The 144,179-nt window shown below is 36.5% G+C and overlaps 11 protein-coding genes, 1 non-coding gene and 2 pseudogenes across 14 annotated transcripts; 9 read left to right on the top strand and 5 right to left on the bottom strand.

The window, feature by feature from the left end:
- The first annotated feature begins 3,209 nt into the window (after positions 1–3,209).
- On the top strand, positions 3,210–9,351 carry LOC116123349 (polyubiquitin-A-like). Its single transcript, XM_031409136.1, is given in 3 exon segments — positions 3,210–3,310; positions 3,723–5,105; positions 7,305–9,351. Coding segments are annotated over 2 exon segments (3,210 nt in total). The 5' UTR covers positions 3,210–3,310; the 3' UTR covers positions 9,132–9,351.
- A 2,789-nt stretch (positions 9,352–12,140) lies between these two features.
- TRNAL-AAG lies at positions 12,141–12,221 on the bottom strand. Its single transcript has one exon. It is a non-coding gene; the product is annotated as a tRNA-Leu (tRNA).
- A 9,652-nt stretch (positions 12,222–21,873) lies between these two features.
- On the bottom strand, positions 21,874–23,487 carry LOC116123383. The gene is made up of 2 exons (XM_031409157.1): positions 22,888–23,487; positions 21,874–22,776 (listed from the first exon to the last, which is right to left on the bottom strand). Exons 1-2 carry the CDS (start codon positions 23,485–23,487, stop codon positions 21,874–21,876), a joined length of 1,503 nt encoding a protein of 500 aa, XP_031265017.1.
- Positions 23,488–25,401: 1,914 nt separating this feature from the next.
- On the bottom strand, positions 25,402–25,851 carry LOC116123346 (2S albumin-like). The gene has a single exon (XM_031409134.1). It carries the CDS (start codon positions 25,849–25,851, stop codon positions 25,402–25,404), a length of 450 nt encoding a protein of 149 aa, XP_031264994.1.
- A 1,441-nt stretch (positions 25,852–27,292) lies between these two features.
- LOC116123342 (2S seed storage protein 5-like) lies at positions 27,293–27,835 on the bottom strand. Its single transcript, XM_031409131.1, has one exon. The coding sequence runs from the start codon at positions 27,829–27,831 to the stop codon at positions 27,403–27,405; it is 429 nt and encodes a 142-aa protein (XP_031264991.1). The 5' UTR covers positions 27,832–27,835; the 3' UTR covers positions 27,293–27,402.
- A 3,684-nt stretch (positions 27,836–31,519) lies between these two features.
- LOC116123347 lies at positions 31,520–31,962 on the bottom strand (annotated as a pseudogene).
- Positions 31,963–33,013: 1,051 nt separating this feature from the next.
- LOC116123384 lies at positions 33,014–34,839 on the top strand (annotated as a pseudogene).
- Positions 34,840–37,106: 2,267 nt separating this feature from the next.
- Positions 37,107–37,916, top strand: LOC116123464 (MYB-like transcription factor ETC1). 2 transcript variants are annotated; one of them, XM_031409242.1, is made up of 3 exons: positions 37,107–37,346; positions 37,607–37,694; positions 37,785–37,916. In XM_031409242.1, the coding sequence occupies exons 1-3, from the start codon at positions 37,295–37,297 to the stop codon at positions 37,870–37,872; spliced, it is 228 nt and encodes a 75-aa protein (XP_031265102.1). In that variant the 5' UTR covers positions 37,107–37,294; the 3' UTR covers positions 37,873–37,916. The 2 variants fall into 2 exon arrangements, with proteins under 2 accessions (XP_031265102.1, XP_031265101.1); XM_031409241.1 differs by having other exon boundaries at positions 37,115–37,346; positions 37,604–37,694.
- Positions 37,917–41,485: 3,569 nt separating this feature from the next.
- LOC116123427 (thiamine thiazole synthase, chloroplastic) lies at positions 41,486–43,392 on the top strand. Its single transcript, XM_031409201.1, has 4 exons — positions 41,486–41,821; positions 41,932–42,112; positions 42,369–42,857; positions 42,936–43,392. The coding sequence occupies exons 1-4, from the start codon at positions 41,589–41,591 to the stop codon at positions 43,095–43,097; spliced, it is 1,065 nt and encodes a 354-aa protein (XP_031265061.1). The 5' UTR covers positions 41,486–41,588; the 3' UTR covers positions 43,098–43,392.
- A 3,999-nt stretch (positions 43,393–47,391) lies between these two features.
- LOC116123460 (DDRGK domain-containing protein 1) lies at positions 47,392–51,546 on the top strand. Of its 2 annotated transcripts, none has more exons than XM_031409238.1 (9): positions 47,392–47,504; positions 47,664–47,793; positions 48,309–48,414; positions 49,137–49,243; positions 49,677–49,778; positions 49,872–50,033; positions 50,291–50,347; positions 50,656–50,692; positions 50,968–51,546. In XM_031409238.1, exons 2-9 carry the CDS (start codon positions 47,683–47,685, stop codon positions 51,171–51,173), a joined length of 888 nt encoding a protein of 295 aa, XP_031265098.1. In that variant the 5' UTR covers positions 47,392–47,504; positions 47,664–47,682; the 3' UTR covers positions 51,174–51,546. The 2 variants fall into 2 exon arrangements, with proteins under 2 accessions (XP_031265098.1, XP_031265097.1); XM_031409237.1 differs by having other exon boundaries at positions 47,667–47,793.
- A 1,190-nt stretch (positions 51,547–52,736) lies between these two features.
- Positions 52,737–55,006, top strand: LOC116123385 (COBRA-like protein 10). The gene is made up of 2 exons (XM_031409158.1): positions 52,737–53,349; positions 53,530–55,006. Exons 1-2 carry the CDS (start codon positions 52,737–52,739, stop codon positions 54,945–54,947), a joined length of 2,031 nt encoding a protein of 676 aa, XP_031265018.1. The 3' UTR covers positions 54,948–55,006.
- A 1,137-nt stretch (positions 55,007–56,143) lies between these two features.
- Positions 56,144–73,186, top strand: LOC116123386 (receptor-like protein EIX1). The gene is made up of 6 exons (XM_031409160.1): positions 56,144–58,944; positions 70,584–70,728; positions 71,731–71,789; positions 71,864–71,981; positions 72,779–72,931; positions 73,082–73,186. The coding sequence occupies exons 1-6, from the start codon at positions 56,144–56,146 to the stop codon at positions 73,184–73,186; spliced, it is 3,381 nt and encodes a 1,126-aa protein (XP_031265020.1).
- Positions 73,187–78,820: 5,634 nt separating this feature from the next.
- LOC116123387 (receptor-like protein EIX1) lies at positions 78,821–81,970 on the top strand. The gene has a single exon (XM_031409161.1). It carries the CDS (start codon positions 78,821–78,823, stop codon positions 81,968–81,970), a length of 3,150 nt encoding a protein of 1,049 aa, XP_031265021.1.
- Positions 81,971–113,079: 31,109 nt separating this feature from the next.
- On the top strand, positions 113,080–114,030 carry LOC116123422 (germin-like protein subfamily 1 member 17). The gene is made up of 2 exons (XM_031409192.1): positions 113,080–113,237; positions 113,344–114,030. The coding sequence occupies exons 1-2, from the start codon at positions 113,120–113,122 to the stop codon at positions 113,874–113,876; spliced, it is 651 nt and encodes a 216-aa protein (XP_031265052.1). The 5' UTR covers positions 113,080–113,119; the 3' UTR covers positions 113,877–114,030.
- Positions 114,031–144,179: the final 30,149 nt, after the last annotated feature.

Below are 144,179 nucleotides of genomic sequence, written 5' to 3' on the forward strand. Positions count from 1 at the left end.
GAAGAGTTGAAGAAAAAATTGAACTCTGAATTTGATATGAAGATTTAGGACATGCAAGAAGGATTTTAGGCATGATCATAGATAGAAACAGAAAGCAGAATGAACTGAAGGTACATCAAACTTCATATTTACAAAAACTGGTGACCAAATTTGGCATGACAAGTTCTAAAGTAGTAACAATACCTTTGGTTGGACATTTTATGTTAAGTAAGACTCAATGTCCCAAAAAAGATGCATATTTAATTAAAATAGAAAATATTCCCTATGCAAATGTAATTGGGTCTGTTATGTATGCCATGATCAGCACTAGACCAGACCTCTCCTTTGCAATTTCCCTTTTAAGCCGATTTATGTCAAATCCTTGTTTTAAACATTGGCTTGCTCTCAAATGGTTGCTTAAGTATATTAACAGTACATTGAATGTTGGCTTGGAATATGGAAAAAGATTCGACTCACTTGATCTTGTAGGTTTTGTAGACTCTGATTTTGCAGGTGACAAGGATTCAAGGAAGTCAACTACTGCATACTTGTTTACCTTGGGAGGAAATTGTGTAAGCTGGAAGCCCCAACTCCAGCCAATCATTGCACTGTCCACCATCGAGGTAGAGTATGTGGCTGTCACGGATGTATTCACAGAAGCCCTTTGGCTCCAAGGATTACTGTCAGAGGTAGAGTTGCTGGATGGTACAGTTACAGTCTATTCGGATAGCCAAAGTGCCATCCACTTGTGCAAGAACCCGATGTATCACGAACGGACCAAACATGTTGATGTTAAATACCATTTTGTGAGGGAGCTTGTTGAGAAAGGAGTGATCAGCCTAAAAAAGGTACCAATTGAAGACAATCATGCTGATATGGGAACAAAGGTGGTCACTCCGGTTAAGTTCAAGCACTGCTTGAACTTACTGCATGTCAAATGACCTGCAGGCTGCAGCTATCGAGCTGTGATAAGCAATTTGTGATGAAACTGCACTGATAAAGTTACTTGGTTCTCTTGATTTGATGATGTGTTAAAGCTTCAAGGTGGAGATTGTTGATGAAGCTTAAACGGTGTCGTATTGCGTCTGATTAATACGCTGTCGTTTTGGTGATAGGTCAAGTGACAAACCTCAGCCATTGGATTCAGCTTGATCTGACGACTCTAACCAGCCCAGCAAGTCAAAGTATAAAAAGGTAGCAAATCTAAGAAATAAACAGTAACTGAAATCTTTTCTTCTCTCGCGTTTTAGCAACACAGTTAGGGTTCTTATTTTTACTCTTATCGAATATTGTAATCAGGTCTTAGGTTCTTGAGAATCTTGTTAACAGAAGTTTTAGGTTGATCTTCTGGTGTAGGCATTCAGTTTCTAGTTTGCTTATTGTGATTACAGGGAGGTTTGAGTGGTTGTTGTAACGGTGTGAGAGTTGAGTGATTTGGGTTGTGATTTGAGTTGTACTTGTAATACTTTGATCCTTATAGTGCAGTGAGTCCCAATTTGCTTGGAACTCAACGTGGATGTAGTTTATTCCATTGGAATAAGCGAACCACGGTAAAAATCTTCTGAGTTCTTGATTGTGTTCTTGATTATGTTCTTGATAGATTAAGTCTTGTGATTGTGTTTGTGAGTGGTAATTGTTAGGTTTGAATTCTGTTTAATCTTAACAAAGTTTTTGACAAATGTATAAAATATATTTCCAATAGATAAAACTATGTATAAAATAAAGGTTAAAAAATCACACGTAAATATGACAGAAATATGAAACAAATCCTTTTGAAATATGATCTCAATTTATCTTTTATTCATGTAGGACTTTCATTTCAACCCTCTCTGCTTTATTCATTACCCAATTTAGTAGAGGTGAAACCTAAACTAGATAAAATCGGACACAACCTAATACAAACTAAATCAATAAAAATGATTGTCAATTTGAGTTTTATTAAATTGAATTGTTAATGAGTTGATATGTTAAAACATATTTATTTATTTTTTCAATGACCGGAGTTAGTTTGCACATCTCAACTAATTCACTGGACCCCTAAAATTAACAATCGAGTATTTTTTTCAGTTGTCATTCTTATATATGTTATGTTGTTTTAATTTTAGTTTTCACTCTTTAATACCCATTTTTTTAGTTTAACTCGTTTATTAAAAATATATTAGTAATTCATATAAAATATTAAAACTAGTACAGTATATAGAAGACAAATTTTGATAATCCAGTTATTATTTTTAAGTTTTATCCATTGTCACTTTCAAACTTTCAAAATTCAAAGAGGGAATCTCTTACTTTTGAGAAATTCTTGTTTCTTTCTTTATTCTTTATTATCTTATTAAAAGCAGTCCTTGGATTCCAAATCAATGGATGAAAGCAACCCATATTATTGCCTGATTCGACTCTCCAAAAGTGAATGGATCAATTGATTAATAAAATGATTTTTCATTATAAAAAAAAAAAAAAAAGGGCACAAAACTTGCAGATTTTAATATGATTTCTTTTTATTTATTTTATCATAAAAGAGATGGCGATTGGATGACACAACAGCTGACTTGTATCTAACTCCGTCACACAAACACCAACGGCAGAAGTAACGGACACCAACCCATCCACTCCATTCTCTAATCACAAGAAAGGCAAACCCACACGGTATTCCTACCCCTGCGTGAGCGCGTCGTTTTATTATGGCTCCATCAGCTCAACTCATTGACCCAACATGCCATTTTTATTTTTATTTAAATATGCAACACTCTCAATTATTTATGAAAAACAGACATAAAATCGTATGAATGAGCAATATATTTAAGTAATTTTAAAGATATTGATTGAAAACTAATACAGCATATATATTTATTTATTTTTTTCAAAATGCTTTAATGCAAGAAAAAAAATATAAATATATATCAATTATCTTAATATTTTTGTTAAAAAACATGTTTTAAAAGTAAAAATAAATTTTATCAATAAAATATATAATATTACTTTATGGTGTTTTCTTTTTATATATGCGCTGAGGACAGAAGAGCGAATATATCAGCGCGTGGCTTCACTACAGTTAAACGAGTGAGGTGGTATCGCTGTTTAGGTTCCTAAAAATATCCGCTCACGCTATCAGCCAACAGGTTGGAGAAGCTAATCTTGGCGTGCGGGCCAACAACAGGACAGTGAATTAAATACGTGGCAGCCATTTATTGGATATACATTTGGGTAGTTTTGTCATTTTCATTATCAATTATCACTATAAGTCGAGCACCTCGAGCCCTCTCTTCCTCGCCAATTATCAGATATTCTTCACATATTGTTAGATCAAAGCCTTCTTCAAGTTTCTTTCAAGGTAATTTCCTTTCTGATGTTTTTCTTAATGTCTTTTTATCAGTATAGTAGGAATATTAGGCTTGTTAATAGTAAATAGATTATTGATTTCTTTTAATTTCGTGAATTAGGGTTTGGTTTAATTACTGTTAATCTTGTCAGGCTGATTTGTATAACCGAGTCTGTTACTACCAAGAATCTCATTTACCTTTTTCTATGTTTCCCAAGAAATCATTTCTTGTTAATTGTTTATCACAATTTATTTAATTTTACATTTAAAGCTTTACACAGTATAGCGAATATGTTCTTTGAGACTATATATATGTTGATGATGATCTACGTATTTTTGAAGAATACATGGTAGGTGATTTATTGTGGTTGCTTCTGTTGCTTTGTGTTATTGTATGCTGATTTAGTGTTTGTTTTGTCTGTAGATGCAAATCTTTGTAAAAACTCTCACCGGAAAGACAATCACCCTTGAGGTGGAAAGCTCTGACACCATTGACAATGTCAAGGCCAAAATTCAGGACAAGGAAGGGATCCCGCCAGACCAGCAAAGGCTTATCTTTGCTGGTAAACAACTCGAGGATGGGCGTACACTTGCAGATTATAACATCCAGAAAGAGTCAACCCTTCACTTGGTCCTCCGTCTAAGGGGTGGTATGCAGATCTTCGTGAAAACCCTCACTGGAAAGACAATCACCCTTGAGGTGGAAAGCTCCGACACCATTGACAATGTCAAAGCCAAAATTCAGGACAAGGAAGGGATTCCCCCAGACCAGCAAAGGCTTATCTTTGCCGGCAAACAACTTGAGGATGGACGCACACTTGCTGACTATAACATTCAGAAAGAGTCCACCCTTCACTTGGTCCTTCGTCTCAGGGGTGGTATGCAGATCTTTGTAAAAACCCTCACTGGAAAGACAATCACCCTGGAGGTGGAAAGCTCTGACACCATTGACAATGTCAAAGCCAAAATTCAGGATAAGGAAGGAATCCCACCAGACCAGCAGAGGCTTATCTTCGCTGGCAAACAACTTGAGGATGGACGCACACTTGCTGACTATAACATCCAGAAGGAGTCCACCCTTCACTTGGTCCTTCGACTCAGGGGTGGTATGCAGATCTTTGTGAAAACCCTTACTGGAAAAACCATTACCTTGGAAGTTGAGAGCTCTGACACTATTGACAATGTAAAGGCCAAGATACAGGACAAGGAGGGCATCCCACCGGACCAGCAGAGGCTGATCTTTGCCGGTAAACAACTTGAGGATGGTCGTACTCTTGCTGACTACAACATCCAGAAGGAGTCAACCCTCCACTTGGTTCTTCGCCTCCGAGGTGGTATGCAGATTTTTGTGAAGACCCTCACTGGGAAGACCATTACCTTGGAGGTTGAGAGTTCTGACACAATTGACAATGTGAAAGCCAAAATCCAAGACAAAGAGGGTATCCCACCAGATCAGCAGAGGCTCATTTTTGCTGGTAAGCAGCTTGAAGATGGGAGGACACTTGCAGACTATAATATCCAGAAGGAATCCACACTCCACTTGGTCCTTCGTCTCCGTGGTGGTATGCAGATTTTTGTCAAGACCCTCACTGGTAAGACAATCACCTTGGAGGTTGAGAGTTCAGATACCATTGACAATGTTAAGGCTAAGATCCAGGATAAGGAGGGGATCCCACCAGACCAGCAGAGGTTGATTTTTGCTGGGAAGCAGCTTGAGGATGGAAGGACCCTTGCTGATTACAACATTCAGAAGGAGTCCACCCTGCATCTTGTGCTCCGTCTCCGTGGGGGTTTCTGAATTGGTCATGTGCTTATTTGAATCTGGTTTGTTTCCATTATGTTGGATATGTGGTTGTTTGTGTGGTGTGGTCTGGCCGCTGGCCAATATTTAATGTCTTAAATAAGTTGTAAAAACTCTATTTTAAGTTTTTTAGTTTTTATGCTTTTTGCGCTGTGTTTCTTAGATGCTGATATGGGCGTTCTTTAGATCATGTATATCAGTTCTAAGAACTTATATTAAATAAATACATATTATGGCGCTTAGTATATATCCTTGGTGTATGATCTCACTTGAGCCAATGCCTATTTGTTTGCTTTGCCTGAGTTAATAATAACAGCCTTGTTTTCGTTCGTGAAATCAACGAGTACCAATCTTTTGAGGAAGTTAATCCTGTAGTCAATCCTTATGAAACAGTTTTGTCCTTCGGGTTATAAATTACTTTTCTGGGGTTTAAGAATTTTATAGAAATTTGTTACATGATAAAAGAGGGTGGTGAATCAGGATACAGGTCTTATATCTGAAATTGAAGTCTATGTTTATTAAAATGCAATTGGAGGCGTAGACTCATAAAATGAAATGAATTTTCCAAGACCGCCCAATATGTAGATCATTAATCAAATACAATTACAAACTCCTGCGAGCGGAAAAATTTTGTGGACCTACCGACACAAGTCTTATATCATGGACGTTTAGGAGCACATAAACCATGGGTAGAAAATACAAGAAGGGGCAGAATCATGTGGAACAGTAGGATTTCATCACAGTTGAGCCGTTTATTAAACTTCCAATAAGGTTCAACTCAAAGTTTAGACAACTAAGAAAAGCCATCTTCAAGATCCTAAAAATGGCTTTTCATTTCAAAATTGCCCACATAATAACGTTGATCCTGGACAAAGACTTTGTGCTTATCTGTACCAGTTCAAACTCAAACATTGACGATAGCTGATATATTAAAATTCTCATTTACATGTAAAGCGACAGTCAAGCTTTTATTTTATTTATTTATTTTTCAATTTACTGTGAATTGTTGTACAATTCCAAAATTAGAGTGTAATAATCCGACTGTAAAACTACCTGCCGTTTTGAAGTATCGTGTAGATTTCCCGTGTCAAACTCGCATTGGAAGAACGTTGAGGTGGAGTCTCTACTAAGACCCGTCGTTCACGATAAGAATAAAAGAATCTGGACCAATCTTGGCGTGCTGGCCAATTTTAACACGTGGCACAATCTCATTGGATTTGTTTTCTTTTCAGTTCCTCATTAGGTCGGTTATCTCCACTATAAATATAAGAGCCATAACCCTAGCCAATGCATATCGAAATCGTCCTCTCTAAATTTCTCACAAAAAATTTCTGTCATTCAAGGTTGGAATCAAGCTTTTCAAGGTAATTTTCTATTTTGTCCTGTAATTATCTTAATTGATTTGTTGAATCATAATGCGTGATCTAGATTTTTGATAAATATGTATTTGATCTGGAGATTATGAATAATTGTACGTTATAGGTATGTCTTTTCGAGGTTTCATGTTTTTGATCTGTTTGATTATTTGCTTGAAAGATCGTGAATTTTGATTTAGAACTGCTGAAAAACTTTTTATTGATAGGACGGGGCTAATTGTTTACCGACCGATCATCAATTCTGATTGATTTTGTGTTATGTCATGATCATTAAAAAATTCCTTTTGATTTTGATTTGTGATTTATGAATGAATTTTTATTCATCTGGATTATCGGCTAGCTGTAGGGTTTCATTGGAATTATGTGAAATTTAATTTACCTATTTTATTAGGCGCTCCAATAATATTTATAGTTTAGGTCCTTTTATGGAATATTAGATATTCCGCGTGCTTTTATTCTATGGTCCTTTTTCTTTCTTTTGTTTGTGGTATTGTTTGGAGTGCAGATATGGTTGATTATTGTGCAGTTTCTTGGATGCTGTGAAAATTCTGGGGGAGGGTTTTACAAAAAACTTATTTAGTGTTATGTTCTACAATATTGATCAGTTTTGAGTTGATGTTTTATTTTTGTTGATAATTTGTTTTATTCATATTGTTGATGGTTAACTTGTAATGATGATGAAAATTAGGCTTGAAGAAATTCTTACAGATGTTGAAATTGTTTTGGATCATGGTCTGTTTGTGGTTGTCTTAATTGATTGGTGTTCTTTGCTTGTTTAGAACTTTGCTTATCTGTGATATCTTAAATGCTGTTTTCTTTTGGTTCACAGATGCAAATCTTTGTGAAAACTCTTACTGGCAAGACCATTACTCTTGAAGTTGAAAGCTCAGATACTATTGATAATGTGAAGGCAAAAATCCAAGATAAAGAAGGGATCCCACCTGACCAGCAAAGGCTTATTTTTGCTGGTAAACAGCTTGAGGATGGTCGCACCCTTGCAGACTACAACATCCAGAAAGAGTCCACTCTCCACTTGGTTCTGCGTCTCAGGGGTGGCATGCAAATCTTTGTGAAAACTCTCACCGGCAAAACCATAACCTTGGAAGTCGAGAGTTCAGACACTATTGACAATGTTAAGGCAAAAATCCAGGATAAGGAAGGTATTCCTCCGGACCAACAGAGGCTTATCTTTGCTGGCAAACAACTTGATGATGGCCGAACCCTTGCAGACTACAACATCCAGAAAGAGTCCACTCTCCACTTGGTTCTGCGTCTCAGGGGTGGCATGCAAATCTTTGTGAAAACTCTCACTGGCAAAACTATCACCTTGGAAGTCGAGAGTTCAGACACTATTGACAATGTTAAGGCAAAAATCCAGGATAAGGAAGGTATTCCTCCGGACCAACAGAGGCTTATCTTTGCTGGCAAGCAACTTGATGATGGCCGCACCCTTGCAGACTATAATATCCAGAAAGAATCAACCCTCCATTTGGTGCTCCGTCTTAGGGGTGGGATGCAAATCTTTGTGAAGACCCTTACTGGAAAAACTATTACCTTGGAAGTTGAGAGTTCTGATACTATTGATAATGTGAAGGCAAAAATTCAGGACAAAGAAGGTATCCCACCGGACCAACAGAGACTGATCTTTGCTGGGAAGCAGCTTGATGATGGCCGTACCCTTGCAGATTATAATATCCAAAAGGAGTCAACTCTCCACTTGGTGCTTCGTCTTCGTGGTGGTATGCAAATCTTTGTGAAGACTTTAACTGGAAAGACTATTACATTGGAAGTTGAGAGTTCAGATACTATTGATAATGTGAAAGCAAAGATCCAAGACAAGGAAGGCATTCCACCAGACCAGCAGAGGCTGATCTTTGCCGGCAAACAGCTTGAAGATGGAAGGACCCTTGCTGACTACAATATTCAGAAAGAGTCCACCCTGCACTTGGTGCTTCGTCTGCGGGGAGGCATGCAGATCTTCGTGAAGACCTTGACTGGAAAAACCATCACTTTGGAAGTGGAGAGTTCAGACACCATAGACAATGTGAAGGCTAAGATCCAAGATAAGGAAGGCATCCCACCAGATCAGCAGAGGCTTATCTTTGCTGGTAAGCAGCTTGAAGATGGTAGGACCCTTGCTGACTACAACATCCAGAAGGAGTCAACCCTTCACTTGGTCCTCCGTCTTCGTGGTGGCATGCAAATATTTGTCAAGACTCTTACTGGGAAGACAATCACTTTGGAGGTTGAAAGTTCAGACACGATCGACAATGTGAAGGCCAAAATTCAAGACAAGGAGGGCATCCCACCAGACCAGCAGAGGTTGATCTTTGCTGGCAAGCAGCTTGAAGATGGAAGGACCCTTGCAGATTACAATATTCAGAAGGAATCCACACTGCACTTGGTGTTGAGGCTGCGTGGAGGAATGCAGATCTTTGTCAAGACCCTGACAGGAAAAACCATCACCCTGGAGGTTGAGAGCTCGGACACCATTGATAATGTTAAAGCTAAAATTCAGGATAAGGAAGGAATTCCTCCTGATCAGCAGAGGTTGATCTTTGCTGGGAAGCAACTGGAGGATGGGCGCACTTTGGCTGATTACAATATCCAGAAGGAGTCTACTCTGCATCTTGTCCTTCGCCTCCGCGGTGGTTAATATGGTTTCTATGCATGGGTCTCTTGTTTCGGTAGGCTTGTGGTGGTTTCGTTTGTGTGTGTGTTGAACTTTGTGACCAATTTTAATGGTTTTGGAATAAGTGTCGAAGCTATGTTATATTTTAATGCCTTTTATATTTTCGTACTCTTTTACAATGACGTGAAAATGGCCTTCTATGAGGTGAAGGTCACACTTTGGTTTAATAAATAAGTTTTCTTCATGTGAAAAAATTTTGCGTTTGATTTTTGATTATGTCATTCATGGTATCACTAGATCATCGATTTGTTTTTGGTTACTGCATAAGTTGGTTGGATTAGTATTTGAGCCATGGAACATTTTCGAGGAGGCTTGAAATAGATCTTTCAGGTAAAAGAATTGGTAGACAAACTAAGCATATGTAATGCCCAATCGCCCTGAGCTTACCGGGCTGTACTCTGTCCATTTGACTTGTAAGCATCTTTACATTGCAGCAAATTGTAGCACTCAGAATTTGTTGAACACCATGAATTGGTCAATTTGTGTACTCCCGTTAAATATTTGATCAAATTACGACCTTAGATGGAACCTCTTAAGGATCGGACTGTTCTGTTTGCAATTGGCAGCGCCACATGGTAAGTGGTAAGCCGGTTTGTGTTTAAAGCTAAAGTATAATGTGTTTGGTGAGCGTGTAAGATAGGTTTTGTCACAGCGATGATCTGGGTGTGGATCAATTGATGGTCGAGTGTGGATGCATACACGTTGAAATTTCATGCAGATGCTGCCACAAGTCTCCTCAACGCTTTTGTTTGATTGTGGGCAAATCACATGGGTTTGCGCTGCGCTCGGGTCGCTGCATATATGCTGTCAGCGGATATGGATTTTATGAATTGCAATGTTAGATGCTTACAACATATAATTAATATATGCATACAGAATATCATTAATTACATTATTATATAATCTTATAAATGCCATATGAGAATAGGGTTTTCGCTTTTATTAACTTGTAAAACACACACACACACACACACACACACACACACACACACACACATATATATATATATATATATATATATAATCATTTACAAAATTAAAATTCTTTAAAAAAAAAACTCAGATTTAAATAGAATATATTGATTATTCATTTGGAAAATATTTTAACGTTCTCATAAATCATAGTGTATATTAATGCATCCATACTTCCTATTTTGGTACATATAGAATGCATCTACAAATAAATAAATTTACTTAACGTTAGTTTACTTATTCGTATCTAGAGCTAGTCAAGGACTGATCCCAAGCGGGCATAGGCCTGAGCCTGTTTGGGACTGGTCCCTTTTGAGACCAGTTGCTCATGGGCCTGGGATCGGTCCTTAGGACCAGTCTTAGACCCATAGGACCGGTCTTAGAGGCTTGCAAAATTTTATTTTTTCCTATTATTTTTTTATATTTTAGAGGCGAAATGAAGTTCTGTAGAGGGGTTTATATAATTTTTAGGGATAGATTAATAAGTTTTTAAAAGTTTAATTAATTTTAAAAAATAATAAATAAATTAATAATTAATTTTAACATAAATATAATATTCACATATTCACGCTTCATAAATAAACAATTTCTATCTATTTTAAAATTTATAAAGAGTTTTATGTAATTGTTTAAAGACAAAAAAAAATGAACAAAAAGGTTTGGGCTTAAGCCTGATCTAGTTTTGAGATCAGGCCTGCTTAAACCGAGTTTTTAGACCCGGTTATAAATGCCCAACTCTATTCGTATCAGTGAAATCAAAAGATTGAAATTTAAATAGTATTTAAGAAAGCTCGTTAATCCATTATGCTAATTGCTAAACATTGGCCATAACCATCAGAAACAATGCTCATGTGACATTAACTGTAGATGCTAACTGGGAAATGCGTGGTCTAATATAGTAATACACATTCTGGTTTTTGCATGTAAGCTAGCTACGTGGAAGAAGAGATAGGCAGCTTTCGATGGAGTGGCTCTGCATGGTTTAGTGATAGGATTTATGCTTAAAGGTAGCTACAAACAAAAAATTGCGTCTTTGTTTTGTTCATCTTCGAAATGCGGTTAGTAATTAGGTGGGTTGCGTTGTCGAATTGCTGCATATTGTTTGCTCTGTTCAGATCTCCTTGGAATTATTCACAAAGGAATTTTCTCAACTGATCGATCCCCCTTAACTCATAGAAGACGTACCATTAAATTTAATTTATACAGCATTAAGTATATTGTTATATGAATATCTTAAGCGTGGATATATATCTTCGTATATTTTAAAGTATGAATCACTGTTTATAAATTTCAGGGTCTCGTATGAAATATCAAAATTTCCGGCATTTTATATTGTTCGTTAAGATTTTAAGAGAATATCCCACATTAGAAAAGAATGACCTCAACCTTCGTCCACCATTAACTTCAGCTTTGTATTATATAGGTTAAAATATGGTACATATATTCGAATTCCCTTCAAACTCCAGCAGGCAATTACTTCAACTCCTCTTCTTCACTTCCTTCACACATTTTTTCGGCTCAGAAGTTGAATTTCGATCTTCCCTTCGCCTTGGGGAATTTTATTTAAGTTTTGTGAACGGATCATTATCCTAATTACATGTATCATTAAGATCACCAGATTAATTATTACCTTGAACCATGCATATATATATATATATATATGAGTTAATTAACCAAATCAACAGGCTCTTAATATGCAAGAAGATAAACTAGAACCTCTTTGTGCATTAAAGAAACTTTCGATTACATAGCCTCTCAACTCTACGTACAAACACTTCACTCTCACACACACAAGATAATGTGCTTATTCCTACTAGCTATAAGTCACCCTACTAACACTAAAATATATCTTTAAAAACTTAAATTAGGATAATATTTATATAACCTCTCAATTATATTGCTTTTTTTTTCCCTTTCATTGCTGTCACAAGATCATATTCTAAGGTTTCTTTTTAGCACGAGAACTTTTCCAAAAATATAAAAATTTCCCAACTGAAATAATGTTGAGAGTGGGATTTGAACCCACGCCCTTTCGGACCAGAACCTTAATCTGGCGCCTTAGACCAACTCGGCCATCTCAACGCGATGACCATTCCCGGACAAATAAACTTTAGTATTTAAAGTTATTATATTTACTATTTAGTCACATGTGATGAGATCCAGTTGAACTTTATAGTAGCTGGTAAATTCAATAAGAACAAAAGCACTTGATATGAAGCGGGGAATTCGGTGAACCTGCAGCTATTTAAGTTCTTACTTTAATATGAATTGTCATTATAAGATGATGCAAGTGAAGGGATCGTTAGGGAAATGGGCGTATAATTGTAGACGTAAAAATCTACCTGTACGGAAGGAGGGTCTGATCCCGTGAGGTTGAGGCCACTAGCGATCCACTGCACCTGCACACGTAAAAAGACAAACGCATGAAGTAAACGAGAAACACCAGGGTGGTGTTTGCCGTAGGCACTCCGACGCTCAAGTCAGCAAGGCTGAAAGAGGCTTGTATAGTGGGGGCTAGGGAATAGAGAGGTTATCGGAAGTCTAGTCGGAGACTGTGACTACGACGGTGATATAAAGCTCTCAAGTAGGAGCTTCGGGTGTGATGGTGTAATGTAGTGTGACCTTTGTGAGAGGGCTTGCCTCTGTTTATATAGTGACTGTCTGGTCTCCCAATCCTGGAGGGAGTAGGAGTCCTAATGTGACTCTGATGCAAACCCTAGAAGAATTAGGGCCGTGGTAAACTGTCTTACCAGTGTCCGGATAGGAAGGTGACTCTGATCAGGAAAGTAACTTCGAGTAGGAAAGTGTTCTGAACAGGAAAATGACTTCGAGTTGGAGATTGATCGAGAATAGGAATGTGATCAGTGGGCCATGGGCTCGGAACTCGCCTATAGGCCCGGAAGTGAACTGGAATTGGGAGGCCCGTGCCCAGATGGTTTGTGCAGGTCGTACCTCGTATCGAATAGGACTAATCTGGCTTGGGCCTCTTTGGGATTTAGGCCTAGTCTTCTCTTCACAAATGGTCCTGCTTTCCTATTTGGGCCGAGGACGATTTTTGGCCTTAACAGTTTGTCCCCCACTCTATGAGTTAAGAGTTTATTAAGTTAGAGAGTAGGTAGTGATCGAGGCGAGCTCGGTCTTTTTTCGTGGATGAACGATCGTCGGTGTGGATGAACTGATTATTACAGGTAGACCCCTGGTCAAGTGTCGTTTGGTATCCGTAAATGATCCGGAGTAGGCTATCATTGCAAGGTGGTGTGCCAGATCGGTGTGAGGGGTCGAAGGGTAATATGAGCAAGTTCTGGAGCTCACGCGATCGTTCGGTACATCCGACCGATTGGATAGGAGAAATCATTCTACAGCCTGGATGCCCGCTCGGCATGCCGGGTCGAGTGAGGTAGGGAGTTCATTTATCTAAAAATATTCGCTTGATCGGGATGCATGGACGATCGAGTGGATGAGACATGCACCTCGACTGAAGACTGTTCTTTCGTTCTCTATGGAAGGATGAACGGGCGAGACCTCTTGCCTTGTTCTGAAGAGGGCTTGAACCGGGCCGTTCCAAGCTGATTGACTGGTATGCCAGGCCTTCCGGGCCTACGAAACATAGGGCATTTAGAATGCCTCCGAAAGTCGGGGACTGAATCGGTAGGGGGTATCAGGCGATTGAGTGGAAGGGATGTGTGAGCTTTGACATTGGTTGTCCATTCGTCCGCTACGGAAGAACGACTAGGCTAGAGCTCAGGCTGGATCTTTCCCAGTCAATCGACTAGTCGGGGGGGGGGGGGGGGGGGGGGGGGGGGGGGGGGGGGGGGGGGGGGGGGGGGGGGGGGGGGGGGGGGGGCCTCCTGAGCCTGTGATTCGTGGGGGTATGTAGATTCCACTGACGGGCACGTGTTGACTCGGTCGGCAGGTCTATACGGTCGATTCAAGCTTTCGTATGTCATTGTAGTTTCCCAGGCGCCACAGATGCTTGCCACGTGTTCGGCGGGAATCAGATCTTTATTTTCGAGGTGGGAAAATGAAAAGGCGTTTTGACCTATGGCCAATCACGGGCTGCCACGTGTCCTCGCCTGTAAGTTTTCCCATTAAAAAATGAATGGGTAGACTGTTCATCTTCCAGTTCGCATTTTTCTCCCCTTTTCTCTTTAAAAAATTTTCTTTCCTTTTCGTTTCTTCGATTCCGTTCTGGTTTCTCTTCAACGACGATGGCTTTTTGTCTGCAGTTTATTGTTTTACGGTAAATCCTCTTTCCTTTGGACTGATTTTTTGGTTTGTTTTTGTTGTTTGCTGGGTTTTGGATGATAGGGTGAAGTTTTCTGAAAACTTGAGTAGTTTTGACTAGTTTTGAAGAGTTTAGGAGTGTTGGCATTTTGGTTTTCTAGAGTAGGTTCGGATTTTTGGATTTCTGGCGTGTTTCCGGCAAGTTTGGTTGGTTTTTTGGTGGCGTTCCGGGCGTTTTGGACAGAATTGGGAAGATGAAGCCAATTTAAGTTTCGCTTGGCTCGGTCGATCTGTCTAACCGAGTGGGAAGGGGCGTGCAGAATAGATTGAATAGGCGATCGGCTATCTAGACCGAGTGGGCGATTTTGAGGTTGTTATTCGGAGGACAAGGGCGAGTAGGCCGTGTTGGATCTGAAGGCGAGTCGACCACTTTGGGCGAGCGGAGAAAGGCTCGACTCAAGGTCTGGGTTGGTCGGTAGGAAGGGTCGACCGGGGCTTTACGGGTGAAGTCGTTGCCTGGTAGGTTGATCGGTGTTGGAGGACGAGCGACCACTGGGTGTTTGTGGCCTTACTCGGTCAGGTGGAACAGGCGATCGGCCACTTGATGCTTTGGCCTTCTTTGAGTTTCGAAGTTGTGGGTTGGGCCGGTCGGTCGGTACATAGGGTCGACCGAGGTTTAGCAGTTTGACGTGTAGCTGGGTTGGTCGACCGGGGTTGAAGGGTGGTCGACGGCTGGGTGTAGTATCTTCATTCGGTCAGTACCACAAGGTGAGTGTTTCTTCGATAGTAGTGAATTTCGAATCCAAGACCGAGTCGGTTGGTCGGGTGGGGCGATTCGGCCACTATGTTAGATACTGAATCAGCAAGTTCGAGTGAAATTGTGGTGGATGCTGGGGATGAGTATGAGCATGCCCCCACCATAGTGATGATGCCCGAAGAGGGCGTCCCGATTGGGGTGCCGACTAGAGTTAGTGTAGCTGCCCTAGGTGCGAGTGCTCTAGGGCCGAGTGGTTCGAGGAGGCATGGGGAAGTGGGGAAGACTCCGAAGGAGTTGGTATTCCAGCTTGCTCCAGTAGCGGCTCCAAGGGAGAGCCGAGCCAGCAGGGCAGCGGCATTTTGACTAGAGATTACCCGCTCGTGCTGAAGGATAGTGATGTTTGGCGTATCCGGACCTTGTATCACATTCCGAGTTCGATTGATATCCGGACGCCGCGGTCATACGAGCTGGTCGACTGGGAGGCAAAAGGCTGGATTAGTGTTTACAAGAAGTGGTTTCATGATGGGTTGAGGCTGCCTGTCCCTCGCCTCGTGTGGGAGGTATTGAACCACTTTATGATTGCCCCATCTCAGCTTATGTCAAATGCTTGGAGATTGTTGATGGCCTTGGAAGACCTCTGTATTCGAAACCAAGTGAGGTTCGGGCTGCACGAACTGCTATATTCGTATTTCTTGAAGGAGAATGACAAGGAAAAGGGTCGGTATCTATTGAACTTGAGGCATGATCGGTCTCACTTGATTATCGACCTGCGATCTAGTGATAAGAACTGGAAGGACCGATACTTCTACCTGAGGGGTCAGGCTGTTTTTGGAGAGAGGGGTCAGGGCGAGATTCCGATCGGCTGGCGAGCTACTGGTGAGAACTTACTTGATTCTTTTGTACTTTTGATTACTAAATCTTGATTGTGTTTTTTGTTTGCAGAGCTTGAGTTCAATCGGGCTGGGCAGAGCGGAGACGGCTTGGACGTAGCGACCTAAAGAGTGTTAGCCATCCCATTAGAGTAAAGGGATTGACGAGTAGTGCTAGCAGAGTCCAACCTGAGGACCAGCATTCTTTGGGCCGGAGTAGAGGCGATACATAGAGGTACTCCCCTCCCCTCTCTGAAGCAGGCTTGGGATGTGCTTCTGAGTCGATACTGCAACCATATCATTTTTGGTGAGTCTGGGCTGAACCCACTAACTGTTGGAGAGTTTGCACTTGTAGAGTCGCTAATGAAGAAGTTGACCGTCCCAAGCGCGAGCGAATCTATCGCCCGACGCCGCAAAAAGAGGAGGAGGGAGTCTTTAGCCAGGGAGGACAAGAGTACCGATGATGTGCTAGTGACACCGCCGAGTCAACAGCCTATAGCTAGAGCCGTGTCGTCCCAGACCGCGGTTATGGATGAAGAGGCCGGGACGATTACCATCACGATTCCGGCTAATGCGTCGACTTACTCTGATGCGACTACCATGAGTAAGCTAGCCGACTCATTTTTGCCCCTGGCAGACGAGGCGCGTCTTAACCAGATAGGTGCAGTTGCTGCGGCTGATTGGGGGGTAGCCCACGCCATTCAGGTATGACAGTTATATTTGATGATTTTGTTTCTGAATCTCGTTCTGATGGCAATATTTTGTTGCGTAGGTACTCACTAGCAGTCTTTATCTGAGGAAGTCTGTCATGGCACAGGAGAAACGGATACAGGATATATCCAAGGCCAACACCAGTCTGCGTCAAAAGGAAGCGGCGGCTCGAAAGGCCGAGCAAGAGTTTCTACAGCATTTGCGGGATAGCAAGTGTGAGTTGGAACAGTTGAGGCGTGAGTTGGCCGACAAGACTGCAGAGGTTGAGTCTCTAAGGGAGCAGTGTATTTCTATTGCCGATGATGCTATCATCAAGGCCCACAGTGAACTCATGCTTGAGTTCAAGGAAGGGAAGACTTCTCACCAGGATCCGAACGAAGACATCCAGCTCATGTGGGAGTTACCGGAAGAGGGAGCCGGTCATCTGGGTATGCAGGACGAGGAGCAGATGCCTGACCTTGCTAGTTAGCCAGGGCCGTCGGATGTTGGGGATGCGAGCGACCGGGCTACTAGGATGGATGCTAGTGGTGCAGACATTGTGACTTAGTTGGAGATAGAGGAGGCGGCTCGTGCTGGGGATAGTTAGCTTAGTATTTTCCTATATTTTGGGGCCTGCGATGCCCTTTTTCTTGGCGTATGTCGTTCGTTTGTATTTTGAACTGAGCCCTTTGAGGCCATATGTTATTGTACTCGGTTGCTCTAACTTCTGATGCTTCCTTTATGGATGAATGAGTTCATTATTTCTTTTTTTGTAGATGCACTAGGTTGTGTTTGTTACTTCAGTGTAAACCAGTGGCTAAGGCATGTGAGCCTTATATTGGGCTAGTTTGGTTTTTTGCGTATTGCTGGTGTAAGAACCGTTCATTCGGTCTGGCCGACCGAGTATGAAGTCTCTTGGATTGGGTGAAGTCAACCCGGAGGTGCGAGTTCTTGGGTTGATCGGGTCTGACTCGAAGGTGCGAGTTGTAGGTCGGGCTGAGCTGATTTGATGGTGTCTCTTCATGGATCGGGCAGGGCCGATTTGATGGTGTGATAACGTAGATCGAGCAGGGTCGATCCGAGGGAGTGATTCAGTGGATTGAGCAGAGTCAATCCGAAGGTGTAATTCCATGAATCAAGCAGGGTCGATCCAAAGGTGCGATTCCGTGGATCGAGCAGGGTCGATCCAAAGGTATTTTTGTGAACCGAATGGGGTCGATTCTAAGGTGTTGAACCGAGCTGGGTCGATTCGAAGGTGTATTCGTGAACCGAGCGGGGTCAATTCGAAGGTGTTTTCATGATCCGAGCTTGGTTGATTCGAAGGTGCGAAATCGTGGATCGGACAAGGCCGATTTGAAGGTGTAAACAACAATCGATCGACGAGAGTCGATTTGGAGATGCAATTTCGTGGACCGGGCATGGCCGATCTAAAGGTGTTAAAAATAATTGATCGACTTCAGTCGATTTGAAGCTGCATTTTCGTGGGTTAGGCATGGCCGATCTGATGGTGTTTAACAATAATTGATCGACCGTAGTCGATTTAGAGATGAAAGATTTTCTGAATAATACTTCATTAATATTTGGCCATGAGGCCAATTGTCTAAGAGGAGGTGGATAGGCTCACTCATCCCTTTTAAAATAACAAAAAGGAAAACAGAAAAAAGATAAGTTCACCTAGAGGTAGTAGCGTTTGCGGTGAACGACATTCCAACTGTTACTGATATCTTTGCCCTCGGGGGTCTGGAGTTTGTAAGCACCCTTCCCTACTTCTCTGGTTATCTTGTAGGGGCCTTCCTAGGTGGGGCCGAGTTTGCCAGAGTTGATCTCCTTGGTGTTTTGGAAGACCTTGTGGAGGACCCAGTCGCCTATCTTGAAAGTCCGAATCCTCACGTTGCGGTTGTAATGTCGGGCAGCCTGTTGCTGATAGACTACATTACGGATGCTCACCCGTTTGTGTAGCTTGTCGATGGTGTCCAGGTTTTGGCAAAGTTTCTGGTCGTTTGATTCCTCGTCCGCCTATTAGAGCTTGGTGGACGGGACTGATACTTCGGCTGGGATAACTGCTTCAGAACTGTATGTGAGGGAGAAGGGGGTCTCGCCCGTTGACGAGCAAGTCATTGTTCGGTATGACCAGAGGACTCCAGGTAGCTCATCTGCCCATGCACCCTTGGCTTTTTGTAACCGCTTCTTTAGTGTCTAAATGATGGTCTTGTTTGACGACTCAGCCTAACCATTAGACTTGGGATTGTGGGGGGTCAAGAAGCTCAATTTTATTCCCCACATGTCACAGAAATCTTTGAAGCCTGAACTAATGAACTGGGATCCATTATCGGTGACGATTTCCTTTGGTATACCGAACCTACAGATGACGTTCTTCCAGATGAAGGCTTTTACCTCTCGGTCTCTAACTTATGCGAAGGCTTCGGCTTCAATCCATTTGGTAAAGTAGTCTGTCACAGCTAACATGAAGACTTGCTGTCCGGGTACAGTCGGTAGTTTTCCCATGATGTCCATTCCCTACTTCATAAAGGGCTAGGGGGTGAGGATGGAATTGAGTCGCTCTGGTGGGAGGTGTGAGACATGAGCAAACCTCTGACAACTGTCATACTTCTTCACATAGGCGGCTGAATCGGTGCGCATGGTCGGCCAGTAATATCCAGCAGTGATTACTCGGTGTGCAAGGCTGCGTCCCCCAGCATGGTTTCCACATTTGCCTTCATGTAACTCGGCAAGGACACGATGGGCCTCTTCTGGGCTTGTGCACTTGAGGTAGAGGCTCGAGCATGATTTTCTAAGGAGTTGGCCTTGATGTGTGGTGAATCTGGCCGCTCTTGTTTTTAGTCGTCGTGCCTCATTCTTGTCAGCCGGGAGTTCGTCATGCTCCAAGTATCTCACTATCGGAGTCATCTAGCAGTCGGCTAGTTCAACTCCCATGGCTTCCTCAGGCGGCTTGTTTGGTTGTTGTCCCTCCTAGTTGGCAGGCCACTGTATGAATAATAGAGGGATGGATGACTGGGAAGAGCATTTGAGGGCTGAGCCGAGACTGGCAAGAGCATCAGCGTGGGAGTTCTCCGCTCTCGGGATTTGGACGATAGAGAACTCATCGAATTGGGCCTGCATCTCCTTGACCATGCTCAAGTAGGATGTCATCTTCGAGTCGCGTGCTTGATATGTGCCTTGCAGTTGATTGACCACGAGCTGGGAATCAGACTTTACCTCTAGTTTCTTTACTCTAATTTCTTTGGCTAAGGAAAGTCCAGCTATGAGGGCCTCATATTCGACTTCGTTGTTCATGCGCTTGAACCCACACTGTATTGCCCGTTGGATGATGTCTCCTTCAGGCGCAATCAGTACTACTCCAAGTCCGCTTCCATTTACGTTACTTGAGCCGTCCACTAAGAGGGTCCACTTGGAGGGTGATCCGCTGTTCATGTATAATAACTCACTTTCTGCTTGGGTGGTGGTATTCGGGGTGAAGTCAGCAATGAAATCGGCCAAGGCTTGGGATTTGACAACGGTGCGAGGCTGATATGATATGTCAAACTCACTGAGCTCTACTGTCCATTGCAGGAGTCGACTTGATAGTTCTGGTTTGTGCAGTATCTTCTTGAGTGTGAAGGAGGTGAGTACAACTATTGAATGGCACTGAATGTACGGCCTGAGCTTCCTGGATGCATGGACGAGGGCGAGGGCTAATTTTTCCAGCTGACTGTATCGCGTTTTCGCGTCAAAGAGCGACTTACTCACATAGTAAACCGGCAACTGCTTCTCCCCGTCCACAGGTTTAGATAGGAGCGGAGGGGAGATAAGGTACCTTTTTAGCTGTTGCAAGGCTTCTTCGTAGAGGGCGGTCGACTCAAACTTCTTGGACTTCTTGAGGGCATGGAAGAAGAGATGGCACTTGTTTGCCGACCTAGAGATGAAGTAGCTCAAGGTGGCCACGCGTCCTGCGAGGCGTTGGATGTCTTTCACGTAAGTTGGAGACGATATATCAAGGATTGCTCTGATTTAGTCGGGGTTGGCTTGCATCCCTCTCTGAGTCACCATGTAGCCCAAGGACTTTCCTGACGAGACCCCGAATGAGCACTGGCTGGATTTAGCTTCATGTTGTACTTCTTGAGGACAGCAAAGGCCTGGCTGAGGTGGTCGAGGTGCTGTTCAGCTATCAGTGACTTGACCAGCATGTCATCGATGTATACCTCCATGGTGTCCCTTAGGTATTCGACGAACATTTTGTTGACTAGCCGCTGGTAGGTGACTCCGGCGTTCTTCAGACCGAATGGCATCACCTTATAGCAATAGGTTCCCCTCTCCATGATGAAGGCTGTCTTCTCTTGGTCGTCCGGGTGTATCAAGATCTGGTTGTACCCTAAGAAAGCATCCATGAAACTAAGGAGCTCATGACCTACTGTTGCATCGACCATCATATCGATGTGAGGAAGCGGGAAGGAATCTTTGGGATAGGCTTTGTTCAAGTCCATAAAGTCGATGCACACTCTTCATTTCCCGTTCTTTTTCTTTACAACCATGACATTCGCTAGCCATTCAGGGTAGTGGACTTCTTTGATCATACCATTGCTCAATAGCTTCTCGACCTCTTTGTTGACAATTCGGTTATGCTCTAGTGAGAATTTCCTTCTCTTCTGTTTCACTGGTGGGTGATCTAGGTCTACCTTGAGCTGGTGGACCATTGCTTCCGAACTGATTTCGATCATGTCGGCGTGCGACCAGGCGAAACAATCTTGGTTCTGTTTGAGGAACTCTATCAGCTTTTCTCCGGTCTCGGGCTTAAGGCGGGACCCTATATGTGTCTTTCTGTCGGGATCATCCGAATGTATCTGCACTTCATCCAACTCTTTTATAGATGGTTGATCTGGCTCGGTCGATGGGGTTGGATGAATTTGTAATTGCTACGAAGAATTACCCTTGCCTTTGAAGGAATTCTTGTAGCAATCTCTGAAAGTTTTGAGGTCACCCTTGATCTCTCGTACCCCCCATTTGGTTGGAAACCTGATCGTCTGGTGGAAGGTAGATGGGATTGCTCACATGTCGTGGATCCAAGGTTGGCCCAAGATGATGTTATATGGCGAGGGGCAGTCGATTACCAGAAAGATGGTCTGTTTGTTCACTCCTCCGACGTAGATAGGGAGGATGATCTCCCCGATAGTGTACTTCTGCTCAGAGCTGAAACCAACTAGCAACGTCGATCGCCTGTTGCCTTCACTGTTTCAAGGAATAAGATGTTTGCTAAGGAGCCTCCATCTACGAATACTCTTTTCACTAGGATGTTGGTGACCTCCAGGGAGATGACTAGGGCATCGTGATGAGGAGCGGCTAGGGTGACCGACTCGTCATCTTCAAATTGAATTACCTGATGAGTGTGCGACCGTGAGGCCAGATGGATGGACTGGACTTCATGGTGGTGGTTGGCTCTGGCATATCGCTTGGCTGATGAGTAACTTACCCCACTGATCTCTGATCCTCCAGAGATGAGAGAACAGAAACCTTTCGGTGTAGGTTCTCGCGGAGGTGGTGATGGTTCTTTTGAACTCTTATGGCTGATGGTGTTCTTCCCCTTATTAGTTAGCAGATCCCGAAGGTGTCCCCTCTTCAGAAGTGCAGCGACCTCTAGTCGTAAAGCGATACAGTCTACGGTGTTGTGCCCATGATCGTCGTGGAACTCACACCATTTGGTCTTGTCTCTCCTTGCCTCGGGATTGAGCTTGCATGGCCACTTAACGGTGGATGCCATTCCTTTCATAATCATGACCACCTGAGTTGGCTCGACATTAAGGTTGTACTCCGATATTTTGCACCGGTTCGATCCGAACTGTCTACTCTCGGTTCTTATTAGTTGATGATCATACGGTTTTCTAACTCTGCTCGAATTACGTGCTGGGGGTTGGTAGCGGTGCTCCGCTGGCCTGTGCTCTGGTTTCCTATCATTCCACCTTGAATTGTATCTGGAGTGAATCGTCTGGTTTATCTCATCCTCCTCCCATCTTATTTGGATCACTGCCTGGGCTAGGGCGTCTTCCATTATTGTGCATCCCAACTTTGTAAGTTCTTTGTATAGCTCTCCGTCCGGGAGGAGACCCTTTTTGAAGGCATCTATGGCTGTCTTAGGGTTGCATGCAAGGATGGAAATCTTCTCTTTGTTAAACCTGCTGACATACTCTCTCAATGGCTCGTCCCTTCTCTGGTATACTCTGTACAAGTCGGCTGACAGCTTCTCGACTTTCTTGCTACTGGCGAACTGTTCCACAAACGTGTCGGTGAGTTGAGCAAACGAATTGATGGATCCGTTCGGGAGGTTGGTGTACCATTGTAGTGCTAGGCCGGATAAGCTCGAACCGAAACTTTTGCACATGTAGGCTTCCCTAAGCGGTCGGGGTATTGAGAGGGTGAGCATCCGCTGCTTGTACGAGGCTATGTGATCGTCCGGATCGGTTGTGCCGTCGTACATTTTCATGTTGGGGATAGTAAACTTTTGAGGCATGTCGGCTACGACGATCTCGTCCATGAAGGGTGATTCCGCGTAACAATGGGGCCTGCTCTTCTTGGTTGGGACCGGCATTCCTGGAATGTGTCGCATCACTGCTTCCACATCGGCCAATCTCTTGCCTAGTACCTGTTCCATAGGAGAAGGGGACGCCACTAGGTCATCCCGCATGACTAGGTCGGCCTTTACATTTAACTTTGGTACATTCCGTTGGGTTACCCCTCTTGGGGTAGTCTGACGAGTCCCTTCGTGCGTTCCCTGATAGCATAGATCTTCGGTCATTCCTTCCGATTGGATGACTCCCATGGTAACTGTTCTGGTGTTTCGTCCTATATGGATAGTCAAGGGAGTCCTCTGATAGTCATTCGGTTGGTCAGGATAGATGGGCTCGAGTGCTGTTGGTTTAGTTTGGCAGTTCATCCTGCGAGGATGAGCCGAGCCGAGTGGAGTATGTGTTGGGATGGTTAGATTGAGCTGGTCTCATGGATGAGGGCTTTCTGCCACCGGATCGTCTTGATCTTGATGCTGGGATGAATCGGTTGATTGATGTTCTACAGGCATATCTTTATCTCCATGAATTAGGACAGAATTGTCGACCGTAGACGGATTTAAGGGACGCGGCCTTTTGCCAGAGGCTGAAGGTCGGGGCTTCGACGTAAGGAGAGATTGCATGGACGGAACAGGGGTGCGGAATCGATTGAAGGGTGCTTGGCCGGGCAGGAACTCTAGGTCATAGAATCGACTCACCTTCTCCTTGAGGGATTGGTTTTCTGACCTAATGGACGCATTTTCCATCCGGATCGCATTGTTCTCAGCTTCCAATGCAGCCACCTTGTCTAAGTTATGTTGCATGAGAGCGGTTAGAGCTTCTAGTTTAGCCTCGAGGCCGGGATTAGCGTTATCGGAGTTGTCAGCCATGGAAAGTTCCTCTACGCAGCAGGGTTCGTCGAGCCAAATGATTGCTAGAGGCCCCACGGTGGGCACCAAACTATAGACGTAAAAATCTACCTGTAAGGAAGGAGGGTTTGATCCCGTGAGGTTGAGGCCACTAGCGATCCGCTGCACCTGCACACGTAGAAAAACAAACGTGTGAAGCGAACGAGAAACACTGGAGTGGTGTTTGCCATAAGCACTCCGACGCTCAAGTCAGCAAGGCTGAAAGAAGCTTGTATAGTGAGGGCTAGGGAATAGAGAGGTTACCGGAAGTCTAGTCGGAAACTGTGATTACGGCGGTGATGTAAAGCTCTCAAGTAGGAGCTTCGGGTGTGAAGGTGTAATGTAGTGTGTCCTTTGTGAGAGGGCTGGCCTCTGTTTATATAGTGACTGTCTGGTCTCCCAATCATGGTGGGAGTAGGAGTCCTAATGTGACTCTGATGCAAACCCTAGAAGAATTAGGGCCATGATAAACTGTCTTACCAGTGTCCGGATAGGAAGGTGACTCTGATCAGGAAGGTAACTTCGAGTAGGAAAGTGTTCTGAACAGGAAAATGACTTCGAGTTGGATATTGATCAGGAACAGGAATGTGATCAGTGGGCCGTGGGCTCGGAACTCGCCTATAGGCCTAGGAAGTGAACTGGAACTGGGAGGCCCGTGCCCAGATGGTTTGGGCAGGCCATACCTCGTATCGAATGGGACTAATCTGACTTGGGCCTCTTTGGGATTTAGGCCTGGTCTTCTCTTCACAAATGGTCCTGCTTTCCTATTTGGGCCGAGGACGATTTATGGCTCTAACAATAATCAACAAGAATCAAAGGCTGTTGAGTGTTGATGTGTAAAGATAAACCAAGCACTTTTATTAAACAAACTCTATTACAGTGCCTCAACTCATTAACACACACGATAATGTGCTGACTACTACTAGTTTATTCACCCTTTAATGTTCTCCAGGGCGGTAAACTTTAGTTCTTCAACTAACTTCATGCACTTCTTCATCTACCACTCATCGCCTTCAACCTAAAACGACTCGTATGGTGAACTGAACTGACAGCCCTGCATGGGCTNATAATCAACAAGAATCAAAGGCTGTTGAGTGTCGATGTAAAGATAAACCGAGCACTTTTATTAAACAAACTCCATTACAGTGCCTCAACTCATTAACACACACGATAATGTGCTGACTACTACTAGTTTATTCACCCTTTAATGTTCTCCAGGGCGGTAAACTTTAGTTCTTCAACTAACTTCATGCACTTCTTCATCTACCACTCATCGCCTTCAACCTAAAACGACTCGTATGGTGAACTGAACTGACAGCCCTGCATGGGCTGAATGTTGCACATGCGAGGTAGCTCACAAGCTGTCTCATACAGTTCCCGAATCTTCTCACCCCTGAACTGTCCCTGTTGCTGCTGGTGCTTAACCATCTGCTCTAGTCCCTGGCAGCGGCACCGTCTGTCTACTTCCTGCAACTCCTGGCAGCATTGTTTGAAGCATTGTTCTCTCTGGTTAACGTCATTGCTGAGCCAGCGTCCTCCTTGGCTCCCCTTGATCTCCTTTTGCACGTACATTTGGCAGTGCCTAAATCGTTGCTGCTGCTCGAACTGCTTTTGGCAACTCTGCCCACGGCTAGAGTTTTCTTCTTCAACCTCCACAGTGGTGCGGTAGATGGAAGCGTTGGCCACCAAGAGGAGGACTGCGAAGGCAGATAGGATGAGCACAAGCTTTGCCATTGCTGTTAGGGATTGGAGAGTTGGTTTATACTAATTTGTTTTTGAATGGTGAGAAATGGAGTAGCAAAGAGCCAAAGAGGGAGATTTATAGGGGATTTTGGGGTTTGCATGGCTTATACGTGTAAGAATTTGGTGACTGTGAGTAGCGAATGGAGATCACACGTAGAATTTTACATGCAATTTGTTGGCACAAGGGCTTTTGTATCTGTTTGTATTATGAAGATGCTTTAAGCCTTGAGATTTGGCTATGGAATTTGATTTAAAAACTTACTAGCTTTGTTGTTTAATTATATAAGGATGTGTTATTTGGCAAAGTTAATTGTAATACATATTAGTATTCCATAGTTTTTATTTCAAGAGTGTTCTTGATATATTCTATAACAAATTAACAGTACAAACACTGTAATGATACACTTTACCTGCTTAAAACTAGATTTCATTGAAGTCCGATGCTATGAGTTAATGTCGATTGACCACAAGATAGATTCATTTGTAAATAATTTCAAAAGGATAGCTGAGAGAGCAAACAAAATCAGTTTATTCCAATATGTGCATCACCGGCAAGCACCACCTATCACTCGGTGGCGTCCAGGCAGCAATTCGACAAGGCAACTAACTAACCTAATTAACTGCACTTCGAAGATGAGCCAAAAATCAATTTGACAACCAAACAAAAACCTAATTTTTAGTTTGTGGCCAATTTTGCATGGCAGTGATCCACCTGTAAGTATAAATTCAACAACCGAACCATGCAGAGCCACCGCATCGAAGCCTAATCATCTCATCTTCCACGTACCTAAGCATACATGCGAAACCTTACAAAACCTTATGTGTCTCTGTGTTCAATTAATTATTAATTTTGTCCCTGAAGTCCAATTCTGATATTATATTCACAAGATTTAATGATCCTCTCTAAATGTCGATTCTCTATGCATATTATTACTATGGTGTCAGCATTCACATAGCTGTTTTTAATATCCATATATTCCCTGACAGCATATAATATGCGGCGACCACACCAATCAAACAGCAACCTTTTGTGACTGCTGTTTTCCTTTTAATATCTTTGTCATTAAGGAGATTAATTAATGATGCCTCTGAATGGATCATAAATATAAAGCTTAAACCATATTACATAAGTATGGAAAAACTAATAAGAAACACAAGCGGATAACAACAAACTAATAAGGAGATTAATAAGTTTATTTTTGTATCTCGTAGATTTAATAACAGCAAAATAAAGCTCTTGATATGAAGAGCGGAGTTCAATGAATGTGATATTTGAGTATCTTATTTTAATTTGAATTGGCATTAGAAGATGGAGCAAGAGAAGGGTGTCGAGTCTTGATATAATTAAAGATAAATCAGCACTCTTATTAATTAAAAAAACTCGATCGATTACATTGCCTCTACGCATTAACACACACGATAATGTGCTGATTCTAGTACTACTGCTTATTCACCCTTAATCTCCAGCTAAAATGCCAGAGCATGCAAGGAACTTTATTTCTTCTACTACTACACTTGATGCACATCTTCATGGACGTGAATCTAGTAGGGTGAACTGAGCTGACATCCCTGGCTGGGTGAAATGTTGCACAAGCGAGGCAATTCACTGGCTGTTTCATAAAATTCCTCAACCTCCTCACCCCTGAGCTGTCTCTGTTGCTGCTGGTGTCTCACCATTTGCTCTAGGTTCTGGCAGCGGCACCTTCTGTCTACTTCCTGCAACTCCTGGCAGCATTGTTTGAAGCATTGTTGTCTCTGGTTAACGTCAGAACTGAGCCGGCGTCCCCCCTGGATCTCCTGTTGCACGTACCTTTGACAGTTCCTGAATCGCTGCTGCCGTTCGAACTGCTCTTGGCAACTCTGCCCACGGCTTGATTCTTCTTCAAACTCCACAGTGGTGCGGTAGATGGAGGCGTTGGCCACCAGGAGGAGGACTGCGAAGGCAGATAGGAGAATCACGAGCTTTGCCATTGCTGATAGGGATTGGAGAGTAGTATTATATTAATTTGTGTTTGAATTAATGGTGAGAATTGGAGTTGTGAGGAGGGAAATTTATAAGAAATTTTGGGCTTTGCATGGCTTATACGTGTAAGATTAAATGGTCAGGGTAAGAATTTGGTGGTTGTGAATGAAGGTCACACGTAGAAGTTTAAATGCAATTTGCTGGCACAAATGGTTTTGTTTTATTATGAAGATGCTTTACGCCTTGGGATATGGTTATGGAAATTGATTTGAAAAATTACAAGCCAGTTGTTTAATTAATTATTATGAGCCTATGAGGTGTTAGTTAATTTTCATAAGTAAGCTTTCACTATAAAAAAGAAAAAGAATGTATAAAAGACTTATGAGAGCCAGTCAACCTACCTCAAGACAATCCCTTAGGTTAAGACAAAAAAAAAAAAAAAATAGTCTATACAAAATTATGAATATATATATATATAAACTCTTCCTACCCCAGAACAGGCGCCTTGGGTTAGGAACAAAACCAAAGGAAGAGAGCACCCACTTTCTACCAACTTCCACCCTCCCCAAAGGATGGAAACCTCCCGTAGGGCCTGCCTTGGCCAGCACAACTCTTTAGAGCTAAACACCCCTACTCTCATAGCCTTTCGTGTGCTCGACAAAAAGCCTCGATAACAAGTTTGTTCTAAGACCTCACCACCACCAAGACCACAAAACCCAGAGTGATAACCCGTCATAAATAGACATCGATAACCTCCAAATTTGCACAAGCCTTCTATTTCCTGTGGTCCTCTTCATTTCCCTAAGTTCCATGGCCCTATCCTCACCACTAATCTAATGATATTGTGGATGGTTAGTGCATCTTTACACTCCCCTCCAAACACCTTATTGTTTCTCTCCCTCCAAATCCAATAGATAGTGGCATTAAGGCACAATTTTGCCAAAAAAATACTTGAGCTTATTTCTCTTCCAATTTAAGGATAAGTCATAAATATAATCATTCAATGATTCTGCCCTATAGCCCATAGAGCTAATGGCAAGGATTCGGCTCCAAATAGACTTAGAGAAAGTGCAAGATAAAAAGAGCCGAATTACAAAAACAATAACATGAGTTTTGAAAAATTACAAAAACAGCATTTTCATTTTTTCTGTTTCAGCATGTATCATAGAATCACGGATTTTGGTTTAGTATCATTTTATGATGTTAATTTTATAATTGATAATTCTTTGAAGGGTAAGATTTATCAAGTCTCCTTAGCTAGATGTTATATTTTTTTAGTAAATCTTTCATATTTTGTGGTGGGTACAACTAACTACAAGCGAATATATGTCACACGTAATGATATGACACTATATCGTTGGCCGAATGTACATATTACAGGAGTATTTTGATTTTGTTCTATAATTTTTTCCTTTTCTTGAATCTCATTCCCTTGTTCCGCCCGAGGCTTATAAAAGAATGATAAAGAGATGTTATAATTGGAAAATTTATATAATTACAATATTACATATTAGTATTCCAAAATTTTTATTTCAAAGTGCTATACTACGTGTGGATTAAGTTCTTACCGATCGGCAGTGTCCTTCATATATCTTTTATATGCATATAAACTTTTCTCTTTTTGGAGATTAAGATTGTTTCTTAATCGGATTTTTTCCCTTCATCAATAAGGTTTTGATATTAAATACATTCCAATAAAAATAAACACATAATTTTAGGACAATACTTATAAAACCTCTAGATCAATTTTTTTATAAGACCTGTAAATTATATTGCATCTTAATTAGTTATTTTTCCTTTAAAATGTTTCATCCCTTTCATTGTTGTCACAAGATCATCTTCTGATTGAGGTGGAATAAATAAAATTTTGACTAATACTGCTGTATGATACACTTTACCTGCTTATAAACATATTAGCTGGGATTAGTCTGATGCGATATCTGATATTGTTATATCATAATTTTAAAATTTGAAGGACTCTTTTCTCTCTGAGTTAAGGCCGATCGATCACGAGAGTTCCTCTGTAAATAATTCCAAAAGGATCCCGAAGAGCCAAAAAATCAGTTTATGGCTATTGCATCACCGGCCCACCGCCTAACACTTGGTGCGTGCATGCAGCAATTCGACACCGCAACCCACCTGGTTAACTGCATTTCGAAGATGACACACAAAAGCTATTGGACAACCAAACAAAGACCTAATTTTTGTTTGTTGCTGCCTTTGCACGACATTTCCACCTGTAAGTACAAAGCCGACCACCGAACCATGCAGAGCCACCCCAGCAAAACCTAACCATGTCGTCTTCACGTGGCTAGCTTACATGCGAAACCTTATGAAGCCTCATGTGCATTTGTGTTTAATAATTATTCATGTGTGTTTTGAAAAATCATAAGAGGCCACGCTTTCCTAGTTTTATTCAACCAAATCGCTTTTGCAATCTGATTGATAATATATATATTCGAATAAAAAGAACCTATAGAAATTTACAAGTGAAATAATTTTGCCTGAAGCCCAATTGTGATATTGTATTCACAAGATTTGATGCTTGATTTTGACACTAATTAATCGCACGTGAAAAATACTGAACGGACCAAAAAATACACGTTTATATGAGTTATATGGTTAATAACAGATGAAGACAATATTTAAAGTGGTTTGGATGCTTAAATAAGCGAATTCTACGTCCACTGATATTGTATATATTACAGTATCAACTAATCGCATGTAGAAATACTGAACTGACTTAGCGAGTTGATTATAGTGTTGAGAGTATAAGTGAAGAGAGAGAGAGAGAGAGAGAGAGAGAATCGATTATGAGTGAAATTAGCCAATCCCACAAATGGGAGATGAGTCCCCTATTTATAGTGGGATGAATTAAGGTAATGATTATTGAATCTGAGAGTGGGTCAGATTGCTATAGAAATCCTTCTTTATGTCCCGTTGCTCACATATTGAGTGATTTCCTCGACTTGTGTAGGGTTTAGACACATGGAACGATTCAAGCTTTTCGCCATTCTGACGCATACCCACTATGCTGGCAGGAGCATGCTGCTCACGTCATCATGCGACGTGGCTGCATCTGAACGGTTACAGAACGTACCTAACCTCTAACCGCCTATGCTGACAAGGCTTGACGTGAGTCCTACTTTTCAGGCATAACAAAATATAATGATCTTTAGTGTAGATTCTGTATGTATATTATTAATTTCTAGCATTCAATAGCGGTTTTTATATCCATATATTCCCTGACAGCATAAATGCAGCGACCCGACCACTCTAACACATCTTCCCATTCAAACAGCTACCTTTTGTGACTGCTGTTCCTTTAATATCTTTTTCGTTAAGGAGATATTATAATGATGCATCTTAAATTCTGTATGGATCATAAATATGAAGCTAGAATCATATTAGGAAAGTAGGGTAAAATTAATAAGAAACACGGGAACAGCCTCTTGATATATAAGAAGATAAGCTAGCACTTTTATTGGAAAAGCAAAAGAACAAAATTTCGGATTACATTTTCCTCAAGTCTAGCCACACACTAACAACGACACACACGATGATGCTTGATATTAGTATACAACCTATTCACCTCTAATCTCCAGCTAAAAAGCTAAAGCAGTGAACTATTTATTTCTACTACTAGCAACACTATCACGATGTACATCTCCATATGCTGGCGATGATGATGATGATCTAATAAGACCAGTATGGTAACTGAACTGACACCCCTGACTGGGTGAAATGTTGCACATGCGAGGCAATTCACTGGCTGTCTCATAAAGTTCCTGAAGCTTCTCACCTCTGAACTGCCCCTGTTGCTGCTGGCGCTTCACCATTTGCTCTAGGTTCTGGCACCGGCACTTTTGTCTACTTCCTGCAACTCTGGCAGCATTGTTTGAAGCATTGTTGTCGCTGGTTGATGCGTGCGGTGAGCGAGTGTCCGTCTTGGCTCTTCTGGACCTCCTGTTGCACGTACATTTGGCAGTGCTTGAATTTTTGCTGCTCCTCGAACTGCTTTGGCAACTCTGCCCACTGCTCAATTTTCTCCTTCAACTTCCACAGTAGCGCGGTAGATGGAGGCATTGGCCGCCAGGATGAGGAATGCGAAGGCAAAGGAGGAGTACGAGCTTTGCCATTGCTGTCGGGGATATGTGTTGTATTTGTGTTTGAATGGTGAGAGTTGGAGTTGTGAAGATGGAGTATTTATAGGAGAGTTTGGTGTTTGCATGGCTTATACGTGTAAGATTAAGTGTTCAGAGCAAGTATTTGGTGGTTGTGGATGAAGGTCACACGTAATTTTCATGCGATTTGCTGGCACATAAGGGTTTTTTTTGTTTATGGAAGTGCTTTATGGCTGCTAGGGATTTGCTATGGAAATTGCTGGGAAAATATGCATCACCTGAAGTCTGCCATCAAATTGTTTGCATTGTATTCAATTACCAAACAGCCCGCAATTTCGGTTAGCTAGATGATGACTGAAGTTACCCTGTTGTGACATTGTGGCAACGAAGAAATGAGTTGAAACCCTGTGGTGACATTGTATTTCATTATCCAAACAGTCCTCAATATCATAAGATATACTTCTCCTATATTGTTGAAATTAGAGACTAATTCAGCAGGCAAAGTTGTACATAGACATCTTTCTATGCCCAATTATTTAAATCAAATTACAATATTATATTAAATAATCTATATATATAATATACATATAATTTGGATGATTTTAGTTAATAAAAAACTATAGTTTTTTTATTTAGAAATCTTCTACAAACTTATCATAATCTTTTTTTATAAGAAAGGCATTTTTGATTTCGTGAGAGTGAAATTGGAAGTCTAAGACTGGGCCGTATCAGGCCACTATTTGGGCTATGCAACAGTCCAATAGTTTTTAATTAGATGAGACGACGCCGTTTGATTGTAAAGCCTGATATTCTGTATTTTCCCTGGCAAAACTCTCTGACACGAAAAGGTACACTGTTTTCTTTAAGATATCTGTCAATCAACATTGAATTGACAATTATAGCCTTCTATCAATTACCCTTACTCACGCTCTCTCCTCTCGGCATAAAACACACTCGCTCTACACCTCCCACCTGACTATTTTCCACGTTTTAGTTAACGGTAGCGTAAACGGTTAAATAGTACTCTCGCGAGTATCCAACATGTGTTAGCTTACCTAACCTGCGAATTTCGTTTTCCTATAATTCCAATTCTAGATCACTTTCTTATATTTTTTCTCTGTCACCAAACACTAGCTTAGACTTTCCGGTTTAGGGTTCTTTTGATCTCATCGATCGACTCTCGCGAATCTCGAACCCTAATATTCGGATCGGTATCAACAAGCCTAATAGTTTCTGCTGCAAAGATCTCTTTTCGTTCTTTAATTTTTCTTTCGTGTGAAAATTTGGGGGTTTCTTGTTGAATGATTTATTTTTTATTTTTTTTATGTCGAAAATTAACAATATTTATGGTTTAATTATGGTTCGGGTTACTTTGATTCTTTAATTCTTTAGTTTGGTTTTATTGAGGCTTTAATTTTGTGTGTAATTGATGATTATGTAACAATTTCTGATGTGTTGACTTTGTTATATAGGTCTGAGTTCTGGTTGTTAGGCCCCTTTCATCAGCCAAGGTTCATGTCTGATCTCGATAACCAGATTCCTACTACCTTTGGTAGCTTCTTTATAGATTATATCACACTGGACGTCTTTAGTTGCAATTTTTAAACTGCTTCGTATTTGTACTTTGAAATTGTTGCTTTCTAGCATGAGAAGCACGCTTGTTTATAGCTGAGTCGAGATCATGGTGGATTATGAACTGCCCTACATAATATGAAATAGGATTATAGGAGAGGCTTGCATGGTAGGTTTTGGATTGTAGTATTATCTTAAATTAGGGTAGTGATAGCAAATTAAGTATCGCAAGAGTTCCGTATGCTTTCGTATGTGCCTACAAACATGAAACTCTGCGGTGCTGTATTTTTACTCAGTTACAATTCCAAGTTTATACGGTGAAAATTATGTGCTAAATTGTATTATGAATATTGGTCTTGGTTATCATTATTGTGTTGTGAGCTTGTTCTATACTAATTTTCATTTAACTCTTATACTATTACATCGTATGTGTCATCCTGCAAATTCGTAAATTTCTTTTTAATTCAATACCAAAGAGCTTCTTTACAATCCAATGTAGAATCTTAATTTAACAGCCTTGCCGTTTTTCTGTATAGAAACCTAGTTTTATAGTTGTAAAGATGTAAATTGCGAACGGCTTTTTTACTTGTAATTTTTGAGATATTTTCTGATGTCAACCCTCATCTTTTTTGTGAATAAATTTTCGTTATACTTGCACAACTTTAGGAGTCATAATCGATCTGGTTCAACAAATTTCACATCCTCATCATGGTTATTCTTTTTCAGTTACTTTCATTTTCTATTATTTACATCTTCCAAGCTTATTGCTCTATTGGAAAGCCTAACCATCTGTTTGTCTGGGTGATAGATCCGTTTGCTGATGCAAATGCTGAGGACTCGGGTGCTGGGACAAAGGAGTATGTGCATATTCGTATTCAGCAAAGGAATGGTAGGAAAAGCCTGACAACCTCCAAGGGTTGAAGAAAAATTCAGCTACAACAAGATCCTCAAGGACCTCAAGAAGGAGTTCTGCTGCAATGGTACAGTTGTCCAGGACCCTGAATTAGGACAGGTACATCTCTTTGATCGACCTAGCTTAATCAACTATTTATTTCATTTTTTTTGTTGGCTTATCAATTTGCTGTGCATGTACAGGTTATTCAACTCCAAGGTGACCAGCGGAAGAACTGTCCCCTCCTTGTTCAGGTACATTGATTTCTCCATCTTTTGATTTTCTTTCTTTCTTTGCCTGTTGCCTGAATTGTATTTTGATCTATATTTTTTCTTCTTCTTCAGGCTGGCATTGTGAAGAAGGACACATCAAAATGCATGGTTTTTAAGCCACAGCAACTGAACTGTCTGCACACTGCATGCTCCTAATGTCAGTGCAGAACATTCTATCAAAAAACTACTTATATGTTGGTGCAATTATATCATATGGTCATTTCCCAGTTCGTTTGATATGATGTATGCATTTCGTGGTACTGGTGTTTTCTAGTTAGTTTCTGGATTCTGTATTGTGGAATGATAATGGAATGCTATGTAGTTGCTTTCCCCTTCAACTAGTTATCGAAATTTAAACTGTACACCCCTAACCCCTTACACTCGATATGTGATTTTTTTGGAGAAGTGCTTGAAAACAATCAGGCCAAATTTTTTGCTTGTTTATGAAGCCGCTTCTGAAGGAACCTGTAGTTGCTGACTAATAAAAACATGCCAGTGATATCTGGCTACAAGGTTTCTACGGTTGGAATTCAATATACTTTGTTTAAGAAGATGACCTTGTTCAACTGTCAAAACTTAAAATAAATCCCATCCATTTCTTTGGATCCTATTGTAGGAGTGTTTTATAACTTTTCTTGGACATTTGTCTCGGATGAACTTACAAAACTCTCTATAACGAATGTGTAATGATAGTTTCTTAACTTCATTGGGTACCATCAACTGTGAGATTGTATGTTGCAGTATTGCCTTTGTACGGAAGATCAATAACTTGAAATAAGTTATTAGCGGCATAAACATCAAAGGAGAGAAATAATGGCCAGTTGATCCGTATTTTGAAAGGATTTTGGTTTCTGTGGTCTATATTCGTTCATATGCAAGAAAAAATAGATCAATCCTTCTGCCTGGCAACCAACTAATTGTGTGCGTGACAACCTTTTGGTAGTTTAAACAAAATACAATTACAAACAAGAAATCGAAATTAAATGTATTAACACCCTATTTGGTCATGCTTTTCATCTTTTGGATTAGCGAATAGAATCTATCTTGCTCTTTTCAAATGGCTAGAGCCATTTAGGTAAAGTTTAAAGGAGATGGCTAACTTTGACCTCCTATTTTTTCAATTGCCCACTTTTGTCATGCTTAACTCTAACTAAGGCAAAATAATACTTAAGCAGGTTGCCAACTTTTGTTGGCATTGTGGATTGCTGATGACATGGAGTCATTTAAATGAAACAAATGTGTGTCATCTATGCAATATTTTATAGGTTATCAGTTGTTTCACTGTCTACTTTTTGCGCATGTTCCTGTTCCACACGAGGGTCCCCAGTTTCAGAAACAACAGAGATGTAACACAAAGTCAGTACTGCAAAATCTGGGGAATATTATTTTTCCGCGATCTAGTTGAAGAATCTTGATCCCCCCTCACATGACATCCTGTAAGGCCCCAGTTGTTCTACTTCAGCTCCTCATTTTTGACTCTATCTTGTAACTGAGGTTGTGCTTTGTAGTTTAAACAGTGTTTTTGTTGCAAGTTGTGGAGACAATATGGTAGATGAAGATCAAACTTCCATTTTGTCTAATAAAGTATTATGTGTCAGAAAGTTTATATTTCCATGGAAAAGAAACTATAGCTTTTACTCAAATGAAAGAACTAATGGTAATTGTATCATGAACAAGGGGTATCCACTGATGAGATCATTTTCCTTCCTCTTCTTTGAAAGAATATAAGGATTCAGACAAAATTGAGGAAACAAGAGAGATCCAAGTAAATAGAAAAGAAGAAAAATACTGCTTAAACTTAAGAGGTCTTAAATTTGAGTCTTTTCTTAGATGTTAATAAAGGTAGTCATTGAAGTTCTTACTTGAATAATAATTTTAAGTTTCCAAAAGATTAGTTGGGATGTGCATAAGCTTACTCGAATAATTGAAAAAAAAAAAAAAAAAAAAAAAGGCATAAATTCTATTTTCAGTCTGTAGGAGCATGCAACAAAACTAGCCCATGTTATAAAACTTCTTACTGGACGGGAATAAAAAAATCCGTAATAAGTAAGAAAAAGTTTAATATATAAAATAAATATAATAAGAGAAAAGGAAATGTGACCTCCCCTACATATTTTATACCCTCCACTACATAAAAACTCGCGATACCAACCCCATTCCATTACTCGTCTATCGAGGAAATGAGTTAAATGGGCTAATTCTCTTAGCATTTACGTTGATGCGTAAAAATCATCCACATAAGAAGGATTATATTTGAGATTCTCCAAACATTTGATGGGCATTATCTTTGAATTTGCCTGAACCCTTTTGGACTAAATGGAGGGCTGTTAAATTTTTCTATTGTTCACCTAAAAAAGTTACCAATTCATTATTAACTTATCCTTCTCAACTAACGTTCTACAAACATTCTTTTCTTTCCCACCTACCATTCTTCCCAGAAGTGGAGTCACATTTCGAGGAATATATTTGTCTTTCTCATTGTCATCTTTCACATACGCATAAAATTGTATATAAATAACACCAGTTCACCAGCAATTTCCCCATAGTTTCTTCTAACTTGACCAGGTGAAGTTGTTTTAAGTCTCTCTCTCTACTCTTCCTTGTTCAGAATATGAGTGACATGGAACACTCTTCTTCTGATGATGCTTCTGTGGACTCTAGTAGTATGCTTCTCTTCTTTGTTTTGTTTTTCATCATATCATTATTGTTTCACTGTTTGTTGTTTAATATGGTCAGCAGAATGTTACAAATTTCAGCTTTCCATAGTCTAAATATTTCCGAAAACTTATGATATTATAATCATTAACAAGCCTACCCTATTTGAATTTATTTATAACTTATTACTGTTTATTGCATTTTTGAAGAACATAAGTGGTTCATTTATTTGCTAAAAGTTTCTGGCTTCTGATATTTGTTGCAGCAGCAGACAACAACAGTCAAGAATCTGAGCTTCAGTTCTCAGATGATGAAGAAACACTAATTATAAGGATGTTCAATTTAGTAGGAGAAAGGTATGCATTATTTATTATTCATGTTCTCTAATAATTCATTTCTTTTATAAACATATGAGATCGATATTTCATGCAATATGTTTCTACCAGATGGTCTCTAATTGCTGGAAGAATCCCTGGAAGAACGGCTGAGGAGATTGAGAAGTATTGGAACACAAGATACTCGACAAGCGAATGAATGAAGGAATCAATAAATCATAGGCTAACAAGCAAAATGGAAAAAATGGGGTCATCGATCTCTTACTCTGATAACTAGTAATATTAATTTCTGGATGGCGCTTTGGAGTTTGGCTATGGCTTCTGAACTTCTCAGTCAGGCTACACAGAAATTACCAACTATATGTTAACTGATAGTTATGGTTATGTTAATATTAGTGTAATTGAACTGTGAATCTTTACTGAAATAAAACTGGTAACAGAGTGTGGTCTTTTTGTGTTCTGTTCAGATTTTCATCATAAGCTTGACTTGACAACAATATCATTTTAATTTACTCCAATACCTCAACAAAATAATATATAGTTCTTATTTATCATAATAAATAAGAATTTGAATCCACATAATGGTATTTATTTCAATCGGAGAAGTACTTAAGATTGAACAGTTTTACATGTTTCTAATGTTGGTGGTTAAACATTTTAAACAAATTTCAGCATGAAATCTGAGCCTTCATACATTTTTTCTTCTTTATTTTATTGGTTGTATTGAATTGCAAAATCATAGAAATTTCATGGAGAATATCACTCATGCTACAATTACTGTGAAGAATTAAGTATGTATACTTGTATTGTAATTAGTATATGTACATGGCTTCTTTATCAGCATACGCTCTTGTTATTAAAACAAAACAAAAAATGATACTGGGCCCTCAGGCCCATATAACTCTCTTGCTAGGCCTGGCCCATTCGGGGTATCAGGGTCTTATATATGAACCTGTCGTAGAATATATGGGCTTATAAAAGAATATTTGAATTTTTTTTTTTAATAAATTATTTCAATAGTCTTTGTAAGTGCTTCTGTTACCTCTTATAAAATTCATATTACATGTATTACTATGTCATTTATATTAGGTTTTTTTTCACACATTTTCCCCCCAATTTTCTCCTTTTTCAGATTTAGATTCATTCTGTTATGTTTTCCATAGTTTTAGTATTATATTTTCATCAAACAAACAATTATTTAAAATAAAACAAAAGGTTTCATTGATTATGAGAATTTAAGATCAGGCTTTATGTAAGATTAAATGTTAAGAGTTAAAACAAAAATATAAAATGAAACATGATTGTAAATAGAATTTATAATGTTATTTCTAGTAATTAAAAGTAAGGTTAAATTTTTTACAAGAAAAAATAAATTTAAAAGTGGAAGGTGAAGATCAATTAGGTTGGGGCTGTAGATCACTTCCCTTATTTTATAATTAAAATAAGCATTACATACAAATTTGGGATACATAATATTACGTTTAGTTAACAAATAAAAAATATTACTTAATAAATTAATTTTATAGTCTAAGAAGTGCATATCATCAAATAAGTTTGAAAAAAATAGTATTTCAAAAAATTGATATAATTTAATTTATAATAATTGAAGAAAGTTAGAAATGGGCTGCGCAAAATATCTAATTTTTATTATAAATTTCATATTATCTCTGTTCATATCTTATTTACATTATGATATTTAGAAGTTAATAAATATTGTGACCAAAACAAGGAATGTATTTGTCCAAATTCGAATTACATATCTTTCAATCCTCTTCAATGCTTTTTAAAATTTGTTTGCAATCAAGGGACCTACCTTATAATAAAAAGTTTGGTCCATAAAAGTGCATTTTCTAGATATTTTATATTGTCATTTGTGAATATTATTGGCCTTACTTTTGCAAATTGCAAGAAATATTATTTGTAACATCATAAATCAATTATATTATATGAGGGACAATCCAAAGCCCTAAATTGACTACAATCCAAAGTTCTACCTTCGTCTCGTATAATATTTGCTTTAATTTGCTTCTTAATTAATTCGTAAATTTAGAAATAAGAATAAGTAATCCATATACAGACCAAATAACAAGAATTTTCTAAGGATTCCAAAATAATAAAAATTCTATGTCGTTAGTGAGACATTAATTTGGTTCCAAATTAGGTGGAACCAACATTGAGCAGGTTTGGGTCCGGTTTCACCACTTTAGGAACCGGATTAGGAACTAAGGTTCGGGTACCCTAGGTGGAACCGACGGGTACTCAAGGTGTATTTGTAATTTTTGTAAATAGTTAAAGGTGTAGTATAATTTTTATAAGATATATTTGTTATTTTTGTGAATAGGAGGGGTGTCTTATAATTTTACGTGAACAATATCGGGTACCCAAGACCTGGAACCGGGATGTGTGGTTTAGGTTCCCGTTCCTAAATCCTAGCAATCCTCAGGTTTGAGTCTGATTCCGATTCCAAGGGATTGGGTCGGGTACCCGGATTTGCTCATCTCTAGTTACACGTAACACTCTAAATTGAAGTAACATTAATCATAAGGGGACAAATTAAATAAGGTCAAATTGAAAATAGTTGTCTTAATATTTAATTTTATCTTCAAATTTATGATATGATGCCATATAAACTCTAAAAGATTGGCTGACAATACTTTTCATTTTTAAATTTCAAATTAAAATGTAGGTCGTACTCTTAGGTCCACAAATAAAAATATCAATCCAATTAATTAACAAAACTTTAGTCTATTTTAAATATCACAATTTAAATTATTAACCACAAAAAGTAAAGTATCTTCTAGAAAGTACTGGACTTCACTTTCACTTTATTTATGATATCTATTTGCTTTCTTCATAAATTTATCTATCTTTCTCGTGAAAAATATGAGGCCAAAAACGTTTTGGACACTTCTTATTACCTAGCCATCCATCTTTTTTGTGTTGACATTTGAATAGTAAAAATTTTAAGGTTTGTTTGAAGTTCTTTGTCTTTGACATTATGATTGTCGTAACGCTAGTTAACGTACAGGATTGGCACATCAATCATAAGACCGATTGCAAATATTTTTACCTATTGATGAGTTCGGTATTGTCGTTCGTTAGATATAAATAACTACTTCAATTCCATTGGAACTAGACTTCGTGGTGTTGTTTCTGCTAGTTATGGAAAAGATCTGTCTATAACTGAATCAAACAAAACCATAGGGAAAAAATGTAATTAAACAGGAAGATATTATATCAACAATTTTGAGTCCTTGTCATTGAATAGACACAACAAAAGAAGCACTTTAGCCCCTTCACGACAAAAGCTGACCCAGAACCGGCCCAGGCCCAGGCCCGGCCCAAATAGTTAGCAAAAATTAACCACAAGATGACAAACCCACAATTCACAACTCGCTCTGCATGACTGACTACTCACTCAGCACAACTCACCTCTCGCTACTTCATGAACGCCACTTGCACCTTAACTAGATACGATTGGGATAGCAAGCTCCTGACACGTGTCTACTATAAAATTAAATGGCCCATAAATTTTCTAATTTGAATTTTATTAACAATAATAATGTTTCTCGAAAAGGCAAATATATAAGTTAGACAGTTCAAAAATCAGAAATGAACTTTATAATTTACTAATTACCATAATTGACAATTTAATATTTCTAAATAATAATTAGAATATGCAGGAAGAATTTTTTATATTTTATTTTAAAACTTATCATGAATTCAACTGAATCTAAGCCTTTCATATCCTATCTGTTGGCACGTGTCGTCAGATATTTTCTTCGCCACCTTCGTTTCCCCCTATAAACTCTCACCGCCTTCATCACTCTCAGCATCACAAGCACAAACGCTCTCGACTTTGTTCTCAGATCGCCTTGTCGTTTCGTTTCGTTTCAGTTTTTTAGCAGTAAGATTATGGCAGCCATGGCCTCAACCGCCTTGACTTCATCTCTCGCATCAACAAAGCTCTTTGATTCCTCCTTCCATGGTACTGCCGTCTCAGCACCACCCTCTCTTCGTCTTCAACCCACTAAATCTTCCAGCCGGAACTTCTCTGTTTCTGCATCTTCTAGCCCCTCTTATGATTTGAACGCCTTCAAGTTTGAACCCATCAAGGAGTCCATTGTATCCCGTGAAATGACACGCAGGTACCGATCACACACTCCCCAAGGTTCATTTTTTCTCGTCTACCATTCTTAAAAATTGAAACTTGAGTTTTGATGTGGGCTAAAGATTCGTTTTTTCTTATCTTTTGCAGGTATATGACGGACATGATCACATATGCTGACACCGATGTGGTGGTGGTCGGTGCTGGCTCTGCTGGGCTCTCTTGTGCCTATGAGCTTAGCAAGAACCCTAACATTCAGGTCGCTATTATTGAGCAATCTGTTAGCCCTGGTGGTGGCGCGTGGCTCGGTGGACAGCTCTTCTCAGCCATGGTAAATAGTATTTGCTTGAGTTCTAAGAGGGCTTTTTAATCCATTTCTCTCAGAGAATGAATCAAAAGAAGATTTTGGACTTATATTTAATGTTTTCAAATTATTTTACAAAATCAGAGATCTAATAGTGAGATTTTATAAGAACAAAATTAGTTAAAATTACTCGCGTGAAAGTTAGAAATGGAATCCTTTAATTTGCATAATATTTCTGTCTGTCTAACCAGAACTTTGAATTAATTGCCTGTATTTCTAACAGGTGGTGCGTAAACCAGCTCACCTTTTCCTTAATGAGCTGGGCATTGACTACGATGAGCAAGACAACTATGTTGTGATCAAACACGCTGCTCTTTTCACCTCCACCATCATGAGCAAGCTCTTGGCACGCCCCAATGTGAAGCTCTTCAATGCCGTGGCGGCCGAGGACTTGATAGTGAAAGAAAACAGAATCGGTGGTGTGGTGACCAACTGGGCACTGGTGTCCATGAACCATGACACACAATCTTGCATGGACCCCAATGTGATGGAGGCCAAGGTTGTGGTGAGCTCATGTGGGCATGATGGACCCTTTGGTGCCACAGGTGCGAAGAGGTTGAAGAGTATTGGAATGATCGACAATGTCCCTGGCATGAAGGCCCTCGACATGAATACTGCTGAGGATGCTATTGTGAGATTGACCAGGGAGATTGTGCCTGGAATGATTGTCACTGGCATGGAAGTTGCTGAGATTGATGGAGCTCCCAGAATGGTATGTAATGCATTATTTCTGATGGGTGAAATTTGTATCTTTTAACAATGGCACTAAATATTGTCCTTGTCGATGTAGGGGCCGACATTTGGGGCGATGATGATATCAGGGCAGAAGGCAGCTCACTTGGCATTGAAGGCGTTGGGACAGCCGAATGCATTGGATGGAACATATGTGGGAGGCATTCACCCAGAGCTGATTTTGGCCGCCGCGGATTCTGCTGAGATTGCCGATGCTTAAATTGGTAGTAGCAGCTTGCAAATAAACTAGCAAAGAGTTTTAGTTTTTATTAGAGTGGTGGTGGTGGGTACTTGAGGTAAAAGGGTGATGGGGATGATCATGTAATCAAATCATTCAGTAGTTTTTGTTAATAATGAGGGTGTGTGTTTATCCATTTCCTTTGTTTTTCTGTGTAAGACTGTTGGATTTGAGGAGGTAAAGACTTAACTATCTTCGCTTTCTTCTTGGCTGTAACCTTATTCCTTATGTGACTTGATTCAGAAATACTAAGCCAAGTGAAAATATTGAGATGGAACTTTGGTAAAGAAATATTGATCTGTGTAATTGGTGAAATCACTTTTGAAGATGCCTTAGACCAAACCATGAACTTTTAAAATGTTCATCAAGTGCAAAACAAAGATCTTGGATTGGGGAACCAGACCAGATGTTCATATATTACAGAATATGATTATTGTCTTCAGAATTGAGAAAATTAGACAACAATTTGTTGTGGTCTTGTGGGATTTTTAATTGGAATTGCTGACCATTTGATATTGACACAGACATAACTTAGAATTCACCTGAATTAGGTGATCATTAGAAATTTATTTAGTGTTCCACAAGTCTATTTACAGTTCTTAGAATCTAAATACTAATAACTGGGTGAGCACGGGTAGCGGGTAGAATCGGAACCGGGGGTAAGAACCGGAATTGGAATCGGAACCTATCCAGAACCTGTACTGTGCGGGTAGGTTCTGGTTCCAATTTTTTGGAACCGCTATTGTGCGGGTAGGTTCTGGTTCCAATTTTTTGGAACCGTTACTGTGCGGTTCCGGTTCCGATTCTTGCATGTGGAGGAACCAGAACCGGAACCTGTAAAAAGGGTATCCTGTTTGGAACCTGTTTTGGAATCTGTTTGAAATCTGTTTTGGAACCTATTTGGAATCTGCTTTGGAACCTGTTTTGGAACCGCTTTGGAACCTGTTTTGGAACCTATTTTGAATCTGCTTTGGAACCTGTTTTGGAACCTGTTTAGAACCTATTTTGAAACCTGGACTATAATGAAATATTTGTGAAATGTAAATATTGAGGAGTTCTATTATTTTACATATAAAAAAATTTAAAATAAAGTTAATTTTTTTAAATTTTTAGAATAACCTAATTAAAATATATCGAATACAATTATATTTATTACATATAATTACACCAATTAAAAGCTTAATAATTATAATACATTAATATTAAAGTTTTGATCAATTAAGTGAATAATTGGAATTATGATCCAATTAAGTGTTTTAAATTTTAATGTTATTAAAAAATTATTTTTGAATAAAATAGTATATTTATTGGGTAATAATATATTTAGTTATTTACTTCAATTATCATTCTATAATCTATAATAAATTAGTAATTAATAATTATATATGATAAATTAATAAACATTAATAAATTTAATTACTAGTTAATATCATACTTAATCAATTATAACATTACATTATAGTTAAATGATTCTAATTAATTATAATTTTTATAACATTACTAATTGATTTATAGTATAATTAATTATAGCATTACATTAATTGATTACTACTTAATTAATTGACTTATAAGTTATAACTATTAATAGTTAATTAATTGACTTATAATTAAATTTAATTAATTATAGCATTACGTTATAGATTTAATGTATAATTACTTAATCAATTATAATTTTTATTATAAATATTAGTACACTTAATTAAATGATTAAAATTTAATTAATTAAATATTACATTAAAAATTTATATATATTACTTAATAGTTAATTCAGTATAACATTACATTATGATGATATATAATTAATTTAACATTACATAATTAAATAATTACTAATTGATTATGTCATTATATTATAAATATTATAATTACTAATTTACTACATAAACATTAGCATATACTTAATTAAATGATAAAAATTTAATTATATAACATTACCTTATAAACATTTCATTATAAACATTAATTAAATATTACATTATAGTTAATAATTACTCAATTAAATTATATATTATTATATTACATTATATATCATGATCACTTACTAATTATAGCATTACATGTTAAATGATTACATAATTATTAATTAGTTTGTTTATACATTACATTATAAACAGTAGTAATTTACTAATTTACTATATTATTACATCTAATTAACGATTAAAAATTTAATTAATTATACATTACCTTATATATTTATAATATGATTACTTAATCAATTTAACATTCCATTATAAACATTAGTATATTATCAAATGATTTGAAATTTAATTAATTATAATATTAAATTATAGATTTATAGTATGATTACTTAATTCATTATACATTACATTATAATATTATAGTAGATCATATAATTAATAACATTACATAATTAATGATTACTTAATTGATTATGAGTTATGATATTAGTTTTAAACATTAGTAATTACTAATTACTACATAAACATTAGCACAATACTTAATTATGATAAGAAATTTAATTAATTATACATTACCTTATAAACATTTCATTATAATATTAATTAATGTTAATAATTACTCAATTAATTATAATATTATTTATATACATTATATTATAACTTATTTATTATAGCATTATATAGTTAAAATGTCACATAATTACTTAATTAGTTATGAATTTATAACATTACATTATAAACATTAGTAATTTACTATACTATTACATTACTTAATTAAACGATTAAAAATTTAATTAATTATAACATTACTTTATATTTTATAATATGATTACTTAATCAATTATAACATCCATTATAACATTAGTATATTAATTAAATGATTTAAAATTTAATTAATTAAATATTAAATTAAGATTTATAGTATGATTACTTATTTCATTATATATTAACATTATACTATTATAGTATGATCATATAATTAATATAACATTACATAATTAAATGATTACTTAATTGATTATGATATTATATTATAATATTAGTAATTTACTAATTTACACAATACTTGATCAAATTATTATAATTTTTATTATTATAACATTTATTATAAATTTAGGTATGATTATTTAATTAATTATACATTCCATTATAAACAGTATACAATACTTAATTAAATGATTAACAATTTAATTAATATATATTACATTATAATTAATAGTAATTACTTAATTAATTATAACATTACAATTTACATTGTAGTAGACACTTAATTTTATAACTTACAATTTACATTGTACTAATCACTTATTTAATTATAACATTACTAGTTTTCTAATATTAATTTACTAAATTATATTTGGTATATTGTAAATACCCAATTGACCAATATAACATTAATTAATAATTAATAAATATTAATAATTTATTTTATTGAATTGTGATGAATAATTGTTGTGTTTTGGTTTTGATTGACGAATTTTATGTAATTGTGATAATTGATTGAATTCAAGTGTTGCTTAGAGATACAGGTTATGAGTTACATTGGACACAATTAATGAATTGAAAATTTTTTAGGGGTGTATTTGTAAACTTATAAGTGTTTTTGTTATTTTTAAACTAATAGGGAGGTAATTATTTTTTACAGGGTACCCTGGAAAGGAACCGGAACCTGCATTTTAGGTTTCTGTTCCTTGAATTGAAGAACTGTACTGTGCGATTCCGGTTCCTGTTTCTTTTTTTGGGAACCTGCACTGTGCAGTTCCGGTTTCGGTTCCCCGAAAATGTAGGGTACCCGGAACCGCTCACCCCTACTAATAACTAAAAGTGAGATTTTTTCTTTTCTAAATTTTTGTACCATTTAATTTAGATAAACTAAAAGAAAATAAATCATAAAAAGAATCACTAACAGATACCAAATTCATCCATATGTCCGTAGCTCATAGTTAGGTGAATTGGTGATGATTAAGTGAATGGAGATATTAGTTGGATAGCCACCAGTCTCAGTTCGATTTCATCTGATTATTGCTATTTAAGTAAGGTTGTAATGAGGATTGTTGTGCTATTCTTTCTCTCATTAGTTGAGGTGTATATACGGGGAAAATAAAAAACCAAATTCTAATCCGAACAAAAATTTATATCCTAATTTGTCACACCTAGTTGCATAGAACAAGGTATAAAATTATCTTGTCCCAGATAAGGATGTTATGTTATATAATGGGTTAATCTTGTCATTTACTCCACCATATACTTATTTATTTTTCTTTTTCTGAATCTAATAAGTGTTATGATTGTTTAAAATAAATAAAAAATAATTATTATGATTTGTTCTGTATTCCCATTTAACAAATTACTAAAAGAGGGAAATCTACGACGCTGTTTTATCCTGGTCTGGCATTTGCACTGCACACAAATTCAATTGCACAAATTCTCTCATCTAAAGATCACCAACACGTCACCGTTTAACTCTGAGGTATGTTCCTATTTTCTCATCGACGCTAACCCTAATTCCTCTGTTTGTTTCCCGAGAAAAATCAATAGCACAAATTACCTTAATCAAATTGTTCTATAACAGTAATAATAAATTGTTTGATTCGATTTTGTAAAATTACTGTGATGTGATTGGTGGCAGCAGCTGAAGAGATTGAGCGATGGACGAACTGTTAGCTGCGATAATTCCTATTCTGCTTGTTCTCGCTTTAATTCCTTTGTTTTTATGGAGACGCCGCTCAGTTTCTCGAGAAGAGCAACATCAAGAGGAGGTCTGTTGATTCTTCTACTTTTGTTACTTGAAAGCCAATTAGAATTTGGAGATTGAATTGTTTCATTCTATTGCCAATTATAGATGTTGACTAATGCTAAGAATTAGTTAAGTAGTCAGCTCTGTGGATTCTTGTCACAAGGTTTGATTTTGGAATTTTTGGGGAACGCATGTTTGCCAAAGTTTATTGGATTCCTGCTTCCCAAATTGAACTTGAGTTAAAAAGGAAGATGATAATGATTAACGTTTTGAAGATTTAAACTGTTCCCGAAGCACATAGATCGAGATTGGTCTTTGATGTGAATCATGTTTGGCAAAGTGTTTCAGACAGATTTTAGAAGGAAAGATTGGGATTTGGTAAACATACCCCGTGTTAGCAATACCAAGTGTGTGTTATGAATGTACTTTTTACTTGAAACTACAAGCCCGTTCTTGTTTCCTTTGTGAGAGTTTTTCTTTTAGAACGTTGTTGAATGGGCATTGACTAGGTTTCTAAATGTGTGGTATAACTTACAGGTTCCACAGAGGGAAACTGTGGTACGTGCCACTGGTGCTCGTCGGATGCGTAGAAGACCTGCTGCTGGTGCTAGCACGTCATCAGCTGGAGCTGCTGCTGTAGAAGGTCCTTGGTTTTTTGTTTTGTATTACTTTTATTTAGTTTCTGCTGTTCAATTTAAATGCTCCTGTTTTCTGCATGCACTGAGGCTGAAATTTCGTAAATGCATAGACTGGGCCCCATTAGAGTAGAGGGTGGTGTTTGTGGATGATGTAATTAATATTTATGAAATTGGGCCTGCAGTTGGATTTGTTCAGAGATGCTGTAGAATTGAAAGGTTTTTAGATACTTAGGCCAGGATAATCTCGACTGTATAGTTTACTAAAAGATAGCTAGGAATTGGCCAAAATGTATTTTGGCTGGAAAAGACTGGATGATACATTGCAAATGATATGAGTGGATGGATGAGGTTAAAGGTGATTGGTTCTTAAAGGAGTTTTGGGATAGTTAAGCATTGTCACCAATAACTTGAGTTGGTTTTGGACATTTAATCTTTGATTTTCAGATAAATAAAACCATCTGTTTTCACTATAAGAAAACTTGATGTATATTTTAAAATAATTGAATGGGAAATTTTTGTATCATAGCATTTTTCCATTAATGCTACTTTACACAAATAAGATGCTGGTACATCATATATGCGTTTCTAATCCTGATTTGATGGTGTCCCTGGTGTACTCCATTTTTGTTCCCCCTCTGTTGTACTTTTCTTCACTCAAGCACCCTATGTCATATGGGAAACTGGTATTTTACTGAATATAATAATTTTAATACACATGTGACCACAGAAACTGTTGAGGGAAGTGATGATGAAGCTGTGGAGGGTGAGAATTATGAGGCTAAAGCATCAACGAAGAAGGAGAGAAAGCGGCAAGAGCGAGAAGCACAACGACAGGTGCAATATATATATATATTTTATATTTTCATGGCATTGTGTCTTAACTTAATTGCTATGTTCTTATTGGAAAAAACAAAACCTAAAATTTGGATCAGAGGAAGGCTGTCTTGTCATGAATCTCTGTTGAACCTAAAACATTTGATGAAATTCTGAATATAAACATTTAGTTTTCTTGAAGAAAATCTTTCCTCCTTGATGTAATAGTGAAGTTCTAATTCAAATGACAATATTTTGAGTGACTGACTCATTCTCAAGCCAAATTTCATTAAAGAAATAAACAATTGGGTATCAGAAAGATATGGACTTTTGGAGTAGAGATGCCTTTGGCCTATTTATCTGGTCTTTGTGTGCCTCCTTTTTTTTTGGTTACTTCTTTGTCATTTTTGTTGATGTATTGGTAGTTTACTGTGCTTATATAATCATTGTAAAGGCTGAAGTAGCTGCACATGAGTCAAGGAAGTCAAAGCAAGACCGCTATGCAGAAATGCGAAGGAGGAAGGATGAGGAGCATGAAGCACGGGAGCGTGCATTGGTGGGTAGATCTCTTCTTTTATGGTATTTTTAGATTTCTCTATGGTTAGATGGTTGGCCTTCTGGATAAACAACCAGGCCTTTGGTTATATAGGAAGAAGAAGCCAAGGCTCAGAAAGCCAGGGAGGAGGAAGCAGCTGCATTAGAATTCGACAAGTGGAAAGGGGAATTTTCAATTGATGCTGAAGGTACTACAGAAAATGAATTGCAAGATGGGAAACGGGATTTGCTTTCTGACTTTGTTGATTACATAAAGGTAATTTTTTGGTCTGTACTTATTTTTTGGGACTTTGGTCTTTGAAATATGTACTTAGTTTACCCATTGGTGATTATCAGAGCCTGCAATTGCAGTTAACATCATTGTCAATTTATTCGCTTTTTATTATCTGAACCTTTGAAGTGAAAGTATTTTAGAATGTATAGAATAGAGATATGTTAATGGGTGTAGTGAGGCTTAAAGGTGTACCTGATTATTCTGGTGCTAATTCTTTTCCCTTATGATGGATCTTGCAGAAACACAAATGTGTTCCTTTAGAAGATCTTGCTGCTGAATTTAAGTTACGAACTCAGGTAAATGTCTTAGCCATTTTATTTACTTTATTTTTACGAAAGCTGTTTGCTTTCTTTCTATTATCCCTGTGGTTTTAGTAAGTGATTATGTTCTTAAATAGTTAATTGCAATGGATGTATTTAATTTTATTTGTTATTTGACCAATGAGCTTATTTATTCTGCTTTTTCGTAACTTTGCTGTATGAATACATCTGTCTGTCAAAGTAATTATGGATTATTAAATGCCTTATGGAATTGTAATTACTTCTTATTATAGTCTTGGAGTATCATGGCCCTAATATTGCAATACAAATTTTGGTTGATGCAGGAATGTATCAATCGGATTACTTCGCTGGAAAGCATGGGTATGTAATCTTCCACACGCTCTCTTTGTACTGAAGTTGCTTTCTTGAATTGATTATACTTTGCTGCATCGTTCACCTTTACAGACCATTTTTTCTTCCTTCAATGTTTCAAAGCTATCTGGTGTTGAAGTATAATATTGCATAATTTTAATAATGTGTTTATCTTTTCATCGTTAATTTAAAGCAATTCTATTATTCAGTTTAAAGTTTGCTATGGAATCTTCTTCTCTGAAAGGCTTACCAAGGAACTTAATGTTGGATTTTTGTTTGATTAGGGCGGCTTTCTGGCGTGATGGATGATAGAGGAAAATACATTTACATCTCCCAGGAAGAGATGACAGCTGTGGCCGACTACATTAAACATCAGGGAAGGGTTAGCATCTCCCATCTAGCTAGTAAGTCCAACCAGTTCATTGATTTGGAATCAAAAGCACAGTTTGTTGAGGACCTGAGCAGTGTGGAGGAGATTACTGTTGCTTAACTTGATGTACGCCCTTACTTGTGTTACATACTTAAAAGAAAAATTAAACTAACAGAATGATAGAAAGGAGAACATAAAAATTTGATAAATTTTTGTATAGATAAAATCTCATGATGGGCAATCAAAAAGCAAGACGCACCGAAGATGTGCCAGGATAAGATTTTGGCCTGAGTTTGATGATGCATGACAAAAATTATGATCATTCTGGCAAAATCTTTCTCATCTAGACTTCTTAGATTAGATGTGAAAAATTATTCCTGAAGATTTACGATACTGATGTTGGAGCATTGTATAGTGTTTGGGATTAAAAAGAAATTAGATCCAGGACCAGAATTTACCATCGTCGATTAGTAAGTTTGCAGAATGGAGTGAATTTCATTGGCCTATCGTCCTCTATCATGGATCGTCTCTTTTGTCAATTGTTGTTCTGAGTTGATTTCAAATTTGTAATTTGTGGTTGGTAGAAGGAAACATATGATCATATATGTTAACAATTATCATATTTCGAAGCTGAGATTTCTAGAGAATTTTAAAAAATCAATTTATCAAGTTTCACCATTTTATTATGCTTTGAAATCTGTGTCAGGTCAGTTTATTTACACCTCAAATAATATTAGGGTTCACATCTTGTAAGTAAAATATTTGAAGGTAACTCATAAATATGAGAAGTGGTGTTAAGGTGGTTCAAAATTTTTTGATTGTCAGATTAATCTTTCGAGGTTATTTTCTTCTAAATTGTCCTTCATCTATCCAACTATTATTGCAAACTGTAATATGACATTAATAATTTATTACAAATTTGGTAATTTTACAGAAATCTTATTTGTTTTGTCAAACCTACGTGACAACTTCTGGGTTATATTTTCTTCGTTCAAATGTATTAGAATATGAACTGGAGATAGTTTTTAGAACTTTGTAATATGGAAACATTAATGGTTCATTTTGCAAAATAAAATATCATATTAGTAACAACATTTTATAATATTAAAAGCTTAAAAATATGATATTTTTTTTTTTTTTTTTTTAAATTTTAAGAACAAGCACTATAAAACTTCCGACTAATGCCCATATCTCACAAGTTAAAATTCACTAATTTATTGCTAATTAACGATAATTTGTTGGAAGCTTGATAGCTCTTCAGGCCAGTTTATGGCATCTCAAACAGTTATTCAGTTAATGCCGTGACAATTTATCAACCACATAGTAAATTAAAACCCAAAAAAATAGCATGCAGCTCCATATAATTAAAGTTTGTACGTATAGTTTTTTTTTTTTTTCTGAACAAAAATAAAACAACAAACTCTTTGTCTCTCCTCCGAAGAAGCAGCAAAAACTAGAGGAAGAGAATTGAGCTTGACTTAGTCTCTAACTATGTCTTCCCTTTTATAACCTTCATCTCTCAATCTTCCATGGGTTTTCCACAGATTCCCCTTCTCTGCCTCGCCGCGAGAAAGTTCTCGCGCGGCGCTTGCAAATCCAATAAACTTCCAATTGTTCTCCATCTCTAGTCTCTTTACAATCACCACCATCATCTCTTTCTCTCAAACCTTACTCTTTAATACAATGAGAACATATAAAATAACAAGCTTGAAGAAAATACTATCACCACCACCACCATTGCCTCGTTCTGTTATTTTTCTTTTTTATATTGCCTTGTTGTTCCATGTAAATAATGGCCAAGATGCTGGTTCAGATGATTACGGTGATTCACCGCCTGCTCCGGCTCCACCACCAGGTCAAGAAGAATGTAATGGGATCTTCTTGACCTACAGTTTTACTGGACGAGAAAAGGAATTGCCCTACCTCAAAAATGCAAGCGCACAAGCTTGGGCGTTTAAGGCCATGGCGACTATTGTGAATGCTGGTACTGAGGAGCTTAAAGCGTGGAAAATGTACGTGGGGTTTCATAGAAAAGAGGTTTTGGTGTCGGCTTCCGGAGCCACCATTATCGACGGAGCTGATTTTCCTGCGCCTGTTGGGAATGGAACCACCTTTGTGGGGAACCCACTGGCGGATTTGAAAACGTCCGTCGATACCGCCGGTGATTATACTCAGATTTCGGTTCAGATTGAAATCACAGGCACGCAGTTCGGAGTTAAGCCACCAGGTGTCCCAATGCCAAAGACCCTCAAGCTCATGAATGATGGATATGTTTGTCCTGGTCCGACTAAAGAAGGTAATCTTTATTTTTATTATACATCATATCAAAAAGTTTATTTTAATATAAAAAGATTACAAATAACGTCATTCGAACTGCTGAATCATAATTAATGGGTTGGATGTATTATAATATATCATTTTGAAAGCATATAATATTGAAATATTGTTTAGCAAATACTAAAATTTGATTGCTCAGGGAGCTATATGCATGTATGCTGTAAAAGGAATCCAAAATACAAAGCGCCACCAGCCAAATCCACCAAATTTGCACCACGCCAGAACGGAGATCTCTCCATGATATATGATGTAATTCAGGCCTATTCCAACAATTATCTTGCTCAAGTTACGATCGACAACATGAACCCTTTGGGCCGTCTTGATCATTGGAACTTGACCTGGGAATGGCAAAATGGTGAGTTCATTTCAACCATGAGGGGAGCTTATACTCACAAAAAGGGCGCTGCTGACTGCCTTTATGGCCCTGCTGGAAAATTTTATAAAGACTTTGATTTCTCAAATGTCCAGAATTGTGAGAAGAAACCTATTATTTCTGATTTGCCCGCTGATCGAAAAGATGATGAGAAAATTGGCAAGTTACCATATTGTTGTAGAAATGGTAGTATTTTGCCAAAAACGATGAATGAGAGCAAGTCAAGATCGATTTTTCAGTTGCAAGTTTATAAGTTGCCTCCTAATGATAACAGAACTGCTTTAGTTCCACCAATGAAATGGGCAATCAATGGTCTTGTGAATCCAAACTACAAGTGTGGCCCTCCAATAAGAGTTGAGCCAACTGAATTTCCTGACCCCAGTGGACTTCAATCTACTACTACTGCAGTGGCAAGTTATCAAGTCATTTGCAACATAACAAAGCCTGAGAAAGAAAAAGCTCGGTGCTGTGTTTCATTCTCCGCCTATTACAATGAATCTATCATTCCTTGCCCAACTTGTGCTTGCGGTTGTCCAGATACTGATAAATGCAACCCCAAGGCTAAAGCTATGCTCCTTCCTTCAGAGGCTCAACTTGTGCCTTTTGAAAATAGGACTGCCAAAGCTGTTGCTTGGGCTAGTCTCAAACATAAGCGTGTTCCTAAGCCAATGCCATGTCCTGATAACTGTGGAGTGAGTCTTAATTGGCACATCAATTCTGATTATAAAGATGGATGGTCAGCTCGACTTACACTCTTCAATTGGGGTGATGTCTCATTTGAGGATTGGTTCACAGCAGTGAAAATGGACAAGGTTTATGCAGGTTATGAAAATGTGTATTCATTTAATGGGACAAGGTTGCCACAAGTAAACAAAACACTATTCTTCCAGGGGTTAGAAGGTCTAAATTACTTGATGGCAGAGACAAATGGTACTAAACCAGGTGAACCAAGAGTGCCAGGAAAACAGCAGTCTGTGATTTCATTCACCAAGAAACATTTACCAAATATAAATATTCAGAGGGGTGATGGATTTCCTACAAAGGTGTTCTTCAATGGAGAAGAATGTACTCTTCCAACAGAATTTCCTATAAGAGATTCAGGGCATAGATCTCCAGTGAATTTCGTGCTTGTTATGTTGATTGGGGTCCTGACTTTCATGTTGATGCAGGATCAATTCCATTAAAACTAGCATCCATTTGGGGTTATTTTGTCTTCCTTTTAAGTCTGTTCTTGTAGGAAATTGGTAAGATTTTCAGTTACTTGTATTTAATTTATTTAAGCAATTTGAGCACTGTCTCATGGAAATTTTATTTAAACTAGTAGTACTATTCTTTAATCCCCACATACAAAGTGTTGTTCTTGTTCTTGTTCTTGTTCTGTCAGCAGAGGGGGGATGTCTACTCACTTGGGAAGATTCATAACAATGAATGATATTGCCACCAATAGCATGAGCAAGGCCTACTTTATAAGTTTAATTCAAATGCAGTGCCAGGATTGTAAAAGTTGATACAGACATTATTTTTTTCTATGTATTTTGATCAAATTTTTAATAATTATATACTTAGTGATATTTTGTCAATTCATCTCCATCTTTTTTTTTTCTTCTCATCACTACCCTCTTTACAACCTTCATTCCACACAATACAAACTTTCATATTTCATCAAGGTTCCAAATATTACAACACCACTCAAAATATAAACTAACTATTTACAGATCCTAATTCATTTATTTTGTATTAATTTAGAAACCAGACATCTAGAACAAGTGAAAGACAGTTAGAAGGTTCAAAATAACCAATTATTTTAATACAGAAAACGAAGACAGAAACACTTGAAGATGAAAGGTCTACCATGTTAGTTTTAGTCTTCCTTGATTTCGACTCATCAACAACTCTTGAGAAAAACTTGTTACTTTATATCATAAGAAGTCAAAAGTTATCACCAACCAACAAACCAAATTCACTTATTTTAATCCTGTAGCCCTTTAGCCACCCACTATCAGTTATAGGACCCCAAAGCAATAATGGAGTTACATTAAAGTTATAACCAAAGTAATTTCCTGGAAACACATAGAATTTTATAAAAATACTTCTCATTAAAATGACTTGAAATATTTTCAAAATGTTATAATCTTAATAATTATTATGAAATAAAATAAAATTTCAACTCTTTTTTATATTTTTGATTAAAAAAACAGTTTTTAAATATTGTATGAAATGAATTTCCAAAAATGTTAAAAAATTATTTTTGAATTCTCACCAAAGGGACCCTGTGCAATAACAGAGAGTTCCACTATATATCTAACGTTTCACCCTCATTTCCTTATGTATAATTTCCATTTAGAAGTGCATCCATCCATCCATGATAGTGAATTCAACCATGAGAGCTACAACTTTCATTGTCCTTTTGCTTGCCATAGCTGCCACTGAAACTAGCTTCTGCAATGGAAGTTCTGATGTGGGTTGCATTGAAACTGAGCGACAAGCACTTTTAAGGTTCAAGCGAGGTCTCGAAGATCGTTCCAACCGTCTTGCCTCTTGGATTAGCAGTGATAGAGACTGTTGCCAGTGGGCTGGTGTTGTCTGCGACAACTTTACAGGCCATATCCTGGAACTTCACCTCAGGAATCCTTTCAATGCAATTTTTTCCGATGCAGCTGATCCGAAGTCGATGTTGGTTGGTAAGATAAGTCCTTCTTTGCTTGATTTTAAGTATTTAATTTACTTGGACTTAGGCGGTAATAACTTTAGTCAAGAATTTGAGGTTCCAACATTTCTTGGCTCTTTGAGGAACTTGAGATATCTTAATCTCTCTCAAACTGGATTTGAAGGAAGGGTTCCTCACGAGTTTGGAAATCTCTCCAATTTGCAGTGTCTTGACCTCAGTCAAAACGGTCTTGAAGGTCCAATCCCTCATGGACTTCAAAATTTGAGTGCTCTTAAATATCTTGATTTATCAAAAAACTATTTGAACTCTTCAATACCCAATTGGTTGAATAAATTTAGCCATCTTGAGTACCTTTCACTTCACGTCACTAGCTTGGAAGGTCCGATTCCAAAATCATTCGGAGGACTCTGCAATTTGAGGTTCATTTCTTTGTCAAATGTCAATTTGAGTCAAGATATATCCGAAATCATAGATATTTTTTCAGGATGTATTTCAAATAAGCTAGAGTCATTGTTTTTGAAGGATACTCAACTTTTTGGTCATTTGAACAATCAGTTTGGGCAATATGAAAATTTGGACTTTCTTTCTCTAGGTAAGAACTCCATCTCTGGTCTTATTCCATCATCTTTAGGAGAAGTTTCATCACTTAGATATCTACATCTTTATTCTAATGAATTCAACGGTTCTATTCCTTTATCTTTAGGAGAATTGTCATCGTTGGAAGTTCTTGATCTTTCAGGTAACAAACTCAATGGTCTCATTCCATCATCTTTCGGAGAATTTTCTTCTATTGTAAAATTAGATCTTTCACATAACGAACTGAACGGTTCTATTCCATCCTCTTTAGGACAACTTTCATCGTTGGAAGTTTTATATCTTTCGTATAACAAACTGAATGGTCCAGTTCCATCATCTTTAGGACAACTTTCATCGTTGCAAGATTTAGATTTTTCCTGGAACAAATTGAATGACACACTTTATCCAAGTCATTTTTCCAATCTCACCAGACTTACCCGTTTTGATATATCTCAGAACTCAATTGTGTTGAAACTGAATTCTGATTGGGTTCCTCCTTTTCAACTTTATACATTGCGTTTGGCATCTTGTCATTTAGGGCCTCAATTTCCATTTTGGATTAATTCACTCAAGAATTTATATGATCTAGATTTATCTAACACAGGAATTGTAGGCACCGTTCCCAGTTGGTTTTGGAAATTTGCTTCACAATTAACTTTCTTAAATCTTTCTCACAACCAAATCCATGGGGAGATTCCAAGTTCAGTGAAAATTCTAAATTTTGGTCAGACTCCATATGGATCATCAATCGACTTGAGTTCAAATAATTTTTCAGGTTCTTTGCCTCCTATGCCTTCTGGTATAAATAAACTGGATCTTTCTGGTAATGCCTTGTCTGGATCAATTTCTCAATTCTTGTGTCATGTTAATGAGTCACGCAGAATAACCGTTCTCTGTCTTAGAGATAATCTTTTGTCAGGAGAATTACCCGATTGTTGGATGAATTATCCCTCTTTGGTGTACTTGAATTTGGAGAATAATAAATTCAGTGGCAACCTTCCAGTCTCCCTTGGAACTTTAACTTCCATTGAGTCATTGCATCTTCGCAAAAACAGTCTCTCTGGAACAATTCCAGACTCAATCTTAAATTGTACAGGGCTGCAAGTATTTGATGTCGCTGAAAATGAATTCGTTGGACATGTTCCAATGTGGTTGGGAGAAGGATTTCCATCAATGCTGATTCTCAACCTTCGTTCAAACAAATTTCATGGTCCTTTACCATCACAACTTTGTCACATTACTTACTTGCAAATTCTGGATATTGCTTACAACAATCTCTCCGGAACTATACCAAGATGTATTAGTAACTTCAGCGCCATGGTGAAAGTGGACTACTCTGCAGGGAACAATATATTACATTTTCTTGATTATATAGGAGGGGTTGCTGAGGATGAACAACTTACTTTGAAAGGGCAAGGGACCGAATATGACAACACACTTAATTTGGTAAGGATAATTGATCTTTCTAGCAATAATTTCTCTGGAGAGATTCCAACGGAAGTGACAAATCTCAAAGCATTGCAGTCTTTGAATTTGTCGCACAACTTTTTTGTTGGAAGAATTCCAGAGAAGATCGGTGTTATGAGATCATTAGAATCCATTGATTTCTCTACAAATCAGCTGTCGGGTGAAATCCCACAAAGTATTTCAGAATTGACTTTCTTGAGTCATTTGAACTTGTCCAATAACAACTTGAAGGGAAAAATTCCTTTAAGCACTCAAATTCAGAGTTTCGACGCATCTTGTTTTGATGGTAATGAACTTTGTGGATCCCCACTTCATCAGAATTGTACTGAGATTGTTCCAACACCTGGTATTGAAAACGAAGGAGAAAAAGATGGTAATGAAGTGAACTGGTTCTATGTAAGCATGACACTTGGATTTGTGATGGGCTTCTGGAGTTTCATTGGTCCTCTACTCGTCAACAGAAGATGGAGGTACATGTATTGTAGTTTCTTGGATCACCTTGGCAATAAGCTTTGTAGTGTTGTAAAAAAATGTTGCTAGATATAGATTTATCTTTTGGAGTAGTATGATTTTCTGTACTTTAATCATCAAATGAAGTATTGTAATAAACGAAGGGACTGTCCTTTCTTTGTGCAATAAACAGAGGGACTATACTTCCTTTATGCTTGAAAAGGTTGCAAGCTAATGTGAAACTTGCGCATAAATTCTTGATTTTGTTAATCAGTTTTTCATTGGTCATTGAACTCTCAGAGTGTATTGACAGGGACAAAGTTAGAAAAGCACAAAACAAACTGAAAATTTTCATCAAAAATTGGGAAAATATATCATTTAATGTTTGTTATAGCTTGCTGATGAAGGTTCAAATTTAAAACATGCTAACAATCAGGTCTTTGCGTGATCAATTTCTTATGTTAGAGAATGAAAATCACATTCACACTCATATAACGCGTTTAATATTCTTTATTCATTTGATTTGTCAAGTCTGTGTAAAGAGGTGCGTGATTAATTTCTTATGTTAATAAGTCTAATCACAAGGATTGCTTTAGATATAAACCAATATATGGAGACCAACTTGTATGGTAAAGATTTTAGTTAAATATCTCTTCTTCAGTCTTGATATAGATTCTCAGACATATCGGCAACCAAATCCCTACTTTGCAAGCTAAAACACATCCTTTTATTGCCCATCAATTTTGAACCTGGCCTTGAAGAGCTGTAGGCATGGTGTTCATATCTGGAGATGAAATTCTTGTTGGGCTGGGGTTTCCCTCATGTGGAGGATGGCCCAACTAAAGCCCAAAAATTAAGAGTCAGGGTGAAGGGTATATAATATAGAGTAATGCTACCGTCACCGAACGTAGTACACCGAATTTGTGTACCGAATGACGTGACAAAATCATGACCGTTGATTAATATTAAGTTAAAATTGATCAACGGTTAAGATTTTATCACGTCATTCGGTATACAAATTCAGTGCACTACTGTCGGTCGTTGTATTATTTTCTTATAATATATTTTATTATTTTTTCTCAGAGAAACTTTGCTAAAAACTTTGGCAAATCAGTGGCAGGTGTAATATATTCTGCAGCTTCTTAGTTAATTGGCCTTTTACTTTGTTAGCTAAACACTATAAATCGCTGCAGCGCTTTGATTAGCATATTTATGTTGTTTAAGATTTCAATATAGTACAGTACTGGTAGCAACTTGTATATCACGTCGGTCCCTCGCCATTACTTATTTCAACCACTACAATTTAATTAATTAATAATTCTCTACAACAAGAACTTAAGATAATTTATTTGGCTCCTTTCCACACCTATTCAGTCAACTCCATTGATTGATATATAAATATATATAGAAATGCATTTAATATAAAATCAAATAAGTAGGGCAGAAAATAATTAAACACTTTTTACGTAACTCCCCCACAAACAAAAGAGACATAAATTAAGAGACATTGTAATAGTCTTTTTATGTAGACCTTTTTATAATTCTATTGACATGAAATCTCGTAGTAATCGGAATGATCCAATCGACTTTGATGGAATCAGAATCAATGGCCGCATAATTATAAATAATCAGTAAGTGAATTGAAAATAAAGATAAAAAAATGATTTTTAAAGAGGTTTAGCAAGTAAACTCTCAAGTTTATATCCTTTGTTATCTTATTGATGTATTTGCGATTGTTAGAGTTGTCGACTACTTCAGCATTAATGGGTAACGGAGACGCACTCGGGGGTCCCGCTGCCCCGAGCCCGTAGGCGGTTTTGGGCTTTTCCATGTATAACCGCTGTAGGATTTCTTTTAAGTTATTAATTCTTTTTTGGGTTGGGCTTAGGAATAGGAATCCATGTAAAACTAGGTTTAATCTCTTAAACCTAGTATATAAACATACTTTTCTCTTGTTATGAGGTGAGAGCAATTCATTCATTGTAAACGAGAGAGGTGAGGCATATTTCAATAATATTGACTCAGCTGGACGTAGCCCATATTGGGTGAACCAGGGTAAATCGCGCGTACAATTTTTTTGTTTACTGTTTGTTTTGTTTTACTATTATTATTTTGTTCCTGTTGCTTCTCTATTTCGTTCAGCGATTACAAGAGTAATTGTTAACTCTAAAATTGCCAACCCTTTTACAATGATTTTGAGGAGGTTTAAATATTGCTAGGATGATACTTGTTATAAGAGTGATTTTCAGGATAATGACTTGCATTTTGGGAATTGATCCCATGATTTTTGGTGTGACGATCATGCCAAGATTGCAAAGAGAGTTAATCCCATGATCTTCTCCTCATCCACGGTTTGGAAGACATCAGCTGAGTAGCTTGCATTACTTTTGATCGTAACTAGCTTCCATCTGATCGTCGTCTCATAAGTCACTCTAAGCTACACTCGCTCTAAGCTATTGCTTACTCCGAGTTGCCTGCACATTCTTGCACAACAGCACTTAAAATCAAATATTGAATAAGCAGATGGTTGAGTAACTTGGGTTAATGAAATATATTAAAGTTGGTGTACCAAATTATCAATGAGATAACGCAATGTGTTTTAGCTNAATTTGTTATTCCACTTCAATTGGATGCACTAAAAGATTTGAATTAACGAATTTTGATCAACATGGATGAGACGATGGGTTTTCTTGTTGAATTAGAAAAGACAAGGAGGTGATTGATGAATTTTGTACAAGATTTTGCTGTAAAATCACCTTGAATGGATGATCTGGGTTTTTTTTTTTTTATATTAGTTTGTTGTTAGTTTAGCATTTAGTTGATTTAATATTAATTTTGCGATTAAAGATTAATGTGTAACTAATTATTGTTTGGATGTTATCAAAGATGAATAGTTGATAAAAGATGATATTTGAGTTAATTTTTTTTTATTTTTTTTTTATAGAGAAGGGTAATATGGTCATTACAAGCCTGTAGCTGTATCGAAAGCCAAAAATCCTTAATGAAGATTAACAAAAGGCAGAATATTGATAGTTTCCAAAATCAGGGGTACTAATTGCTAAATCGCCAAACGTAGGGTGGGGACATTCACACTCATATAACGCGTTTAATATTCATTTGATTTGTCAAGTCTGTGTAAAGAGGTGTGTGATTCTAATCTCCTTTATTCATTTCATATGTCAAGCCTTTGGCGACATGGTGGGTCATTTTGCTATCACAGGGAAAAGAAGAAAAAACTTTATTTCCAATTCCAGCACGCATTTCTGAGCCGACTTGACTAAACTGTTTTTTTTTTTTTTTTTTTTAATACTTAATTTCCAAATTACGAGTTACATGCTCTCTCACATCTTTCTAAACTCAATTTATGTGATAGTGAGGTGATTTTGCAGAACTCTACCTATACAAACAGAGTTTCATTTTTCAGAATGGTACCATTTTCACTCTTACCAAATGTTAAATCTAACAAGAAGTTACCCCTTTTTAAGTTATTTTAAAACTTCAGTGTCATTTCTTATAATTTCATAAAAAACATTATCATAATATCTTTTAATTCAATACAGAAAATGAAGTCAGCAAGACTTGAAGAAGAAGGGTCTTCCTTGACTTCCACTCCGTCAACTACTTTGAGTTTTGCCAGTGCAAAGTTATAATCGAAGTAATTTCCTGGAAACACACCTAGAATTATTTGATATAGAATTTTAAAACGATTTTTCGTATATATATATAAAATTAGCAAGATTGATGTTAAATATTTCAATAAACATGCTTGTGCAGAAGTATTTTCGATTCCAAATAATTAAAAAAAAAAAATGTTTTTGGGAGCATAGTGATGAGATGCATAATTACACACAACTGGACACTATCAATCTAATCTACAGTCTCAATGAAAAGAAGAAAAGATGACGGACATTAACAGAAACTATGACGGATGTTTGTTGACAGAAAATATAAACGGACTTTATTTATTGACTTTGTAATGGATGTTGCTCGACGGAAAACGGTAACAAAGTTTTTGACAGAAAATATAAAAGTGACATTTAGTGACGGAAAATAAAATGGAGGTTCTTGACAGAGAATGTAACGACCCTTTATAGACAAAAGGGTAACAAATGATAATTGATAGAAAGAGAAAAGTCGTAACATGACGGGAAGTATAATAGGCATTAGTAAATGGAAAGATATAATGGAAGTCAATTGACCAAAAAATGTAACGGATGTTAGTTGATCAAAAAGTGTAAGAACAATAAAGGACGAACAATTTAGCGAAGGTTAGATAACGGTTTCAATTAATAACAGAAACGATAACAACATTAGATAACGATCACCTCCATTTTCAAACGATCAAGAGGAACATGATCATGACGGCAGAAACATTGTTCGGAGAAATATCAGTAGGATGATAATTGTATCGTGACTAAATAAAAAGCTAATGACAGTAACTTTACTAGAAGAGTGAGTAGGCACAAAAAATTGATATAATGGTAATGTTACAAGTGACATCGTAGCTGTAACGTTGTATGTGAGAATAATTAAGTCGATCCGATGAAATGTAAAAGTAAACCGTTACCACGGCTGGAGGAATAAATGCAGAAATTGATAACATTACTTAGGGGAAAGATACTCCGGTACTCCTCATTCCAAAATTTGCGGTATGTAATACAAATAAGATTTTGTTTCATTACCAATGGACAACAAATTTCGTTATGTAACAACCATGAAAAAGGGGAAAAAAGAGTAAAAGAGTTAGAAGAGAATCAACCAAGCAATAGGGATACAGATGCATTTTACATTAGAAGAAACTAAAGTTAGTTTTTGGGTAAACTTTAAACCGATTGATAAAAATTAAATTAGTCTATAATGTGATTTAAAGTTTTTCGAGCAATAGAAAACATCCACGTGGAAGGTGCATAAACCTTTTAAAAGTCTGATATGGGTCCAGTGTTTATTTAGTTTGACGAGAAGAAACCCGTTTCAAGGGAATTTTTTTTTTTTTTTTTTTACTTTAAATATAAATTATTATTAGGGGAAGATATTTTTTCCCACTCTGGTTTGACAAGTTGACCAATTAGTACCCTTAGTTTTTGAAACTATCAACGTTCCATCCAATTTTCAATTTTCACCATTAAGTTTAAGAATAATACTAACCTTACAAACATTTTTTCACTAACATCTCTCACTAATCCCATGTAGACAGTCGGGATCCATTCGAGCTGACCAATTGGCTTGGTTAGGCAAGACCAATTGTTGGACAGACGAGACCCATTCGAGCTGACCAATTGCGAGCTGATACCTTGCATTTGTGAGAGAAAGTTAGTGAGTGTAGTATTACTCTAAGTTTAATATATAAAGGGTATTTGTGTCTTTTCCCCATCCAAATTTGAACTTAAAAACGTTCCAACCAAAATTTGAACTTAAAAAACAATTTTTTCCCGCAACAAAAAAACAAAACTAAAAAAAAAAAAAAAATCTCTAATCTCTCTCTGAAGTCCTAAATTAGAGAAACAAGAAAAATTATTAGCTACATCATCATCGACCGGCCGGCGGCAGCGGCCCATGATCTAGGGTCGTCCGTTTCGACTTAGAATTGCAAGGTAAGGCCAAATTTGGCTTTGTGGCTTCACTAGTGAAAGAGCAGGCTAGATTTGGCCTTATGCCATTGAAGTCGAGCGACTTCACCGTCACAGGGAAAGAAAGTAGCCTCCCATGGGGGGCTGAGAAGTACTAGTGGCTGTCTAAATCACAAGTTCATTGCCTGCTCTATAACTCCCTTCTTTCTCCCTTATACAAGGCTAGAGAGTAAGAAAAGGACGAGTGAATCATCCATTTCGGGCACAGACAACCCTTCACTATCTGTCCCATTGTGTTGAAGAAGTATTGATGAAAGATGATTTTTCATTGTCTGTGTTCTTAATGTGAATTTCCGGGGAGTTCAGTGTGATTTACGCTTGTAAGTCTTGGACAGGGCCGTCTCAAGAACATTTGTGACCCTAGGTAAAAATTACTTTGGGGGCCTTCTAATAATATAAACATATATTAAAATAAATTTGATAAAATATATCAAATTTATTTTCTTGTCTTTTGAGATGCAAAATCACTAGGAGAGGTGGACAACGATCGGCAGGCTAACTGGGTCAGGTTGGTGGGGGGTTGTGGAGAGCAGATGTTGGAAAAGTGATGGGTGGTGAAATAGGTAATTTCCAATGCTTGGATTGGCCAGAAAAGGCTTGAGAAGTCGCAAGCCAAAAGGAATTGGTGGCCGCCGATTTGACGGAGTAAACGAATGAGTTATGATAGGGATTTTGGTGAGAGGGTTGAGGGGAGGAAGATGGTGGTGTCAGGGAAGGCCAACAACGCCAGGTACATGCTGAAAAGGTCAAAAATGGCTGTCGTGCACGGTGGAGTTGGGTTATGAGATTCGTAAAAAATCGATCAAATCGAGGGCTATCAAGGTTGGAAAAACACTTGGGAAAATGATAAAGTGATGATTCCAGTCAATTTTGGTGAGAAAATTGATGAGAATCAACTCCAAACTGCTGGCAGTGAAAGAGGGATGAAGATAATTTATGTGAATGTCCGAATTTGTGATGGAATTGGGGTTGAGTAATTTGAGACATATAAATGACTATTTAACCTGTTATTGTTAAAAGAAATTTAATGTGTTAATTTAGGGGTGTAAATTAGAATATATGAAACTAGATGTACAAACTACTATTTTATCAAACTTTGGGTGGGAATATATGTAAAAAATTTATAATAAATTCGGATCTTTTTGGCTTTTTTTTTTTTTTCCCCTCCTGACTTGGATAAAAAATCATACACCATTTTTTTTTTAATATATTAAAAAAATTATAAAAAATTTGAGCCTCTATTTTTGGGGGCCCTAGGCAGGTGCCTTACCTGCCTACCCCTTGAGCTGGGCCTGGTCTTGGAGAGTAGAGTTCATGGGAGTTTTGTGAGTTTTAGAGCTTCAATGAGCTGTGTTTAGGAGCATAGGCTGGCCCTTGAAACTGTACAAGTGTAAACAATTTGTTATTCCACTTCAATTGGATGCACTAAAAGATTTGAGTTAACGAATTTTGATAAACACGGATGAGACGATGGATTTTCTTGTTGAATTAGAAAGGACAGGGAGATGGTTGATGAAATTTTGTAGAAGATTTTGCTGTAATCACCTTGAATGGATGATCTGGGTCTTTTTTTTTTTTTTTATTTGATTTTTTTTATTAGTTTAACATTAAGTTGATTTAATATTAATTTTGTGATTAAAGATTAATGGGTAGCTAATTATTTTTTGTATATTATTAAAGATGAATAGTTGATAAAAAAATGAGATTTGGGTTAATTTTTCTTTTTTTTAATAGAGAAGGGCAATATGGTCATTACAAGCCTGTAGCTGTATCAAAAGCAAAAATCCTTAACGAAGATTAACGGAAGGTAAAACATTGATAGTTTCCAAAATCGGGGGTACTAATTTGAGTTTGCCAAACGTAGGGTGGGGACATGTATCACAGCCTTATTGTTATTGATATACATTTTAACTAAAAATATTTTAAATTTATATAAAATTTAGTTATCAGATATTATTTTTACTCTTATGTTAGAGAATGAAAATCACATTCACACTCATATAACGCGTTTAATATTCTTTATTCATTTGATTTGTCAAGTCTTTGTAAAGAGGCGCGTGATTAATTTCTTATGTCAATAAAAGTAAAGTCTAATCTCCTTTATTCATTATTTCATTTAATATGTCAGGACTTTGGAGACATGGTAGGTCATTTTACTATCAAAAGAAAAAGAAGAAAAAACTTTATTTCCAACATGCATTTGTGACACAACTTGACTAAAATGTATATATTTTTTTTAATCGAGGAAATTTCCTGGAAAAACACAAAGAATTTATTTGATATAGAATTTTAAAACTATATATATATAATTAGCAAAATTGATGTTAAATATTTCAATAAACGATACATGTATAGAAGTATCTTCTGTTCCAAATAAATTTTTTTTAAATATTTTTTGTCAATAAATTAATTTTGAGTGATTAGAAAAATCAAGCTTCAATCATAAGAGATAAAAAAAAAAAAAATTATAAAAATACTTTTTATTAAAATGACTAGAAATATTTTCAAAATGTTTTAATCTTAATTGACACGTCCAGTCTCGACCCTCCCTATCCCATAGGCTCCAGGCGCACCCATGAGACTTGGGTGACCAAGACGTGCTATGTAGGAAAACTATGAAACCTGTTTATGAATTAAAACATCATAAAACTCTTCTGGCTAAAACATTTATAAACACTCATTTTTGTTTCTTACAAATAAATATAACATTATTTGCAAATAAATAAATGCAACTGAATTTTTACAGAATGAACGTATGGTATCAGATTCTTCTATATCTTTTACAATCCAAAACAAAAAATAAATACATAATGAAGAAAAATAAACTTTGCAGTGGAAAATAAAACACAACTATGACACATATGCACATATGATGAAATGGAGTCGTGTGGCCCAACCTTGAGTGGGATTCACTCTCCTTCTTGACCTGGTAGGGGCAAAAGAAAAATATTTAAAAACGAGGGGTGAGTTAGAAATGCTCAGTAAGTGGAGAATGAGATAGTATGCAATATAACATTTCAATATATAATAAAACATTCATGCTTATAAAATCTCATTTCCATAAACATATTTTATAATATAAGTCATCTTTCATAACCAATGCTGAAATCTCTCATTGCAAAACTTCTTTCTGAAAACTTTTATGGTAAACAAATCAATACTCATGTTTCTCTAAAAATATCATTTCTAAAAACATTTCATATGCAGATAACATTTGCATGATATATATTTATATATCCAAATAATCTTTCAATCACATGTGAAAACTCTCACCTAACTAGTATCCAGGGGTAAATCCGTCCAACCCGGCAAGATCTAACATTGCATAGGTTGAACCACTAGATCCATCCTGCTAGGCGAATCAGTCACTGTTCTAGCCTTCGACCCAGCGAGACCATGCATCGCTTGGGCCAACACAATCAAATCTTGTCTAGTGATATTTGCCTCGTTGGAGCCTTCGACTCACTTGGGCCAACAAAATCAAATCATATATAGTGATATCTACCTCGCTCGGTCCTTCCACCCACTTAAGCCGGCAATATCAAATCCTGTGTAGCAATATCTGCATCGCTCGAGCCTTCGACCGACTTAGGCCAACAAATGACCAATCATAAGGATGCGTAGAACTAAGTCAATATCATGAGGGGGATGGGTACTACGTAGGATGGTTTGAAAGCCACTAACATCTTATACTTATTCTCAAAACATTTTTCTCATAAACATATAATAATTTTATAACATCTCATATAATGTAAAAATGTAAATGCAAGTTCTTAAATGTTTTCAAATCTAAGAATTTCAACCCATTTTCATTTCTTTTCAAACTATTGCCCAAAAACATCAAAATTCTATATTTCTCATGTCAATTAACAATTTCCAATAATAACATTGCAATAAAGCTCATTTCTATAAGGAAATCAAACATGTTAGCTAATTTAAAACAATAAACAAATATAAATAAGCATTTAGAGATAAATTTTATTGAAATGAAAGTTAGGGTTTTAGATTTTCCCACTCATCATTTTGGAGCTCGACCCTTAAGCCGAAAAAAGATTCAAATCCTCTAACAATGCCCCCGCTTGCCTCCCTATATACAAAATTCGATAAATCCTCCATACATAAGTCCCCCTAAGGTAACACATCAATATTAAAATCATTGGACACTTCACACACCAAAAGATTAACCTAACTTCTTCTTTAACAAAATTGTCTCATAACCGAACACCGGTTGCTCTCGGATTTTTCATAAAAATTACATTCATCAATTTAAGCCATAATTTTAATGGGGCATTCTAGAGACACATAAGTTGTTCCCATAATTCTTTCAAGTCATTCCAGAATCAATAACTATTTAAAACACAATTTATTTTCAACTCATTCAAATCTGCCAACTGTTTCTAGAATTGAGGTTACTAAATTGTAAAATTCATAACAATTTAACCTTTAATTGAAACTTCACGAACTCTCAAGAATTAAACTAAACACATATAGAATTCACTAGAATTTAAAATCATTCAATTTGGATAAGAATAGATGCATCGAATCATTTTCCAAAAATACATGTTTTGCAGAAAATGAAAATTCTAGAATTCACAAGGCAACTTAAAAAATTCCATATAAAATTCAATTCTTTGAGTTATTGAGTGAAATAAATTTTCAAACACTCCTCAAGAAGTCTATAACAACATATTCGAAATTGAGCTTAAAAAAAAAAAAAAAAAAAAAAAAAAAAAAAGAACCAAAACATGCAAAAAAAACAAAAGAATTCAAGATGGTCAGATTTTTGTATAGTAAACCCTTGTATTAAAATCACATCTTTAACCAAATTTTGTTTAAGAAACACATATAAGTTTTACCCACATAATATTATTGAAATCAATCTCTCTATTTTAGTTTAATCTCATGCCATTGTATTCAATTATAAACAACACAAATCAATTGATCTAAAACTCATCAAAGAGGGAAATTCCAAGCTTTACTCACCTCCCATAAGCTTGATCTTCCTTCACTCTTTCTGATCATAGGAGTTTTGCTCGCCCGCGGCCACTTTTCCAGCCACCTTCGTTGTTCTCTACTCCTGTCTCTATCATTTTCTCCCTTCTTCCTTTCTTTCTTCTTTCTCTCTTTTCTTTTCTTCTCCCCTCTCTATTCTTTCTTCTCCCCTCTTTCTCCTCTCTTTCTTCTTCTCCCCTTTTCTTTTCTTGGATTGTTCACTGTTCATCAAAATATCTGATAAATTTCACCTTAATCCTCACTTGTTTTGGCTATTACACTTTACTCTCTCAAAATTTTTTAAAAGCTAACACTTTAACCCCAAAAATCACCAAATAAAATTTCATAGAATACAGGGTATTACATTAATAATCATCGTGAAATAAAATAAATTTTCAATTCTTTTTTATATTTTTACCAAAAATGTTATAAAATTTATTTTTGAATTCTCACCAAATGGACCCTCAGCAATAGACCTAGCAAAACGGGTTCGGACTAGCGGGTCGGTCCATACCCGGATAGAAAATATAGGGTATGGGTCCAATTTATTAGACCCGTTTTGTTTTTACCTGTACCCGGCCCAACCCGTATAGTTGAGGGGTTATATGGGTAAACCCGCGGGCACCCGCGGGTACCCGTTTTGGCAAATCCCTAAAGTGGCTAAGTCCCTAACTCAGACTTTAAAACAAATTTTCATCTTCAACATAACAATTCTCTCCCGCAGTCCTGCCTCTCGATCTCTCATCACTACATCACTCATCACTCATTCATCATCAGTATACCTCATGGTCCTCACCTGAACCTTATTTATTCATTCTGTAAACTCTCAATCTCTCATCGAATCTATGATTCCCATTCCTAGTACCACCATCGCCGGTAGCCCTCACTCTGGTCATCTCCTCTCTCTCACGTCTTCGGGACTTGGGCGTCGGCTCGTCATCTCCTCTCTCTCTCTGTCGCAGGACTTGCAACTCTTCTCCCCACCATTGCAGCAGATTCGTGAGTTGGGTTTCAAGATCTGTTTTTATTGTATCTTCCAGAAAAGCTGCAGCTTGTTTGATGTTTGGGTTTCAAGATTTGTTTTCAAGATCCGTGAGTTGGGTTTCAAGATCTGTTTTTATTGTATCTTCCAGAAAAGCTGCAGTTTGTTTGATGTTTGGGTTTCAAGATCTGTTTTTAAGATCCGTGAGTTGGGTTTCCAGATTTGTATAGTTTAGTTGATTCGTGAAATCTCTGTCTGTATGAAGTATGAACAGTAAATGATGAGGATTTTTGTGCTTAGAGTTAGTGAATTGCAGATTTGCAGGCACTGTTTTTAGAGTAATAGCTGTCCGGTTGTCCCTGTAAATATGGTTTTGAAATGAAGCTGTTTGCCTATTTTCACAAGTAGAATTCTATAAATGTGTTATGCATATGCTACAAAATTGGAGCCATGGTTCAAATTTAGAATTCTGTAATGAATTATTTCCAATGTCCTGTACAATTTTCATAACTGCAGGAATTTTGGGGGTGTAACTGTTATAATTGAAAACTATTAGAGGTGAAACTGTAAAAACTAAAACCTGGAGAGAGAAAAAAGGGGCACCCGTGGGTCCACCGTACCCGTATAGGATAGGGCACGGGTCCAATATTTTAGACCCGTATACATTGACCCGTATTAGACCCGTACCCGTGTGACCCGTACCTAGCCCACCCGCCCGTTTTGCCAGGTCTACTCAGCAATAACAAAGTTCCACTTTATATCTTAACATTCCACCCTCATTTCCTTGGGGCAAGTGATTAAAAGGCCATATTAGCCTTGAATCTAATTAAAAGGCCATATAATTTTTCAGTCTTTACTAAATGACCTTATTTTTTTATTAAAACAAATTAATAACAATTAAACACTAATCATGACTTAATTAGGATTAACAAAGGCATTGAGTAATCTTTCAAAAATTATATTTTGTCCCCAAAAACCTAAAATTGTTGCATTTTAACACAAACCCAAATCAAAGAAATTGCTCCCCTCCCTCCCGCCATTACTGTCGGAACAGGCCCGCCTATTGCTGTTTGTTCTTAGCAAAACCGAAGCCCCCCCTCCTCCTTCTCTCCATCTTCTTCTTCCTCCGCCATTAACATCTTCTTCTTTAGTTTAATTTTGTTTTCTTTTCAAGTTGGTTGTGATTACTGTACTTGTAATTGCAGAGTCTGCAGATAATTGCTGATTGTGCAAAGAATGATCGTAATGTAACGCTCCGTGCAAGGTTTGACTACTCTTCTTTGAATTGATGATGCAGTTTTATGTTGTAGTTCAAATCATCTTTGTTTTGGATTGTAGGTGTTGTGAATATGCTTTGTTGATATTAGAACATTGGCCTGATGCTCTAGAAATACAGAGATCTATTGATCTATACGAAGATTTTATTAGATGTTGTGTTGCTGATGCAATGAGTGAGGTATTTTGGTTGGAAATTTCATTTTCCTTCTTTTTTTTTTTTTTTTCCAAAATGTTTGGAGACCCGCATCTGGTCTCTGCGTGCTTTGTTATACTGTCTGTTTGATTGACCAAAATACTTCATATCATGTTCTTTTTCCTTTTTCTCTACGTTGCTAGCAATATCGGTTGAAGCCTCGTTATTTACTTTGTTAGTAATTTTATTCTTGAATCTTAACTGGTACGATCAATTGCAAGAATGTGCTACAGACTTTTTGCAAAGACTTGCCCAAAGCGATCCCGTTTCTTATTTTCACCCTTTGATCCGGTCATTCAAAGGGTATATAGTTTGTTCTTTTCCAAAGAATGTTTTTACTTACTACCATTTGTAAGGCCATAGTTTAAAGGGATTGTGGTTTTGACAGATAATAAATGAAGAGGATGATGGGATGCACAGGTGACATGCTTCTCCTTCTCTTCGTGATAGAGGTGGACAAATGTCATTTACCCCTCATGTCTCAGCTTCTTCCAACCTTCCTAGGTACAGAACTTTTGCCATAGTTGCAATGGACAGAAGTTCATCTTCTAGGACCTTTCTCTCGTCTAGACTTCTTTTGTCAAAAATGAAGTCCCTAAATAAAGGTTTTGAACGTAGTCTGGAAAGTGTTGCATGCAAGCAAACAAAAAGCCACCGCAATTGAAAGCATGCTCAGAGGTTTGGAGATATCTGAGAAACAGAATCCTTATGGCCCTCCTGTCTTTACTTCACCAGTTAGGCTCGCTGCTGTGCCTTTCTGGACATCTCCTGCAACTCCATAGCCTGTTGCTTTCTCTTCAGGTTCATCTTTGCCCACATCTTCACCTCCCCATTTCTCTAATGGGTCAGTTGAGTTTCAGCACCAAGTTCCAAATGTTATTGAGGAGACAACACCTTATGGGGAATCTTTATGTGTTCTGTTTTCAGCTCGTAAGGTACCCCTTTTTCTCTCTGATTCATTGCAAAGGCATCATTATTCATCATGAACTAACGTTGCTGTAGTATCTCTACTATTTGCATGTGTTAAATCATGAATGTTACGTGTTTTCATATTTCATTACATTCACATTCATTTTGTTCTGTAGGTGTTGAAACAGAAGAAACACGCAAATGTACCCAATTTAGGTTTTGGGGAACTAGTTTCTCCTGGGAGAGAGGTTGTACCAATTTATGTTTTATTTAGTAGATGAAACCAATATTTAGTAATGTTAAGTCATTCCATGATGTAGTGGTGACTGATTGCCTGAATGATTAATGAGTTAAAGTGTAAATCATTTATTAGTAATCACAACCAACTTTGAAGCAACGAAGGGAGGAAGAAAGGAAGGCATCTGAAGTTAGTGGAGATACAAAAGCATGAAATAGATTTAGCTGTTGGGAGCACAGTGTTAAGATGAATACTTACATGCAATAACTCAACTCCATCAACCGAATCTATACCCTAAATGAAGTTAAGGTACAAAAAACAAAGGGGTATTTTTCCTTGATGATTATCTCATTTGAAATCTATTTATTTCATCATTTAGTAACAATAAAACCATTTAAACATAAAAATTCACTTTAATTGACATCATCATGGACCGTTCACTTATGCTCAAGGTAGTTTTATAAGGGTAATAAAAAAGAGGATAAAAAAAGCAAAAAACTGAAAGCTTGTGAAGATAATCTTTTGTGCAAATTTCAGTGGTAATTAAAACTTGGAAGGAGGCTCTTTTCACTCCACATTTATTAAAAGTAATCCTTCTTTGAACACAAAGAATCTTCATCAGAAAACTGTCATGACTTCGAATGGCATCCGTATAAAATTTCAGGTCTCACATACCAACAATTGATGCCAGCTTTTCTTCCTCTACATCAAAAAGCTTTCTGATTCGATATAGAAGAAAATCCCCAACTGATAACATCCCCTCTTTAAACCAATATCTTGTACTTTATGCGGCTGTCAAAAAAGGAAATTGAGATATTACATCTGCTATGCCATCTTATTGAAGAAAGAGATAAAAACCATCTGGAAAGAAAGCTTACCAAATCTGTGACATACTCTATAACAATGTCTACCACAAGGGTCATAGTGTCATACAGTTTTTGGAAGCGGCTGATACACAAAACAAGGAATTCTTAAAGATATCCAACTAGAAAGAAATAGAAAAAAAGATAGAGAGTGCTAACAATTGCTGGTACAGAAGCATTTTCTGCTCCAAATAATCGTTTGTTTAAAATCTTGTCAATAAATTAAATTTCTGTTAGTTAGTTAGCAAGCTTATTATGGTTGGAAAGCATTTTCAATTAATTTACCCACAGACTTAACATCTATTGCTAATTTATTTTTTCTCATTTTAAGTTTCCTTGTTCTTTATTTATTATTATTATTATTATTATTTTTTTGTAATAGGGTATGTCCGGACCAGTTTACGTACACCTCAACTAATCTCCTGTGGCCTTGAAATTGATAGCTAGGTAAATCTCCTCAATGTTCACCTCTATTAGTAACCCAGGTGGATCGAACTTATGACATCTTGAGTAATGTACCCAAGAATCCTAGTTGATCGCTGGGCCAACCAATGGTGGTTCCTCGTTCTTTATTTTCTTCTTTCTTTCTAATCAATTTTACTTATGAATTATCGGGTTTCCTATGAAAACTAATGAACAAACCAATCAATTTTCTTTTTCATAAAACAAGATTTTGTCTAAGGCTATAGATATAATCCAACAAGTAACATTTGTTTTCCCCATATGTTTTATCAATAATACTATACTGACAAAGAAATCTTACAAAGGTTTCCACGCAAAGTGAGGTGACAAAAATGAATGGAATAGTAAAATAAAAAGTCAAACTCATTAAATTCACTATTCCATTCTTTTTTTACCACATCATTTTGTACGAAGATCTTTGTAAAATTTCTTTGTAAGCGTAATATTACTTATATTTCATTTGAATTTTTATTATAATACTTATATTTCATTTGAATTTTTATTATAAAAACTCTATGATACTGAAAAGGCAACAACACAGCTTATTTTATTATAAAATTTCTAAAATAATTCGGTATGTTATTAAAAAAATAATAATAATTATAGTTTGTTTTGAGTTTTTTTTTTTTTTTTTTTCTAAAAAATTTAGGTTTTTTATTTTGTCAGTTCTTTAGATTAAATGCTATTTTATGTGAGAGAAAATTAAATGTAAAATCTTGACCCTTAAAGTTTTAATTTATAAATGTCAAACGAGGCATTAATTTCCCACATAACGTGTATAATATTTCCACATACATTTGGCATTTCAAGTCTTTGTACACATATTGGGTCATTTCACTGTCAAACTTAACTTCCAACGCGCATCAGATGACTTTGACTAAAATGCAGGACTTGAAGACAAAGGGTCTGCCATGAATATAGGTTTACCAGTCTTCCTTGAGGACCTTGACTTCCACTCGTCAACTACTTTAAGTTTTCCCGGTGCAAAATTAAAAGTAACTTCCTGGAAACACCCAAAGAATTTATTTGATATAGAATTTTAAAATGATTTTTCGCTTATATATAAGAACCATACTATACTTACTCACCATCTTACTAACCATCTTACTATCCTTTGTAAATATAACGCATAGTACTGGTACTATACGCATAGTACGGGTACCATGTAAAATTTTAACAAAGGTTGTAAGGGAGTTAGTACAAGTCGTGAGTAAGCATAGTGTTTTTCTATATATAAATATATATGTTATGAAAATATTATTAGTCGAAGTTACTTGAAAATTTTCAAAATCCCTTTTTTTTTTATACATTATTTTTATCTGTGAAATAATTGTTTGAATATTAAGTCACTTACATCAGCAGAAATTTAAATTAGTGATATACAGATTTCGATCTTTTAATTACAACTTAATTTTGGATTACAACCCAAATGGATCCTAAAGCAAGAGTTGAACAATGGAGTTGCACTATATATCTAACATGCTTATTTCCTTTTTGTATAATTTCTGTTTACAAGTTTTTTATTTCATTTAGGTTCTATATATACACTCCTTTAAGTCTTGATTATGTTTTATGTTTTATGTTCTTAATTTACTATGGGGCTTGAGCCATTCTTGCTATTTAAGATTGTATTACACATCTAAAGGTTTGAACTCATACTTAGGTGGAAGGAAAACATCAATACCATAATTAATGCATTCTTACAGTAATATAATGTCCTACAATCGTTCATTTTTAAAACTAATCAATAATTGTCTGTATAATAAAGTCTTAGGACTAGGACTGAGGTTCCTTACTCTTCCAATGAAGATTTAATTTATAAATGTCAAATGAGGCATTAATTTCCTACGTTAGAGAAAGAGACATAACGTGTATAATATTTCCATAGTCATTTGACATGTAAAGTCTGTGTACACATGTTGGATCATTTCACTATCAAACTTAATTTCCAACGCGCATTTGTCAGATGACTTTACAAAGATCTGCATATCCAAACCAGTTTCATTTTCAGGAATAGAATAACTTTTTTCTTCTTCTAATAATTATTATAAAAACCCTAAAACACTTTTTAAGTTATTATTATTTAAATATAAATTTGCTTTTTAACTTAAAATATTTAAAATTATATAAATTGTCCACTTCTCAAATACCATTTTTATCCTCACAAAAATGTTAGATCTGATCATCTCCATTAATATTTTGTTCCCTTAATTTTAAGTTATTTTGTAATTTATATTTATTTTTCTTATAATTTTATAAAACATTATCATACATTGATTGATAATATCCTTTAATGACATGGAAGAAGAAAAGTCTACCATGATTTCTTGGAAACACACTAGAATTTATTTGATATAGAACAGAGTTAAAAGACTTTTTCTCACTCAAATAATGGTTTAATGATATTTTTTCACTCATAGTTTTTAAAATATCACTTTACTATTTAAATTTATATTTTGACGACGAACATAAAGTAAAATCAGTCTAAACTATTGGGGTTTTTGAAAAAGGAAGATCGTTGAGAATTTTGGTGGTTGGGTCTACCATCTTAGTTTTAGTCTTTCTTGATTTCGACTCATCTACTACTCTTGAGAAAAACTTGTTACTTCATATCATAAGAAGTCAAAAGTTATCACCAGCCAACAAATCAAATTCACTTATTTTCATCTTGGCTTTGTAGCCCTTTAGCTACCCATTATCAGTTATAGAACAATAAAAATAGACCCCAAAGCAATAATGGAGTTACCCATATGACACGTTTAATATTCTGTGTAAACAAGTGTGTGATTTAATTAACCACACGACGGGTTTAATGTCTATAATCTTCTTTATTGATGTGACATGTCAAGTGTATGGAGACGTGGTGGGTCATTTTATTTTACTATCAAAAGGAGAACAAACTTAATTTCCAACACGCATTTGTCAGCAAGACTTGAAGAACAAGGGTCTTCCTTGACTTCCACTCCGTCAACTACTTTGAGTTTGGCCGACGCAAAGTCATAACCAAAGTAATTTCCTGGAAGCACACAGAATTTATTCGATATAGAATTCTAAAACGATTTTTCATTTATAAAAAAATATATTATAAAAATACTTCTGATTAAAATGACTTGAAATATTTTCAAAATGTTACAATCTTAATAATTATTATGAAATAAAATAAATTTTCAACTCTTTTTTATATTTTTGATTAAAAAAACAGTTTTTAAATATTGTATGAAATGGATCTCCAAAAATGTTAAAAAATTATTTTTGAATTCTCACCAAAGGGACCCTGTGCAATAGCAGAGAGTTCCACTATATATCCAACGTTTCACCCTCATTTCCTTATGTATAATTTCCATTTAGAAGTGCATCCATCCATCCATGATAGTGAATTCAACCATGAGAGCAACAACTTTCATTGTCGTTNTTAGTTTTAGTCTTTCTTGATTTCGACTCATCTACTACTCTTGAGAAAAACTTGTTACTTCATATCATAAGAAGTCAAAAGTTATCACCAGCCAACAAATCAAATTCACTTATTTTCATCTTGGCTTTGTAGCCCTTTAGCTACCCATTATCAGTTATAGAACAATAAAAATAGAGCCCAAAGCAATAATGGAGTTACACTATATATTTCCTTGTGTATAATTTCTATTTAGAAGTGCAGGCATGATAGTGAATTCAACCATGAGAACAACTTTGATTGCTTTGCGTGATTAATTTCTTATGTTAGAGAATGAAAGTCACACCCATATGACACGTTTAATATTCTGTGTAAACAGGTATGTGATTTAATTAACCACACGACGGGTTTAATGTCTATAATCTTCTTTATTGATGTGACATGTCAAGTGTATGGAGACATGGTGGGTCATTTTATTTTACTATCAAAAGGAGAACAAACTTAATTTCCAACACGCATTTGTCAGCAAGACTTGAAGAACAAGGGTCAACTACTTTGAGTTTGGCCGACGCAAAGTTATAACCAAAGTAATTTCCTGGAAACACACAGAATTTATTCGATATAGAATTCTAAAACGATTTTTCATTTATAAAAAAAAAATATTATAAGAATACTTCTGATTAAAATGACTTGAAATATTTTCAAAATGTTACAATCTTAATAATTATTATGAAATAAAATAAATTTTCAACTCTTTTTTATATTTTTGATTAAAAAAACAGTTTTTAAATATTGTACGAAATGAATCTCCAAAAATGTTAAAAAATTATTTTTGAATTCTCACCAAAGGGACCCTGTGCAATAGCAGAGAGTTCCACTATATATCCAACGTTTCACCCTCATTTCCTTATGTATAATTTCCATTTAGAAGTGCATCCATCCATCCATGATAGTGAATTCAACCATGAGAGCAACAACTTTCATTGTCGTTTTGCTTGCCATAGCAGCCACTGAAACTAGCTTCTGCAATGGAAGTTCTGATGTGGGTTGCATTGAAACTGAGCGACAAGCACTTCTTAAGTTCAAGCGAGGTCTCGAAGATGGTTCTTCCAACGGTCTTGCCTCTTGGAATAGCAGTGATAGAGACTGTTGTCAGTGGGCTGGTGTTGTCTGTGACAACTTTACAGGCCATATCCTGAAACTTCAACTGCAGGACTCGATGTTGGTTGGTAAGATAAGTCCTTCTTTGCTTGATTTTAAGCATTTGATTTACTTGGACTTAGGCAGTAATGACTTTAGTCAAGAAGTTGAGGTTCCAACATTTCTTGGCTCTTTGAGGAACTTGAGATATCTTAATCTCTGTCAAACTGGATTTCTAGGGAGGGTTCCTCACGAATTTGGAAATCTCTCCAATTTGCAGTATCTTGACCTCAGTCATAATCTTCTTCAAGGTCCAATCCCTCATGGACTTCAAAATTTGAGTTCTCTTAAACATCTTGATTTATCTGGTAACTTTTTCAACTCTTCAATACCCAATTGGTTGAATAAATTTACCCATCTTGAGTACCTTTCACTAAGTTCACCGTACCTTTCACAAAGTTCACCTCCCAATAGCTTGCAAGGTCCGATTCCAAAATCATTTGGAGGACTCTGCAATTTGAGGTTCATTTCTTTGTCAAATTTCAATTTGAGTCAAGATATATCCGAAATCTTAAATATTTTTTCAGGATGTATTTCAAATAAGCTAGAGTCATTGCTTTTGGGGGGGACTCGTCTTTTTGGTCATCTGAACAATCAGTTCGGGCAATATAAAAATTTGGGCTCTCTTTCTCTAACGCTGAACTCCATCTCTGGTCTCATTCCGTCATCTTTAGGAGAATTGTCATCCTTGGAAGTTCTTGATCTTTCAAATAACGAATTGAACGGTTCTATTCCATCCTCTTTAGGGGCACTTTCGTTCTTGAAAGATTTAGATTTTTCAGGTAACAAACTGAATGGTCCAGTTCCACCATCTTTAGGTGAACTTTCATCCTTGGAAGTTTTAAATCTTTATGATAATGAACTGAATGATCCAGTTCCATCCTCTTTGGGAGCACTTTCATCCTTGGAAGCTTTACATCTTTCAAATAACAAACTGAATGGTCCAATTCCATCCGCTTTAGGAGCACTTTCATCCTTGAAAGATTTAGATCTTTCAAATAACAAACTGAATGGTCAAATTCCATCCTCTTTAGAAGCACTTTCATCCTTGAAAGATTTAGATCTTTCGAATAACAAATTGAATGGTCAGGTTCCTTCATCTTTAGGTGAACTTTCATCCTTGGAAGTTTTACATCTTACAAATAACGAACTGAATGGTTCTATTCCATCCTCTTTCGGAGCACTTTCATCCTTAAAAGATTTAGATCTTTCAAATAACGAACTGAATGGTCCAGTTCCTTCATCTTTAGGAGCACTTTCATCATTGACAGTTTTAGATCTTTCCTGGAACAAATTGAATGGCACACTTCATCCAAGTCATTTTTCCAATCTCACCAGACTTACCCATTTGGTTATATCACAGAACTCAATTGTGTTGAAACTGAATTATGATTGGGTTCCTCCTTTTCAACTTGAAACATTGCGTTTGACATCTTGTCATTTAGAGCCTCAATTTCCATTTTGGTTTCATTCGCTCAAGAATTTAACAGATCTAGATTTATCTAACACAGGAATTGTAGACACCGTTCCCAATTGGTTTTGGAAATTTGCTTCACAATTAACTTTCTTAAATCTTTCTCACAACCAAATCCATGGGGAGATTCCAAGTTCAGTGAAGATTCTAAATTTTGGTGTGATTCCCCATGGATCATCAATCGACTTGAGTTCAAATAATTTTTCAGGTTCTTTGCCTCATATGCCTTCTGGTATAAAAAAACTGGATCTTTCTGATAATGCCTTGTCTGGATCAATTTCTCAATTCTTGTGTCATGTTAATGGGTCAGCCGGAATAACCATTCTACGTCTTAGAGATAATCTTTTGTCAGGAGAACTACCCGATTGTTGGATGAATTGGCCCTCTTTGATTTACTTGAATTTGGAGAATAATAAATTCACTGGCAAACTTCCAGTCTCCCTGGGAACTTTAACTTCCATTGAGTCATTGCATCTTCGCAAAAACAGTCTCTCTGGAACAATTCCAGACTCAATCTTAAATTGTACATGGCTGGAAGTGTTTGATGTTGGTGAAAATGAATTCGTGGGACATGTTCCAATGTGGTTGGGAGAAAGATTTTCAGATATGTTGATTCTCAACCTTCGTTCAAACAAATTTCATGGTCCTTTACCATCACAACTTTGTCACATTACTTCCTTGCAAATTCTGGATATTGCTTACAACAATCTCTCTGGAACTATACCGAGATGTATTAGTAACTTCAGCGCCATGGTGAAAGTGGACTACTTTGCAAGGAACAATATACCATATTTTCTTGATTACATAGGAGGGATTGCTGATTATGAACCACTAAATTTGAAAGGGCAAGGGGCCGAATATGACAACACCCTTAATTTGGTGAGGTTAATTGATCTTTCTAGCAATAATTTCTCTGGAGAGATTCCAACAGAAGTGACAAATCTCAAAGCATTGCAGTCTTTGAATTTATCGCACAACTTTTTTGTTGGAAGAATTCCAGAGAAGATTGGTGTTATGAGATCATTAGAATCCATTGATTTCTCTACAAACCAGTTGTCGGGTGAAATCCCACAAAGTATTTCAGAATTGACTTTCTTGAGTCATTTGAACTTGTCCAATAACAACTTGAAGGGAAAAATTCCTTTAAGCACTCAAATTCAGAGTTTCGATGCATCTTGTTTTGATGGTAATGAACTTTGTGGATCCCCACTTCTTCAGAACTGTACGGAGATTGTTCCAACACCTGATTTTGAAAACAAAGGAGAAAAAGATGGTAATGAAGTGAACTGGTTCTATGTAAGCATGACACTTGGATTTGTGATGGGCTTCTGGAGTTTCATTGGTCCTCTACTCGTCAACAGAAGATGGAGGTACATGTATTGTAGTTTCCTGGATCGCCTTGGCAATAAGCTTTGTAGTGTTGTAAAAAAATGTTGCTAGATATAGATTTATCTTTTGGAGTAGTATGATTTTCTGTACTTTAATCATCAAATGAAGTATTGTAATAAAAGAAGGGACTATCCTTTCTTTGTGCAATAAACAGAGGGACTATACTTTCTTTATGCTTGAAAAGGTTGCAAGCTAATGTGAAACTTGCACATAAATTCTTGATTTTGTTAATCAGTTTTTCATTGGTCATTGAACTCTCGGAGTCTATTGACAGCGACAAAGTTAGAAAAGCACAAAACAAACTGAAAATTTTCATCAAAAATTTGGAAAATATATCATTTAATGTTTATTATAGCTTGCTGATGAAGGTTCAAATATAAAACATGCTAACAATCAGGTCTTTGTTTGGTTGTGGAATTGCTTTTTGTTCATCATCGCAGTGCAGTTAATTAGGTGCGTTGCGTTGTCGAATTGCTGCTTCACACACCACCGAGTGATAGGCAGCGCTGGCCGGTGATGCACATATTACCATAAACCAGGGGCGTAACCCTTCACTATCTATCCCATTTTGTTGAAGAAGAAGTATCGATGAAAGATGATTTTATTTTGTTTGTGTTGTTAATGTGAATTTCCTGGGAGTTCAGTGTGATTTATGCTTGTAACTCCTGGAGTACATGAGTATGAGCAAGGCCTACTTTATAAGTTTAATTCAAATGCAGTGCCAGGATTGTAAAAGTTGATACCGACATTATTTTTTCTATGTATTTTGATCAAATTTTTAATACTTAGTAGTTATTATATACTTAGTGATGTTTTGTTAATTCATCTCCATCTTTTTTTTTTTCTTCTCATCACTACCCTCTTTACAACCTTCATTCCACACAATATAAACTTCCATATTTCATCAAGCTTCCAAATATTACAACACCATTCAAAATATAAACTAACTATTTACAGATATCTAGAACAAGTTAAAGACAGTTAGAAGGTTCAAAACAACCAATTATTTTAACACAGAAAACGAAGACAGCAACACCTGAAGATGAAAGGTCTACCATGTTAGTTTTAGTCTTCCTTGATTTCGACTCATCAACTACCCTTGAGAAAAACTTGTTACTTCATATCGTAAGAAGTCAAAAGTTATCTCCAACCAGCAAATAAAATTCACTTATTTGTTTACTTATTTTCATCTCGGCTTTGTAGCCCTTTAGCTACCCATTATCAGTTATAGGACAATAAAAAAAGACCCCAAAGCAATAATGGAGTTACACTACATATTTCCTTGTGTATAATTTCTATTTAGAAGTGCAGGCATGATAGTGAATTCAACCATGTGAACAACTTTGATTGCTTTTGTGTAGCCAATCGCGGGCATGCATGGCTTTGCGTGATTAATTTCTTATGTTAGAGAATGAAAGTCACACCCATATGACACGTTTAATATTCTGTGTAAACAGATGCGCGATTAATTAACTATGTTAGAGACAGAAAGTCATGTCCACACGACGGGTTTAATGTCTATAATCGTCTTTATTCATGTGATATGTCAAGTGTTTGGAGAAATGGTGGGTCATTTTATTTTACTATCAAAACGAGAACAAACTTAATTTCCAACACGCATTTATCAGCAAGACTTGACTAGCATTTTTTTTTTTTTCAACTTAATTTCAAAATTACAAGTTATATGTTCTGTCACATCTTTCTGAACTCAATTTATATGATAGTGAGGTGATTTTGCAAAGCTCTACCTATACAAACATATATAGTTTTTGTTAATTTTATATCTTGTATTGTATTTGTGGATTACCTAATTAGCCTTGTATTGCCTATATAAGGAACTATTCTCCTTTGTATTTCTTAGTTTTTATGAAATATCAAATTTGGTTTAACCATTGAGAGAATTTTGTGTTCTTGTGTGTATTCTTTATCCAGTCTTGCAGAGATTTGGTGTGAATCAATTCAAGTTGTGGAGAATTCCTTTATGCTTGAAGTGTTTTCTACTTGTCTTAACCCAAAATTGCAAGTAAGTGTGACATTGCCTCCTCTAGTGTATTTGGCCGAATTTAAGCTTGAATTTAGGGCATATTTGTTGTGTTTTTTGTTTGCAAATTGGAAGGAATTGGAACAGTGACCAAGGGTTTCTTCGTCATCGAAAATAGCCCAGATCCGATAAAACCGAGATGGTGCACATCCACTGAGGTGTATTGATGTAATTTCAAAATAATGGTGTTAATTTTATAATTTTAGTAATTTAGGGGTTAAAATAATTTTATTAATTTAGGGTTAAAGGGCATTATAAATTGCCCCCTCACTATCCTAAAAAATGTTAACAATGTTATTTTAAGGGTGGGAATCTAGGAATATGAAACTTGGGTACTAACTTGGGATTTCGTCAACCTTGGGTGGGAATAGTCGTTTACTCTCTCATTGTATATGTCAAGTCTTTGGGATATGTTGTGTCATTTTACTATTAAGAGGAGAACAAATTTAATTTCCAACCGTTTATTTACTTAATTTCAAAACCACTTTGAGTTTTGCCGGTGCAAAGTTATAATCAAAGTAATTTCTGGAAACAACAAATAATTTATTGAATATTGTTAAAAATATTTTTGGTCGAAGTTGAAATATTTCAAAACCTGGTTTTTTTTTTTTTTTTTTTTTAATACCCTCCTAAATACAAAGTTTTGTTCTTGTTCTTGTTCTGTCAGCAGAGGGGAGATGTCTACTTACTTGGCAGATTCGAACAATGAATGCCACCAATAGCATGAGCAAGGTTTATTCAAATGCAGTGCCAGGATTGTAAAAGTTGATAGACATATTTTTTCTATGTATTTTGATCAAATTTAGTACGTATTAGTTATTATATACTTAGTGATGTTTTGTTAATTCATCTCCATCTTTTTTTTTTTTTCTTCTCATCACTACCCTCTTTACAACCTTCATTCCACACAATATAAATTTCCATATTTCATCAAGGCCAAATATTACAACACCATTCAAATATAAACTAACTATTACAGATATCTAGAACAAGTTAAAGACAGTAGAAGGTTCAAAACAACCAATTATTTAATACGAAGAAGACAGCAACACCTGAAGATGAAAGGTCTACCATGTTAGTTTTAGTCTTCCTTTGATTCGACTCATCAACTACTCTGAGAAAAACTTGTTACTCTATATCGTAGAAGTCAAAAGTTATCACCAACCACAAATCAAATTCGCTTATTTTTTTACTTATTTTCATCTTGGCTTTGTAGCCCTTTAGCTACCCATTACAGTTATAGGACAATAAAAAAGACCCCAAAGCAATAGTGGAGTTACACTACATATTTCCTTTGTATATTTCTCTTTAGAATTGCAGGCATGATAGTGAATTCAACCATGAGAACAACTTTGATTGCTTTTGTGTAGCCAATCGCGGCGGGCATGGCTTTGCGTGTTAATTTCTTATGTTGAGATGAAAGTCACACCCATATGACACGTATATTCTGTGTAAACAGGTGCGTGATTAATTAGTATGTTAGAGACAGAAAGTCCATGTCCACACGACGGGTTTAATGTCTATAACTCTTTATTCATGTGATTGTCAAGTGGTAGTTTTTTTTACTATCAAAACGAGAACAAACTTAATTTCCAACACGCATTTGTCAGCAAGACTTGCTATCATGTTTTTTTTTTTTTCCCCTTAATTTCCAAATTACAATTTATTGATCTCTACATCTCTCTCTGAACTCAATTTATATGATAGTGAGGTGATTTTGCAAAGCTCTACTTATACAAATATATGTTTCATTTATGAGAATTGTACAATTTTCACTTAAAAAACATTATCATAATATCTTTTAATTCAATACAGAAAATGAAGTCAGCAAGACTTGAAGAACAAGGGTCTTCCTTGACTTCCACTCCTTAATACTTTGAGTTTGCTGGTGCAAAGTTTAACCAAGTAATTTCGTGGAAACACATAGAATTTGTTCGTATAGAATTCTAAAACGATTTTCTTTATAAAAAAATATAAAAATACTTCTGATTAAAATGACTTGAATATTTTCAAAATGTTTATCTAATAATTATTATGAAATAAATAATTTTCAACCTTTTTTATGTTTTTGATTAAAAAAACAGTTTTTATTATTGTATGAAATGGATCTCCAAAAATGTTAAAAATTATTTTTGAATTCTCACCAAAGGGACCCTGTGCAATAACAGAGTTCCACTATATATCTAATGTTCACCCTCATTTCCTTATGTATAATTTCCATTTAGAAGTGCATCCATCCATCCATGATAGTGAATTCAACCATGAGAGCTACAACTTTCATTGTCCTTTTGCTTGCCATACTGCCACTGAAACTAGCTTCTGCAATGGAAGTTCTGATGTGGTTTGCATTGAAACTGAGCGACAAGCACTTTTAAGGTTCAAGCGAGGTCTCGAAGATCGTTCCAACCGTCTGGCCTCTTGGATTAGAGTGAGGGAGACTGTTGTCAGGGCTGGTGTTGTCTGCGACAACTTACAGGCCAATCCTGGAACTTCACCTCAGGAATCCTTTCAATGCAATTTTTTTCCGATGCACTGATCCGAAGTCGTGTTGGTTGGTAAGATAAGTCCTTCTTTGCTTGATTTTAAGCATTTGATTACTTGGACTTAGGCGGTAATAACTTTAGTCAAGAATTGAGGTTCCAACATTTCTTGGCTCTTTGAGAACTTGAGATATCTTAATCTCTCTCAAACTGGATTTGAAGGAAGGGTTCCTCACGAATTTGGAAATCTCTCCAATTTGCAGTATCTTGACCTCAGTCATAATCTTCTTCAAGGTCCAATCCCTCATGGACTTCAAAATTGAGTGCTCTTAACATATTGATTTTTCTGATAACTATTTCCGCTCTTCAATTCCCAATTGGTTGTATAAATTTAGCCATCTGAGTACCTTCACTAAGTTCATTTGGTCTCAATAGCTTGCAAGGTCCGATTCCAAAATCATTTGGAGGACTCTGCAATTTGAGGTTCATTTCTTTGTCAAATTTCAATTTGAGTCAAGATATATCCGAATCTAAATATTTTTTCAGGATGTATTCAAATAGCTAGAGTCATTGCTTTGGGGGGACTCGTCTTTTTGGTCATCTGAAACATCAGTTCGGCAATATAAAAATTTGGGCTCTCTTTCTCTAACGCTGAACCATTCTGGTCTCATTCCGTCATCTTAGGAGAATGTCATCCTTGGAAGTTCTTGATCTTTCAAATAACAATTGAACGGTTCTATTCCATCCTCTTTAGGGGCACTTTCGTTCTTGAAAGATTTAGATCTTTCAGTAACAAACTGAATGGTCCAGTTCCATCATCTTTGTGAACTTTCATCTTTGGGTTTTAAATCTTATGATAATGAACTGAATGGTCTAGTTCCATCCTCTTTAGGGCACTTTCATCCTTGGAAGATTTGTTCTTTCAAATAACGAATTGAACGGTTTCATTCCATCTTCTTTAGGAGCATTTCATCCTTGGAAGTTTTACATCTTTCAATAACAAATGAATGGTCCAATTCCATACACTTAGGAGCCTTCTACCTTGAAAGATTTGATCTTTCAAATACAAATGAATGGTCCAATTCCATCCTCTTTAGGAGCACTTCATCCTTGAAATTTAGATCTTCAAATAACAAACTGAATGTTCAGTTCCTTCACTTTAGGTGAACTTTCATCCTTGAAGTTTTACATCTTACAAATAACGAACTGAATGGTTCTATTCCATCCTCTTTCGGAGCACTTTCATCCTTAAAAGATTTAGATCTTTCAAATAACAAACTGAATGGTCCAGTCCCTTCATCTTTAGGTGAACTTTCATCCTTAAAAGATTTATCTTTCAATAACGACTGAATGGTCCATTCCTTCATCTTTAGGAGCACTTTCATCATGACATTTTAGATCTTTCCTGGAACAAATTGAATGGCACCTTCATCCAGTCATTTTTCCAATCTCCCGGACTTACCGATTTTGTATATCTCAGACCTCATATGGTTTTGAAACTGAATTCTGATTGGGTTCCCTTTTTCAACTTTATACATTGCTTTTGACATCTTGTCATTTAGAGCCTCAATTTCCATTTTGGTTCATTCACTCAAGAATTTAGATGATCTAGATTTATCTGCACAGGAATTGTGACCGTTCCCAGTTGGTTTTGGAAATTTGCTTCACAATTAACTTCTTAAATCTTCTCAAACACCAATCCAGGGGATCCAAGTTCAGTGAAAATTCCAAATTTTGGTGTGATTCCATTGGATCATCAATCGACTTGAGTTCAAATAATTTTTCAGGTTCTTTGCCTCCTATGTCTTCCGGTATAACTAAACTATCTTTCTGTATATGCCTTGTCTGGATCAATTTCTCAATTCTTTGTCAGTTTGGGTCAGTCCGGATAAAATACCATTCTCCGTCTTAGAGATAATCTTTTATCAGGAGAATTACCCGATGTTGGATGATTGCCCTCTTTGATTTCTTGAATTTGGAAATAATAATCACTGGCAACCTTCCTTCAGTCTCCCTGGGAACGTTAACGGGCCTTAGGTCATTGTATCTGCAAAACAGTCTCTCTGGAACTTCCAGACTCAATCTTAAATTGTACAGAGCGGAAGTATTTGATGTTGGTGAAATGAATTCGTGGGACATGTTCCAATGTGTTGGAGAAAGATTTTCAGATATGGTGATTCTCAACCTTCGTTCAAACAAATTTCATGGTCCTTTACCATCACACACCAGTATTACACATCTAAAGGTTTGAACTCATACTTAGGTGGAAGGAAAACATCAATACCATAATTAATGCATTCTTACAGTAATATAATGTCCTACATTCGTTCATTTTTAAAACTAATCAATAATTGTTTGTATAATAAAGTCTTAGGACTAGGACTAAGGTTCGTTACCGCTTCACTCCTTACTCTTCCAACGAAGATTTCATTTATAAATGTCAAATGAGGCATTAATTTCCCACGTTAGAGAAAGAGACATAATGTGTATAATATTTTCATAGTCATTTGACATGTAAAGTCTGTGTACACATGTTGGATCATTCACTATCAAACTTAATTTCCAACGCGCACTTGTCAGATGACTTTACAAAGATCTGCATATCCAAGCGAGTTTCATTTCCAGGAATAGAATAACTTTTTTTCTTCTAATAATTATTATAAAAACCCTAAAACACTTTTTAAGTTATTATTATTTAAATATGAATTTGCTTTTTAACTTAAAATATTTAAAATTATATAAATTGTCCCCTTCTCAAATACCATTTTTATCCTCACAAAAATGTTAGATCTGATAATCTCCATTAATATTTTGTTCCCTTTTAAGTTATTTTGTAATTTATATTTATTTTTCTTATAATTTTATAAAACATTATCATAAATTGATTGATAATATCCTTTAATGACTTGGAAGAAGAAAAGTCTACCATGATTTCTTGAAAACACACTAGAATTTATTTGATATAGAACAGATCCCACCCAAATAATGGTTTAATGACACTTTTTCACTCACAGACTTTTAAAATATCACTTTATTATTCAAATCTATATTCTGACGGCGAACATAGAGCAAACTCAGTCTAGACTGTTGGGACTTTTGAAGAGAGGAGACCAATGAGAATTCTGGTGGTTATGATTGATCAAAATTTGACTTGGGAGGGCAGTTGTGCAAACCCTAATTACTCAATTGCCAACAATTGGCGTGGTCAGCAGGAGTTGGATTTGGGGGTTTTGGTGAGTGATGATCGGGGAAGAGAATGGTAGTGGTGTGGGTTCACAGCGATGTCGAAATCGAAAATGGAATATAAATTTGGTTAGTAAAGTGGTATTTTAAAAGTCTGTGGGCGCGAAATTGCTATTAAACCATTATTTGGGTGGGAAAAACTCATTTACTCTATACAACATTAAGTAACATTGAAGGGAGACGAGGTCCTTTATTCATTTGATGAGTAAACGACATATTCCCACCCAAGGTTTGATGAAATCCCAAGTTGGTACCACAAGTTCCATTTATTCCAGATTCCCACCCTTAAAGTAACGAAAAATGGTTAGATATAACGGCTCAGGGGTAAATTGGTCATTTCATAGAGGAGGCGCACATTAGCAGATCGCCGCCCCTAACAAAGATCCATTGGCAACATCACCGTCGTCGTTTTTCGCCCTTTTTCGGCTATTCTTCCACCCAAAATCACCCTTGTCACCAACATTCGAACCCTCATCCTCCCCTCTACAAAGCTATACCCTTGACAACCCTTCATCGCTCGCCGATCTCCAGCCACGCCAGTCACCACATGCGACTGATTTTCGTCGGTGTCCACTAGCGAATGGCCACTAAATGGTTGCTGGGACATAGGGGTTTTGTAGATTAGGAGATGCTGGTTGCAGTGGTGACGTCGAATTTGATTTTCGTCGCCGGAATCTACCGGAATCCGACGAAGAACGATGAAAACCTAAGCTTGACGGCACCAGCGATTGGAGGGCCTAATGAGTCGGGAACCAGAGAGGTTTTGGACGACGGATAATAGGGAAGGTGATGGAGGTGATGATATGTTTACAAGTCCTAAAACACTTGTTAATTCGGTTGAATCAAAGAGTCTCATTCCAAGTCCTAAAACACTTGGATTGTGGAATGTGGAAAGCGATGGAGGAAATTCGGCCCAAGCAAGTTCCAAGGGGGGAGAGAGCCCAAGCATTTCAGCCCAAACCATTCCAAGTCCAAGCCCAACAAAGGAAGCTCAAGCCCACCAAGAGAGAAGCCTAATTGTTGAAGTGAACCCATTCGGCCCAAGTCTCATTCCAAAAGGGAAAGCCCCCGTGAACCCTTATTGGATCCATTTGCAAGATCCTCAAGGCCCAAACTCTTACACCCTTATTAGTAGACTTGATTAGAATCATTGATCAAGCTTTGAGCTAATAAAGTGAGCTTTTTCAACTAATGGGGTGGTTAAGACATGGATCCTAGAATAAGGGGATCATGTCCCTTTTGCATTAAATAGGTATGGTCTTGTTTTTTTGAATGAATGGCTTGTAATTTTTGTGTACTATTGTTAATTTTTATATCTTGTATTGTATTGTGGATTACCTAATTAGCCTTGTAATTGCCTATATAAAGGCAACTATTCTCCTTTGTAATTCTTAGTTTTTTATGAATATCAAAATTTGGTTTAACCATTGAGAGATCTTGTGTTCTTGTTGTGTATTCTTTATCCAAGTCTTGGCAAGGAGATTTGGTGGTGAATCAATTCAAGTTGGTGGAATTCCTTTATCTTGAAGTGTTTTTTCCTACTTGTCTTAAACCCAAAATTGCAAGTAAGTGTGACATTCTCCTCTAGTGTATTTGCCGAATTTAAGCTGAATTTAGGGCATATTTTGTTTGTGTTTTGTTTGTTGCAAATTGGAAGGAATTGGACAAGTGACCAAGGGTTTTTCGTCGCAATCGAAAATAGCCCAGATCCGATAAAACCGAGACTGTGCACATCACTGAGAGTGTATTGAGTATTTCAAAATAGATGGTTAATTTTATAATTTAGTAATTTAGGGGTAAAATAATAATTTATTAATTTAGGGTTAAGGGCATTATGAATGCCACCCTCACTATCCTAAAAAATGTTACATGTGATTTTAAGGGTGGAACTCTAGAAAATGAACTTGGTGTACTAACTTGGGATTTCGTCAAACCTTGGTGGGAATGTTCGTTTACTCTTCATTTGATATGTCAAGTCTTTGGGAATGTTTGGTCATTTTACTATTAGAGGAGAACAAATTTATTTCCAACCGTTTATTTACTTAATTTCAAAACCTTTGAGTTTTGCCGGTGCAAAGTTATAATCAAAGTAATTTGCTGGAAACACACAAATAATTTATTTGAATATGTTATGAAATATTTTTGGTCGAAGTTGAAATATTTCAAAACCTGGTTTTTTTTTTTTTTAATACCTCCTAAATACAAAGTGTTGTTCTTGTTCTTGTTCTGTCAGCAGAGGGGAGATTGTCTACTTACTTGGGCAGATTCAGAACAATGAATGCCACCAATACAGGCAAGGTTTAATTCAAATGCAGTGCCAGGATTGTAAAAGTTGATAGACTTATTTTTTTTCTATGTATTTTGATCAAATTTTAGTACTGTATTAGTTATTAATACTTATGATGTTTTTGTTAATTCATCTCCACTTCTTTTTTTTTCTTCTCATCACTAACCTCTTTACAACCTTCATTCCACACAATATAAATTTCCTATTTCATCAAGGTTCCAAATATTACAACACCATTCAAATATAAACGAACTATTTACAGATATCTAACATTTAAAGACATTAGAAGTTTCAAAACAACCAATTATTTTAAAATCAAACGAGACAGCACACCTGAGATGAAAGGTCTACTACCATGTTAGTTTTAGTCTCCTTGATTCGACTCATCAACTACTCTTGAGAAAACTTGTTACTTCTATCGTAAAAGTCAAAAGTTATCACCACCAACAATCAAATTCGCTTATTTTGTTTACTTATTTTCATCTTGCTTTGTTCCCTTTAGCTACCCTTATCATTATAGGACATAAAAAAAGACCCCAAGCAATAGTGGAGTTACACTACATATTCCTCTTGTATAATTTCTCTTTGAAGTGCAGGCATGATAGTGAATTCAACCATGAGAACAACTTTGATTGCTTTGTGTAGCCAATCGCGGGCGGGCATGGCTTTGCGTGATTAATTTCTTATGTTAGATGAATAGAAAGTACAGCACACCCATATGACACGTTTAGTATTCTGTGTAAACAGGTGCGTGATTAATTAAGTATGTTAGAGACAGAAAGTCATGTCCACACGACGGGTTTAATGTCTATAAACTTCTTTATTTCATGTGATATGTCAAGTGGTAGTCATTTTATTTTACTATCAAAACAGAACAAACTTAATTTCAACACGCATTTGTCAGCAAGACTGACTATCATGTTTTTTTTTTTTTTTTCCCCTTAATTTCCAAATTACAGTATATGATCTCTCACATATCTCTCTGAACTCATTTATATGATAGTGAGGTGATTTTGCAAAGCTCTACTATACAAACTATATAGTTTTCATTTATGAGAATTGTACAATTTTCACTTAAAAAACATTATCATAATATCTTTTAATTCAATACAGAAATGAAGTCAGCAAGACTTAAGAACAAGGGTCTTCCTTGACTTCCACTCCTTAAATACTTTGAGTTTGCTGGTGGCAAAGTTATCCCAAGTAATTTCGTGGAACACACATAGAATTGTTCGATATAGATTCTAAAACGATTTTCATTTATAAAAAAAAATATTATAAAATACTTCTGATTAAAATGACTTGAAATATTTTCAAAATGTTATAATCTTAATAATTATTATGAAATAAAATAAATTTTCAACTCTTTTTTATGTTTTTGATTAAAAAACAGTTTTTAAATATTGTATGTGGATCTCCAAAAGTTAAAAATTATTTTTGATTTTCTCACCAAGGGACCCTGTGCAATAACAGAAGTTTCCACTATACTAATGTTCACCCTCATTTCCTTATGTATAATTCCATTTAGAAGTGCATCCTCCATCCATGATATGTGAATTCACCATGAGAGCTACAACTTTCATTGTCCTTTTGCTTGCCATACTGCCACTGAAACTAGCTTCTGCAATGGAAGTTCTGATGTGGTTGCATTGAAACTGAGCGACAAGCACTTTTAAGGTTCAAGCGAGGTCTCGAAGATCGTTCCAACCGTCTTGCCTCTTGGATTAGTAGTGATGGAGACTGTTGTCAGTGGGCTGGTGTTGTCTCCGACACTTACCGGCCATATCCTGGAACTTCACCTCAGGAATCCTTTCAATGCAATTTTTTTTCCTCGATGCAGCTGATCCGAAGTCGATGTTGGTTGGTAAGATAAGTCCTTCTTTGCTTGATTTTAAGCATTTGATTTACTTGGACTTAGGCGGTAATAACTTTAGTCAAGAATTTGAGGTTCCAACATTTCTTGGCTCTTTGAGGAACTTGAGTATCTTAATCTCTCTCAAACTGGTTTGAAGGAAGGGTTCCTCACGAATTTGGAATCTCTCCAATTTGCAGTATCTTGACCTCAGTCATAATCTTCTTCAAGGTCCATCCCATGGACTTCAAAATTTGAGTGCTCTTAAACATATTGATTTATCGTGATAACTATTTCCGCTCTTCAATTCCCAATTGGTTGTATAAATTTAGCCATCTTGAGTACCTTCACTAAGTTCATTTGGTCTCAATAGCTGCAAGGTCCGATTCCAAATCATTTGGAGGACTCTGCAATTTGAGGTTCATTTCTTTGTCAAATTTCAATTTGAGTCAAGTATATCCGAAATCTAAATATTTTTTCAGGATGTATTCAAATAAGCTAGATCATTGCTTTTGGGGGGACTCGTCTTTTTGGTCATCTGAACAACAGTTCGGGCAATATAAAAATTTGGGCTCTCTTTCTCTAACGCTGAACTCCATCTCTGGTCTCATTCCGTCATCTTTAGGAGAATTGTCATCCTTGGAAGTTCTTGATCTTTCAAATACGAATTGAACGTTTCTATTCCATCCTCTTTAGGGCACTTTCGTTCTTGAAAGTTTAGATCTTTCAGGTAACAAACTGAATGGTCCATTTCCATCATCTTTAGGTGAACTTTCATCTTTGGAAGTTTTAAATCTTTATGATAATGAACTGAATGGTCTAGTTCCATCCTCTTTAGGAGCACTTTCATCCTTGGAAAATTTAGTTCTTTCAAATAACGAATTGAACGGTTCTATTCCATCTTCTTTAGGACACTTTCACTGTTAAGTTTAACACTTTCAATAACAAATTGAATGGTCCAATTCCATACACTTTAGGAGCACTTTCATCCTTAAAGATTTAGATCTTTCAATAAACAAACTGAATGGTCCAATTCCATCCTCTTTAGGAGCACTTTCATCTTGAAAGATTTAATCTTTCAAATAACAACTGAATGGTCAAGTTCCTTCATCTTAGGTGAACTTTCATCCTGGAAGTTTTACATCTTACAATAAACGAACTGAATGGTTCTATTCCATCCTCTTTCGGAGCATTCTTCATCCTTAAAGATTTAGATCTTTCAAATAACAAACTGAATGGTCCAGTCCCTTCATCTTTAGGTGACTTTCATCCTTAAAGATTTATATCTTTCAAATAACGAACTGAATGGTCCGTTCCTTCATCTTAAGGAGCACTTTCATCTTGACATTTTTAGATCTTTCCTGGAACAAATTGAATGGCACACTTCATCCAAGTCATTTTTCCATCTCACCGGACTTACCGTTTTGATATATCTCAGAACTCATTGTGTTGAAACTGAATTCTGATTGGGTTCCTCTTTTCAACTTATAACATTGCGTTTGACATCTTGTCTTATAGCATCAATTTCATTTTGGATTCATTCACTCAAGAATTTAGATGATCTAGATTTATCTAGCACAGGAATTGTAGGACCGTTCCCAGTTGGTTTTGGAAATTCTGCCACAATTAACTTTCTTAAATCTTTCTCACAACCAAATCCATGGGGAATTCCAAGTTCAGTGAAAATTCCAAATTTTGGTGTGATTCCATATGGATCATCAATCGACTTGAGTTCAAATAATTTTTCAGGTTCTTTGCCTCCTATGTCTTCCGTAAACTAAACTGGATCTTCTGGTAATGCCTTGTCTGGATCAATTTCTCAATTCTTGTGTCATGTTAATGGGTCAGCCGGAATAACCATTCTCCGTCTTAGAGATAATCTTTTTCAGGAGAATTACCCGATTTTTGGATGAATTGGCCCTCTTTGATTTACTTGAATTTGGAGAATAATAAATTCACTGGCAACCTTCCAGTCTCCGGGAACTTAACGGGCCTTAGGTCATGATCTTCGCAAAAACAGTCTCTCTGGACATTCCAGACTCATCTTAATTGTACAGAGCTGGAAGTATTTGATGTTGGTGAAAATGAATTCGTGGGACATGTTCCAATGTGGTTGGAGAAAGATTTTCAGATATGGTGATTCTCAACCTTCGTTCAAACAAATTTCATGGTCCTTTACCATCACAACTTTGTCACATACTTCCTTGCAATTCTGGATATTGCTTACAACATCTCTCTGGAACTATACCGAGATGTATTAGTAACTTCAGCGCCATGGTGAAAGTGGACTACTTTGCAAGGAACATATACTATATTTCTTGATTATATAGGAGGGTTGATGATATGAACCACTAATTTAAAGGGCAAGGGCCGAATATGACAACACCCTTAATTTGGTGAGGTTATTGATCTTTCTAGCAAAATTCTCTGGAGAGATTCCAACAGAAGTGACAATCTCAAAGCATTGCATCTTTGAATTTACGCACAACTTTTTTTGTGGAAGAATTCCAGAGAAGATCGGTGTTATGAGATCTTAGATCCTTTGATTTCTCTACAAACCAGTTGTCGGGTGAAATCCCACAAGTATTTCAGAATTGACTTTCTTGAGTCATTTGACACTGTCCAATAACAACTTGAAGGAAAAAATTCCTTTAAGCACTCAAATTCAGAGTTTCGATGCATCTTGTTTTGATGGTAATGAACTTTGTGGATCCCCACTTCTTCAAACTGTACCGAGATTGTTCCAACACCTGATTTTGAAAACAAAGGAGAAAGGGTAATGAAGTGAACTGGTTCTATGTAAGCATACACTTGGATTTGTGATGGGCTTCTGGAGTTTCATTGGTCCTCTACTCGTCAACAGAAGATGGAGGTACATGTATTGTAGTTTCCTGGATCGCCTTGGCATATGTTTGTAGTGTTGTAAAAAATGTTGCTAGATATAGATTATCTTTTGGAGTAGATGATTTTCTGTACTTTAATCATCAATGAAGTATTGTAATAAGAAGGACTTCCTTTCTTTGTGCAATAAACAGAGGGACTATACTTTCTTTATGCTTGAAAAGGTTGCAAGCTAATGTGAAACTTGGCACATAAATTCTTGATTTTGTTAATCAGTTTTTCATTGGTCATTGAACTCTCGGAGTCTATTGACAGCGACAAAGTTAGAAAAGCACAAAACAAACTGAAAATTTTCATCAAAAATTTGGAAACATATCATTTAATGTTTATTATGCTTGCTGATGAAGGTTCAAATTTAAAACATGCTAACAATCAGGTCTTTGTTTGGTTGTGAATTGCTTTTTGTTCATCATCGCAGTGCAGTTAATTAGGTGCGTTGCGTTGTCGAATTGCTGCTTCACACACCCACGAGTGATAGGCACGCGCTGGCCGTGATGCACATATTACCATAAACCAGGGGCGTAACCCTTCACTTCTATCCCATTTTGTTGAAGAAGGTATCGATGAAAGATGATTTTATTTTGTTTTGTTGTTAATGTGATTTCCTGGGAGTTCAGTGTGATTTATGCTTGTAACTCTTGGAGTGCATGAGCATGGCCTACTTTATAAGTTTATATCAAATGCAGTGCCAGGATTGATAAAGTTGATACCGACATTATTTTTCTATGTATTTTGATCAAATTTTTAATACTTAGTATTATTAATTACTTATATGTTTTGTTAATTCATCTCCATCTTTTTTTTTTTCTTCTCATCACTACCCTCTTTACACCTTCATTCCACACATATACAAACTTCCATATTTCATCAAGCTTCCAAATATTAACCACACCTTCAAAATATAAACTAACTATTACAGATATCTAGAACAATTGAAAGACAGTTAGAAGTTTCAAAACAACCATTATTTTAACACAGAAAAGAAGACAGCAACACCTGAATGAAAGGTCTACCATGTTAGTTTTAGTCTTCTTGTTTTGACTCATCAACTACCCTTGAGAAAAACTTGTTACTTCATATCGTAAGAAGTCAAAAGTTATCTCCAACCAGCAAATAAATTCACTTATTTGTTTACTTATTTTCATCTCGGCTTGTAGCCCTTAGCTACCCATTATCAGTTATAGACATAAAAAGACCCCAAACAATGGAGTTACACTACATATTTCCTTGTTTATAATTCTATTTAGAATTGCAGGCATAAGTGAATTCAACCGTGAACAACTTTGATTGCTTTTGTGTGCCAATCGCGGCATGCAGGCTTTGCGTGATTAATTTCTTATGTTAGAGAATGAAAGTCACACCCATATGACACGTTTAATATTCTGTGTAAACAGGTCGCGATTAATTAACTATGTTAGGACAAAGTCATGTCCCACGACGGGTTTAATGTCTATAATCGTCTTTATTCATGTGATATGTCATGTTTGGAGAAATGGTGGGTCATTTTATTTACTATCAAAACGAGAACAAACTTAATTTCCAACACGCATTTATCAGCAAGACTTGACTACATTTTTTTTTTTTTTATCTTAATTTCAAAATTACAAGTTTATGTTCTGTCACATCTTTCTGAACTCAATTTTATGATAGGTGAGGTGATTTTGCAAAGCTCTACCTATACAACATATATGTTTCATTTATGAGAATTGTACAATTTTCACTTAAAAAACTTTATCATAGTATCTTTTAATTCAATACAAAAATGAAGTCCGCATAATTCTCCTCTAGAGATAATCTTTTGTCAGGAAATACCCGATTGTTGGGTGAATTGGCCCTCTTTGATTTACTTGAATTTGGAGATAATAAATTCACTGGCAACCTTCCACTCTCCTTGGTAACTTTAACGGGCCTTGCGTCATTGCATCTTTTCACTTCAGCGCCATGGTGAAAGTGGACTACTTTGAAGAAAATATATTATATTTTCTTGATTATATAGGAGGGATTGCTGATTGAACCACTAAATTTGAAAGGGCAAGGGGCCAATATGAACACAACCTTAATTTGGTGAGGTTAATGATCTTTCTATCAATATTTCTCTGGAGAGATTCCAACAGAATAAAATCTCAAAGCATTGCAGTCTTTGAATTTATCACAACTTTTTTGTTGGAAGAATTCCAAAGAAGATTGGTGTTGTGAGATCATTAGAATCTATTGATTTCTCTACAAACCATTGTCGGTGAAATCCCACAAAGTATTTTAGAGTTGACTTCTTGATTCATTTGAACTTGTCCAATAACACTTGAAGGGAAAAATTCCTTTAAGCACTCAAATTCAGAGTTCGGCATCTTGTTTTAATGGTAATGAACTTTGTGGATCCCCACTTCATCAGGATTGTACTGAGATTTTCCAACACATGATTTTGAAAAGCGGAGAAAAGGATGGTAATGAAGTGAACTGGTTCTATGTAAGCATGACACTTGGATTTGTGATGGCTTTTGGAGTTTCATATGTCCTCTACTCGTCAACAAAAGATGGAGGTACATGTATTGTATTTTCTTGGATCACCTTGGCAATAAGTTTTGTAGTAAAAAAATGTTGCTAGATATAGATTTACTTTTGGAGTAGTAATTTTTCTGTACTTTAATCATCAAATGAAGTAGTGTAATAACCGAAGGATTACCCTTTCTTTGTGCTTGAAAAAGTTTCAAGCTAAATTCTTGATTCCTTGGCCATTGAACTCTGAGAGTCTATTGGTATTGGAATAAACAAGTAGGTGTTTTCTGTAAACTTTGTTAGTATACTTGGGGTGTGTTTTGTAAAGATTGTAAGTAGTAAAATGTTGCGTTTTTTATTCGTCCTAGTCTCTATAATAGAGTGTTATTGTTTGTTTTAGTTGTAACAAGAAACACGATCAGTTAGCAATTAAGTCACACTTTTCATGCCTCTCTTTAGCTACAGCTCGTACTTAGCTCTCTTTACAATTTTCTTCTGATTTTCGTTCACTTTCTCTCAAATTAGTTCAAGAATCTTCATGGTATCAGAGCCACTGACACACGTCCATGGAGAATCTGACTTCTGAGATCTTGGATTCTGGTTCGAAGGTTGTTAAAGAGCAAATTGATAGTGTGAGAGCAATGAGTTCAGTAGCCCACTCTTCACTTCCAACTCTTTTAGTCAAATTAGGGGAAAAGAACTACAGTTACTGGAGATCTGCACTTGCCTCTTACGAGCTCGATGGTTTTGTAACAGGTGTGAATCCATGTCCTCCTATGTTTATAGTTGAGAAAATGGTTGATTATGAACAAACGGTTAAGAAACCTAATCCAAAATATTTTGATTAGAAGAAAAATGATCAATTTTTAGTAAGCTGGTTAGTGTCCTCTATTTCTGAATCCATGTTTAGACATGTAGCCAAGTGTATAAGTGCATATGAGATTGGGAACACATTAGAGTTGTATTTTTAGTCATTTTCTAAGGCTAGGACTCTGCACTTATGGAATTTGTTGCAAAGTACCAAAAAGGAGTCCATGAGTGTTAATGAATACATCTTGAGGATGAAAGAAATAGGTGATGAGTTGGTAGCAAGTGGAGTTCAAATTGGAGAAAAAGAGTTACTGTTATATATTCTGGATGGTTTAGGTCTAGAATATGATGCCATGGTAGCAAACCTTATTGCTAACAGTAGTAATACCACTATTCAGGAAGCATAACTATTGTTACATAAACATGAGATGTGCATTAAAAAGCAGAACAGTGTAATGACCAGTTTTCATGAGCAAATGACCTCTACTTTACTAGCTGCTAAGCAAGCTTCGATTGATCCAAATAATGTGTCACCAGTTCAGAATTTTAATAGCACTTCACCAGTTCAAAAATTTGGTCCTAGAGGAGGCATTTTTCAGAATCCTGGGTCTGGCTCTTTAGTTCAACTGAATATGACATATACACATCATGAAGGGTATACTCAACTGCCTCCTAATCTGGCCATGTACACTGCTGTATCACCTCACTTTGCTACTGCCCAATATCTTCCTACTGGTGGTTTTCAGTTTAATAACAGTGGAATGAGAGGCAGAGGTCGTGGTGGAGGCTATTTTAGGCATAGACTAGTTTGTCAAGTGTGTGGCAAACCTGGTTACTCAGCTCTACAATGTTACCATCGGTTTGACTATGACCATCATGGGTTTCAACCTCACAACTCTTCTCTAATCCCACTAGCTAACTCACCCATACCTCCTCCTATTACCTCTGGAAGTAATCATGATCCTGCTGATCAAGTTCAAGCTCTTTATGCAGCAAATTTCCTACAGCCAAAAAATGCCGTCAGCCCCTATGATGGTTTTCATGATTTCTCAACTACTGGTGGCACTAGAGGTTCTTCACCAAGTCCCATTACACCTGGGTATCATTCACAAGTACTTGAATTTCAGTCTTTTCCTCAGTCTGGTCCTGTGACTTCTACCAATAACTCAACCATGGGGCAGATGTTTGCTGCACTTGTGCTGCCAATTTCAACTTCACAAGTTGTTGCTATGCCACAAACAGTTGCTGATAAACCCTGGTACATGGATTCTGGGGCATCAAACCATATGACTGCAGATGTCTCTAATCTGATGTTGAAGTCACCTTATCAGGGAGGATCTCAAGTCCAGGTTGGCAACGGTCAATCTATTCCTATCACACACACACAGGTATATTACTACCCTCTACTGAATCTAGTAGGATTTTACAGCTTCAAGTCATTTTGTGTGTGCCTCATATTGCAAAAAATCTATTGAGCATATCTCAAATCACTAAGGATAATCATGTGATTGTGGAATTTCATGTTGATTGTTGTTTAATAAAGGATAAACACAACAAGGTTGTGCTCTTACAAGGGGTAGTGAAGGATGGTCTCTACCAACTCACTTTGCCATCACTTGGCAGCTCCACTGCTGGTTCTACCTTTCAGTTTGAATACTCAGGTTCCTCAACACTTACTTCACATGCAGTTACTTCATCTCTGTCTAATAAAGAGTAGTTTTCAGAATTTTGTCACAGTTCTGATAGTGATTGTTCTACTGCTAATAAGTCTAAGAATTTTGAATTTGATGAGTCATTGAATGTTGTTTCTCTTTGGCATGCAAGACTAGGTCATCCTAGTCAGAACATTCTGCATAATGTACTTGACATACTACCTGTAAAGCATTCTGGTTCTGGAAATAAATTTTTTTTCTGTAAAGCCTATCAGTATGGAAAGCTACAATAGTGTCAGTTTCTAGTTTCTACTTCTAGGGCTCTTAGACCATTAGAAATAGTCTATTTTGACTTATGGGGGCTTGCACCTCTTCTGTCCATAGAAGGTTATAGATACTACATTATTTTTGTAGATGATTTTAGTAGATACACTTGGATTTATCCCTTAAAGCTAAAATCAGAAGCATTTAGTGTGTTTCTTCAGTTTCACTGTTTTGTTGAGAAACAACTGGATGCAAAAATGAAATGTTTGCAAACAGATTGGGGAGGAGAATTCAAACCTTTTTCTAGTTATTTACAAAAACATGGTTTAAGTTTAGACATCCCTGTCCATATCTTCATCAACAAAATGGGAAAGTGGAAAGAAAACATAGGACTATTACTGAATTTGGACTGTCTTTACTTGCTCATGCTGCCATGCCCCTGAAATTTTGGTGGTCTGCGTTTAGCATAGCAGTATACCTTCTAAATAGGCTTCCTTCAGCTGCTATAGAGTTTATGTCACCCTATGAAACATTATTCAAGCAGTCACCAAGATATATAGATTTGAAGGTGTTTGGCTGCTCCTGTTATCAATTTCTTTGACCCCACCAAAAACATAAGCTATCTTTCCATACTGAGAAGTGTGTGTTCTTAGGGTACAATCTTGATCATAAAGGGTATAGATGTATGAATGCCTCTGGCTGAGTGTTTATAGTGAAACAAGTGAAATTTTTGGAGACAGATTTTCTATTCAGAACAAGATTTCATTTTGCAAAACCTGCCTCTTCCACTACTGTATCTTTTGGTTTCAATATTACTTCTCAATCATGGCCTCTTCCATAACCATCCTCAATATCTAAGGACTCACCTTCAGATTCTGTTATATGTTAGAATGACTCTCTTAGACCCACAGATTCCATTACACCACCTATTCAGGATTGCAGTTTTTCTTCTCCAAAAGAAGCCTTCCCTGTGCTGATTCTCATCGTTTATCCTCTCCATAAGTATCTCTGAAGTACCAGCCATAGCCACACACAATCCTGGAATTCACTTTTAAGTTGCACTTCCCATAACACCTTCTACAGCCTCTGTTCAACCTTCTGTCAGCATTAAAAATTTCCATCCAATGATTACTAGGTCTAAGAGTTGTGGTCTCACTAATCCACCCCAAGCTCTTCTATCTACCAACACTATCTTACCTGAACCAAAATCCATTATAGAAGCCTTACAAACTCCTGAGTGGAAAGAAGCCATGGAGGCTGAATATCAAGCTTTGTTGAAGAATCAAACCTGGACTCTTGTACCCTATGAAGCTGGAATGAATGTTGTTGGTAGTAAGTGGGTTTTTAAAACCAAACTTCACTCAGATGGTTCACTGTCCAAGTATAAGGCTAGGCTTGTGGCCAAGGGGTTTCAACAAACCCCTGGCCTTGATTATTTTGAGACCTTCTCCCCTGTAGTCAAAGCAACAACTATTCGGATTATTTTATCTTTGGCTGTTTATAATGAATGGGAAGTGCAACAACTAGATGTCAACAATGCGTTTCCTAATGGAGAGTTAACTGAACAAGTGTTTATGACTCCACCTAAAGGCTTTACTGATTTATCTCAGCCTAAACAGGTGTGCCAAGTACATAAGGACTTATATGGCCTTAAATAGGCTCCAAGAGCCTGGTTTGAGAAGTTAAACACTGCTCTTCTTTGCTAGGGATTTCAGAACTCTATTTCTGATATTAGTTTGTTTTTTTATAAAAAGGATTCTCATATAGTTTACTTACTAGTCTATGTAGATGATATTTTAGTGACTGGTAATAATAAGAAACTGATTGATAAANAGCCTAAACAGGTGTGCCAACTACATAAGGCCTTATATGGCCTTAAACAGGCTCCAAGAGCCTGGTTTGAGAAGTTAAAAACTGCTCTTCTTTGCTGGGGATTTCAGAACTCTATTTCCGATATTAGTCTATTTTTTTATAAAAAGGATTCTCATATAGTTTACTTACTAGTCTATGTAGATGATATTTTGGTGACTGGTAACAATAAGAAACTGATTGATGAAGTGGTGACTGATTTGAACAAAAATTTTGCCTTAAAAACACTTGGTCCTGTGAACTATTTTCTTGGTTTTGAAGTCCATAGAAATAGCAAGGGACTGTTGTTGACATAAAGCAAATATGCTCAAGAATTTTTAGTTAAGGCTGGTATGTATGAATCAAAGCCATGCAATATACCTATGGCTACTGGAGTTCGATTGGGAAAGGAACATAGTGCTGTTTTTGATCAGCCTTCATTGTTCAGAAGCATCATTGGGGGCCTGCAGTACCTAACTTTATCCAGACCTGATCTTTCCTTTGCTGTGAACAAGTTAAGTCAGTTTTTACAATAACCTACTGTTAATCACTGGACAGCCTGCAAGAGAGTGCTTCGGTATATAAAAGGTACTCTAAATCATGGTCTTTTGTTTACTAAGAAGCAGCATTTTTTGGTGGAAGCATATGCTGATGCAGATTGGGCCAGTGATATGGATGATAGAAGGTCTACTAGTGGGTATGCTGTGTTCATTGGAGGTAATCTAGTCTAGTGGAGTTCAAAGAAGCAGAAAACAGTCTCTTTATCATCTACAGAAGCAGAATATAGGTCTTTATTTGAAGAGATAGGTATCTTGGTAAATGGTTGTCCAGTTATTTGGTGTGACAACATGAGTGCTGGAGCTTTGTCTTCGAATCCTATTTTTCATGCTAGGACCAAGCACATCGAAATTGATGTGCATCATGTTAGAGATCTGGTGGCAAAGAAGCAAGTGAGTGTTCAATATGTGGCTTCCGAATATCAGGTGGCAGATATTTTAACTAAAGCTCTTCCCTACAATCAGTTCACTTATTTGAAAGAAAAACTCACTGTGACTTCTGTGCTACCTGAGTGATACTGGTTTTGTTTCATTTCCTCTGTTACTAATGAGTATTGGTGCTTTTGAGTAATATTTGCTTAGTGTTTTGTCTTGCTCAGTGTTTGCCTTTTATATTCTGCTGCTGATGTGTGTTAATATTGCTGAATGTTCAGTGCTGGATGATCAGAGTGTTTATTCTGTGGCTGATATGCCTTGGTGGTCTGGATAATCTGACTTGAGGTTATGTAAAATGTTGGAAGGATGATCAGAGTGTTTATTATGTGGCTGATATGCTTTGGTGGTCTGGATAATCTGATTTGAGGTTATGTAGTATGTTGGAAGGATAAAGTGTTGAGTTTGTTTATGTATTTTTTGTTCTGTTGCTAGATGAGCAGAATGTTGAGTTGAGTTTTGTTTCTGGATGAGCAGAATGTTGAGACTTTGTTTTGAAATGTTGTCTGTTGCTGGGTGAACAGAATGTTGAGATTTGTTGCTGAAGTATTGTCAGTCGCTAGATGAGCAAATGTTGAGATTTGTTGCTGAAACCTTGACAGAATGCTGATAAAATTGATGTTGAAATGACTATTGTTACATGTTTCTGGTGTGTGTATGACTGAAGGAAGTTTTCTGGTGTGTGTATGACTAAAGAAGTTGGGTTTTGTTGCTGAAATGTTGACAAGAATGCTGACAAAATTGATATTGAAATGACTATTGTTACATGTTTTCTGGTGTGTGTATGACTGAAGAAAGTTTTCTTTGCTGGACATCCATTGATCATGTGGTTTATGGGGGAATTTGAACACAAGAATGAGTAGCTATGTGACAAGTGTCTGGGACACTTTAGTTTAAGGGGGAATATTAGGAATAAAAACAAGAAGGGTGTTTTTCTGTAAAGTTTGTAAGTATCCTTGGGGTGTGTTTTGTAAAGATTGTAATTAGTAAAAACGTGCGTTTTTGTAAGTGTTCCAGTCTCTATATAAGAGGCTGTTACTGTTAGTTACAGTTCCATTTTTCAGTTGTAACAAAAACACATTGTTAAAACAGATTAAGTCACACTTTTCATTCCTTTCTTTAGTTGCAGCTCACGCTTAGCCCTCTTTTCTATTTTCTTCTGATTTTCGTTCACTTCTTCTCAAATTAGTTCAAGAATCTTCAGTAAGGAATACTTTGTTTTTTAAACAGAGGCAGTTCATTATAGCATATTATTTGATTTTCAGCTGTTCCTATCCGATAAGTCTCTCTAATAGTTTAGGACATTATGTTGCCTTGATTAATAAGTTAGACTAGATTAAGACCTCGATTATCTATTAACTTGTAGTAGTCTCCATGTAAGACAGGTCCTCCTTTTTAGAAAATGAATTAATGCAATAAGACTTTAATGCATGGATGTCTTGTTAAGTAATAGCATATAGTCTGAGAGTTTCCTAATAGAGTGAATGATTTTTTCCCACCCAAGGTTCCTACTCAAAAGTTTGAAAATACCACTTTCTCACCTAAAGTTTATATTTTGTTAATACTCAAATACACTTCATTTTCTCAGCCGGCGTTCGACAGTTACCAAAAGACAGGTAAGAGAGATTTTGTAGAATAGAGGTCGTTGGATCAAATGGTGATGACCGATTGAATAGTCATAGCCAAAATCAATCGAAAATCATTAAGAATAAGAAACCTTAAGTTTGCCCTTTGACCGTTACAAATTAATAATTTTTTTTTTATGCTTTTGATAAGATTACTTGTGTTTGAACATATATAACTAAAAATAATATATTTTGGTTCAAATACACTTTGATAGGGAATCAAAGTTCAGAATTTTGTCTGACAAAGTGGTTTGATTAATGCATGCATTAGTTCATTTTCAGAATTGATTACTGTTCAACTTATATTTACACATTGGGCAAATTCAAATGCTTTTCGGCGTTAATTAAAACATTCTATAAATCATAAAAAAGTGAACTTTTTGGATAATCCAAATAAAATTGACTTCCTCCAAATTGTAATGGACCCTTTGTTAATCAATTGTAAAATGCTATGAGCCAGTATAATATCGCTAGGACGCCTAACTTTATAAAACTGACACCTCCTTCCCCTCCCCTGTTAAATTTACAATTTGAGGTATTTTCTAAATCAAGAGGCAGTCAATTAATATGTTTATTTGATTTTCAGCTGTTCCATATCCAAAAGGTCTCTTTGATAGTTATTTGCATTATTTTGCTTTGCTTAATAGTCAGACTAGATTAAGAACAGCCTCGATTTTCTATTAACTTGTAGTAGTCTCCATGTAAGACAAAGTCATTTGTTGCCATTTGTCATGCAATTGCTGCCTCCCCCTGGTCTCATCCTTTTTTTTTTTTTTTTTCTTTTTTTTAATCATTAATAAAATTTAATATCTTCATGACATCGAGATTGAAAAAGAAAACAGCTGCCTATTTGAACCATATAAAATTTGACTCTCATGCTTTAATGAAAGCAATGAAGATAGTGAAGAAAAATATCAAACAATAAACATAGATGGATTAATGGTAACCTTTAATTCAATGAACTTGAAAAGTTTGTAGGACTATTGTATGGGCTAAACATGTTTGGACCTTGTCGACCCAGTAACGAAATAAACAATCCACGGCCCAATGCCTTAACCCATTTCCGGTTGGACTTGGTGTGCTGTCGTAGCACCCAGAATTAAAATCCTAAAAATACACGTAACAGTGTGGTAGGGATTGTTCCCACGAAGATTGTCTAGCCGAGTTTTATGTTACCAAGATGGGGGTGGGGTGGAAATTTCAGTAAAAACGAACAATTTCAGGAAAACACTAATAGACAATCCAAAGTAAATTATCAATCAAAAGACAAACCTTGGTCTAGGACAACATCCACCTTGGAATCTTACAAACTGATCATCAATGTAAAATTTATCAATTGCTGCTCTAAGTATTCACTTTGGAATTGGTTCCTATTCTCCTTAGTTGTAATATTATGAAACAAGCGATCTAATTAACCTTACTACTAAACAACCCTAGACAGCACTAAAGATTTAATCTAGTGGCAGCCTTAAGCCTAGAAGATCAATGAAGCTAAACCACACAACCACAATGGTTTGATTTAATTTAGTTGAATGTTCTTCTTAAGATTTACTAATTCCTGACGCAGCAAATTATTAACCCTAATTGCTTCACAAGTTAGAGAATTAAATAATACAGATTTGATATCTAACTTGACAGTAGATTGCAACAATTAATAACCTAGTAGGCCTCCTAGCAATTAAACGAAACAATCTAAAATTAGGCACAGAAGAACATCCAATACTCAAACATGAATTGAACAATGAAATAAAACGGATTAGATCTCACAGTTTATTGATTCCGAGGCCTCCGTTTCCTTCGACCAAGTTACAAATTAGCCGCTCATGGCCATCACGAAATTCAGAAGAGAAAAATTGCTGAGCGCCCAAAAGAGAAGCGTGGTCTATGTGTCAAAACCTAATCTGATCTCCTTCTCTCCATATCCAATTCGAATTAAAATTCTACTAAATCTAAATCTCCTAAAAATATTCTAACATCCCAAAATATCCTTTATCCTAATTCTGAGTAATTGAAAATAAATAAAATCTTAATACAAAATAGGAAAGTTGTGTGCCCAGCTGTAACTTGCGTGCCACATGTCTTCAAATCTTCCAATAATAACTGCCTATTGGACTTGCATGACAAGGCAGAATGTTCTAGAACGTCGGCAGTGCAGGTGCGTCCATCAAGCACGATTACAACTTGATCAGCGAGTATCTCTCCAAACTCAAAACATAAAGTTGTACATATATTTCTCAGTGTTCCACAGATTTTGAATCATCTCAATCAGAGCTCGGATGGGAAGTTATGCCCAGATTACGAAACGATGTCGAAACTGTCCGAATTCACTTAATTTGTTCCGTTTTGCAATTAACGCCTCCATTTGCATCCTAAATCAATAGAATAATGTAGTACATTTAGGCAGCAAATAAGTATAAAAAGACAAGACATTAAGGGAGGTAAATAGGACATTTTGCATTCTCATCAGGACCCATACTTAAATCCATCTTGTGGATTGACCATCCATGAGATGTCCCATATTGTAGAAGACCATTCTAGGGTTGGCCCATTCTACGGATTGGTCCATACCACGAGTCAGCCTCTCCCCACGAGTAGGGCTACTTGCTAGTTGGATCACTCTACAATCAGGTCACCATACAACTGGGCAACTTAGGGGTGTTTGTCTGAACTTATGAAATTAGCTTATAAGCCAAGTGCTTATAAGCTAATTTTAGCTTATAAGCATTTGAATTTTAAGTAATTACGTGTTTAGTTAAAGTACTTTAAGTGATTGAATATAGTTTAACTGTTTGGTAAAATGTAGTTTATAAGTACATTTTATTATTTAATGACTAAAAAAGTACTATTTAAACAATGGTATACTATGAAATTTTAAAATTAAACAGGATAATGTGGTACATATTTGGTCAAACTAGCTTATAACAGAGTGCTTATGCCAAAAAAAAAAAAAAAAAGTACCTCCCCCCCAACTTATTTTTATTAGTTTATAACGGCTCAACTTATAAGCTCAAAAAAGTTATAAACAAACAGGTTAGCTTAATTTTATAGCTTATAAGCTAGTTTGACTAGCTTATAAGCTTAGACAAACACCCCTTTATACTTTGGGCCTCTCCATGAGTTGAGTCTTTCTATAAGTTAAGACAAATCAAGCTCTAGCCCATTAGCACATATTCATTCCAAAATAGGACTCAGAGTTCTGCTTACTTCCTAGTTCATCCAAGATCTAATCTTCAATTAACTGTATTTCCACGTCTACATGGATTAGCACTACGAGTTTCCTATTAACTCAAACTCCTATTATGAGAACGCCTAGTTCTACAAAGACTCAAGCTTCCCTGACTCACTATAAAAACAGAGGCCAACCCTCTCATTATTAATTCACATACAACCCCTCTCTTTAGCTCCTAAATTCTTTCTCTCAAGAATAGTCATCTTTCCCCGCCATAAAAGTTTAGTTCCGACTAACTATACATCCCGTAGTTGACGTAAGGCCGTTCTCTGGCCACTTTATGCCGATAGTCTTGCCTAGCAAACACTCCCAATAAACCCTTTCCCACTCTCAGCCTTAATTATATATTCCTTTCAACCATGCTGACTTAAGCGTCGGAGTGCCTAAGGCAGACACCACACCAATGTCCCCCGAGCCTTCACGTTCGCTTTCTTTGTCCTTGTAGGTCTACGTGATTGTTAGTGGCCTCGTCTTCATGGGATCATTCTCATTCGAGTCAACCATAGATTTTGTCGTCTACAACTACTATTTAAAATTCTAATTACTTAGGTCATGCAACATTTTTTTTTTCATTTCAATCTCATTGTAATTTAAAGACTTGTTTGGTCTGTAATGCAAATATGTTAGTTTCTTTCTCATCGAGAAAAAAAAAAAAAAAGTAATGAATTTAAAAATTACAGTCATGAGTTTTCAAAAACAATTTTGGAAACAATTCTTACAAACTACACAAAAAATTAAAAATCAATAAATTTTTCTTTTTTTTTGTTATGCTTTTGATAAGATTAATTGTGTTTGAATCATATATAACTAAAAATAATATATTTTAGTTCAAATACATTTTGATAGCGAATCGAAAGTTCAGAATTTTGTCTGACAAAGTGGTTTGATTAATGCATGCATTAATTCATTTTCAAAAAATAATAAGACTTCAATGCATGGATGTCTTGTTAGGTAATAGCATATTGTATGATAGTCTTCTAATATTTACAAAGTCATTCATTTTCAAAAAATAATAAGGGGGCGTTTGGTTGGAGGTAATGTCAGATTATTGGAGTAATGTCATCTTATATTACTTGATTACCACGTTTGGTTGTCAGTAATATAAAATTTCGGTAATCTTCAAATACCAATAGTAGTTACTATTGGTAATATTGGAGGTAATCTGATTACCTCCATTTTCTTAGGTATTCTGAGATTATCAGGGTTATATTTTTTTGTTACAATTTTATCCCTTATTAATGAAAATTTTGGACAATAATGCTCTCATTTTAAAATAAATTTACATTAATATCCTATTTCAATTTTACCCTTGTTTAACTAAAATTTTGGACAATAATATCCTTATATTTAAAACAATTTATAGACCACCACTGCCACTCAGCCACCACCACCACTGCCACCCAGCCACCACTGCCAACAGCGGCCAACCACCACGGATCGTTGTCGAAAACTAGCCAGAGTCCCTAAAAAAGAACGAGTTTCGGTGGGAGGCTCTAGGAGGCTTCGATATGACTGTTTTCGGCCATATTAATGACCGAAAATGGCCATATCAAGCCAGATCTATTCTGGCCATTTTCGGCCAGATCTCTGGCCATTATCGGCCAGATCTCGTCTGGCCGAGATCTGGCCGAAATAGATCTGGCCGTTAACGGCCAGATCTGGCCTGATATGGCCGTTTTTGGCCATCAATATGGCTGGAAACGACTATATCGAAGCCTCTTGGTCACGGTGAGTTGCTGATGGAGACTTTCGGAGACTTCCGGCGGTGATCTGCGGTGGAGGCAGGAGGTGGGGGTGATTTCGTAATAAATTTAAGTTTTAAATAAGCAGGGGTGTTTTAACTAAATCTGAAATATTGGGGGTTAAAAAAATTATTCAAAAATTAATAATAAAAATAATATTATATTAATATTTGTAAAGGGGACAATTTAGTAATTTAAATAACATACCCACCAATTTATTCCCCATAACCAACCACCAACTAACCAAACATATTTTCTTAAAGATTCCCAGTAATCTTCCAAGGTTATCTATCTTTTCAATAATCCAATATTTCCAGTAATCTAACATTCCTGAACCAAACGCCCCCAAAGACTTCAATGCATGGATGTCTTGTTAAGTAATAGCATATTGTCTGATAGTCTTCTGATATTACCAAAGTCCAAAGGGTTGATTATTTTTACCGAGCCAATAAAGTTTCAATTTCATTTGTGTATTTATTCCATAACGAAAAAATCTGGATGTACAAGTAAGAACCTAATCCAACTCTTTCACATTTGCAATTAATAATAAGTTTTCCTGTTTCCAACTGCTCGCATAGACCAAAATGATTTCTCTATATTTTTTTTCCCAGTTATACCTGCTCAACATCTATCTTGTATGACAGAGTTTACATTATATGGGGACTAACCGGCCTTATGAATTTCAATATGTTCAAATATTGTGCGATTATATCTCTAAGACAAAGTAAAAATGTTTAATAGCCTTAAAATTATGTCTCTCCAATTGTTGAACTAATCAGAAAAATATAATTTTCATGTTTTGACATTTTCAAATTGTAATTGAACAATGAAATACATAAAAAGGCTATTGTCTCTGAAAAGAAGACCTAAGAGTCAATGTAGACCAGCTTAGGTGTGACCTGATGGCAATTCTTCCTGTATGGCTATATCTAGAACTATTATTATATTAGTATAATTATAGAATGTGTCACCCAGTTTTAGCTTCTTCATGGTTAGATTTTGTTTATTTATTAAAGTCGAAAGGGCAGTGCATTGTTATCAATATTGGATCAACAGTTCTTGCGAATATTCTAACCTCTAGAATCGTTTTATAAGATCTTCAGGGATTAAAAAATAAATAAAATTTAAATAGACATTTATTTTGTATTTGAAGTTAATTATATATTTTGTGATTCTCTCTCTCCCAGTAAAATCATGGCTTAGCAAATGCTACTAAGTTGGCATGGAGTAAATAATAATTTTTAAAGTGAAGCACATGGCAGCTGAATAACCTTCCAATAGAAAGTATGATATTCAGCAGAGAATATGTGAGGCTAAATATAGCTTGAAATTTATGAAGTAACATACTATGTAATATATAGTAGACATTAATTTATGATGTAACTGTTTTTTGTTCAGTGTTGTGTCAGAATTTTCATCAACAAATATCAGTGTGGACTTCGTTCATTCTTCTAGATTATGTTATCGAAGATAGAGGACCATGTCCTTTTATCAAACTGGGACTGATTCAAGCAATGAGGAACAATTTTGCTCAAGCAACATTTGAAATTGTGTTTTGTGTTAATAAAGAATGAATCTAATTTGGAAGTCTTCCTCATCTGCTTTGGAGCAGGGGAAACAATGATGACCAGTTCAATGGATTTCGCATATAAATACAATAGCTGGCCTTGCGGCATTTCTCACCACTCACCAAGCAATATTTATCGTTGAAGAATTGAGTTCGTAGCTAACTAGCCTAATCACAATGAAAAGTTTCCTTCTGGCTTTTGTCCTCTTGGCCTTGGCTTCCTCATTGGCCTCCGCATTTGATCCCAGTCCTCTTCAGGACTTCTGTATAGCCATAGATAAACCAAAGAACGCTGGTATATGTTTACTCAATTCTCTTTCTGTATATTAATACAAACAATCCAACTCATGTCCATTATGTAACTATAGGCTAATTCTTACTGATTTGATTGTTTGATGCAGTGTTTGTGAATGGGAAGTTCTGCAAGGACCCCAAGCTCGCCAAAGCTGGGGACTTCTACTTTTCAGTTAAGATGCCTGGAGACACAAACAATCCAGTTGGTTCAAATGTTAGCGCTGTGAATGTCGATCAAATTCCAGGACTTAACACTCTTGGCATTTCAGCTGCCCGCATTGACTTTGCTCCTTATGGCCAAAACCCACCTCACACTCACCCTCGTGCCACTGAGATTCTTGTAGTTCTGGAGGGTACTCTTCTTGTTGGTTTCGTCACTTCCAATCCTAATAACACACTTATTAGCAAAGTTCTTAACAAGGGTGACGTGTTCGTCTTCCCCATTGGTCTCGTTCACTTTCAATTCAATACAGGAAAAACAAATGCTCTTGCCTTTGCTGGTTTGAGCAGCCAGAACCCCGGTGTCATTACTATTGCCGATGCTGTGTTTGGGTCAAACCCTCCAATTAATCCAGATTTTCTTGCCAAGGCTTTCCAGTTGGACGTAAAAGTGGTGAAAGATCTCCAGGCGAAATTCTAGATGGATGATTAGAGAAATGTGTCAAATGCACTGAATTAGCTTCTATAATTTGAATAACGCTTGCCTAGTTTATTGTTACAATGTTGTAATAAAGTGGTTACACATTTTATATGTGCCTCCACCCAATTTGTTTGTTTCATTTAGTGATATAATATTGTTCCTATTATTTCTCTTTTCTCTATCGCAGATATCTACATAATTCATGATATAGATACATTTTTATGATGTGAAAACAAAATATGATTGATAAATGAATCCCATAATTCTAGACTTCCTCTAGATCAGTCAATAAACTCGACTGCTTTGAAAATATATATTTTCTTTCGTAAGAAACTAATAATCTGTTGTATGCACGCAGGATGAATTTTATGTGCACTAGTATATTCAATCAAAGTTTCTCATTGTTATAAGTTTTTCTGAAGAAATCATAAAAAAGAAGGGTTCTCTAGGCTCTATGAAAATCCTTAAGAAAGATTAGAATGTGAAATTCAATAGAAAAACTAATATAACTAATGTTACATTTTGTTGCCTTACTCCATCGAACTCTCCCTCAGGCTCCAAAATCATACAAAATTTCAACGTGTAAATGATGTAAGGAACCATGGGTTAACTTGTTCCTGCATAGGGCGATGTGTTCAATGAAGCTAAGACGGCGACTAGACAAACCATAGGATAGACGCCCACTAAGGATGGCGTAAGCCCACTAAGAATTTACAGCTTGATGAATGAACACAAAGGACAGCGAACCCACAAAGGATTCTACCTTTAGAGACCACAAAGGTTTATGAAAATATTCTCTATATATTTCTTCAAAAGCTGCATTTACAATGTGAAAAGTGCCCTTATATAGGCGCACAAAGCCTAATAGAAATCTGACACTTGCCCTAAATCTTATCAACTTTTATGACAAGTGTCCCTACGTGCACGTTTACTATTCTAGAATAAAGCAAGATAAAACATTTACACGTATTTTCTCTCAGTTATTCAATTTGCTAGTCGACCTCATTCAGCTCATTATAACTTGCAAGTTGCTTTTTAGTCAGACCGCTTAACCCTCAGGTCTTTCCTCTATTAGATCCCTGATTGTTGTAATGACCTTTCACAATGCTCCTGTGTCATTATCCCCTGCTTGAAAAAGATTTGACCTCGAATCAACGTCGTCGTCCTCTTCTGTTCACTCTTTGACATTGTCTTCCTAGTATGGTGATAAATCGGACACATTGAAGGTACCTGAGACTCCATGGTTACCTGATAGCTCGATCTTGTAAGCATTAGCATTGATCTTTTCAAGTACTCTGAAGGGTCCGTTAGCTCGTGGATGTAGCTTACCAAATCTCCTCGTCAGAAATCTTTCCTTCCTCAAATGAATCCAAACCAAGTCCCTAGGTTGAAACACCACTTTCTTGCGATGACGATCTGCCTTATGCTTATAGACCTCATTTTGTTTTGCGATCTGTTGCTTCACTTGGGCATACAAATCCTTGACCATCTCGGCCTGCTCTTCTCCATCCGAACTGTAGTGATGTAGAATCGGTAATGGCGATATGTCAAGGGGTGTAGATGGATTCCTCCCATTGACGACCTCAAATGGACTCCTCTTCGTGGTTCGGTTAGGCGATCTATTGTATGCGAACTAAGCTTGCGGCAATAGCAAATCCCAATGTTGTGAACTATTACCAACTAAACTTCTCAATAGATTGCCTAAACCCTGATTAACGACCTCTATTTGTCCATCTGTCTGGGGATGATGAGATGAACTAAAATGTAACTTCGTCCCCATCTTTCGCCACATTGTCCTCCAGAAATGACTCACAAACTCCACATCACGATCTGAAGTAAGCGATCTTGGAACTCCATGCAAACGAACGACCTCTTGCAGGAATAACCTCATGATCTTTGATGCATCAAAGGTCTTGTTACACGGAATGAAATGTGCCATCTTGGAAAAATGATCTACCACCACCATGATCGAGTCTTTGTTCCTCTATGTCTTCGGTAATCCTAATACAAAATCTAAACTTAGATCTTCCCAAGGTGCCATAGGAATTGGTAAAGGCGTGTATAGCCTGCTATTGGTGCTCTGAGTCTTTGCTAATGGCATGTCCAATATTGCTCAACATATCTCATCACATCTCTTTCCATGCGAGGCCAAAAAAAGTGTTCGCTGATTAGAGTCATCGTCTTGTCTATCCTAAAGTGACTAGCTAGACCTCCCTTATGAGTCTCCTTGATGATTGCTTCCCTCAACGAACAATCATGAATGCAAAGCTTGTTTCCCTTGAAGAGATAACCCTCTTGAATCAAGAACTGTTAATAAAGTCGCCCTCGACATTTCTCCCAAATCTCACCAAAATAAGGATCATTGTGATACAGCCCCTGAAACTCTTCAAACCCTATCACCCGAACTTCCATATTTGCAAGCAAAGTATGTCTTTGACTCAAAGCATCTGCAACTTTGTTCAATACTCCGGATTGATGTTTGATAGCAAATGTGAAAGCCTGTATAAATTCTACCCATTTCGCATGCCTTGAATTGAGCTTGTGCTGCCTGTTAATATTCTTCAATGATTCATGATCAGAATGTAGCATGAACTCTTTAGCGTAAAAGTAGTGCTTCCAATGTTCTAAGCTTCTCACAATTGCGTAGAACTCTTTATCATAGGTCAAGTACCTTCTTCTTTCATCATTCAACTTCTCGCTAACAAATGCTATTGGTTGGGTCTTCTGACTTAGTACTCCCCTTATTCCCACTTCTAAAGCGTCACAATGTACTTCGAATACTTCCTTGAAGTCTGGTAATGTGAGCACTGGTGCCTCTGTCACCTTTTTCTTTAACAGCTCAAAAGCGTTTTTATCCTCTCTGGTCCACTAAAATTTTCCACCCTTCAAACATTTGGTGATTGGTGTGATAAGTATATTGAAATTGCAAATAAATCGTCTATAAAATGATGCCAACCCGTGAAATAGATTGGATTGAGCTACAACTCAATCCCATTGTGGCTACAGATTTAATGTTATTGCCATTTATCGAATTACTCGGTAAGAAAATTTCTCTCATTCTTGGGAGTGATGAATCGTCTATCGATCCACCATAGTCTCGATACACTTCTCGATGTAGCCAATCACTACCGTTCTGTTAATTATGAGTAGAACTACATTGGGCTAGTGTCAAACCACACCAATTGATGCATAAAGCACTCTGGTGGTCTCAAGTCTAAGGATCACATGCACAATCATCTGTTAGAGGATTTATTCCACAGACATTGGGGTTACCATCTATGTAGAATTGTCTAGTGGGTCCATCCGGTGAACTTGTCTATGCAAGCACCCATGTGTTGCACCAGGTTGTCAGCAAACAACCTTTACAAGTGAGATTAGTCACTGCCTTACGACAAGGTCGTTCAACACTATGATAGCCTTATCGTATTATCTGTGCCCTCTGTTAAGATAATATTGGGGCTATGGATGTTTTTAGAATGGCTACTATATGTGCTCATAGGGTTCTCACTATCAAGGTTTCAAACACTCGATACCCTTGTCATGGTTCTACCATCCTAAGGACATATATCATTTTCTTATAAGAATATAATCAGATAACATGATATAGATAAATGCCTTTATTGATAATAAAACATGATTACAAAGAGTTAATTCTACAATAATTGATTGACTCTAGGGCACCTACTCTAAGAGTCTCCCACTTGCACTATAGCCAATCTTTCATGTATTTAATACCAAATGACGCTAAGTGCCTATCATGCTTCTGCTGCAATAGAAACTTCAACAGTGGGTTAGTAGGTATTTTACAAATCTGCACATCCCCTCTCTAATCAATTTTTTAGAATAGATTGAATCAACTAAGTATGTGTTTAGATCACTGGTGAGACCGTGGTTCCTTAGCCATAGTAATGGCTCTATTATTGTCATAGTAGATATTTACTGGATCAGTAATGCTTGGAACCACATCAAGTTCAGTAATGAACTTCTTGATCTAAACGGTCTCCACGACTGCATTTGATAATGCTATATACTTAGCATCAGTTGTAGATTCCGCTACTGTACTTTGCTTCGAGCTCTTCTAGCTCAATACAACTCTATTGAGACAAAATACAAAACCCGATTGTGATCGTTAATCATCCTTGTCTATTTGGAAACTAGCATCACTATATCCTCTTACAGTGAGCTCATCTTCCCTTCCATAAACAAGAACACATCCTTAGTTCTTTTTGGGTACTTAAGGATGTTCTTGATAGCTATCCAGTGTCGCTCACCTAGATCTAATTGATATCTACTACAAGTGCTTAATGCACATGAGACATCAATCTGATTACATAACATGACATACATGATAGATCCAATTACTGACGCGCGTGATCCTTTTCATTCTATCTCTCTCATTGTGGGTTTTAGGACACATATCCTTGGAGATAGACACCATGTGACATCGAAAGAAATCCCTTCTTGGATTCTTCCATGATGAATCTCTTCAGTGTCTTGTCTATATATGTACTCTGACTTAGGCCAAGCAACCTACCAAATCTATCATGGTAGATCCTTATTTTGAGGATGTTGGCTGCTTCTCCTAAGTCCTTCATGGAGAGCACTTGGATAACCAAGTCTTTACTGACTGCAAGTTCGGTATATCATTCCCGATGAGAGTATGTTATCGACATACAACACCAAGAATGCCACTACGCTCCCACTTACTTTCATGTAAAAACAAGACTTATCTTTGTTCTTGATGAAACCGAATTCTTTTACAGCTTCATCACAATAAATGTTCTAGCTCCTTGAAGCTTGCTTGAGTCCATAAATGGACCTTTACAACTTGCATATCTTATCAGCTTTTCCATCAAGAATGAAACCATAGGGTTGTGTCACATACACATCCTCCTCAAGGTTTCCGTTCAAGAAAACTATTTTTGACATCCATCTGCCAAATGTCAGAGTCGTGATATGCAACAATCGCAAGGATAATTCGGATAGACTTAATCATGGCAACTAGCGAAAAGGTTTCTTTATAGTCAATGCCATGAATTTGTTTGAAACCTTCGGCAACCAATCGTGCCTTATAGGTATGCACCTTGCCATCCATGTCAGTCTTCTTCTTGAAGACCCATTTACACCCTATGGGTTTTATCCCTTCAGGTGGACCACTAGTGACCATACTTGGTTCTGGTACTTGGAGTCCCTCTTAGATTTCGTGGCTTAAGATTTCATGGCTTCACACCATTTAATGAAATCTTGATTTGATATAACATCATCGTAGGTCCTGCGTTCATTGTCTTGGTAAACCAGTACGTTGCCATGCTGAGTCATGAGAAAAGCATATCTCTTGAGCTCATGGCGTACTCTTCCAAACCTACGTAGCTCTTATGCTACTTGAGGTAGTTCACTTTGATCCACAAATTGTGGTATAGCCTCTTCACGATGTTCAACCACTTCTCGTGGCACATCATCCCGTCTTTCATCTAATGTATTTTGTGGTTCTAGAACTTCATTGAGATCTACTTTTCTTCCACTAGTACTTCTTAGAAAAAATCTTTCTCTAAGAAGACACTAGTATGAGCGACAAATTTTTTTCTCTCTTCTAGGTGGTAGAAATAATATCCTTTGGTTTCCTTAGGATATCCTACAAAAATACATTTATTAGACTTCTGGCCCAGCTTGTTCGAAGTCAATTTCTTGACATAAGCTTCGCAACCCCAAATCTTCAGATAAGACAAATTGGACTTTCGCCCACTCTGTAGTTCATATAGAGTCTTATCCATATACTTTGACGGCACATAGTTAAGTAAGCGAGTCGCAGTCTCTAGGACATAACCCCAGAATGATATGGGTATATCACTAAAATTCATCATAGACCTACCCATATCAAGTATGGTCCTATTCCTCATTTCAGACACACCATTATGTTGGGGTATACGAAACTGTCCCACATTCCTTCAGGTATGTTTAACTCAACTTGCCACACTTAGCATAGTTGTTACTTTGAGAATAACCATTTTGTCTATTTCGAGAACATATAAAATTATTATGGAATAGGTCCGTAAAGAATATTATTTATACCAAAAGACAACAATCCATTAGTAATAAAAGCAACATTCTCACTTGTCTAAAGTGGACACAGAAATATTATTTCTAGAAATTGAGGGAATCATAATAGTTCATAAGTTCCATAACAATCTCGTAGGAGAAGTCAGAAAATTAGATCCTATAGCTAATGCAGCATCACATGCTCCATTTCCAACTAATAGGTCCACCTCTCCCTTGGCGAGCAATCTACTCTGCCGTAGTCCCTGCACATTAGTACAAATGTGATACCACATCCTGTGTCAATGACCCAAGATGTTGAAGGGGAGAAGTTAATCTCAATCATGAACGTACCTAACGAAGAAATAGCATTCTTCTTCCTTTTTGTTAGGAAGGCCTTGTAATGTTTCGTCTAGTGGCTAGGACTCCCGCAATGAGGACAAACGCCCTTCCTATCTATAATAGTTTCTTCCAACGACTTCTAAGCCTTTTCATTCATACTTGAGTTAGCTTTAACCAACGTCAATGTTTCTAACATTTTGATGCCAGACTTAGAAGCCTTCAACATATCCAGAAGCTCAGAAAAGGTATAGTTCTTACCATCCTCAATAAAATCATGGACAAATTGAGAGTAAGAATCTGGCAAAGACTATAATGTTAGGTATATTGCTAAACCCTCATTAAGTCTACATCCCAAAATCCCAAGCTTGTTCATATGCTCGGTGAACTTGAGTATATGATCGCCAATTTTGGTACCCTCTTCCATCTTGCATCTGAACAGTAACTGAGACATAATATGCTTCTCATTTTTTTAGAGAGTGCAAAAAATGGAAGCTAAGTCCATATTCTAGCACTGTAATAACAGTAATAGTGTCATTGATGCAAGCACAGTGTATCTCATCATTTCTTCTTTAGCATCACGTGTATGTTTCATATATACATACCCAGTTTGATGGATAGAACTACTAGCAGGCTTTGGTGACAAAGCCTCCTCAATGGTGTATAATCTATCATTTAACTTAAGTATATTATTTATACTTCTATACCAGTAAACAAAATTCTCACCATTCCATTTTTTTACCAGTTTGATGATTTGTTGCAGTGATGATGGGTTCATATTACTCATTTTAATGAATCTACAAATGCAGAGAAAAAAAAGAGTTATTATCATGTTTATTCTTATTATTATTTAACCATGTCTTTTAATAAATAATCGCCCTCACTATTTTCCTCAAGCCAATAGCCCTCACTATTAACTCGGGAAAGCCAACGTGACTGACATCCCATCTAGCCCATTTCAAAACTTCGCTTTGGCGAAAAAGTCAAAATGGGTTGATTAGGTAGGCCAACAAACTTAATTCACACCAGTTGATAGCTCCAACTACCAACCTCAAATGCGAAATAAGCCAACAAACCAATCACACAATTCAATGAGCGAAGCCATTGTCCTTAAGTGTGATTGTCAGTATCAATAGAGTGGACACTACATGTCACCACATACACACAACAAGGTTCCGACGAACGGTGATTTATTAAACCCATGGTGATGGAAGGCTTTTATTGATTTGACTTAATATACTTTATTGAGGTTTTTATTTTGTGTGTCTCACCAGTTTTATCTTGTTTAGCATGTTATAGTCATAACATATACCCTTAGCATGCATACTAAGCGTAAAATAAATGTGTTGGTGCATAGTCTTAACTAAAACCGATTCCCCGAGCCTAGAGGAATCGATCAACCTAGGTTTAATTATAACTTTAGATTCTTCAAGTAATTTGCCTTTTCCTTCCTTCGCTTCTTTTTCTCGAAAATTACACAACTTTCAAATTAAAATTACATTTCTAATTTTACATATTTAAAAAGAAATCTTGAGTTACATTCAAGGGGAGTGAGATGAGAGAAAGAAATACATCAGAGGTAATAGAGAAAGGCAGGGCATGCATGCCCTATTTTAAAATTACATAATCCAAAAATTAAACTAGGTACAAAGGCTTATGCACCATACACCATGCATATTCATATACAAGAATCATGCATCAATCAATCAAAATTAAATTTGATTAGGTTGGTAAATTACAAGTTATCCCTTGATTTTTGGTAGCTTACATTTAAGTCCAGCAAGTTTAAAAAATTTATTTTATTCCCTTTTTAATGGGCCTCACACAATTGGCCTCCAGAATGCTTCTAACATGCAGTCACATGGATTAAAAATATCACGGCCCAAAATTCAGCCCATTGCACCTTTACGTGGGCTGCCTAAAAAATCCAGTTTTGGTGCACATTTTAACGTGCACCAGATTAGGCCCTTGGTTGAAAAACCAAGTGCCAACCAAGGCCAAGTGCCGGGAGCACTTGGCCAGCACGGGGCAGCCCAAAAACAGCAGCCAACGGGAGGACAACAGTAGCACAGGCGGCACAACCCAAGGCCACATGCTGGAGCATGTGGCCAACACATCTCCTGTTGCATGCTGTCTTGCATAATTTGTCCAACGACAATGCACATTTGCATGTTGTCGCTGCTGCTTCTTGCTATGGCTATACGCGGTAGCACTCAGTAGCAACACGCCACCCTACACAACAGCATCCTCCTCTGATCGAAATCAAGTTTTATTTGATTTTGATCCACCAAAAACAGATGCACAAAATCAGATTTGCAACACATCAACCACAACATATTTTTGCAACAAAAAATTCAATTTTACGCAACATGTAAAAATCACAATCAATACATATCGAAATCAATTCAACCAAATGTCGAATAACAATGTAAAGGGTATAAGGAAAGCTTTGATACCACTGTAAGTTGCTGGTGGGGTTTACGTAGCGAAAAACAAAATCAAAATCCTAAACAACAACATAAAAGCCAAGAAACCTTATATTTAATTTACATCATCAATATAAATCGACAATAAACATAAACGTTTCAGAACTTATACCTACATTTGGAGGCTCCTTCGATGAGATTGGAATCACTACCACTCTAAGCTAGGAGTGCACTAACGTTATCCACACGAAGATAGGATGAATGCTGTTGAGGGATTTTATTGGTTAGAAAAATCCTCAACTTTAAGAACAAAATTTAGCAGAATTTTTGAAGCAAAAATTCTGCTCACCCAACAATAGAATTGGTGTTTTTGGGAGAGAGAAGGTGGCTAGGTTTTCTTTTATTTTAAAATAACATCTCATTTAATTTTTATTTGCACTTAAATAGTGCACACTAAAAACCTAATCTAATATGGAATATGAATCTACTTATTCCATATTTAGACTAGCAATATTCCAAATACCAAACAAAGCATTTCAAATTCAAAATTTAAAATCAAATTTGAATTCCATATTATCAAATTAATATTAACAAATATTAATATTAAATAATATGTATTATATATATATTTAAACCAAATATTTAAATATATGATCTCACTAATTTAATTTCCATATGAAATTAAATATAGGCAACAAACATAGTAAATTTACTTGCACTGTGAGATTACCAAATGCCTTTTCATCATAAATGACGAAAATGCCCTTCTCATCATAAATGACGAAAATGCCCTTCTCACTAGTTTTATTCTTAATCTGTCTTCTATGTGTGCAAGCTGAAGGCTCCTCGTCATGTCGGTAGTGACTTGTATCACCATTGACAATCAATCAATTGTCCCATAGACACAGACCAAGATTGGCCTCAAGCCAAGCGACATGGTCACCCGATAGATTCGGATTCAGTGAAACCACTACCTATCAACGATATGGTTACTGTGTAATTCAATCCTTTCATCATCTATTATCTCATCAAGGTCGAGGCACATAAGTAGTGTCAACCTCAGATATCCTTGATATCTTAGTATTCAGTTATTGGACAAACAACCATAATAGATTGGATTGAGCTACAACTCAATCCTACCATGGCCACATATTTAATGTTGTTGCCATCTACAAAATTACTCAGTGAGATAATTTCTCCCGTACTCGGGAGTGATGAATCCGCTGTCAATCCACCATAGTCTTGATACACTTCTCAATGTAGCCAATCACTATCGTTTTGATAATTCTGAGTAGAACTACGTTGGGCTAGTGTCAAACCACACCAATTGGTGCATAAGGCGCTCTAGTGATCTCAAGTCTATGTATCACATGCACGACAATTCGTTAGAGAATTTATTCCATAGACACTGAGGTTACCATCTATTTGGAATCCTCTGGTGGGTCCGTCTAGTGAACTCACTTATGGTAAACACCCATGTGTTGCACTAGGTTGTCGACAAACAATCTTGTCAAGTGAGATCAGTCACTACCTTACGACAGGGTCGTTCAACACTGTGATAGCCTTGTTGTATTATTTGTGCCCTTGGTCAGGATAATACTGGGGCTATGGACATATCTAGAATGGCTACCATATGTGCTCATAGGGTTCTCACTATCGAGATTTCAAACACTTGATATCCTCGTCATAGTTCTACCATCGAAAGGACATATATTATTTTCCTATTCGAATATAATTAGATAACATGATATAGATAAATGCCTTTATTGATAATAAAACATGGTTACAAAGAGTCAATTCTACAATAATTGATTGGCTCTAGGGCACCTACTCTAATAGTCACACCAAACCTCGTCTTTGTAACTCCTTTCGATTGAAAATTTTCCAAGGCACCTACAGTTGACTCGTACTTCATTGCCCTTCTTAAACCATGAAAGTTTATATAGCCTTGGGTGTTCCTGTGTCTACAAACTCAACTTATCAATCATAGCTGATGTGATCATGTTCTTGCAACTTCCTCTGTCAATGATAATGTTGCACAATTTACCATATGTTGTGCACCTCGCATGAAAGATATTGTTGCAAAGCCAAGAATCACCTTCTTCGACGACCTCCACATTTAATGTCATTTTGACGACCAAACATTCTCCCTGATCACCATAAATGATCTCTCTATTTTCCAACTCTTTTGACACTTCCTCGTCATAGATCGATTCATCCTTTTCTTCTTCAATTATAGTAACAACTTGTCTATTCGGATAGCTCGCTGCAAAATGTTTGATACCTTGACATTTGTAACATCGCTTGGCCTTATAGGTCATCTCTTCCACTTGCTTTCCTTTATCAATGGGCTTAGACTTTTCCTTGAAATTCTGCTTAGTGTTCTTTTGTGCGCTTGAGCCGTCCCTTTCTATAAACTTCTTTGGATAACGCAAAAAGCTCACGTTTCTTGTTTTCAACTACTTTGTCACTCTCATCACTAAACGACAAACATCGTTGTACCTATAGTACTATTGTAGATACACCACATTAGATACTTCATGTCACAAACCTCCCAAAAACCTTGTTACTGTCTGTTCATCTTCCTCCACAACATCACATCATATTCTCATTCAATCAAACTCAGTGGTGTAGTCTTCCACAGATAACTACCTTGCGATAGGTTATGATACTCAATATAGGCCTCTTGCCTATAGTGCTGGGGCACAAACTTGCACACTAGCAGTTTCTTCATCTTTTCCCACGTCGAGATCATAGACTTTCATTCTCGAGCTTCTTGCTTTTTGACATGTTCCCACCATGTAAAAGCATGTTTCCTCAAGCGAACAGCGAATAGTGACCACCTTCACCTTCTGTTTGTTTGCAAACTCTTTAATATAAAAGATTCTCTTGACTGTATGCAACAAAACTAAAAAGTCATCTAGGTGTGTTTTCCCATTGAACTCCGAAATCTTCATCTTCATGCCAATGTTCGACAACAACCTCTTTCGCCTTAGTTCATTCCAATGACTCCTTTCACTTAATGACTCTCTGAATGGGTTATCATACTCATCATTCTCGCCACCATTTTCAGTCGCCTGATCTAACCCATTCAAATGATTCTCGTCAGGTGAGTCTTCCAACTGTAAAACACTCTATCGGAGCTACTCATTTTGCAGCTAGGTTTCATGAAGCAATCTCCTCAACTCGTCATTTTCTATATCTCTAACTCTCTGATTGACACCAGTCTCATCCTTTGACTCTGGACCACGACATGATATTTGCTACTCAGTCCAAACTTTGAGTCAACATATGTGCTTGCCCAAACAATTTGGCATGTCAGCTGCTTTGAGAGTCTAGAAATATGTCAAACAGAATCCTAGTCATGGGATATTGTTCTCTTCCAACAAGCAGTTGCATCTTGATGCTTATTGTGATGTTGATTGGGCATCTTGTCCTAATTCTCGCCAAACATTGATTGGTTATTGCATCAAATTTGTTTATTCCTTAATATCTTGGAAAACAAAGAAACAATCTATTGTTTCTAGATCTTCTTGTGAGGCAGAATATCATGCTATGGCTTCCATATGTTTTGAGGTCAATTGGATACTTAGTTTGCTTCATGATCTAGGAATAAGGACCTTTCACCCCGCTACTTTGTGTTGTGATAATAAAGCAGCCCTCCACATTGCTGCTAATATAGTTTATCATGAACGGACCAAACATCTCGACATTGATTGCCAACAAAGTGATACAAATTGCTCATATTTCTACTGATGACCAGCCTGCTAATTTACTCACCAAAGGATTATGTGAATGCTAGCATCGCCATTTGATGTCCAAGCTTGGACTCCTCGATATTCATTAGTGTCTAGGTTAAGGGGGGATATTAGTTAGTAGCAGTTACATATATTAGGTAATATCTTTTAGTATAGTTGTAACTATTTGTTAGTTTAGTTAGCCTATTTGTTAGTTAGTTTGTAACTAAAGTCTAGATATTTAAGTCAAAATAAAAAAAAAATACATTTCCATTCTTCTTTCTTCTTTTTTCCACACAATATCTCTCAAAACTGTTTCTATTCCTATAGCTATATAGTCTCTCTTCTAGATTTAAGATTATCTTGTTAATTTATGTCAATTTGCGATATGCATCAGACCACAATTTCTCCGAATATATATATATATATATATATATATATATATATTCACACATTCATTTTTTCTTATTGCAGCTAGATGGCTTTTATTGAGTTTTGAAAAGTTATGTCCAAGCCTTGTTGTCATAGGTATAATTAAGGAGTTTGACAAAATGAAGATACAAAGATACAAAAAGGGTCAAGAGTCTGTAGACCGACCACAGTTTAACCTTAGACATTATGATTAGTCACTTAATTTTTTGTCAACCATTTACATATTTAAACAATTCCTTTTATTAAATCACTTGAAGGATCCTACAACCAGTATGTTTGGCAGACTTGTGCACAGACACAATTGTTGTGCACACATACAACATAAGTTTGACAAAAATATTCTACATTCTCCCTCTTTGTCAAACTTATGAACTAAGCATCAATTTATTCACAAGATCAAAACAAAACTAGTCTTAAAAAGAATTCAACCAAAAAGAGTCAAGTAAAGAAACAAGCCTAACACAAACAATGTTAGTCACACATAGAAATCCACACCAATAATGAAACATTAAAAGCATAATATAAACAACCAATCAAACAAACTCCCCCTAAGAGAGTTAACTACACCATCAAAGTTTCATCAATTCATATGAGCAAAATAAAGATAAACATAAAAAGTTCATAAGCAAAATAAAGCAAAGCAGCAAGGAGATCATATATGCGAGAAAAAAAAACTCCAAAAACGGTTAGTCTCCAACTCTACTCCCCTTTAACTCTACTCCCCTTTTTTGTTCATATGTTTGAACTAATCCATGTGGATTTTTGAGTAAGAGCTGATGAATGGCTAGCTTTTTTTTTTTGATTTCTTCTGTTGAGGAGCAGTAGAGGTAGACACATGGGTGTCTTCAACTTGGACTTTGGCAGCAAGAACAATAGGGGTAAGAATGTCATCAGTAGGGGCAGGAGAGGCAACGACATCATCTTCAGGATTAGGATCTTCTGCTCTTTTTTTAGAACTGATTGGTCAATCTATGGGAAATGGAGAGGATGCACCATAAACATTCTTTGATTTAATCACTTCTTTCTTCAGATTGTCAAGGTTAGCATTGAAAGAAGAGTGCATCTCTTTCATGTATTAAAGCACATTTTCCATGGAAGGCTCCAAATCTTGCATAGAATCAAACAACTTGGATTGCCAAGTGTTAGCTCTCAAATGTTCAGTAGTGGATGAGGATGGAACACTATTGGAGGGCTGTCTAAATGAGTTCTTATTTACTGCCTTAACCTTTAAAGATGGCTACACTTTATGGCATTTTGGATTGTAGGGAGCAATAATTATATGGATGAGAGAGGGAAAGGATAACACTTGAATGGCATAGGTTGTTTGTGCGACAACTCTAAAATTTGTGTAAATAAAGGACCTTAAATAAAATTTCTTGCCAACCCCTATCCCATAGATGAGTTGAGCTCTATCTAACCAAACAGTGGAATTATGCATGGAAGGGGACCAGTTGGTAAAGAGATTTTGAATAGCAATTGGTAAAGGGGTGCTAGCACACTACATTACAGAAACCCACACTTAAGCCACTTAGTAATTGACCCACTAGTTAGGACTTTAGCAACATTATGTGTATCCACATTAAACAACTTATAAGGATTTTCAATTAAGGGCAAACTTAAAATATCTCTACTCACATCCACTTTGAAATTAACCCATTTACCCCTAACATAAACCTGATTGTCATGCTCATCAAAATCAAACTAAACATTATCAATGCCAAAGTTGGCATAAAACTCTTGAATAAGAGTTTGAGTGGGTACTTCCAAATCAGTCACCGACTTAATCCATTTTTGTTTTTTAATCATCTTATAAAACTTAGGAAAATCATCAAGATTAACATTAGCCTCACACACAATAGTCTTCTTGACAATGTGGTCTATAAATAGATTTTCAGCCTCAGGAGAGATAAAGAAGAAACTTTACCAGGTAAGGAGGCTGACACAATAGATTTACCCTTCTTCTTGGCCTTCTCCTTTTGAGTTGAAGACTTTGAAAGAGTAGCTTTTGTCGAGGCTCATTTTGAGATCTCAAAGACGCGATTGGAAGGCTATCAGAGGTGTTGGAGGACGCTGAAGATGATGAACCTTTAGGAAAGGATGCACTTAGAACAGGGATTGTGTGCACAAGTTCCTCTCTTTGTGATTGCGACTCACTTGGAACAGGGGTTGTGTGCACGGGCTCTTCCCTTTGAGATTGTGACTCACTTGCTATAGGTTTCTTTGTTGGTGGTTGCTCACACAGAGTAGCCTTCCTTAATGCAAGAAACTTCTTCTTGAGGGCATCTTCCATAGCTTTTCTTCTAGGATCCATGAGGAAAAAAAAGAAGAGAAGAAGGTTATATGACTTAGAGAGAAAAAGAAATAAGAGAGAAGAAAAAGAAGGGCGACACAAAAACTTTTATTGCAAAAAAGGGTTAGGTCACACTTAAATAGTAAAAACCCTGCAAAAACCCTAAGGAGCAGTTTTACTTAATCTAAACTCTTTACTTAAATTGATGTGTACACTGTGTAATTGTGTGAGCCCACAAGAATCAGATATGAGAATCTTAAAACATTTACATGCAAACATGAATGCGCACAGCCTCCTAATATGATAGCCTATTTCAAAAGCAGCAGACTTTATTCAAAAATTAAAAAAAAAAAAAATTAAAAATGTGAATTAATGAAACGTTTCACTTAATTTTTAAGGATCAAGACATATCAATCTGTGCCAATCAACCTATGTGTCCAGTCCTCAATCTTGAAATGCACATAAATCATAAGGAAGATACCAACATTAATAACAATCTAGACAACACTTCCTTAATCACATATAAGAGAAAAATAGTCATAAGAGCTCATCTAAGTGTGTGATAGTGTCCTTAAGGGGGGTTAAATGACACATTGGTCAAGTAATATTTTGCAAAGGTAACTCCCCCTTCCTTCATGCCCAGTACCATTTTTCATTTTTCCTTTTTAGCATATAAAGACACTGATTTGACTTTTTCAATTTCATTTTGACACAAAGGGCAAATAACTCTCAAAACATAAGCAAGTGTAGCTTTCACACTTGCAAGGAAGTAGTCCTCTTAATGGTAGATTTTCCAAAGCATAAGGGTCTCTACATTTCAAAAAATGAATCGAAAATTACTGTCACAGTACAAGCAAGGTAGCTCTTGTTAGAGTAGGTGCACTAGAGCCACCGTTTTAGCTCTTGTAAACTTATTTTAATAAATGAAAAAAAGGCAACACTTGTTTATGAGCATATATATTATAGCATCTATTTACTGCGCGTAAAGAAAATAGTATATGTCATTAGAAAGGTTGAAACCAGTTACGAAAGAATTAAGTGTTATAAATCTTAATTGTAAGAACCCTATGACCACAACAGGTGGCCCTTCTTAAACCATTCGTAGTCATAGTATAAATCTGATCAAAGACACAAATTATATGGAGAGACTATTATTGCGTTGAATGACCGTATCAAAAGTTAGTGACAGATCTCATATGTCAAGGTTGTGGACATCAACCTGGTGCAATGCATGAGTGCTTACTTGTGCAAGTCCACTGGATTGACCCATTAGAAGATTCCACACAAGATAGTAAACTTAGTGTCTATGGAGTATATCCTCTTACGGATAGTGGTGCATGTGGTCTTTCGACTTGAGATCACCAGAACGCCGTGTGTAAAATATTGATGTGATTTTACACCAACCCAATGTCGTCTCTCTTTGGGATTACCAGAACGGTGGTGATTGGTTACATCGAGAAGTACACTATGGCTATGGTGGATCAATAAAAGATTCATCACTCCCCATCACAAGAGATCTTATCTCAGCGAGATATTTGGTTAAGAACTATGACTTCAAATTTGTGGCCATGATGGAATCGAGTTGGTGCTCGAATCCAATTTTATATAGTCGTCAGATTCGAGAACCAAATATGGAACATGTCAAGGTAGCATTTTGAGGTAGACACTATTTCTGTACCTCAAACCTTGATGAGATATAAGATGATGAAATGGATCGAATTGTATGGTAACCATATCGTAGAAAAGGTATGCCTAAATTTCTGATTCTTTACTTACCGAGGAATCATGATGCCTTGCTAGAGGCCAATCTTGATTGGTGTACGAAAACATTAATTGGTTGATGCTTAGTGAGTTATCAGGACATTGCCAGCAAAGTAAAGAGCCTTTGGGTCACACACATAGAAAATAGTTAAGTGAGAAATGGAAATGGAAGGACAATTTTGTCCTTTGGCCAAAAAGGGTATTTTGGTAATTTGGGAGTCCAGAGGCATTTTAATCATTATGGGCGAAACGGGCACTTTGGTAATTTTGCTAAGGGGTTGACACCATTATCCAATTTATTGGGAGATTTTTTAGCAAAATTGGAATCATAATAATTTTAATTAATATGGAGAATATATATTTAATATAATTAAATATGTATTAAAACCCATCTATTAGATATGATAAATATATATATAGGGATTAAGTAAATACTAATATTTATTTAATTAGAATATGTATTTATATAGAAATTAAATAACTAGGCATATTTATTTAATTAGGATTCATATTTAAGGAGAATATCTTTAAGGGAAATTCTAATCCCTTATATCAAGGATTGTAATCAAATCCAAATAGGAAATAAGGATTTACAATTCTTATTGGATTCTTATTTGGGATTTCCTATATAAAGGGTCATTGGGTTTTGATTTGGTAGAGCAATTCTTATAAGTTATTTTTGTAAAATTGAATAGCAAAAATAATTCTCGCAAAACCCTAGCCGCCACCAACCCTAGAGAGAAATTCTCTCTCTAATTTACGCCAACTCCCTTAAGCCCTTTGATTGGTCTAGCAATCAAACCTAGGTGATCCCGAGCATACTTTCGTATGGATACCATTGAGCTTGATCCTATGTTGGGTTGATAGCGAGATCCATAGAAGGAGCTGCCAACGAAGGTATAAAATTACTAGCCTTATATGGTTTAATCAATATATATATTGTGGATTAATTTATTGGGTTGTGATCTTAGATAAGGGGATCGTGCCATGGCAAGAAAATTTTGGTTATTCTGCGCTTGCCATGACACAATTCCTACAACTCTTTCACAAGGTGACAAGCATAAAGACAAACAACTCAAGATAAGACAAGGTCATGCTATAAAGAGAGTCAACAACTGTCACATCTTAGTAGAGTTAGCACACAAGCAAGAGAGAAACTTATACTAAAGTGCTAGCACAAATGAATAGTCTTGACAAACAAAAATAAAGGAAACATTTTTTGCTTTATTCAACAAAATCAAAGACAACTATTCAAGTTGAAGTGGTCCAATGGGCTTCCTTAAGAAAACAAACGAATCATAGTCAAGTGCTTTTGTAAAAAGATCAACCTATTGGGATTTTGTGTTCACATGTGCAAGAGCAATGATATTCTTTTTGACTAACTCTCTAATGAAGTGATTTCTTATGTCAATATGCTCAGTCCTAGAGTGTTGGACTGGGTTCTTAGAGATGTTAATGGCTTTCATGTTATCACAAAGTATTGTCACACAATCTTGGTCAATTCCATAATCACACAACATCTGCTTTAACCATAAAATTTGAATGCAACAACTCCCTATAACAATATTCTCAACCTCAGCAATGGATAGGGAGATAACATTTTGCTTCTTGCTATACCACGTGACAAGATTGTTTCCAAGATAGAAACATCCACCCGAAGTGCTCTTTCAATCATCCAAACTCCCTGCCCAATCGGCATCACTATACCCAATCAAACAACTGTTAGAATCAAAGAATACCATAGACCAAACTCATAAGTACCTAAAATGTATTTCATGATCTTTTTCATTGCATTCAGGTGCAATTCAGATAGGTTAGCTTGAAAACCTAGCACAAATGCCAACACTAAAACAAAGATCAGATTAACTAGTTGTCAAGAAAAGAAGGCTTCCTATCATGGTTCGATAAATTTTAGTGTCTACCTTTTTACCAGATTCATCTTTGGACAGCTTAAGGGTAGCACTCATGGGTGTTCTAGCATGCTTTGCACTCTCTAAACTAAACATTTTCAACATGTTTCGAGTATATTTAGATTGGGAAACAAACATGCCATTTTTCAATTGTTTGATTTGAAGTCCTAGAAACATACTTAAATCTCCTACCATGCTCATTTCAAATTCATTTTTCATCAAACAAATGAACTCATATGAACGTGAGTAAGAAGTTGAGCCAAATACAATATCATCAATATAAATCTGTGCACACAAGATTTCACCATTAACACTCTTGATAAATAAAGTTTTATCAGTTTTACCTCTCTCATAATTGTGCTCAAGGAGAAAAGTAGTCAACCTCTCATACCAGGCTCAAGAGGCTTGCTTCAACCCATAAAAAAGGCATTCTTCAATCTGGACACATGGTTAGCCTTGTGTAGATTTTGAAAACTGATGGGTTGTTCCACATACATACACTTTTTCAGAGAGCATCCCATTCAAAAAAGCACTTCTTACATCCATTTGAAACAATTTTATCTTGAGGCAGCAGACAACAACAATTAGCAAATGGATTGACTCAAGTTGAGCAACAGAGGCAAAAGTTTCATCAAAGTTGATTCCTTCCACTTGAGTATATCATTGAGCTATGAGCCTAGCTTTGTTCCTTACAACATTACCAAATTCATCAGTTTTTTTCTTGAAAATCCATTTGGTACCAATTATGCTGATTCCTTCAAGTCTCGGCACAAGAGTCCATACACCATTCCTTTCTAATTGCTTTAGCTTTTCATGTATGCCTTCTATCTAGCTCTCATCCTCCATGGCTTGCTTGGCATTCTTCGGCTTTACAAGTGACACATAACAAAGATGGTTAATCTCATTTTGTCTTCTCCTTCTAGTAACCATTACCTCTTTTGGATCTTCAATTACGATTGAAAGAGGATGAGCCTTCTTAATCCAAGTGGGAGGATCTTTTTTTCTTGGGTTCCTTCTCTGAGCAATCTCCTCAAATAAATCAACAACAAGCTTAATCCCATTATTTCATAAAGAAGAATTTGAAGTTGATTGTTTACAAGGTTTAGATCCAGTTGCTGTAGCACCCAAAGGAGGCGTGGGACACTCACAGAAGACTTCGGTTCTTGTGGTTCAGCTGTGTGGGCAAACGAGGAGCAGACATGTCTTTAATTTTGCATTCTTGTGAGTATTCTGAAAAATCTTATGCATCACTAAACACCACATTAATAGATTCTAAAACCTTTTCTGAGCGCATGTTATAAAGCCTAAAAGCATGGCTATTGGATGAATACCCAAGAAAAATCCGTTCATCATTTCTTGAATCAAACTTACTTTAATTCTCTCTATCATTTAAGACAAAGCATTTTCATCCAAACACATGAAAGTAAAAGAGATTAGGTTTCTTACCTTTCAACAGCTCATAAGGAGTTTGATAAGTACCTTTTCTGAGATATACTCTGTCGGAAATGTGACAAGCTGGGTTTATGACTTTAGCCCAAAGTCTTGTGGGAAGCTTCTTGGCATTAAGCATTACCTTTGCCATCTCTTGAAGCACTTGGTTTTTCCTCTCCACCACATCGTTTTGTTGAGGTGTTTTTGGGGCAGAGAATTCATGGAAGATGCCCTACAAATCACAAAATTTAGCAAAGTTAGTCTTCTCAAATTCCTTACCATGGTTATTTCTAATTCTCACAATATTTTTAGCCATGGAACTCTGATGAGTGGTGAAATGATATATATATTCTGTGATTTTATGGGTAGATTGTAGGGAATTCGTGACTTTAATGGATTATTTTTATTCAAGTTTCTTTGCATATTTCTATTTGTAAGAATCACGGGTATGTGTATGAGTTTTAGGTTTTTAGGGAGAAAAAGTGATGAATTTATGCTCACACGATGGTTGGAGGCTTTGTATGTCTAAAAGGAAAAAAACCGGATCATCAAACAGAAGAAAGGAAGTGAATTTGCTGGATGGCACTGCGGCATGGATTTTTCATGCTGTGGCACGAGAAGCTGAATTTGGATAGAAAGTTCATGCTACGGAGTGAAGAAAGTGGCACTGCGGCATGACAGGCCTTATGTTTGTGGAAAAAGTTTGCACCGCGGCACTAGAAATTCATACTGTGGCATGGATCGCGAGAAAAATAAAATCCTTACTTTTTTTAACTCCGACTTGAACTTGGACTCTTCCAAAAACACCCCTAGCAAAGGAAAAGTATAAATAGGACTTTGTAATTTAGTTTAGGGGTTCTTTCAGATCTAAAGGAGAGTTATTTTCTTAGCAAAAAGAGAGGATATTTTTCTTAGGGTTTTGGGAGATCATCCATGCTTTTGGGGGAATTTCAGTTTGCTCTCTTTAATGTCAATGTGTAACTAAACTCTTATTTAGGGATTTAGTGTAGCCTAATTGGAAGGCTCTATGTTTAAACATATATTTATTGTTATCAATTCAATGGAAATCTGGATTCATTCATGTATTTATTTTGCCTTTAATTTTCATTATTGTGTGACGACACTTAGTGTGAATTATTAGGATGTTTGTGTTGAGATTATTGAATGAATGATTAGTATTTTGTGCATACGCCCTGACAGAATATTAGTTGGTTCATGAAATCTTGAATGATTTAGTATTTGTGCATACGCCCTGACAAATGCGCCTTTATTCATGATTTCGAGTACTCCTGAGTTTAATGGGTTTTTAATTCATCAGCTAGACTATACGCCCTAGCTAGTCTTGTGTTAAAAATACTAGGTTGATCCCGAACGCCTTATGGTAATAACTTGATTTAGTGAATGCTGGTGTGCTATCATAGGCAACCAAGATTAAAAGCCTTCATAACCTAACTACTGAACTGTAAATACGGTAAGCAAGGGTTGATCCCACGAAGAGTGTCTAGCTGAATTTTCGATGATGTGAACAAGGCTGGGGGGTTTTGAGTAAAACAGAAAAAACAATCTTAGCAAAAATAACAAAAACAATTCAAATTGAAATCAATTAATATAACAAAACTTGGTCTCAGTCAACATCCACCATCGGAATCTTACAACTGATCATTGATGCAAAATTAAATCAATTCATACCTGAATATTCACCGCTGGAACTATTTTCATATCTCTCCTTAATTGTAATTAATTAAGAAACAAGAGATCTTAATTAATCTTACCAGTAAACAACCCTAGACAAGCGCTCAAGATTTAATCTAGTGGCAGCCTTAAGAATTAGAGAAATCGATGAAGCTAAACAACACAAACTCAAGCGGTTGTATTTAATTTAGTTGAGTGTTCTTCTTAAGATTACTAATTCTTGATGCAGCAAATTATTAACCCTAATTGCTTCACAAGTTAGAGGGATCAAACAATTACGGATTTGATATCTAACTTAGCAGTAGATTGCAACAATTAATAAACTAGTAGGCCTCCCTAGTAATTAAACGAAACAGTCATAAAATTAGGCACATAAAAACATCCAATACTCAAACACGAAAATTGAACACTAAGAAAAATATATTAGATCTCACAGTTTATTGATTCCGAGGCCTCCGTTTCCTTCGACCAAGTTACAAAAGTTCTAGCCACTCATGGCCATAATGAAAACTCAAAAGAGAAAGAAAAATTCCAGAGAAGAGAAGAGAGAGGTGTGGTCCCCCTCAAAAACCCTAATCTGATCCCTTTAACAAAAATCCAGTTTTAGTATTTGAATCCCACTAAATCTCCTAAAAGAAATATTCTAATATCCTAAAATAACATTAATCCTAATTTGATTCTAATTAATTGAAAATAAGATAAAGTCCTAAAATAAAATAGGAAAGTGGTGATTTTGAGCTGTAACTTGCATGCCACATGTCCTCAAATCTTCCAATAATAAACTGCCCAATTGATTTGTATGACAAGGCAGAATGCTCCAGGACGTCCAGTGCAGATGAGTCAATTTCAAGCTCAATTCCAACCTTGATGCAGTGAATATCTCTCTAAACTCAAAACATGAAAGTTGTAGATATATGTCTTAGCGTTCCACATCGTTTTGAATCATCTCAATCGGAGCTCGGATGAGAGAGTTATGTTCAGATTACGAAACAATGTCGAAACTGTCTGAATTCACTTAATTAGTTCCGTTTTGCAATTAACACCTCCATTTGCATCCTAAATCAAAATAGAATAAAAATGAGTACATTTAGGCAAAAAATACGTATAAAAGACTAAACATTAAGGGGGGTAAATATGACATTTTGCATTCTCATCAAATGTGAACCCTAGAGACTGAATTGATAAAAAACAGAGAGATGTTTGACATAGAGCTAGATAATTATGGTGAAATTGGAGCCGTAGGTTTTGGTCAGTTGGGTTTTAGATAATTTTTATAGTTGTTTAAGTTTAGTTTTATTTAGTTGTTGCTTCTAAAGTGATTTTTCATAATTCTTTATTATTAATTCTAGTTATTAGTTTTAATAGAAGCATAGTAATTAGGATTAGTAAATTGCTTACAAATCTCTATGGGATCGACCCTTGCTTTTGCACACTAGACTGCAAGAGCGATTCGTGCACTTGCGAGGAAGTAAAGTTGTTCATCAAACTTTTCTCAACAAGCAACCTCTTAGCCAATTTTTGAAAAGCATTGAAAGAATCAGAGTTCTCACGCAAGAAGTCAACCCAAGCAAATCTAGAGAAGTCATCAACATAAATATACACATATCTCTTACCTCCCAAACTCTTGGTTTGAATACGACCTATTAGATCCATATGGAGCAACTCCAACAAACTAGATCTATTGAGACTAGCTAAAACTTTATGAGAGATCTTGGTTTGTTTACCTTGTTGACATGGACCACACACATTATATTTTGGAGGTTCAAGTTTCGGTAGTGCTTTAACAACCCTTTTTGAAAGTTTTACCAAATCTTTGAAGTTCATGTGACCAAGTTTCTCATGCCACAAGTTAGAGTAATCAATCTTAGAGCTGAAACATGACACACAATTAGAAAGCAAAAAACAATTGTGATTAGGTATTTTTCCTTCTAGTAAGGGGATACCTTCATCATTCAAGATTTGACACTTGTTCTTGGTAAATTGAACCACAAGGTTCTTATCACAAATCTGAATAATACTAATCAAATTTGCTTTCAAACCCTCAACAAGCAAAGCATCATTCAAAATAGGAAAACCAGGAAGAACAATTGATCCCTTACCAAGAATCTTGCCTTTCTTACCATCACCATATGTAACATGTCCACTATCAATCCATTAAAGTTTAAACAAAAGTGATTTATTTCCTATCATGTGTCTAGAACAACCATTATCTAAATACCAAAGATCATTTTGAAATGCAAGCAAAGAGGTATGAGACACAAGGTAGGTCACACTAGACTTGGGTTTCCAAATTCCTTTGGAAGAAAAAACCATTTTTAGAATGAGTACTCACATTGGAAAACAAGTTATGAATTTTAAGAATTCTTTTCAAATATGCAATGAACTTAAAGCATTTAGGTCTGATGTCATCTTTTTATTACAAAAGTGACAAATGGGAATGAATTTTGTTACCTTCATTGCTTGTCTCTCAGTAGCACCCTTAACAGGAGTTCTGGTGGCTCTAACAAATGTGCATGTAACAGAAGTCAATGTGCTAGCACCAGGATTGAAACCCAAGCCATACTGATCTCCTAAAGAATTTCCTTGCCTAAGGACTTCATCAAGGTTGAGAGAACCTACATTCAATCTATCAATAATGGCTTTAGCCTTGGTTAGTTCAGTATTCAAGACAACAATCTTTTCGGACAAGATTTTCTTTTGCTTCAATAAGGTTGCATTTTCAATTCCAAGAGATTGTAACTTTTTCACAGCCTTTAACCATTGATCATACCTCTTATCATATGCTTATTGTTGTTCAGTATATATATCAATTTTGTCATTCGAAGACTCACTCTTATCATCATCTTGATTCACAGTAAAGGCAAGAACATTTTCTTTATCACTAGACTCATCTTCCTCACTCTCACTCTCATCTTGGTCACTCTCACTCAACGTGGCAGCCATTGCCTTACCTTTCTTCTTTTTTAGTGTGTTAGCACACTCAGATTGTATATGCCCAAACCGCTCACACTCATAGCATTTGATACCCTTAATTTTCTTTTCTTTATCTTTTGAAAATCTTTTTATAAAGGTACCAGGGGTTCGCTGGTCATAAGACTTTTTCACAAAAGGTTTTTTACCATTTCCAGTCTCAAAAGGCTTTTTCATGTTTTTATTCAAAAACTTTGTAAAAATTCTTTGTGAGTAAAGCACAATTTTCATCATCCAAACCACTTGAATTCACTTTTTCAAAAAGTTTAGAATCTACCTCATGTTTGAGAGCCAAACCTTTGCTCAATTTATGATTGTCCCATCATTTCAGATTTAGCTCAAAGGTTTCAAGAGAGCCGATGAGTTCATCAATGTCCATGGAGTCCACAACATAACATTCCTCTATGGTGGTCACTTTTGATATGAATCTCTTGGGAAGAGAGCAAAGAACTTTCCTGACAAGTTCAACATTAGAATAAATTTTTCCCAAAGCAAAACATTCATTAGACACATCACAAATTCTACCATGAAAGTCAATGATAGTCTCATCTTTATGCATAACCAAATTTTCAAAATCATTCACAAGTCTTCTAAGTCTATTTCGTTTAACAACACTAATGCCTTCATTTTTTACTTGAAGCTTATCCCAAGCATCATTGGCAAGCTCACAGTTAGCTATGACTTTTGTTTGGTTCACATTAACAACATTAAAAAGAGCATGAATGGGTTTAGAGTTAAAGTTAGCAAGATCTAATTCAGATTTAGTCCAATCATTTGTCGGTTTTGGTTTAGACACTTCATTTTCAACAACAGCAGGAGTTGTCCAACCATTTACAACCGTAGACCAAACTCTTTCATCAATGAACTTAAGAAAAGAACGCATCCTAGGTCTCCATGTATAGTAGTTAGGACCTTATAATAGGGGTGGTCTATGAGTTGACCCTCCTTCACTAAAGAAGCTTATGATGGTAAACACTCAAACGGATGTGAGCACAACAAACTGATGTGCACACACGAACAAGCAGCAAACCAAAAATAAAACACATCAACATACTAGATTTTGACAAAACACAAAACCAATCAGATGCACACAAAAGCAAATAAAATGGGTGAGGATCAATTGAAAGAACTTATCAGAACAAGCTCTGATACCACTTGTTAGAGTTGGTGAACTCTAGTTAATGTTAAGATACCCATTTTTAAATTGTGCAGCACAAGTTTTTACCAAGTTGATTAATGATCATCAAATTAATCATGAATCAACATCCATAAACAGTAAATGTAAAGCACACAACATATACATGGTTTGGCTAAAACCACTGTTAGCCTACATCCAATGGACCTCATCAAGATCGAACCAAATCCACTAAACAACAAACATAACAAGATATAGTTTAAAGTTGATTTTAGCTATAGCAAAGATAACTCTGTGTTTTAGTTAATCTAAACACCACCCTTTGAATCTCTAATGTCTTGTTGCTTCTAGGATCTTTTCATGCTGGGAACACACCCGAAGAACACTTGAGCTCCACCCAAGCTTCACACGCCAAAGCCACGCTCCAGCATCAAAATTGGAACCAAGTTCCAGCCACCATTCAACAAGTATATGAGATGATGAAAGTTTGGGACAAAAACATATGGAGAACCTTTAAGGAATAAACTCTCTGAAAAGTTGAGAGCACAAGCAAATAAAAATATCAAAAGGTTAGCTAAAAATACGCAAGAAAGAAAGATAATATAATGGAGTTTTCTTGCTCAACAATTTGTGCCATGTCAACAAACAAAGGCTGATTCATGATTGTTCAAATGAGGAAAAGATTCCAACTGTAAATGTTTATATAAAAAACAGAGAGAAATAAAATTCTGAAAACTTGTTATTTCATTTCTTACTAATCACAATGGCAGCTTTACAATTTATACACAAAGATTTCCTTCGATCCTTGTCATAATACATCTTTACCATTCACAATGAATTAAACAAACACAAAACTACAACCTCTTGGCCATTCAATCTCATTAAGAAGACTAGCTCTCTTGCTGCAAGTTGCATTCCAGAATCATGAACATCACGTGTGTTGTAAATTGGTGTTCTCTTGAATATCATCTTTGAGATTATTTTAATACGCTTTGTATTAATAAAATAACAGGGGGCATGCAATACGACAATAGAGACTATCGTTCTTGTGATTTTGCTTAAGTTGAAGCTTGGATTTCTTATTCAACATCATCCCTCAAGCTAGACTCAAGCAGAAAGTAAGGACCAGAAATCAAAACACCATAAACATCATCCCTTAAGCTCAAGCTCAGCTTATCATTTTATCTCAATCTCATCTCATCAAAGCTCAAGCTCAACTCTTCATTTTATTCATCTATTTACTCCCTCCTCCATTTCTTCTTCAGTTAACTTTGACTTTAGTCTGGAATTTGAAGCTTGCTCTTGAGATACTAATCGTCCCCCAAGTGCAAATTCCAGATATGTTGGTCGCGAAGATTTCAAAACTGAGAATTGGAAAGAGGTTTAGTTAAAATATCCACAATTTGAAACATGGAGGCTACATATTATATAACTAGACACTTGGATTAAACCATTTCATGAACAAAATGCACATCAATGATGATGAATTTAATGCGAGCATGGATGACGAGATTAGAGGCGAGAGCCCTTGCACTGGTGTTGTCATACCAGAGTATAGGAATGCCTGGAATAGAGACATGGAGTTCTTGAAATAGACTTTGAAGCCAAGCTATTTCGATGGATGCTTGCTCTAAGGCACGGTACTCAGCCTTGGTTAGGGATAAAGCTACCAGTTGTTGCTTCTTTGAACTCCATTGGATTAGATTGGAGCCAAGGAAGATGCAATAACCACTAGTTGATTTACGATCAAAAATGCTGCTGGACTAGTTAGCGTCTGCATATCTTTCAAGTTGTAATGTGGTATCTTTACTGAAGGTTAGACCATGAGTTAAGGTTCCTTGAATATATCGAAGTACATGTTTACAAGCTTGCCAGTGTGTAAGAGTAGGAGCTTTGAGGAATTGACTCAATTTATTCACCACAAATGAGAGATCAGGTTTGGTCATGGTGAGATACTATAAAGCACCAATGAGACTTCTGTACATAGTGGGTTGTTCAAAAAGAGGGTCTCATCAAAACTCAATTGGACCCAAGAAGCATTGGAATGGCACAAGGGTTGCAATTATGATGCCACTTGAGAAGATTTCTTGAGCATAATTGCTTAATTAAGTTGCAAACCTTGGCTAGTGAAACCATTGAATGCCTAAGAAATAGTTAATGGAGCCGAGAATTTTGAGACCAAAAGTATTATCCAAGTAGTCACCTATTGAATCAATGACTTGTCATTCCCAGTTAACAAAAAAATCATCAATAGACAATAATATAAACAACTTTACTGCCTTGATGATGGAATCAAAGGTAGAGTTCTTGAAATCTTTTTGTATCAAGGCAGTCTTGAGTTTGTCAAACCAAGCCCGTGATGCCTATTTCAAACTATACAATGTCTTTTGAAGCTTGCAAATGCTAAGGTTTGGAAGGATCAATGAACCCTTTAGGTTGAGGCCTGTAAACTGGCTCGAAGAGATCTCCATTGAGAAAGTGTGATTGACATCAACCTGTTGCACATCCTAGTTGTGACTAACTGCAAGAGACAAAGATGACACGAATTGAAAGCCTTGATAACAGGGGAAAGGTTTCAAAAATTCAACACCCAGAGTTTGATGAAATCCCTTGACAACAAGTAGTGCTTTGTATCTCTGGATACTGCCATCAACATTCAATTTCACCTCAAAAACCTACTTGTTGCCAACTATGGTCATATCATCTGTGTATGGACTAATGACCAGGTTTGGTTATGTTGTAAAGCCTCATACTCAGCAGTCATAGCTTCTAACTAGAGAGGATGATTTAGAGCTGAGTGTGGTGGAGGAGGTTCTGTGTGTAAGTTAGGGGTAATAGAACTAAAATGAGCAATTGCTTTTCTCCTAGTTCATAGGATGAATATTCTAGACGACGTGTTGTGAATGTAATGTTGGAGAGGAAGCTTGAGTTGTGTATGGCCGAAGGTCAACTTCCAATGTGAGAGAAGGTGGATCTGTGGTGGAGATTTGGATGAGGAATTGGTAGGGTGACTGTCAAGAGAACTAGTGGATGGAGATGCTACAAGTGAGGCACACTGGTTGTGACGTATTGAAGCAGATTCAGAAGAGAAAGATGCTATAGAATTTCCAAGGTTGACATGAAGGTAGGATGGTAGGTGCTTCAGTACTTGAAACATTTTCAATAGAGAAGTTTCTAGCAAATGGAAAAACCCTCTCATTGAACTAACACTTTGCACTGTTAAAACTTTCCCATGAGAGTTGAGACACAAATAACCATTGTGATGGAACTATTCCCAGAAGCACACATTGTTCAGAATGGTAAGCAAACTTGTGTTTCTGTTATGGTCTAATAAAAGGAAAGCCTGACAGCCAAAGGTGAACAACCTTATAATATGGTTTTTTGTGGAAGAAAAGTTGGAAAGGGGTTTGGTTGAGTAAAACTGGTGAAGGTACTATTGATCAAGTACACGACTATGTGGAAAGCAAACACATAATACTGCAGTGGCATGGAGGCTTGTGCTAACAAAGTCAACCCCACTATCACATGTTGATGTTGAGCCAATTCTACCATTTTGCTGATGTGATGAGGACTGAGTGCCTAAAATGGATGCCTTCTTGTGCAAAGAAAAGAGCTAAAGGTCTAAATTCTCCTCCCCAATAGATTGAAAAACTTTAATTTACTGTCAAACTACTAAGCTACTAGTTGTGTGAACTGTTGAACTGCTGAATTAACCTCTGATTGGAGCTTTAGAGGGTAAATCCAAAAGTATATCTAGTATGATCATCAACAAGGTAGATAATACCTAAATCTAGTAGCAAAAGTGATAGGAGCAGGTCCCTAGACATCGACAAACACCAGCTTAAAAGGTTTATTTTCTTGAGATGTAGAAGATGTGAAAAGATTTTGATGGAGTTTGCCATATTGAGAAATCTTGTCCTTATAACAAAACATCAGCTGAGAATTCAACTAATATATTGTTTCTCTTGTAATTTTAAAAATGCTAAGAAGATTGTTAGTCACTTGTGGAACACAAAGTATGTTTAAGCTAAATTGATTTGTTTACACAGGATGAAGGTAGAATAGCCAAACCTGTATGGGAGATCTCAAGGCATTGCCCATTTCTAACTTGTAGTGATTTAGATCTAGTATATTGATTCTTGAGTGA

This window comes from Pistacia vera, unplaced genomic scaffold (assembly GCF_008641045.1).
Source record: "Pistacia vera cultivar Batoury unplaced genomic scaffold, PisVer_v2 Contig142, whole genome shotgun sequence".
NCBI lineage: Eukaryota > Viridiplantae > Streptophyta > Magnoliopsida > Sapindales > Anacardiaceae > Pistacia > Pistacia vera.

Coding starts and splice junctions, on each gene's coding strand:
- LOC116123386 (XM_031409160.1), top strand. CDS start 56,144: ATGAGAGCTACAACTTTCATTGTCCTTTTGCTTGCCATAGCTGCCACT. Junction 58,945..70,583: donor CTCGTCAACAGAAGATGGAG/GTACATGTATTG, acceptor TGTATCTTCCAG/AAAAGCTGCAGCTTGTTTGA. Junction 70,729..71,730: donor AAGATCTGTTTTTAAGATCC/GTGAGTTGGGTT, acceptor TTGTAATTGCAG/AGTCTGCAGATAATTGCTGA.
- LOC116123346 (XM_031409134.1), bottom strand. CDS start 25,851: ATGGCAAAGCTTGTGCTCATCCTATCTGCCTTCGCAGTCCTCCTCTTG.
- LOC116123342 (XM_031409131.1), bottom strand. CDS start 27,831: ATGGCAAAGCTCGTGATTCTCCTATCTGCCTTCGCAGTCCTCCTCCTG.
- LOC116123427 (XM_031409201.1), top strand. CDS start 41,589: ATGGCAGCCATGGCCTCAACCGCCTTGACTTCATCTCTCGCATCAACA. Junction 41,822..41,931: donor TCCCGTGAAATGACACGCAG/GTACCGATCACA, acceptor TATCTTTTGCAG/GTATATGACGGACATGATCA. Junction 42,113..42,368: donor GACAGCTCTTCTCAGCCATG/GTAAATAGTATT, acceptor TATTTCTAACAG/GTGGTGCGTAAACCAGCTCA.
- LOC116123383 (XM_031409157.1), bottom strand. CDS start 23,487: ATGGGAGTCATCCAATCGGAAGGAATGACCGAAGATCTATGCTATCAG. Junction 22,777..22,887: donor TGTCAGCCGACTTGTACAGA/GTATACCAGAGA, acceptor GCCTTCAAAAAG/GGTCTCCTCCCGGACGGAGA.
- LOC116123464 (XM_031409241.1), top strand. CDS start 37,295: ATGAGTGACATGGAACACTCTTCTTCTGATGATGCTTCTGTGGACTCT. Junction 37,347..37,603: donor TGCTTCTGTGGACTCTAGTA/GTATGCTTCTCT, acceptor TATTTGTTGCAG/CAGCAGACAACAACAGTCAA. Junction 37,695..37,784: donor TTCAATTTAGTAGGAGAAAG/GTATGCATTATT, acceptor TGTTTCTACCAG/ATGGTCTCTAATTGCTGGAA.
- LOC116123385 (XM_031409158.1), top strand. CDS start 52,737: ATGAGAACATATAAAATAACAAGCTTGAAGAAAATACTATCACCACCA. Junction 53,350..53,529: donor TCCTGGTCCGACTAAAGAAG/GTAATCTTTATT, acceptor TTGATTGCTCAG/GGAGCTATATGCATGTATGC.
- LOC116123460 (XM_031409238.1), top strand. CDS start 47,683: ATGGACGAACTGTTAGCTGCGATAATTCCTATTCTGCTTGTTCTCGCT. Junction 49,779..49,871: donor AAGCACGGGAGCGTGCATTG/GTGGGTAGATCT, acceptor TTGGTTATATAG/GAAGAAGAAGCCAAGGCTCA. Junction 50,034..50,290: donor ACTTTGTTGATTACATAAAG/GTAATTTTTTGG, acceptor TGGATCTTGCAG/AAACACAAATGTGTTCCTTT.
- LOC116123422 (XM_031409192.1), top strand. CDS start 113,120: ATGAAAAGTTTCCTTCTGGCTTTTGTCCTCTTGGCCTTGGCTTCCTCA. Junction 113,238..113,343: donor AGATAAACCAAAGAACGCTG/GTATATGTTTAC, acceptor TGTTTGATGCAG/TGTTTGTGAATGGGAAGTTC.
- LOC116123387 (XM_031409161.1), top strand. CDS start 78,821: ATGAGAGCAACAACTTTCATTGTCGTTTTGCTTGCCATAGCAGCCACT.